Source organism: Globicephala melas, chromosome 19 (assembly GCF_963455315.2).
Source record: "Globicephala melas chromosome 19, mGloMel1.2, whole genome shotgun sequence".
NCBI lineage: Eukaryota > Metazoa > Chordata > Mammalia > Artiodactyla > Delphinidae > Globicephala > Globicephala melas.
Window position 1 is genome coordinate 738,811 of NC_083332.1, and position 121,896 is coordinate 860,706.

The following is a 121,896-nucleotide window of genomic DNA, read 5'->3' on the forward strand; positions in this document are numbered from 1 at the left end:
TAAAGGTAGAAATGGGGTGTGGACACTGGCAATGGCACCAAAATTCTCATTGAACAAGGACAGGTTCCTGGTATAGTCTTTGTTGTTTTTTTAAAAAAAGATTTTATATATATATATATATATATATATATATATATATATATATATATATGCTGATTGGCTGCGTTGGGTCTTCATTGCTGCACACAGCCTTTTTCTCTAGTTGCAGTGAGTGGGGGTTGCTCTTGGTTGCGGTGCGCAGGCTTCTCATTACAGTGGCTTCTCTTGTTGCGGAGCATGGGCTCTAGGCACATGTGATTCAGTAGTTGTGGTGCACAGGCTCAGTAATTGTGGCTCGTGGACTCTACACTGCAGACTCAGTAGTTGTGACGCACAGGCTTAGCTGCTTTGTAGCATGTGGGATCTTCCTGGACCAGGGCTGAAACCTGTGTCCCCTGCATTGACATGTGGAATTTTTTTTTTTTTTTTTTTTTTTTTTTTTTTTGCAGTACACGGGCCTCCCATCACCGCAGACCCTCACGTCATGGAGCACAGGCTCCGGACACGCAGGCCTAGCAGCCAGGGCCCATGGGCCCAGCCGCTCTGCAGCATGTGGGATCCCCCCGGACCGGGGCACGAACCCACATCCCCTGCATCAACAGGCGGACTCCCAACCACTGCACCACGAGGGAAGCCCAACAGGCGGATTTTTAACCACTGCACCACCAGGGAAGTCCCTGGGTTCCTGGTATATTCTTAACACGGCCCTTATGTCACACCCTCCCCAGCTGTAATTCACCAGAACCAGGCCAACTCTGAGCCCACCTTGCCATGGCTAGAGTCATGTCCATCCCATGATTCACAAAGGACTCTTCTAAGAGTCCTTTACCTTACTTTGCCCTAAGCCCTAACTGTGCAAGTACCTGGAACCAAGCACTGAAAGAAAAAGAACAAGTGAATGGCCAGCAATGTCCCAGAGCAACTCAGCACACAGCAGACCCAGGAAAGAGCACAAGGTGAGTGACGTCAACAAAACAGTAGAATAGGAGATACCGCCCTTCACCACCAGTTAAACAGTTATTCATGAAGGAAATTAATTAGCCCTGGAAGGCTCGAGAGTCCAATTAAGAACACACTACAACAGAGTGGAGCATAAAAAAAAGGAGTATGCACACAGAAAGGATTTCTGGAGAGACTGTCTTAGCAGAGACATCTGGAGATGACTAGGAAATGGAGGCCAGGCTATCACTGGGCTACCTCTATCAGCCACAGGTTGGGTGCTATTGCAGTCCCAAGTGGCCTGCGCTGCAGAAGACCCCAGTTGCCTGCTCTACAGTGGACACTGGAGCTTTCGCCACTGAGTTATACAACAACCATGACCATAGTGGATGCCCTGGTGAGTATGAAACTACTGGGCCACCCCTCAGTTGGACCTGCTGTACCAATCCAGGATCAGGGCTGCCACACCCCCCAACCCTGTACATGTCCTGGAACCAGAGGTGCTGCACCTGCTGTGTGTGTCGGCATTCCAGACCCTGACTCCACAGCTACACCATGTACTCCAGTGTGTCAGGCACTGGAGACAAATTCACTATAGACAAGCCAGCTCCACAGACCCACAGCCACCATCTACATGTGCAGCCAGACACAGACTCCATAGCTGCTCCCTGCATAGTCACACATCACAAACCAAAGCCAAGGGCTTCCCTGGTGGTACAGTGCTTAAGAATCTGCCTACCAATGCAGGAGACATGGGTTCGAACTCTGATCCAGGAAGATCCCACATGCCATGGAGCAACTAAGCCCATGCACCACAACTACTGAGCCTGCACTCTAGAGCCCACAAGCCACAACTATAGAGCCCACGTACCACAACTACTGAAGCCTGCGCACCTAGAGCCCGTGCTCCACCACAAGAGAAGCCACCACAATGAGAAGCCTGCTCACTGCAACGAAAAGTAGCCCCTGCTCACCACGACTAGAGAAAGCCCGCCCACAGCAACGAAGACCCAAGGCAGCCAAAAATATAAATAAAATAAAAATAATAATAAAAAAACCAAAGCCAAGGCTGCTGAAGGCTATCCAGTGACCCAGACTCCAGAACCACTGTCGCTCCACAAGTGCCTGTACACAACATCCCAGTTCTGTGGATGCTCAACAGGTACCCACATATTAGACACCAGTGCCACTACAACCAATAGGGTTCCCAAGAGCCGACTGGGCACCAGGAGGGATCCCCTTGCCCACAAAGTACTCCATAGGAGAAAAAGAGATCAGGAATTCCTCAGCAGCCTTCTCCACCAAATTTGGACACCCTCAGCCTGGTTGATTGAGGACTCCTGATATCTTTGCTGACACTGACTTCAGGTGAAGAAGCTGCACAGAGACCAACACAGCTGGACCTTCCCTGGAGCCAGAATGACCACAGCCCAATTTTGCACTCACCATCAGTGGAGGTCTTTCCCCACCAACACTGTAATGCGAAGGGAAAAAATGACTACACCATCAAATCAGCAGACATAAATGCAAGGCTACAGGAAACACAAAAAATCAATGAAACATGAAACCAATACAGAAATACCATAATTTATCAGAAACCACACCCAAGGAAATAGAGATCTACAAACGGTCAAAGAATTCAAAATTATTGTTTGAACAAAGTTCAGTGAAGCAACAAAACACAGATAGACAATTCGACAAAGTAAGGTAAACAATACACAAAGAAAACAAGTTGCTCAACAAAGAGACAGAAATGAAAAAGAACAAAACTGACTGGCCGAGGGTGCACTGAGAGACAGTCCCTGGCTGCCACACCTAAGAGCTGCAGGGGACAGGTTCACCTTTATCCAGTTGCCTATAAGTACTAGCACCCACTAGGCTCATGAACGTTGGCTGAGAGGAACAAAAGGATGGAGAAATCACCCCACACTTTCAACCAATGATACTGCATTTCCTAGCATGCCCACTCTCCGAAAAGACACTCAGATGTGAAGAATCAACAGATGAATTGATAAATGAATATGTGGGAATTGCCTATCAAACTATTGATGGGATTTTTTTTACTTTTTTTATTGGAGTATAATTGCTTTACAATGTTGTATTAGTTTCTGCTGTACAATAAAGTGAATCAGCTATATCTATACCTATATACCCTCCCTCTTGGACCTCCCTCCCAACCCCCCATCCCACCCATCTAGGTCGTCATAAAGCACTGAGCTGAGCTTCCTGTGTTTTATAGCATGTTCCCACTAGCTATCTATTTTATGCACATAGTATATATATGTCAATCTTAATCACCCAATTCATCCCACCCTCCCCTTCCCCCCAGTGTCCACATGTCCATTCTCTACGTCTACCTCTCTTTTCCTATCCTGCAAATAGGTTCATCTGTACCCATTGATGGAATTATTAATGTGATACCACAGGCAGCTAAGAAGACACATCAAAATAAAAAGAAATGGAGCAATACCAGATCATTATATATATGATCACACACATACATATACATACAGACACACAACAAATAAATCCTCTTAATGCCAGTAGGGTGTCAACTAATATGTGGTAAGGAAGACTGTCTCTACACTGACTGGCCTTATTGCACTGGTTTTTCAGCAGGACAATTCTATTCGGTTTCTGAAAGAAAACTTCCTACAGCAATGAAATAGCACAACCACCTTGTGTTTTAACAGTCTGATCTTACCCATTACCAGAACAGTTTATGTGTTCTTACACCTTTGGACTTGTATGGGTATTAAAATCTTCAAGAATAATGAAAGCAACCAGAACCAAAATGGTATATATATGAAGTATATGCCTTAGGCATCTATTTTGAGACTAGATGGAAACTAGACGGAAATATTGAAGACACTTTTAAAAAAATTTATACAGCAAGTTGTTATTAATCTATTTTATACATATTAGTGTATATATGTCAATCCCAATCTCCCAATTCATCCCACCACCACCCCCTGCACTTTCCTCCCTTTGTGACCATACATATATATTAACTCATATATGTGGAATCTAGAAAAATGGTACAGATGAACAGGTCTGCAAGGCAGAAATAAAGACACAGATGAAGAGAACAAAAGTATGAAGACCCATTTAAATTGCAGGAAGGATGCTTTGCTTTTGTCAAAGAATTATGAATATAGGCTTAAGCTTCAGAAGTTTCTTTTATTGTACTTTTGTTCTACCTTTGTGTTCTGAATGTTCAAACACAAAATTCTTGTATTAGAAGAGGCATTTCAACAAATATCTGTTGAGAAAGAGTAGTCCCAATAATCTGATGACTTTATTTCTTGTTTACCTAAAAGTTAGTCATTTGAAAGTTCGTTTAGATTCAAGATCCTTGGTACACTCACATGTTAGGACTGATGAAAATCATTCCAAAAGAGCTATACTGGAATACATGTAGGAAATGCTTTGACTAGTTTAATATAAAACCGTATAATAAAATGGAAATTTCATGTACTTCAAAAATTCTGAGTTAGTAAATTACTTTCATCTATAGGGCATGAAGCCTGTTGGTAAAATTATTTTCATTTGTTGAGCATTAATTGTAATAAAATGATGACACTCTTCCATTTAAAACAAACAAACAAATGAGCCCACAGAAATTTTGGTGCTGAAGAATACAATGAAACAAACAACAAAGCACAATGGAGAGAGTATCAACAGTGAATTTTATCAAGCAAAAGTAAAAATCTAGGAACATGAAAACAGGTGTTTCAATTATCCAGTGAGGGGGAGAAAAAAGGAAAAGAATGAAGTAAAGAAAGCCTATGCGGATTATGAAATATAAAGCAAAACATTATTTGTATTTTTAGAGCCCTTGAAAGATAAGACAGAAAGTGGTAGTAAGCACATTTAAAGAAACAATGGTTGAAAACTTTCTAAATCCAGGAAGAAGAGTAGATGTCCTGATGCTCACAGGTTTGATCAAAGGGAACTTCACTGAAGCACATAAAAAAACTGTCAAAAAGCAACTACAGGGACTTCTCTGGTGGCACAGTGGTTAACACTCCACGTTCCCAATGCAGGGGGCTCAGATTCAATTTCTGGTCAGGGAACTAGATCCCACATACATGCTCCAACCAAGAGTTCACATGCCACAATTAAGGAGCCTGCGTGCCGCAACTCAGAATGCAGTGAGCCACAACTAAGGAGCCTGCCTGTTGCAACTAAGACCCAGCACAACCAAATAAATAAATAAATGTTAAAAAAAAAAAGCAATTACAGAGAATTCCCTGGTGGTTCAGTGGTTAGGACTCAGCACTTTCACTGCTTGGGCCTGGGTTCAATCCCTGGTCAGGGAACAAAGATCCCACAAGACTTGCAGTGCAGGAAAAAAAAAAAAGGCAATTACATATTATTCAGTCATTAAAAATTAATGAAATAATGCCATTTGCAGCAACATGGATGAATCTAGAGATTATCATACTAAGTCAGGTAAATCAGAGAAAAAAACAAATATTATGTGATATCACTTACATGTGGAATCTAAAAAAAAATACAAATGAACTTTACATACAAAACAGACACAGACTTACAGACAAAACTTATGGTTACCAAAGGGGGAAGTGAGGGAGGGATAAATCAGGAGTATGGGATTAACAGATGGACACTGGCATATATAAAATAAACAACAAGGATTTACTGTATAGTACAGGGAACCATATTCAATACCTTGTAATCAACTATAATGGAAAAGAATTTTAAAAATAGATATATAGATATATACATATAGATCTATAACCGAATCACTTTGCTATACACCTTAAAAAAAAGCAATCACAAATAGAAAATTTTGAAAGCAAGCCATGCAGCACAGCCAAAAACATAAACAAATAAAATAGGTCTCAAGATATATATATTTTTTAAAGTGAAAAATTTAGAGCAATAAATGCTCATGTTTAGAAAAAGAAAGACCTCAAACAAATTTATGTCTCAAGGAACTAAAGAAAGAACAAATTACACCCAACATTACCTGAAGAAAGGAAATAAGAAATATCAGAGCAGCAATAAATAAAACCAGAAACTAGAAAAAAGAGAAGATAAAGAAACAAGTTCTTTTTTGAAAAGACAAATAATTGACAAGCCATTAGGTACACAAAGAAAAAAGAGAAGACTAAAAAATACCAACACCCATTTATGATCAAAAACTCTCCAGAAAGTGGGCATAGAGGGAACCTACCTCAACATAATAAAGGCCATATACGACAACCCCATAGCAAACATCATTCTTAATGGTGAAAAACTGAAAACATTTCCTCTAAGATGAGGAACAAGACAAGGATGTCCACTCTCGCCACTGTTATTCAACATAGTTTTGGAGGTCCTAGCCACAGCAGTCAGAGAAGAAAAAGAAATAAAAGGAATCCACACTGGAAAAGAAGAAGTAAAGCTGTCACTGTTTGCAGATGACATGATATTATACATAGAGAATCCTAAAGATGCTACCAGAAAACGATTAGAGCTAATCAATGAATGTGATAGAGTAGCAGGATACAAAATTAATGCACAGAAATCTCTTGCATTCCTATACACTAATGATGAAAAATCTGAAAGAGAAATTAAGGAAACACTCCCAGTTACCATTGCAACAAAAAGAATAAAATACCTAGGAATAAACCTACCTAAGGAGACAATAAAAGACCTGTATGCAGAAAACTATAAGACACTGATGAAAGAAATTAAAGATGATACAAACAGATGGAGAGATACACCATGTTCTTGGATTGGAAGAATCAACATTGTGAAAATGACTATACTACCCAAAGCAATCTACAGTCAAACTACCAATGGCAATTTTCACAGAACTAGAACAAAAAATTTCACAATTTGTATGGAAACACAAAAGACCACGAATAGCCAAAGCAATATTGAGAAAGAAAAATGGAGCTGGAAGAATCAGGCTCCGGGATTTCAGACTATACTACAAAGCTACAGTAATCAAGACAGTATGGTACTGGCACAAAAACAGAAATATTGATCAATGGAACAGGAAAGAAAGCCCAGAGATAAACGCACACCCATATGGTCACCATATATATATATATTTTTTTACGGTACGTGGGCCTCTCACTGTTGGGGCCTCTCCCGTTGCAGAACACAGGCTCACAGGCCCAGCCGCTCCCCAGCATGTGGGATCTTCCCGGACCGGGGCACGAACTGTGTCCCCTGCATCAGCAGGCAGACTCTCAACCACTGCGCCACCAGGGAAGCCCTGGTCACTTTATTTTTGATAAAGGAGGCAAGAACATACAATGTAGAAAAGACAGCCTCTTCAATAAGTGGTGCTGGGAAAACAGGACAGCTACATGTAAATGAAAGAAATTAGAACACTCCCTAACCCCATACACAAAAATAAACTCAAAATGGATTAAAGTCCTAAATGTAAGGCCAGATACTATAAAACTCTTAGAGGAAAACATAGACAGAACACTCTATGACATAAATCATAGCAAGATCCTTTTTGACCCACCTCCTAGAGAAATGGAAATAAAAACAAAAATAAACAAATGAGATCTAATGAAACTTAAAAGCTTTTGCACAGAAAAGGAAAACATAAACAAGACAAAAAGACAATCCTCAGAATGGGAGAAAATATTTACAAATGAAGCAACTGACAAAGGATTAATCTGAAAAATTTACAAGCAGCTCATGCAGCTCAATATCAAAAGACAAACAACCCAATCCAAAAGTGGACAGAAGATCTAAACAGACACTTCTCCAAAGAAGATATACAAATTGCCAACAAACTCAAGAAAGGATGCTCAACATCACTAATCATTAGAGAAATGCAAATCAAAACTACAATGAGGGGTCTTCCCTGGTGGTGCAGTGGTTAAGAATCTGCCTGACAATGCAGGGGACGCGGGTTCAAGCCCTGGTCTGGGAAGATCCCACGTGCTGCTGAGCAGCTAAGCCTGTGTGCCACAACTACTGAGCCTGCGCTCTAGAGCCCATGAGCCACAACTACTGAAGCCCGCGCACCTAGAGCCCATGCTCTGCAACAAGAGAAGCCAACGCAATGAGAAGCCCACGCACCACAATGAAGAGTAGCCCCCACTCGCCGCAACTACAGAAAGCCCCCGTGCAGCAACGAAGACCCAATGGAGTCATAAATAAATAAATAATTAAAAAAAAAGAAAAAGCTACAATGAGGTATCACCTCACAGCAGCCAGAATGGCCATCATCAAAAAATCTACACACAATAAATGCTGGAGATGGTGCGGAGAAAAGGGAACTCTCTTGCACTGTTTGCGGGAAAGTAAATTGATACAGTCATTATGGAGAACAGTATGGAGCCTCCTTAAAATATTAAAAATAGAACTACCATACAACCCAGCAATGCCCCTATTGGGCATATACCTTGAGAAAACCATAATTCAAAAAGAATCATGTATCACAATGTTCATTGCATCTCTATTTACAATAGCCAGGACATGGAAGCAAACTCAGTATCCATCAACAGATGAATGGATAAAGAAGATGTGGCACATATATACAATGGAATATTACTCAGCCATAAAAAGAAATGAAACTGAGTTATTTGTAGTGAGATGGACGTACCTAGAGTCTCTCATACAGAGTAAAGTAAGTCAGAAAGAGAAAAACAAATACCGTATGCTAACACATATATATGGAATAATAGTAAAAAAAAGATTCTGAAGAACCCAGGGGCAGGACAGAAAATAAAGACACAGATGTAGAGAATGGACTTAAGGACACGGGGAGTGGGAAGGGTAAGCTGGGACAAAGTGAGAGAATGGTATGGACATATATACACTACCAAATGTAAAATAGATAGCTAGTGGGAAGCAGCCGCATAGCACACAGAGATCAGTTCGGTACTTTGTGACCAGCTAGAGGGGTGGGATAGGGATGGTGGGAGGGAGATGCAAGAGGGAGGAGATATGGGGATACATGTATTTGTATAGCTGACTCACTTTGTTATAAAGCAGAAACACACCATTGTAAAGCAATTATACTCCAAAAAAGATGTAAAAAAAAAAATAATAAAATTAATTTTGCAAAAGAAAAATCAGAAATTAAAAACACATTACAACTGATAACACAGAAATGCAACCGATCATTAGAGACTATTATGATGAGTTAAATGCCAACAAACTGCATAACCTAGAAGAAATGAATACAGTCCTATGAACAACCAAGACTGAATCATGAGGGAATTCCCTGTTGGTCCAGTGATGGCATGAAAAAAAAAAAAAAAAAGAAAAAGAAAAAGAAATGAATGGGATGAAAATCCCAGGACCAGATACATTCACTGGTGAATTCTAGAAAACATTTAAAAAGAATTAGCATCAATCCTCCACAAACTTCCAAAATTGAATAGCATCAACAACTTCTGAACTCATTTTATGAGGCCAGCATTACCCTGCTACCCAAGGACACTACATGAAAAATGCAGACCAATATTCATGATGAACACCTAAACAGAAATCCTCAATAAAATACTACCAAACCAAATTCAACAGCACAAGAAAAAGATAATATACCCTAATTAAGTCTGATTTACCCTTGGGTTGCAAGGATGCCTCAAGGTACACAAATCAACGTATGCAATACCCCACCACCCTAGCAAGTAGAGTATAAAATCGTATGATCTTTTCATGATATAAACTCTCAACAAATTCGGTACAGAAGGAACAGACTTCACCATGATATACTCCATATAATATGACAACCCACAGCCTACTTCATATTCATGGTAGAAGCTAAAATCTTGTTCTCTGTAATCAGGAACAAGACAAGGACTGTCACTTTCTGATCACTTTTATTCCACAGGGTACTAAAGTCTACACAGAACAATTAGGCAACAAAAAGAAATAACAGATTTAAATCTGAAAAGCAAAGTCTTCTCTGCAGATGACATGACCTTATGTATAGAAGACCTTAAAGAGTCTCCCACCAAACTGTTAGAATGAATAAGCAGAATCAGAAAGCTGCAGGATACAAAATCAACATACAAAAATCACTCGCATTTCAGCACAGTAACAATGGACTATCTTGAAAGAAACGAAGAAAGCAATCGCAGTAATAGCATCAAGATCAATAAATACTTAGGAAGAAAATTAACCTAGGAGCAGAAAAATGTGTACAATAAAAATTATAAAACACTAATAAAGGAAATTAGAGATGGAAACAAATGAAAATACATCCAATATTCATGGATTGGAAGAATTAGTATTGTTAAAATGGCCATAAGGGAATTCCCTGGCAGTCCAGTGGTTAGGACTCCATGCACTCACTCACTTCCGAGGGCCCAGGTTCAATCTCAGGTCGGGGAACTAAGATTCCCAAAAGCCTGACTTCCCTGGTGGCGCAGTGGTTAAGAATCCGCCTGCCAATGTAGGGAACACGGGTTTGAGCCCTGGTCCGGGAAGATCCCACATCCTGTGGAGCAACTAAGCCCGTGTGCCACAGCTACTGAAGCCCACGTGCCTAGAGCCCATGCTCTGCAAAAAGAGAAGCCACCGCAATAAGAAACCCGAGCGCCACAACGAAGAGTAGCCCCCGCTTGCCGCAACTAGAGAAAGCCCGCATGAAGCAAAGAAAACCCAATGCAGCCAAAAATAAATAAATCAGTCAATAAATTTACAGAATAGCAAGGACTGGGGCTGCAGGAGAGAAGATGACAGTGCAAATACCCCAGCCTTCTACCTACCACAACAACTACACAGACTACTGGGGAAACAAGCTGTCTCTACACCACATGGGTGGACAGAACACGTCCTTCGGGAAGCGGGGGTGAGGGTGAGGCAGGATACAGAGCCTAGCCCAGGTCACTGGGGAGGGTGAGGGTCTTACCCAGCGAGGATATAAGTGCATAGATGTCCAGCGTCACACTGAGGTACAGGCGTCTCTGAGCCTCATCAAGAAGCTTCCACTCCCCCCAGGAGAAGCGCACAGCAACATCCGGAAAGGTCACACCACCCTGTCATGAAGGGGATAGATGAAAGCTTGAACATTCTCCCTCTGAGAACCCACAATCCATCTCCTCATATATCTATTCCAGTCATCCTCCACCAGAGCTCCCCACCTGAGAGAGGATGCCAGGTCCTGGTGCAATTGACTCCCTCTGTCTCCTCACAGCCCATTAATCACTTTGTTCAGTCCTCAGCAATAACAGGTAGGGGGCACATAGCCATCTAAGCTCTAGGCTTGACCTGCAATGTCCCGTCCCTCCAGCCAAGCAATTCCCCTGGGGTCTCCCAAATTGTGGGAATCCAGACACAGCCAAATGTCAGCTCATGCTTCACCGGTACAGCCTCAACAGCAGGGCCTGGGGACCATCAGCTCACACTTCCTCTCCATGTGCACATCATTCTGTAGATGACATTTCTCTCACAATTTCAGACCCTACAGTTGCGCTTCCACAGCACTGCCACATCCATGCACCACACCATGGAATTCTCCCTGAACATACCCACATATTTGGCGCTTGGCATCCAGAGAGGGCTTGAGAAATTCAAACAAGATTCGGTACAGGGCTTCCCTGGTGGCGCAGTGGTTGAGAGTCTGCCTGCCCATGCAGGGGACACGGGTTCGTGCCCCAGTCCGGCAGGGTCCTGCATGCCGCGGAGCGGCTGGGCCCGTGAGCCATGGCCGCTGGGCCTGCGCGTCCGGAGCCTGTGCTCCGCAGCGGGAGAGGCCGCAGCGGTGAGAGGCCCACGTACCGCAAAAAGAAAGAAAGAAAAAAAAAAGATTCGGTACAACCCGAGTCCTCTGATGGATCCAACACCAGAGTAAGCCACAAACGCTGCTTAGAAGATCTCCCCAACTGCCTCTAATCTTTGCTTCATTATTAGCCACCCAGAACCACATGTGAATTTCATATTCCCTCAACTCTCTTCAACTTTTTTTACTGCCAGTTTTGCCCTTTCAGCAGCCACAACACTCTTCTCTGTCTCAACTCAATCTTTGTAAAAACAAAACAAAACAAACAAAAAAACCCAGTCCTAAATATCTCCCTGCCAGTCACAGTGACCAACAAATGACGACATTTGCTGCAGACCATATCCACTAGCAAGCCTCAAACGTCCCACACCCCGTCAAAGCTCACCACAAAATTCTGGAGAAGCCACATAGTAGTAATACTAAATAAGCAACAGACCCAGTCTCACTGCCTTCTTGTCTCAATTACTCCTAAGTCTCCTCAGCTGTCACTCGTCCACTCATCCCATGGAAGCCTCGGCCTCCCGCCAGATCAACCTCTCTCCCATACCGTTCCCACTGCCACTTCTCTACCTCACTTGGGTTTTCAATGCCCAGCAAACCCAACCAGGCCCTGAGCCAGAGAACCACTCCTCAGCACACACCAGTATTTCTGACCTACTAATACCATGGCCACTATAACCTGCATGCCCCCTAATTGTGAGACAGCTCCACCCTGGTCCACACAGTAGACATCACTTTTGAAAATTTCCATTCCTGAACGCCTTCCCCAGTTTTCCAGACTTGCCTTTCCAGCTGCCCACTTGTTGCCTACACTCACTCTTCTCTGAAACATCTCAGACTCTTTAACAGAGCCAAAACAACCTTGTGATATTTCCAAGGAAAATTAACCTGCTGCTGACGTCCCCATCCAGTTGATGAAGTTTTCATCCCTTTGTCTAATAAGGGCCAAAAACCTTCCGGTCATCCATCACTACTTCCTTTCTGTCATCAGCAACACCCACAATTGGCTTGGCCTTTCTCCAAAACTGGATCCAGAACTTATCACACTCCAGGACAGTCACTCTGGTCCATCAACACTCACCTAGGTTATTGCAATTAATCTTCCTGTGTTTCCTGCCTCCCCCCTTACTCCCACATTTGATCTCTTGTCTGCAACTAGTTGTAGCCTCTTTTGATCTGGGGAAGACCACCTCCCACCTGCGATTTAAACCTCATATTACTTGTATAACAGATAGCCAACTTCTCAAGCAGCAACAGTGCAGGCTTGACTCTGGTCCCACTGCATCTTGCTTCTAACAGAAAGCACAGAGTTGCTGTACCCCGGTCCCGACCTCCAACCTTTCCGTGTATCCTCCTCTCCGCCTGTAACCCTCTTCTACACGCGACCACGCACTATCTGTCGGAAACAGAACTCCACCCACGACCGCCTCACCGTCCTGGACACCGCGGCCGGGGCTGAGGGCAAGTGAGCAGGCGCCCCGCACTGGGGGCTTCAGTGTCTGGTGGGGTGAGGGCGGTGAGGGCCCGGAGAACAAGCGTTTACCTGAGGCGGGTCCCTCAGCGCCGCCGCCATCGGATTCTGTGATCTCAGAGGGCTGGGAGCGGCGTCCCTTATTCCGGGTCTGGCGCGCGGCACCCCGGACTGCATTGCCGAACTTGACACGCCTCTGTGCAGCGGGGACACAGCCTCCTTTCGGACCTTCCCGTTCCCGACCAGCGAGCCAACGAGAGAGACGCCAAAATGAGCGCGACTTGGCTGGCTAGGTGGTGTCCCCTTCCTCCCACACTACGCCGTGAGGACAACAGCCCCCGACAGAGGACGACGGTATCCGAGCACAGTTCCCTGCTCCGCCGGACCCCCCACCAAGCAAAATGATCGCCAGGACAGGATGCCGGAGGTCCCGCCCCTGACGCATGCTCACTCGGGGAAAGCCCTCATCCTGATCCCTCATTGGTTCATGCCTGGTGTCTCTGTGCCTAGGCTCTTCCGGGTAATATCGTTCTCAGAGCTCTGGAGACCTCAGGGAAGGGTGTTCTCCATCCTTACCGCCAGAACGTTGGCTGGGAGGTACCCCGAGGAATGCGGGAGAAATGGTGCTCCTACCCAGAGGGAGGGGCTTTGCTCCTTGTGAAAGGCGTGAAGAGACGTTGTTTTAGACTCCTTGAAGTTCAGCCTGCTCTCAGAGGACAAGTCTATTATTTTAGACGTTTCCAAATTCTATTACTGTGTGGGCAGAGAATTTTGCCCCCCCCCACCCATTCCACTTCTAAAAGGATCAAGCCAGCCCCCACTGCAGCCGTTCCCCAAAGGTGTGCCCTGAGGGGAAATCAAGATGGAGAAAGGCAGGAAGCACTCTGTAATTTGGACAATGACCCTTAATAGTTAAGATGCATATCTAAGGACGAGTTTCAAGGAAGCCAGATTCTTGCATCTTCTCATACACAGAAAAGCACTGAAATCATTAACTTGAGTTGTCTGTTCTTTGTGATTACCAGCAGTCCCTTAATGTTCGACTACCTGTTTTTTCCAGAAAAAAAAAAAAAAGCAAGAAACAAAAAACTCCTCTATATCCTGGATTCTCCCTTACCTCTATGGAGCAGTTCCTCAGAGCGATCTGAAAGGTTGTCTCCAGAGCTATAGTCCTGAGTAAGATCCCTGAAAAAACTAGAAACTTTTAGGTTGTGTGTTCCTCTTCAGTCCACAACTGAGGTAAGCGGCACATCGTTCGACAGAGCCATTCAGACATAAGTGAGTACATACATAGCTGGAAAATTGATGTTACTGCTCTCCAATACTTGTAGCCTGAAGCATTAGAGTCACTTTTGTGAGTTTCAGTGTGATTGGTTAAGAACAATAGAAAAGATCCCATTCAGGTCCTGACTGGCAAGAAAGAAGAGGGATATGTTAAAAAACAAACAAACAAACAAAAACTTCAACACCGGGTTTCAGAATCAAAAAAAAAAATCAACTGAGTAAATTTTAAAAATATAATTGGCTTTAGAGATTGGTTCACGAATCAAGCATCATCCCATCTAACGAATGAGTAGAGGGGAGCTCCAAAGGGCTACAGAACAGGAAAGGTTTTTTTAAGGTACAACGAGGAAGTCATCAATAAAAAAGATGATTTAAGGTTTAGGTAACCTACTTTTGGGTAATGGAAAGGGTCTATGTGCCAGGTTACCTCATCTTCCCTTGGGGGGATGGAGAGGCCTCATGTGACAGATTACCTCATTGGTGCCAACCAGAAAATTCTTAACTGACTGGTTAAGGCTACATTCCCAGGGAAAGTTGAAGCTTCAATTAGGTTAGGTATCAAGGCCCAATTTTGTGTCATGGCCTATCATAAGTAACCCATTTTGAGCCTGTGGTTTTCTTTTGAACAAATGGTGGGCCATCCTGAAAAAGATGGACAACAAGGTCTGCTTCTGGTTCCACGCAAAACCTCTCTCTTGCCTGTATAGTTAGGGATTGTCTCACTCATTGAGGAACACTTTTATCCATGTAATACTTTTTATCCATATCCCCAGATACATGCAATTCCTCTTAGGAATCAAAAAAAAGCAACTTAATTGATGCTAGTTTGGGTAATGCACGGAAGGTGTGATTTTTCAGTTGAAGCACATATGCAAAAGGCAGCACGTGAACCCTGAAATAAAAGGGTATCTGAACCCCATGATCTCATCTTTCTGCTAGGAAGTGATGATTATTTCTACAGGCCCTGGTATGACGTTTTGTATGTGGAGTTGAGATTATCTCAGAAAAACAATTGCAAAATGTGCATTTCAGAAAGAAGTTAATAATGTTTATGTAGTTCTTTAAAGACAGTAGCAGAAATAGCTCTAAGGACACATCAGTAAAGGGTGAAAAAATTTCAGACATGTTTAGAAGGAAGCACTGTGAAGTCAAAAATGATAGAATCAAGCTGAGCATGTGATTGTCCTAAACATTAATAATTGTGTGAATTTCATCTCCAAAATGTGATTCTTTCATTCCTGAAAACATGGAGCAATACTACTTTGCAGTGATAGTTAAAGAGGACATTAAGAGTACCTGGAATAGGGACTTCTCTGGCAGTCCATGAGTTCAATCCCTCGTCAGGAACTCAGATCCTGCATGCTGCATGATGCATGGGGGAAAAAAAAGTGCCTGGAATAGTAAAAGTAAGAGAGAAATTGAGGTGTCATGTTTATTCGCTGCTCTAACAAATGATCATCGGGCACAAACTGGATTTTCAGGATCTTTTTCTAGGTGCATGTGAGAAATTAAGGCACAAGAGAAACAAAGATCCTGCCTTTGTGCAGTTTCTATTATGTTTAAGAAAACACAAGAAACATGAAATAAGAAATACTAAATTATATAGTATGTTAGAATATGTTGCAATGGAAACAAGGAGAGAAGGCGATTTTCCTGAGCAGAGGGGAGGGGATGTAATATTACACAGAGCAGTAAGGAAGACTCCTTAATAAGAGCACAACTGAGCAAGGATGAGCCCTGTGAGGTTTTATGTTGTTGTTCTATTAAAAGATAAGTGAGGTACATTAAAATTTTGAGGAGATCTTTTGAGCAAACATCAGTTCAAACTGGACAGCCCCAAACCAAACTAGGGGAAAGACTTTTGCAGAGCAGGAAGGGAAACAAAACAAGGAAATTATTTGATTGCCTCTAGCTTAAGGCATAGCCTTATTTGGGAAAGCCTAGTGGGCTGTTTTTGATCAGTTGTTCTTAAGTTTCTATTTCTTCCCTTGGAGGCATTTACAAGAATTTACTCTGGTTCAGGTTTCCCTTTGCTTACAAGGCTGTTAAAACATTGGAGCCACCTCAGTCTAATGGCTTCCTTGTTTAATTACAGTTCCAAGCAAAAGAAGCAGGTGCTACATGGTTTCAGTGTGTGGGGCTCCCACAGGTGTCCTCAGGAGGTCCAGTCCTTTTAGCCATTGGCCTGCTTGGCTCACTGCAGAGACTCTCACTGGGTGTCCATTAGAAAACTTAACTCTGCTGTTCTCTTAGAGTCTGCATATCTACAGCCCCACAGACTGGGGCTGAGAGGCAGGCAGCCTGGCCTTTCTGAGACAACTTCTCACAGTTTCATCTCTGCACTGACCCTATCCATTAGCATCACCTAGGGACCCATTGGAAATGCTAATTTTCAGTTCAGAACTCAGACCTATTGACAGACACCTTGGAAGAAAGGTCCAAGTACCAGTGTTTTAAGAAGCCTCCAGGGGCAACACACCATTGTAAAGCAATTATACTCGAATAAAGTTGTTAAAAAAAAAAAGGCGAAGCCTCCAGGGGCTTCCCTCATGGCGGAGCAGTGGTTAAGAATCCACCTGCCAATTCAGGGGACACGGGTTCGAGCCCTGGTCCGGGAAGATCCCACATGCCGCGGAGAAACTAAGCCCGTGAGCCACAACTACTGAACCTGCACTCTAGAGCCTGGGAGCCACAACTACTGAGCCCACGTGCCATAACTACTGAAGCCTGTACGCCTAGAGCCCATGCTCCACAACGAGAGAAGCCACCACAATGAGAAGCCTGTGCACCGCAACAAAGAGTGGCCCTGCTCGCAGTAACTAGAGAAAGCCTGCATGCAGCAACAAAGACCCGATGCAGCCAAAAATAAATAATTAATTTTTAAAAAATTTAAAAAAAAAGAAATCTGGACTTGGTTCATCACTGGTTCCTTCTGAGGCCTTTCTCCTTGGCTTGTAGATAGTGATCTTCCTTTCTTCACATGGTCTTAATTCTGTGCGCATCTGTATCCTCATCTCCTGTTTTTATAAGGGCACCAGTCATATTGCATAAGAGTCCACACTAATTACCTCATTTTAACTTAATTATCTCTTTTTAAAATAAATGTATTTATTTATTTATTTGGCTGCATTGGGTCTTCATTGCTGCGCGCATGGGCTCTCTCTAGTTGCGGTGAGTGGGGGCTACTCTTTGTTGCGATGAGCGGACTTCTCAGGAATTCTCACAGCGGTGGCTTCTCTTGTTGCAGAACATGGGCTCTAGGCACGGGGGCTTCAGTAGTTGTGGCATGCAGGCTCAGTAGTTGTGGCTCGCGGGCTCTAGAGCGTAGGCTCAATGGTTGTGGCACACAGGCTTAGTTGCTCTGCGGCATGTGGTAACTTCCTGGACCAGGGCTCAAACCTGTGTCTCCTGCATTGGCAGGTGGATTCTTAACCACTGCGCCACCAGGGAAGCCCAACATATGAGGTTTTTTTTTTTTTTTTTTTGGCTGCACCATGTCTTAGTTGCGGCACGTGGGATCTTCATTGCTGGTGCGGAATATTCGTTGCAGAATGCGGGATCTTTAGTTGTGGAGTGCGGGATTTTTAGTTGCAGCATGCGAACTCTTAGTTGCATGTTAGTTGCGGCATGTGAGATCTAGTTCCTTGACCAGGGATCGAACCCGTGCTCCCTGCATTGGGAGCACAGAGTCTTAGCCACTGGGCCACCAGGGAAGTCCCCAATATAAGTATCAATAAGTATCAATCTTTGTTGATACTTATGGAATTCTAGTGTTGTTTAATTGTCTGAGACTCACTTCCTGGATGGCTCCTCATTACGGTTACATTATTGTAAATTTTAACTGAATTATTAAAAGGATATTCTAAGTTTGTTTCTGAAGCTTATTACAGTCAAGCCATTCAAGATGGCTGCTGAACCCTGGCTTGTTCTTGTTCTCTGTACATCCCCTGATTGACCAGTCCCTGCTTCACTCACACGGCTATCCAATCCTCTTAATTATAGGACTTAATCAGTAACTGCTTATGTGCTTGCCCCCGGCCTCATCTGCTGGTTTCCCTGGTAACTGTTGAGGCAACCTGACGTCAATTCCTCCTATAAACGGTAGCCTCCTTCTCCCCCAAGTAGCGAAGTTTGCTGCCATGTCCTGCCTGCTATCACAGTGGGATGTTGGTCCAGGACCTTTTACTTCAGTCTTGTTAAGATCCCCTATCCAATAAACTATTGATATCTCTGTCACTGACTCTGGGCTGTCTCTTCAGTCTTGAGGCTGGGAAAGTACAGAGCTTGCAGGCCTGTGGGGTGCAGCCCAACACACAGTAATCTATCTTTGGATGAAGGTCGAATGCCCTATGACCTGCAACCAGGAGATTATGCGTATTGAAAAAGACATCAGATAAAGGACTCTTTACAGTCACATTGGAAGGGGCCATATCAGGCCACCTCTCCTGAATGCAAGTCTTTGTTTCTAACACTTGGCTTCAACTAACTGAGACCAGCACTACCAGACCAGGATGAGAAGACAACATTGGAAATAGAGAGCTGACCCAAAATGCCAGACCAGGCCTGTATACTAATTACTTTGTTAATTGCTCAGACTTCTCCTTGTGAACCAAACTTATTTTCCTTTGTCTCAATAATATGCAAGTTTCAAAAATTCAATTCAATTGCTGGGTTTGTGACCAATTACCTATGTCCAACACTTCTGGACTACCCCAGTGGATTTCACCTCTCCAGGGTTCAGACTGGCTAGCCCTTAGGGATTTATCTTAGAAGAAATTCTAGTGCTGTGTAAGCCACTCCCAATATCACTAAATGGGACCTTCTAACATGGCCTATTAATGATACCTGTTCTGGGACTTCTCTGGTGGCACAGTGCTTAAGAATCCACCTGCCAATGCAGGGGACACGGGTTCGAGTCCTGGTCCAGAAGATCCCACGTGCCACGGAGCAACTAAGCCCGTGCGCCACAACTACTGAAGTCCATGCGCCTAGAGCCTGTGCTCTGCAACAAGAGAAGCCACTGCAATGAGAAGCCTGTGCACCACAATGAAGAGTGGCCCCTGCTCACCGTAACCTGAGAAAGCCTGCAAGCAGCAACGAAGACCCAATGCAGCCAAAAATAAATAAATAAATTTATTTTAAAAAAGGGTATTATCTAATTTTTAAAAAATGATACCTGTTCTGAACCTGGACCCTAAATATTCCTTTTCGCAGGATGTTAAATATATTGGGTTGTTCCTAATGGGATTCAGTGGATTTATGGAACAAGTTTATGGCCTTGGCTCCTCCTGAGTTGGTTAGAAAGATGCACATTTGGTTTCCCTTGGGCTTAAAGTCATCTATGGGTAGCCTCAGAAACAGCCCCTGCCAACTTGCCTTTAATGTGGGCTCACTGGGTTCTATCAGTTTTCCAACATGATTATTTGGCCACAGTATTTATTCCTTCACTTAGAGTAGAAGATTTCATTATTCACATAGAGGCTTTAACAAAATTCGCCCAGCAAGACTTAAACGATAGTAATCAAGCCATTAGCTTGCTCAATTTGGAAGTCTCCATGATAAAAGTGATCCTACAGAATTGCATGGCCCTCTATATATCAACTGCTTCCCAAGGGGGAACTTGTGCTATGATCCATGATGAATGTTGTGTTTTTATAAAGTCTGATGAGTCTTTTTTTTTTTCTTTTTTGTGGGCCATTTTTTTAAAACTCTTGATTGAATTTGTCACAATATTGCTTCTGTTTTATATTTTGGTTTTTTGGCTGCAAGGCATGTGGGATCTTAGCTTCCTGGCGAGGGATCGAACCCACACCCCCTGCATTGGAAGGTGAAGTCTTAACCACTGGACCACCAGGGAAGTCCCTGATGAGTCTTCTAAGATAACCCATCTTATAATATATGAAGAATCAAATTTCCACTCTGATTGATACCAGTTTGTGGGAAATACTGGGAAAATGGCTTGGTTCAGGAGGATCTTGGCTTAAATCTTTACTAATCATATTATTACTCCTATTGGCAATTTTAATTCCAATAATGCATTACAGTCAGAGTGAGGCAACAACCATACATAATGTCTGCCCATAAATTCCTTCATAAACCATGCTTTCACCTGCAAGCCTTCTATAGTATTACCATATTTCTTTAATTATATTGCCCTCTAAGTTTTTTGTTAGCTATTTAAGTTATAACAATACACTGATCATCAGGGCCTAGCAACTATAAATTTTTTTACGTCCTCACGTCTTTGTATTACCAATATCAATAAAAGTGAACTTGGGGTCCCATCTGGAGTTCATGAGACCCTGGCCTGCCTATTGCTCAGTCATAATCCTCCACATTTCCCTGGCTGGTTATAATCAGAACAGGTTCTGAAAAGATTAGATTCCTCCTTTTTATAATCTTAATACTTAAAAAATTAGTTAAGACTAGGATGAATTGAATCTGTCCCAGTTATTTGAACAGATTACCTATTGTTTTTTACAGTGATCCATCACAATTTTTGTAGCCACTCCATCTATCTTCTTGTTAATGTCACTTTTAACGAACCACCTGAACATTTTTTTCTGATTCAATTCTGAGGTTTCTTTCATCTTATTTATATTGTTACCTTTCTTCTGAATAATCCTTACCTTTCTCCCCAGCATTAAGCCCTCCTCAACAGAGCTGACTAAGGAGATCCATAACATCATGCCTCACATCATACTGTCTCCCATTTTGTTTTTGTTTTTGGCCATGCCGCGCAGCTTGTAGGAATTGACCCCGAGTCATCGGCAGTGAAAGCGCAGTCTTAACCACTGGACCGCCAGGGAATTCCCTGGTCTCCGGTTTTATCGTGGTGTCAATCATCAGCTGGCTCAGAGGGAGGGAGATAAAAGGTACAGTATCATTCTGAATCATGGGGTGCCATTTACAGCTCTAATATCCTCTAGCTGCTTCCTTGATGGCTATATTTTTGCTAGAATAGGGGGTGGGAAGCAGCCAAGGAACCATATTCTTGGCTGACATCCCCTCAGTGTATTTTTTTAAATTTATTTATTTATGGCTGTGTTGGGTCTTCGTTTCTGTGCGAGGGCTTTCTCCTGTTGTGGCAAGCGGGGGCCACTCTTCATCGCGGTGCGCGGGCCTCTCACTATCGTGGCCTCTCTTGTTGCGGAGCACAGGCTCCAGACGCGCAGGCTCAGTAGTTGTGGCTCACGGGCCTAGTTGCTCCGCGGCATGTGGGATCTTCCCAGACCAGGGCTCAAACCCGTGTCCCCTGCATTGGCAGGCAGATTCTCAACCACTGCGCCACCAGGGAAGCCCGTCAGTGTATTTTTTTTAATTTATTTATTTGGCTGTGCGGGGTCTTCGTTGCAGCCTGCAGGATCTTTTTGTTTTTGTTTTTAGTTGCAGCATGCATACAGGATCTAGTTCCCTGACAAGGGATTGAACTTGCGCCCCCTGCACTGGGAGCCTGGAGTCTTTAACCACTGGACTGCCAGGGAAGTCCCCCTCAGTGTATTTCATTTGCAATCCATTTAGCAGGACCTACAGACTCCACATCTCACATATGTTTCTCCTCCTAGTCTTGAGTGCAGCTCTTGTGCAAACTCAACCCAGGGATGCCCTGGAAACCAGCCTGTTAACAAAAATCCTTCCTCACCACCCTCTGTCTTTCTTTCTGCACAACAACCACTTAGTCATTATTTGAATTAAAATAAGGGGTCGTATCAAATATTGTATTCTTATCACCAAGTGCAAACCTTTCACAAGTATTTTTTTAATTAATTAATTTATTTATTTATTTTTGGCTGCATTGGGTCTTCATTGCTGCGTGCAGGCTTTCTCTAGTTGCAGCGAGCGGTGCGCGGGCTTCTCATTGTGGTGACTTCTGTTGCGGGACACGGGTTCAGGCGCATAGGCTTCAGTAGTTGTGGCTCCCAGGCTCTAGAGCGCAGGCTCAGTAGTTGTGGCGCATAGGCTCAGTTGCTCCACGACATGTGAGATCTTCCTGGACCAGGGATCGAACCTGTGTACCCTGCATTGGCAGGCAGGTTCTTAACCATTGCGCCACCAGGGAAGTCCCCACAAGTATTATAATTGAAGATATTTTCAAGACTCCACAGAGCGGACTCCTATGAGGTTTTCTTAAAAGCAAAGCATGGGAGGGACTTCCTTGGTGACCCCCGGCTTCCACTGCAGGGGGCACAGTTCAATCCCTGGTTCGGTAACTAATATCCCACATGTTGCACAGCACGGACAAAAAAAATAAAGCAAAGCATGTGACATAGAAAGACAAAGAAAATGCAAGACTATATTGGGGGTCAGAGACCTCCAGGCAGTTTCCCAGACTCTTATTCACACAGTGCTGTGAGTCACTTCCAAATTAAGCCACAGACATCTGAGTGGTGAACTGTGGCTTGAGGAGAGCTCAAGTCAGAAGATACCAGCAGGGATTTTTATGCCCTTCTGGTAACAGTCGAGCCAGACTGCATAAACATTACCATTAGCAATCAAAGTGACCCTAGAGTTGTCACAGGATCTTTGGATATTAAACAACACAAAATAAATCCTGCTGTCCTTATCTTAGCAAAGGGTCAAAGCCAGATATTCAGAAGTCCCTAGAGATAAAGTTAGAACTTTTCCAGTCCAGTTTTAAACAAATTCTACCTTACATGAAACAAGTGCACAATATATCAAAATTTATGGGATGCTGCTGATATAGTACTACTTACAGGGAAACTTATGGAATAAATGACTACATTAGAAGGGGGTTCTCAAATAAATGACACAGTCCACCTTAAGAAAATAGAAAGGACAAGCTAAATCCTACAGGCAGCCCTATAATAAACCTCTTTCAATGGGAGTCACCAAAAACACTGGATAAGTCACAAAACCCACATCTCTGGAATCCTAGATCTCCATTCTCTCAACTATTTTCCTGCCTGCACAGCAATAGCCTTGACTTGATTCACTGAATCTAAGGGAATCCACAAAATGTTTATAGATTGTCCTGCAAGTGATATTGACCATAGGATAGATAATAGCTCTGAAGGTCCTGACAATTTCTGTACCTTCTCATCCTACACAGCCATAGCAGGAGAATATCTTAGCAGGTACCTTTAGCAGGTATATCTCTCTAGGGTGTTGTAATCTCTCCAACTACTTATTATTCACACCCAATGTTTCTGAACCATATGGTTTCCACCTGGCTCTTGTAGGTCTTCCAGCCAGTGACACCTGCCTACCGAATTCTGAACTCAGGCTCCTTGGCAGGTACCAGAGGCCAGCTGCCTCTTAATAATGCTTGGGAATAGGAAACATTCTATAGGAACAAGGGACCAACTGCTCTTCTTCATACTTACTTATGGACCCACAAATAAAACTAGCCTCCAGGCCACATGGTATGTCTCACAGAGCCCTGAAGTCATTCCTAGAAGGTCTTGGGTAGCAATGCAAATTGGGCCAATAGTGGACAGCTATTCTTTGCCATCATGCTGTCCTCTCTGAAGCACAGAAAACCAAGGATTCCCACAAAATCTGTTTATCATTTCATGCTGGTAGAACACAGTTGTGTCCTCAACACACTCCACACAATGAACAGAGCCCTCAAGATTAAAGGCAGCTCAGAGTAAGGACTTTATTATTGTACAAACACGAGCAAATGTGGGACACAGAGTTCCAGGGTTGTGGGACTTGGAGACTGTATACATCCACAATGAGACCAAGAAATACACGAAGGTATATCTCTGCAAGCTCCCTGGAGAGCCCATCTTATGAGCTGATTCTTTCCACACCTAAGCCAGTCAAAGGGTGAAAATGACGCCCCCTGTAGGCCACTGAGGCCAGTCATGACTCCTTCCAGGGACTGGAGAGATGGCAGAGGTCTGCCTGACTAAGCTTGTAACTGACACACCCTGTGGGACTTTGACAGATGGGAACAGCAGGATGCCTTCTACCAACTGGGAAAGGCACTAAGCAGTTTAGAATGTGCGCCACAGCTTCTAAAAGCACCTCACGTGTGTGGCACTCATCAGGAATCTTCCTGTTGTGGATGTTTGTATGTATGAGGTTTCACTTCTGACTGACGGCTCTCTCACAAAACCCACATTCAGGGCTTCACTCTGGGGACAGTTGTTAGGTTGAACAAGGAGACAGCACATTCCCTGTACTCTAAAGCCTTTGTCCAGCATGGACTTCCTGTGCCGAATAAGGTTTGGCCTTTGGGTGAAGGCTTTCCCACGTCTGCTGCACTCACAAGCACTGCTAGATACTCTCAAGTGTACAGCAAGTTGGGAGTGCTGGCTAAAAGGCTTCCTGCACTCACTGTACTCTCACGGCCTTTCTCCAGTGTGAGTCCTCTGGTGGAGAACAAGTGTGTGTCTGTGGTTGAAGTCCTTCCCACACTCCCTGCACTCAGAGGACCTTTCTCCAGTGTGAACCTTCCAGTGCCGAATAAGGTTTGGCCTTTGGGTGAAGGCTTTCCCACATCTGCTGCACTCGTAAGGCTTTTCTCCAGAGTGAACTTTTTGGTGCTGAACGAGTTTGGAGATGCAGCTAAAGGCTTTCCCACATCTGCTGCATTCATAATCACTGCTATGAATTCGCCAGTGTACGTTAAGGTGGGAGCTTTGACTGAAGGACTTCCCGCACTCCCTGCACTCATAAGGCCTTTCTCCAGTGTGAGTCCTCTGGTGCAGAACCAGTGTGTGTCTGCGGTTGAATTCTTTCCCACACTCACTGCACACATAAGGCTTTGCTCCTGTGTGAACCTCCTGGTGTCGAATGAGGTTAGACTTGCTGCTAAAGAATTTTCCACAGTTACTGCACTGATAGAGCCTTTCACCTGTGTGAACTCGCCTGTGTTCAACAAGACCAGAGACTTGTCTAAAGAACTTCCCACACTCACTGCACTCAAAAGGCCTTTCTCCAGTGTGGACTGTCTGATGTTTAAAAAGGTCACAGCTTTGGCTAAAGAATTTCCCACATTGGCTGCACTCATAAGGCCTTTCTCCAGTGTGGATTCTCTGGTGCCTTGCAAGTGTGTCTTTCCGAGTGAACACTTTCCCACATTCACTACATTTATGAAGCTTCTGTCCAGTGCTAAGGGCTCCCCCAAGCTCAGTGCTCTTATGGGGCTTCATTCTGTCATGAGAAACCTGGTGCTGAAGGCCAGAGGTGGCTGGTAAGTCCACTCTGCCCTCACCATGTATGTAGGTCTTCTCTGGCACACAGATTCTGCAGCTTTTCACAGTGTCCCTGCCCTCATCCCTCCTGAAGAATTTCTCTCCACTGTGTTGCTTGTGGTGCTGGTGAAGGTCTGCACTGAACCAGAACTGCTTCCCATGTGCCTCACATATGTGTGGTTCCTGCCTGGCTTTCCCCCATGGGTATTCAGTCAGATGTAAGAAGTCTTTCAATATTGGGCCAGACATGTCACATGGGTGGGTTTTCAGACCTGCCACAGGAGTCCTGAACTGTGACACTCCTTCTAAATAAACACTCTGCTCAGAGGAAACAGCCTCAGCCTCCACTCCACACCAACAACCTGAAAGCAGAGAAGTGCCCAATGAGATGCATGTTGACTTTGAAGGAGGGGACAACCCCATCATAAATGTATCTGACACACCGAGGATAAGTCCATGGGACCGTTTACAGGACAGAGAGGCAGGGATAGGTTGAGGAAGGGATTGCTATGCAGTGCAGGGCCTCTGAAGGTCACAGAATGGGGGAGGCCTCCTGAAGGCAAGGACATGAGGGCAGAATGAGGACAGAATAGAGCAAACAGTTTCCAGTAGGACGTTGGCTGTTGGGACAGGCGAGTGCTAGGCAGAAGGGCATGTCCAGGCCCAGGAAACTCCAATCACAAGTAAGCAGCTGGTGTTCAAAGATTACTGAAGGATATGTGCACATCTCGTGACACATTAAGTGCAGGCCAATGTTGCAGACGAATGCGGAGTGAGCAGTAAGGAGGTATGGATGCAAGGTGGATGCCAGGGGCTAGAAGTCAGACTAGAAATAAGTCACAGTGTCCAGAATGGGGAAGGACATGTAGAAACACTGTGTGTCCACAGGCCTTGAAATCAAACACAGGTGGAAACAGTCAATATCTCTGGATTTGAACCCAACCTTGACATCATGCCCTTCCTTGGTGTCCACTCACCAGGTCCAGGTCCCTTCTGAACCTCTTTCTCTGTGGCTGGAGTCATATCCACCTGGGCAGGCATCCAGGGCTCCTCCCCTTGCTCCAGCTGCGTGACTAAATATGATCTGGAGGATGTAATTCCTAAGCGAAACCCAGCACTGGTGAGTACTGGCTCAGAGAAACCCACCCTATGACAGACCATAAGTTAAAGAATAATAATTATTACTGGGACTTCCCTGGCAGTCCAGTGGTTAAGACCCTGTGCTTCCACTGCACGGGGTGTGGGTTCAATCCCTAGTCAGGGAACTAAGATCCTGCATGCCACACTACTCAGCCAAAATAATAATAATAATTATAATTATTACAAAAAGAACCATGAAGGAAGCATCCAAGAGTCTACATAAGTAGTGACTATGTGAGTGCCTGTAACTCCTGGTATAATGGAGCCCCAGAAAATGTCACCTGGAGGAAAGGGGCAGAACCTTGGGCACAGGGGTGTCATAATTCTAGACAGATTCACCAGCCCAGAAAGTGACCAAGACTATGGGTTCCATTGGGAAAACTATATCTTGTGACCCCCAAACCTTTTGCTGCGTGGCTTCGGGGCTGCTCAGTAAGAAGTGAGGACACACCATCGAGCATAGCCCTGGCAACCATGACACCTACTCCAGGAAACATGGCAAGAAAGCTGTGTGGGAAGGACAGAGTGGTCCCTGTGGGAAAGGAGAAAGGAGATGGAGTTGGTGTGAGGGTCTTACCCAGGGAGGCTAAAAGTGCAAAGTTCTCCAACATCACATCCCGGTACAGGAGTCTCTGATCCTCATCAAGGAGCACCCATTCTTCCCGGGAGAAGTACACAAACACGTCCTCAGAGATGGCACAGCCCTGCAAAGATGGGGACAGCAAGGTCCATGAAAAGTGTCTCAAGTGAGTATCCCCACTCTACCTACGCACAACAATGTCTTGCTCACCCATGTCCCGAGGTCCCCAAGTCAAACGAAGTACCAGGCATTGATACCATCGGTCCTTTCTCTCTCCTGACTACCCCCAGTGATCACTGTGTCAGCCCACAGCAACAACAAGCAGGTTGGGAGATAGATGCCATTTAAGCTCTGAGCCTGGCCCAGTTCCCCTGGGGAACCCCACAGCATACTCCCTGGACATACTTCCTAAACCTGCACTCACTCTTTTCACTTAAGCCCCTCAAAACAGGGTCCTAGGCCAATCAGTTTACACTCCCTCCTCTCCTGCACATCACTCTTTGGACCATGCCTGCCTCACATCTTCAGCTACCTAAAACCAACTTTCTGGCCCACACCACAGACATTACCCTGGACTCCCCAGATGTCACTCTGTACACAGCATGGAGAGAACACTTGGCAATACAATCAGGATGCTATCTTGTCCCAAACCTCCAGTGGCCCCCACTGCCAAAGCCCCCATTCCTGCTTTAAAACCCTCCCAATCTGGCCCTTTTCCTTTCTTCAAATCACGGGCACCCAGAACCACATGCACACCTCAGTTACTCTGAGCCCTCTTCCATTTCTCAGTTGTACACTGTATTAAGTTTCCTATTACTGCTGTAACAAATCACTAGTAGCTCGGTGGCTTAAATCAACTCAAATTTATCATCTTACATCTGGAGGTTGTAAGTCCAAAATGGGCTTCACTAGGCTAAAGATCAAAATGTCAGCAGGATTGGGACTTCCCTGGTGGCACAGTGGTTAAGAATCCACCTTCCAATGCAGCGAGCCTGGGTTCGACCCCTGGTCAGGGAACTAGATTTCACATGCATGCCACAACTAAGAGTTTGCATGCCACAACTAAGGAGCCTGCCTGCCGAAACTAAGACCAAAAAAAAAAAAAAAATGATGTCAGCAGCATTATATTCCTTCTGGCAGCTCCACAGAAGAATCTGTTTCCTTAGCTTTTCTAGCTTCTAAAAAACCACCTGCATCCTTGAGTCCTTGCCCCTTCCTCCATCGGCAAAGTCAGCAACTATCATTCTGACATCTGTTTCATTCCTCAAATCTCCTTCTTTGATTCTGATCCTCCTGTGATTACACTGGGTCCACGGGATAACCCAGGATAATATGTCCATCTCAAGATCATTAGCTTAATCACATATATAAAGTCCCTGTTGCGGGACTTCCCTGGTGGCACAGCGGTTAAGACTTCGCGCTCCCAATTCAGGGGGCCTGGGTTCGTTCCCTTGTCAGGGAACTAGATCCCACATGCGTTCGGCAACCAAGAGTTTGGACAACTAAGGAGCAGTGAGCCTCAACTAAGGAGCCTGCCTGCTGCAACTAAGACCCAGCACAACCAAATAAATAAATAAACATTAAAAAAAAAAGTCCCTGTTGCCATGTGAGATAACACGTCCGAAGCTTCTAGGGATTAGATAATGGACATCTTTGGGAGGTCATTAAGCTGCTTATCACATACATGTTGTCCCCACACCAGTCACAACTTTCCTACACCTAATTATCTGAAAATTAACTTTACAACAGACCTCCCCATTTCAGTGGCTGGCATTTTCATCCTTCCAGCAGCTAAACCCAAAGCTTTGGGTCATCTCTCCTTTACTTCCTTCTCTCACAATCCACTTCAGAAAATAAAATCAGCCTTAGTAAAGTATCAGCATGAGAACACAACCTCTGTGCCACCTTCACAGCAATCACTCTGGTGCAGCCCATCAATGCTCATTTAGACTGCTGCAGTAGTCTCCTCCCTGATTTCCCTGTGGTGTGACCATATATAAAAATAAAATTCTCACCTATAACCTCTGCAGCAACTGAACCGAAACGGTCAGAAATCTCATAAAAACTGCCTTCCTGGGACTTCCATGGTGGCACAGTGGTTAAGAATCCTCCTGCCAATGGAGGGGACACAGGTTCAAGCCCTGGTCCGGGAAGATCCCACATGCCGCGGAACAACTAAGCCCGTGCGCCACAACTACTGAGCTTGTGCTCTAGAGCCTGCATGCCACAACTACTGAAGCCCATGCCCCTAGAGCCCATGCCCCGCAACAAGAGAAGCCACCACCATGAGAAGCCCGCGCACTGCAACGAAGAGCGGCCCCCACTCGCCTCAACTAGAGAAAGCCCGTGCATAGCAACAAAGACCCAAAGGACCCAAAAAATAAATATATATATAAATTTATTTTAAAAAACCCCAAAACTGCCCTCTTCCCTTTACACCCATTTCCAACTTAGGGGCCAGTCAGCTTTCCCTCTCCCCTGCCCTCGAGCCTCAGCCAAAGGCAAGTGATGATGCCCAACCCCCTTGCTATTAGCAAGCTCTGAATAAATGTGAATAATTTCCACACCTACCATCACTCCGTCTCCACCATCACTCTAGCCCTTCACTGTCTGTTCTCTCTGCTGCCAGAGGAAGACTGCTGAGACTCTGCTCCACTTTCCCCATGGCTCCCATCATCCTCAGAATAGAGGGCAAGACGGTCAGCTGGCCATTTCAGGCCTGAAACCTGTCCCCATGTTGTCTCCCCCAGAAAGGAAAGAGACTAATTGTTTGTTGGACACTCACAGCTCAGCTTCAACTCCAAGCATCTGAACATGCCTGGGACGCCTTCCATCCCTCATCTCTCTGGGTTCTACAGAAACTTCTCCATGTAACGATGGCTTAGACGGAGACTGCCTCCTCAGAGCCTGCAGACACAACTGCTGGGACAGGGGAGAGCAAAGACACGTAATCCCACATATTGGGAAGGTGAGGGCTCAGCTATCAGCTTGGCCACTGTCATTGGAGCCTGTGGGCAAAAGGGATGGGAACAGCCCATATCACACCAGGGGATGGAGGTGCTATTCCCGTCTCCAGGATTCTACAACCCCAGAAACGAGATGGGGTACCGGAAGCCCTGCCCCAAAGTGAAGTGCTCACAGAAAAAGGCCCCTCTCCTGGGCCATGATTGGCAGAGAGCTGACACCCTGTGGCACTGAGAATTCTGGGTACTGCAGTCTCCACCTTGACACCAGGTGTTGAGGGGCAGCCTGTGGTCAGAAGGTGGAAGGCAAAGGAATTGAGTGCCTACTGTCTTAGCCTGCCAGTTGCTCCCAAGCCTCAGGCTGCATTTCATACCTCAGAGTCTCTGTAACTGGATGAGGTTGGTACCAAACCCAAGTTCAGCTGCTCGCCACTCGAAAAGCCAATACTCAACAAACAAGTGTTGGTGGAAAAGGAAAAGTTGCTTTATTCAGGAGGCCAGCAATCTGGGAAGCTGGTGGACTAATGTCCTAAGACCATCTCCAAGTTGCTGGTTAGGAGACAGAGGTTTTAAAGGCCATGTGAGGGAGGGGCTGCAGGGTGCATGATCCACTTGTGTTCAATTCTCAGATTGGTTGGCATCAAGGTGAAGTTTCGAGCATCAGCAATCTTCTGGTTTCAACCCGTCTGGGGACTACGTGCTTGCGGTCAGCAGTTTTCCTCCGGTGGGGGTCGGCTTCATATAAAATCTCCAGTGCGCGCTTCATATCCTGAGCGTGATACAACGCTAGCTGTTTTGGAGGTTCACAGCCTGCAAATCCCAGCCTCATCCTTCCGAATTTGGGACCCAAGGCCAGCAGTTTCACCTCCATGTTGTGAAATGTAAAATGAAGATAAAACCTCCCTAGCAGACCTCTGTGAAATTGTTTAAATATTCCTCAAACATAAACGTCCATTCACTAAAACAGCAGAAAAAAATAGTGCCCATACCTTGGTGAGGTTAAGTATCAAGTGATTAAACCAGTGCAAGGTGCATGATTAGTGCTGAATACATGGTCCTTATCATCACAAACCTGGGCTCTCAGGTATCCATGTCGTAGGAGGTGAGTCAAGGCTGCCTACTTGCAGCATCTGTCAAAATTCACATACACAGGGCTTCCCTGGTGGCGCAGTGGTTGAGAGTCCGCCTGCCGATGCAGGGGACACGGGTTCGTGCCCCGGTCCGGGAAGATCCCACATGCCGCGGAGCAGCTGGGCCTGTGAGCCACGGCCGCTGAGCCTGCGCGTCCGGAGCCTGTGCTCCGCAACAGGAGAGGCAACAACAGTGAGAGGCCCACGTACCGCGAAAAAAAAAAGAAAAGAAAAAGAAAAAATTCACATACACATACCCTGAACCTACGAGTAACCTTAACAGGAATGATTTAAAATTTTACAGGATAGCAGTGTACAATCTGTGCCATTTAAAATTATTTCAAGAAAAAAATAATCACACATACAGAATGACGTTATCAATTTCAGGTAGCCAGTTGCACTAGGGATATGTTCTAGACAAGATGATTCAAGATTTACAGTTTAAGAAATATTTTCCTGGGACTTTCCTGGCGGTACAGTGGTAAAGAATCCGCCTTACAGTGCAGGGGATGAGGCTTCGATTCCTGGTCAGGGAACTAAGATCCCACATGCTGTGGGGCAGCTAAGTCCATGCGCCACAACTACTGCGCTCGTGTGCCTCAACTAGAGAGTCTGCATGCCACAAACTACAGAGCCCACATGCTCTGTAACCTACGTGCCACAGCTACAGAGCCTGCGTGCCACAACTAGAGAGAAACCCACACGCTGCAATGAAAGATCCCACATACCACAACTAAGACCCGATGCAGCCAAAATAAATAAATAAATAAATAATCTAAAAAAATTTTTCCCTCAGGAGTAAGTACAGCATAGTGTTGTAGCATAATTCTTCTATATCTTACTTTCAAATTCACAATCTTTGAACTTGCATTAGAACCAATCATGTTGTGTTTGGCTTCAAATTCAATGCAATCTAGCACATGGTGTCCAGTGTCTGACTTCACAGGCTGAGCTCTAGGGGGAGGCTTACCTGGGTTTGCAGCTGGTAACCCCATTACTGATTATAGTACCTTATGCAGAAAGCCTCACTCCTCCAAGCTTCAGTCCCCTCATTTCTGAAACGGGGAAATAACAGTATTCACAGCACATGGTTTTTGGGATTATTACCTGGGGAATTACATGACATCCTCTGGTCATTCTTCCAACAGTGCTTCAAACCCTTCCCAATGGAGGACAGAAAATGACTCCTGACCATCCACATTCTCTTGACTTGATTCAGAGGGTTTCAGGTGCTCAATTCCTCCAGGAACCAGAACCTCACCCCCACCAGACCCCCCCTCCCCCAACTATCCTCAGGTAAACTGGCTCCAGTTGGATCTGTGTAGTAAGTGGAAGCTCAGCCTGAATTCCCATGACTCAAGCTTACCAGATCCAGTCTCCAACAGGATTCCACCACTTGATACTGGGGTCCAAAGTGAGCACTAAACCCTGGGAAAAGGGAAAAAGTGCAGTCACTGAATTCTATGGAAAAGATTGCTCCATTTGTCTAGATCATCTTTAACTTCCCTCAGCAGAAGTGTTTTTGTAGATTTCAACTAAACTTTGAAGTTTTCAGTAATACTGAGAAAATAACTTTGTAGTTTTCAATAAAATACTTAGGAATGAATATAATGAAAGAACATGTACATGTTTCATTATATTCATTCCTAAGTATTTTTTATACTATAGATTTGTAAATTTTAATCATTCAATTTTTGCTTTCTGTGTATTGTTAACATATAGAACACAGTTCATTTACATCTATATCCCTGTCTACCACACACACGTGTATTTATACATATATATAAAGAGAAAGAGAACTGTACACAGCACTTTGCTACATTGTTATGCTAGTGAGTCCTCTGCATCAATTGATATGATATGATTTTTCTTCTTTTTTTTTCTTTAGCCTGTTAATATGTTGGATAACATTCTTTGCTCTTCTAATATTAAACAAACCTGGCACCACTGAAAGAAATCTCTCTTGGTCATGATATATAATTCTTTTTACACACTGCTGAATTTTATTTGCTAATACTATCTTAATGATATTTATATCTATTTTCATGAGGATAGTTCTACTAAAATTTTCAGATGTCTTACAATTTTCTTTACATTCTATTTTTTTTAATTAATTAATTTTATTTATTTATTTTTGGCTGTGTTTGGTCTTCATTGCCACGCGCAGGCTTTCTCTAGTTGTGGCGAGGGGGGCTACTCTTTGTTGCGATGCACAGGCGTCTCACTGCAGTGGCTTCTCTTGTTGTGGAGCACGGGCTCTAGGCACGCGGGCTTCAGTAGTTGCAGTACGTGGGCTCAGTAATTGTGGCTCACGTGTTCTAGAGCACAGGCTCAGTAGTTGTGGCGCACAGGCTTACCTGCTCTGCGGCATGTGGCAGGTGGATTCTTAACCACTGCGCCACAAGGGAAGCCCATCTTTACATTCTATTATGTGTTCTGTAAAGACAGTTGTATTTGGTATGCAGTTCTAAAATATCAATGTGTTTGTAAATCTTGTCATCTGCCTGATAATCACCTTGATTCCTTCTTCCATTGATTGCTCCTATTTTGGTCATTTAGGTTGGAGTTGTATTTGTTGTTCTAACTAATGCGATTTCCTCCTATGCCCTGTGTGTTCATCCCTTGGCAGTTTTAGACATTCAAGATAGTCTTTCACTCTTTGTTTATTTATTTATTTTTTTTGCAGTACGCGGGCCTCTCACTGTTGTGGCGTCTCCCGTTGCGCAGCACAGGCTCCGGACGCCCAGGCTCAGCGGCCATGGCTCACGGGACCAGCCGCTCCGTGGTATGTGGGGTCTTCCCGGACCGGGGAACGAACCCGTGTCCCCTGCATCTGCAGGCGGACTCTCAACCACTGCGTCACCAGGGAAGCCCCAGTCTTTCACTCTTTAAATTTTGGCTGTCACGGGCTTTACAGAATAGAAGGCTGCAATTCTAAAAGAAATACATTCATTAATTTTCGACACAATATATTTTGCTTGTTACTGATACATTTAAATTGTTCTTGTGACTTCCCTGGCAGTCCAGTGGTTAAGACTCCGTGCTTCCAATACAGGGAACACAGGTTCAATCTCACATGCTGCATGGCACGGCCAAAAAAAAGTTAAAAAAAAAATTATTCTTGCCTGTTTCACAAAAATATGCTCCTAATTTATCTTCTATTGGTTTCCTTATTTCTTTTACTCTTTGATACTTAACAGTTCTTTAAAATTTAAATGTCTGTGGATTTTCTAGGATATTTTAAAATTTCTAATTTAGTTTTGCTTTATTTAGAGAATATATTCTATACTGCTTCAATTTTAAAGCTTACTGAAAATTATTTTATGTCCCTAGCATTTGGTTTATCTTGGAGGAATGTACCATGTGTACCTGAAAAGAATGTGTATTCTGCTATAGACTGGAGTAATGTTTTATACATATCTACTGAATCAAGTTAGCTGATGATATTGGTCATGTCTTGTATATCCTTACGGTTTTCCTGCCTATTCTATTAATTATTGAAAGAGTTTTGAAAGCCTGTTCTCAGGTACAAATACATTTAGCATATTCATTCATTCATTCATTCATTCATTTGTGGCAGCACCACATGGCTAGTGGGATCTTTCTTCCCTGACCAGGGATAGAACCTGTGCCGCCTGCAGTAGAAGCACAGAGTCCTAACCACTGGACCACCAGGTAATTCCCCATTTAGCATTTTAAAATCTTCTTGATTTAAATTACTTGTTTAATAAGATGTCCCTATGTTATCTTTGGTAATGTTATTTTTCCTAAAGTTGACATTTTCTTATATTACCATAACCTCTCCAACCCTCTTTTTAAAATAAATTTATTTATTTATTTATTTTTAGCTGCGTTGGGTCTTTGTTGCTGCATGCGGGCTTTCTCTAGTTGCAGTGAGCAGGGGCTACTCTTCGTTGCGGTGTGCAGGCTTCCCATTGCGGTGGCCTTTCATTGCGGAGCACAGGCTCTAGGTGCGCGGGCTTCAGTAGTTGTGGTTCACAGGCTCTACAGCTCAGGCTCAGTACTTGTGGCGCATGGTCGTAGCTGCTCCGTGGCATATGGGATCTTCCCGGACCAAGGCTCAAACTCGTGTCCCCTGCATTGACAGGCAGATTCTTAACCACTGCACCACCAGGGAAGTCCACTTCTCCAACCTTCTTATGGTTAATATTCATGTCTTATTTCATTCCATTCCTTTTAGCATATACTTATGTTTGTAATTAAGGATCATTTGTTATACGTTGCATGGAGTTTGCCCATGCATTTAATACAGTCTGACAATCTCTCCCTATAATTTAAATATATGAGATATTTAAAGCAATAAAACTGAAAAAGAATTGTGGGTACAAATGTATAACTTACTCGCTCTTATCTTCTTAGAAAGGGATAAATCAGACAAAGAATAAGCATATAAATGATATTAAAAATATAACATTCAGGGCTTCCCTGGTGGCACAGTGGTTGAGAATCTGCCTGCCAATGCAGGGGACACGGGTTCGAACCCTGGTCTGGGAAGATCCCACATGCCACGGAGCAACTGGGCCCGTGAGCCACAATTACTGAGCCTAAGCGTCTGGAGCCTGGGCTCCGCAACAAGAGAGGCCGCGATAGTGAGAGGCCTGCGCACCGCGATGAAGAGTGACCCCTGATTGCCACAACTAGAGAAAGCCCTCGCACAGAAGCGAAGACCCAACACAGCCATAAATAAATTTAAAAATTCACGACATGTCAATATTTTAAAAAAATAATAATAATACTATAACATTCAGAAGATACACATTCATCTTGATTTTACACTGTTGAACATTTGAAAAATTACATTCACAAAGGGAAAATGAAGCCACAACACAGATCTCAAGTTTTATGAATTCTCTATGAATATATGTATATTTGTTTACTAGAGCAGTGTAATAATATGATTTATAACAATAAATACGTATTTGGTCTTTTAATTTTTAAAATAAATTTATTTGGCTACGTTGGGACTTTGTTATTGCGCGTGGGCTTTCTCTAGTTGCAGCAAGTGGGGGTTACTCTTTGTTGTGGTGCACGGACTTCTCAATGTAGTGGCTTCTCTTGTTGTGGAGCACGGGCTTCAGTAGTTGTGGCTCACGGGCTCTAGAGCACAGGCTCAGTAGTTGTAGCGCACGGGCTTGGTTGTTCAGCAGCATGTGGGATCTTCCCGGACCAGGGCTCGAACCCGTGTCCCCTGCACTGGCAGACGGATTCTTAACCACTGTGCCACTAGGGAAGTTCCCGTATTTGGTCTTTGTCCAGGTTTTGGGCACAGAACTCCTAAAACCTTAGGTATTTCCTAAGTGAGAAGAGCAATAAAAATGCCCTTATGAGGTTACTTTGGGAAAGCACAAAAGGATGGTGGGGCTGGTTTCCAGGAGAACCAACCACATGATTAGAGGGTTGGAATTTTCAGTCCTACCCCCTGACCTCTGAGGGGGTACAGCGGTCGGAGACTGAGTTCGATCGCCAATGGTCAAGGATGTAATCAATCATGCCTGTGAAATGAAGCCTCCATAAAACCCCAAAAGAATAGGGTTCAGAGAGCTTCCAAGTTGACGAACACATGGAGATGCAGGAAGAGCAATGTGCATGGGAACTCTACACCCTTTCCCCATACCTTTCCCTGTATGCATCTCTTCCATGTGGCTGTTCTTGGGTTATATCTTTTTATAATAAACTGGTAATCTAGTTAGTAAAATGTTTCTCTGAGTTCTGTGAGCCACTATAAGAAAATTGATTGAACCTGAAAAGGAAGCTGTTGGAACCTCCAATCAGTTCAGAAACCCAGGTGAAAACATGGACTTAACGACTGGTGTCTGAAAGGGTGTGTGTGGGGTGGGGTGAGTCTTATGGGACTGAGACCTTAACCTGTGGGATCTGATGCTATCTCTGTGTAAACAGTGTCAGAATTGACTTGAATTATAGGACACTCAGCTGACGTGGGAAAATTGCTTATTGGTGTAAGAAAACCCACCCATACACAATAGAATTGGTGAGACCATAATCTTTAGCAGCCTTTCTCAAATGGGGTTCCATGAGAGAATTTGTGCCCACAGAAAATGGTTTCAGTGGATACTGTCTTAAATACCCGAAGGAAAGTACATGCCTAGGACCAGTCTAAATGCATATAAGAATAATCAGTTCACTACCTACAATGGATTCCTTGGGAAACTAATGCTTAATTCTCTCATAAAATCAATTGGATAGAGTATACAAAGGGAGAATAATATAGGAATTTCAATAACACAAACTATCTTTCCTGGCTGTTTTGTAGCTCATGAAGAAGATCAGAATAATATCACCCCAAAATATGCCTCTTTGACATAAAAATTATTTTGAGCTGAAGGCAGTGAGAAAGAGCAAACACAGAAAAAGCTCCCCCTTTTCTACCTAAAGGCAAGATATAAATTCTCCTTTTATTGGAGACAGATTATCAGCCCAGAGACTGGCACCAAAGGAATCTGCAATCAAACCATACAATATTAGGTTCCTCCTCCATATTTACCTTCTCGGTTTGCTGCCCTTGGAAGCCTAAAACTGCTTTTCTTCATTCTGTCATTTGTCTACAAATTTACTCTTCTTTGTCGAAGATACTAATATAAACTAGAATTCTAAGTCACCAATTCCAGTTACTTTTGGTTTAGGTTTCTCCCATGTGTTGTGTGCTGCACATATTAATATACTGTTTTTCTCATTAGTCTGTTTTTTTCTTAAGGAGACCCAGCTGAAAACCTAAGATTGGCAGAGATAGAGTTTTGCTTCTCCTACACTAATTAAAATTACAAATAGTATACAGAAGTGTGGGCAGAAACATTTCCTGTGTTGGGACAACTTGTTAGAGGAATTCTTTGGTAGGAACTTCCTGTGAGGCAAGAAGCATGTCCTCCTTGGAACATTTAGTCAAGAACAAGGAGACGGACTTCCCTGGTAGTGCAGTGGCTAAGACTCTGTGCTCCCAATGCAGGGGGCCCGGGTTCGATCCCTGGTCAGGGAACTATATCTCACAAGCTGCAATGAAGATCGAAGATCCCGCCACAACTAAGACCCGGAACAACCAAATAAATAAATAAATAACAAAGACTAAAACACAAGGAGGCACCCCAATGTTCACTGCAGCACTATTCACAATAGTCAGGACATGGAAGCAACCTAAATGTTCATAAACAGAGGAATGGATAAAGCTGTGGTACATATATACAATGCATTACTCAGCCATAAAACGGAACGAAATTGGGTTATTTGTAGAGATGTGGATGGACCTAGAGACTGTCATACAGAGTGAAGTAAGTCAGAAAGAGAAAAACAAATATTGTATATTAACATATATATGTGGAATCTAGAAAAATGGTATAGATGATCTTATTTGCAAAGCAGAAATAGAGACACAGACTTTGAGAACAAACGTATGGACACCAAGGAGGGAAAGGGGGTGGTGGTGGGATGAATTGGGAGGTTGGAATTGACATATATACACTATCGATACTATGTATAAAAGAGATAACTAATGAGAACCTGCTGTGTAGCTCAGGGAACTCTACTCAGTGCTCTGCAGTGACCTAAATGGGAAGGAAATCCCAAAAAGGGGAGACATATGTCTACATATAGCTGATTCACTTTGCTGTACAGTAGAAACTAACACAACATTGTAAAGCAACTACCCTCCAATAAAAATTAATTAAACACACACACACACACACACACACACACACACACACACACACCCAGAGGCTGGGACAATCTATCATACGGCATTTGAGAGATTTTGTGGCTTTGGCAAGACTGAGTAAAGTGGAATCACTCCTGACACTGGAGGAGATTTTCAGTGTGTGTTTCTCTTACAACAGGTTGTTCAAAAGCAAGGGTAACTGTCATCAGGCAGCTATTTTACGACACCCCATCTTCTTCTGCCAGGCCAGGTTCCTTGTGCCCTACAAAGCATTCTCCTCATGCAGACACTGGATAAACAGAATGCCCCTCCTTTGTGGAGGGAAGTCTCAGAAATGCCCACCCTCCCCCCCCACCTCCATCCACAGCCCTCCCGTCTCACCCCAAGGACCATTTGAAATAACATACTTAAGATTGCTACCCATGGGACCTCCCTGGTGGCACAGTGGTTAAGAATCATCCTGCCAATGCAGGGGACACATGTTCAATCCCTGGTCTGGGAAGAGCCCACATGCTGCGGAGCAACTAAGCCCGTGTGCCACAACTACTGAGCCCGCACGCTAGAGCCCACGAGCCACAAATACTGAGCCCACGAGCCACAACTACGGAAGCCCGTGCGCCTAAAGCCTGTGCTGCGCAACAAGGGAAGCCACCACAGTGAGAAGCCTGCACACCGCGACAAAGAATAGCCCCCACTCGCCACAACCAGAGAAAGACCATGCGCAGCAACGAAGACCCAACGCAGGCACAAATTTTAAAAATAAATAAATTTATATATAAAAAAAAGGATTGCTACCCCTAAATCTGATCTCCAGGCCTTGACCTAGTCCAGACCACTCTCTACACCCTGTGGACATCTCCAACCCAGCCCCTTCTGCAGAACGCCAGACCTTCCAGTCCAGCTGCTCATGTGACACCTCCACTCTGGGATATCTCAGAATCAACCATGTCCACTCTGAAACCTGCTCCCTAGTTTGACTTCCTGATTTCCGTTTTCAAAATGTCCATGAGGGCTTCCCTAGTGGCGCAGTGGTTGAGAGTCCGCCTGACGACGCAGGGGACACAGGTTCGTGCCCCGGTCCGGGAAGATCCCACATGCCGCGGAGCGGCTGGGCCCTTGAGCCATGGCCGCTGAGCCTGCGCGTCCGGAGCCTGTGCTCCGCAACGGGAGAGGCCGGAACAGTGAGAGGCCCACATACAACGCAAAAAAAAAAAAAAAAAGTCCATGAAAACAAAAACGAAAAAATTTAAAACTTGTTTTTTCACTTACTATCAATCACAGCCTCATCTGATGCAGGAGGAAATGTTGTTGTTGGTATCTTTAAAATAAATCCAGAACCTGATCACTTCTTCCCCCTCTCCTGGCTCTCGAGTCCATCCACCGTCAAAACATTTCTTGAAGCCGCTGCAGTGGCGTCTTTACCAATCTCCACGCATTCATCCTCACATTCCCTGCCCCAACCTAATCTGTTTCGCCCAGCGCAAAATGTGGGATAGTTTTAAAATCTCCACTCAGATCAAGTACTCCTTCTATTCGAAACTCTTATGGCTCCCAGAGCCCTCAGAATGAAAGTACAACTCCTCAACCCAGGTGTGACTCCTCACATCCTGCTCGATGCTGACACGACACGGATCCCCGATCTCCCCAATGCCTCTGGCTCAGTCCGACTTCCAAGCCTTTGCACCTGTCGATCCCTCTGCCTGACCCCCTCTCACACGCACAATCACACTGTCAGAAACAGGGACCCCACAATCCCGGACACCGGGCCTGGGCTGCAGGCACGGGAGCAGGCGCCCCGCACTCGGGGCTTTAGTGTCTGGTGGGGTGAGGGCGCTGAGGGCCCGGAGGAGGAGCGTGTACCTGAGGGGGTTCCCTCAGCGCGGCCGCCGCCATCGGGGTCTGTGGGCGGAGTGCGCAGGGAGAGGCAGGCATCCGGATTGAGAACCTGGATACCGCGGTCCCAAGCCCTGCCCCGGCGGCAGGGTCAAGGCAGGCGTCGCCACCGCCGAACTTTGTCTCGCCTCCGAGCGGGGGGGACAACGCCTACTCACGCGTCTTCCCGATTCCTCCACCCTCGGTCCAGACCAAGCATTCAAGAGCCCCCTAGCGCTTAGATCCTCACAAGAACCGACAAAATGTCTGGTTGCGCCTAAGATGCCGGAAGTCCCGCTCCGACGTCTTCCGCACGCACGGAAACGCCCCTCTCCCGGGTCTTCATTGGACGTGTGGCGCAGAGCCTTCTGGGTAATGTAGTTCTTGGTGAACCATCGGCCTAGGCACAGGTTCAGGTTCAGGGCCTGGGCCTGAGCTCCTGGGGAAAGGCTGGGTACCACAAAAGGAGTTTGTAAGTGGTACACCTAATTCCCGAGGGTGGGCGAGGCTTAGCTCCTCTTCAAGGGCCCGCACGCAGATTCAGTGGATTGCTGTCTGCACTAATTAAATAAGTGTTTGGAGTCATATTATTTCGGATTGTCTGGAAAGCTGCAAAACCAAAAGGACACACCACACCAAGTTTCTCTCGTCCATTCATACCTGGGAGCTAGTAACCATTACCTTGTTGCCTTTTAAATACATTCTGGGGACTTTCCTGGTGGTCCAGTGGGTAAGACTCCACGCTCCCAACGCAGGGGTCCTGTGTTCCATCCCTGGTCGGGGAACTAGATCCCACATGCATGCCACAACTAAAGATCCCGCATGCTGCAACTAAGACCTGGTGCAGCCAAAACAAATAAATAAATGTATTTTTAACGTTAAAAAAAATACATTTGGACTGAAGCTTTAGGTTCAGTGTTGTTACTTTCAGTTCTTGTTAGGGACAAAAGAGGAAATATTCCAGACAGGGCCATGGAGTGGAAGAAGAGAGAGGGATGTTGAGGTACTCTGGAGCCAGTAGATAGATTTCCTCAGAAAACTTTTCTCCTGCCAGTGATTGTATTCATCCCAGGAAGCAGCACTTTTTTCCAGGTAATATTTCTCACTTGGTATACTGAGACGGGCTGGGACCTGGGACCCTTTGCTGCAGTGCTGAAGTTCTTGCACCTGGACACACCTTTCCTCAAGCAACAAAATACGAAGAAACTGTGTGGGACTGAAAATAACTGCGTGCACGCTCGGTTGGGGCAAATTCTGGAACCAAAAGATACAAAGAGACCAAAAAAACCCAACTGCCATTTTTGAAGGGCCTGGAGCAAAAACAGGGTGTTGGGAGCAAGAGCAGGGTACTGTGCAAGCCCCCCTGCATACAGCACCACATAAGGTGTGGGCAAAACACCTAAGCCGCCCCTCCAGCCAGACCCCTGGACACACCCCTTCCCTCACCCCATATAAGGAACAAGCTTGCTCCCCCTTGGGGATCCGGCAAGCAAGGGAACTTGTTTGTTCTCACTGCCCCCTGCTGCAGCAGGGGCCTCAATAAAGCCTTGCCTGAATTTCTTGTCTGGACTCTAGTCAATTTCTATTTATTGGGGAAGGCCAAGAACTCTGGTCTGTAACAATACCACCATATATAGAATTGCTTTTAACATCTGAGACCTCTTAGAAAAGAAGTGCTACCATTTGAATGCTATTTCCTGCCTGAACAGTGACCATCATCGTCACATTGGGAGCATGAGCCCAAAATGGGTCATATGATACCTGAGATAAATGTTTGGGACACCATGAGGTCATCTCCTTGCTGTGACGTGATCACCAGGGGTGTGCACCAGGGATCTGCACAGGGAGTTGACATTATCAGTGAAAAAAATTCCCGAGAGTTATTGATAATGATTCTGCAGCTATTTGAAGAGAGTGGAGAAAATAGCTCTGAGGAAACATTTACAATAGCTGTAAAAAGGTAATTTTGAGCCTGAGTACTGAAGTATGAAAACTGAGAGAATGAAGCTGAGCAGATAAAGGGTTTATTCATGAGGCAGCCAAACAAGGAGACAGAACAAATCGCAAATCCATCTCCCTGAAGGTGAGAGGCTCTGAATACTTAAGGGATAAACCTGAAGTGTGGGGAGCATGGGGGAAGGTGATTAGAGATAAGAAAAAGGTGAAGTAATCATGGTTTTGCACAACAAAGCTACATGCTTCTCCATGGGACACATGTTCAGAAAATGACGACGTTAGCATGTTCTAAGGGTGGAGTCTTTGGCCCTCTGATGTCAAATGGTAACTGATTGGATAACTTGTGCGTGCCCAGTTGAAGAGTTTGTTGTCCCAATCAGTCTTGACTGGCTCAAGCTTGAACTGGACCCAGCTGACTCCAAGTTCGTGAAAAAAATCTCTGGCAAACATCTTAATTGTTTAGGCCGTGTGATGCTTGGATGACATTCAAGTTTTTATAGAAACAACTGAAGCAAATTTGATCAGTGAAGGCATTTTACAATTCAGTATTTATTAAGCAAGTTATAGTTTAATGGATCTAACTGACGACTCCTCTCAATTTCGATAGTAGCTATGTGTTTTGTGCAGGTTTCAGACTATTGATAACCAATGTCTCCCTTGCCTGTATTGACAGTGACTGTGTCCTACTCAACAAGGAACACTGTTTAATCCATATTACATATCTTACTCCACAATATTCCTCTGCCCTAATCATCCCAGGGCCAGGCTCCAGGCAACTAGAGATCACCCCTGTGCCCTAAGTCTCACATGAGTTATTCAAGTACCCAATCTTAAACTGTTTACTCTGCCCTTGCCTTCCTTTGCCTTGAAACCCCATAAAGGATCTGGCGTAGACCTTCCCCTCCCTCATTTCTTCTGCCTCCTGACAACTCTGGTGTTTTTCCCTGGGTGAAATATGGCACTGGGTGGCATATGGTAACAACTCCCCTCTGGACACTGTGAGCAAAATAAACTTCTTCCTTCCAAGCCTCATTCTCCCTTACTTTTGTGGCCACAGTGACATTACTGTACCATATCCAGCATTTCTATTTTTAGAACAAGTGTCCTCATGGAGAGAATGGTTTAGTTTGGGACAGGAGGAGAGCCCCATGATGCTCAGGGATTACTAGCAACACCATCTGAGGTCAAAAGTTCATGAATAACAGAAGTAAAACCAATGAATCACCAAAGCAGTAATTTGTGAAAGTTTATTGTACACACACCAAAAAGACAGTATGCAAACGAGGAACACTCATACCAAAATGTAGTATAAGACGCAGGGGTATATTGTTACAAAGCAACTTAGATAATGAGAAACCAGGGACTGTTTATTCATCTTATTGATTGCTTATGGTATTAGAATTTTCTTAAATGATAGGAAATTGGTCAGTAGTTACCTCACACCAACCTTGAGAAACAGTTCAAGTTTTGCTTATAATTTCTGAAGGCATAGCCAGAAATGACCCAGGACAAATTAGTCTTGCAAAATAAGCTAAATTAAGCGCTGTTTTTGTGAGATTAAACTGGTTTTGTCTGCTCGTGGAATTTTCAAGGCTCGTCTCTGTTTTTTATTTTAACACTGGGAAAGCTCTACCTTTTGCTGGCAGTCGTGGGCACTAATTTGGATTTTTTTTGTTTTGGTTTAATATTTATTTATTTAGTATTTTTTTTTGGCTGGGCCGGGTCTTAGTTGTGGCCTGCAGGCTTCTTAGTTGTGGCATGATGCGGGATCTAGTTCCTTGACCAGGGATCGAACCTGGGCCTCCTGCATTGGGAGCTTGGAGTCTTACCACTGGACCACCAGGGAAGTCCTGTGGGCAATACTTTGTGAGGCTCTGCATTGTCTGTTCCAAGAGTGACTTTATCTTCCTACCCTAAATTGCTGGGCCTGTGACAACTCTGCAGGACCTGGCCCCTGTCAAAGCTTGGCAGGGGTAAGGGGACGAATAGTCAATGCTATCTCTCCCCATCATGCAAGTCTGCCTGGACAAACTGACTAATTATTTATAAAGGCTCCCTAGAGTAGCAGAAGCTGACACCTCTGCACCTAAACCAGGCTCACTAGTTGTCAGGCTTGAGCTGAAAACCTGGTGTAGGTGGTGTGGTAACTGGGAGAATTCCCTTGAGATCAACAGCCTCTCAGCTGTAGTTTGCCTTCACCTCCGAAGTGACACAATACATCCTTTCCAGGATGCCCATCGGGTACATCAACAGCTTTGTCATCACACACAATTCTTTCAGACAGGATCATCATTGTACTCACCTTTCTCCAGGAGCACAGGTGTGACCTTACATTGAGGACATCTACCTCCAAGAAGACTTATTTGACACACTCATCATGGACATACAAGTCCAACATCTTTTAGTACTTTTGATGGCAACATATTCTTATTTATAAATTTTACCTCCAAACTGAAATTAGCAGCCACTCCCATTTGTGCACTCAGAGATTCCTGCACTAAAGAAACTTCAGTAACCCCATCTCATGCCCTGTTGAGTCTCTGGACAACTTATGATAGTCATTAGTTACCCCTGAACTTCTGATGAAAAAAATCTAGCCCTCCTCAACTCTATAAATAAATCATTAAAACAGCAAAACAACAAATGACTAGTTACCCATTGGGCTCTCCCAGAAACAGAAACTCTCTAGACCCTGAGCACGTGACTCTCCATACCAGCGGTTCATTATATTTTGGGTCATGAAAACAGCACAACACAAACTTGCACAGCTACCAAGGCCTCCTCAAGATAGCATGTTTATTGCAGGACCCAGCAGTAAGGCCAGGTAAGAATCACGGAATTGGAAATATACCAAAAGTAGCCAATACTCAACTCGAGAATCATTCGGGTTTATTGCACACAATTAGCACAAAGTAGGGAAAATAGGAAAGGGGTTAACATCCACTACGTCTGCGAACGAGGTATCTCAGCACCAGCAGCTGTCTCCAGGTTTGCAACTGGTCTCGCAACAAGAGTGAGTGGAAGGTCAGCTTCTGCTCCGACAGGGCTCTGGCAGTGTCCATCTGGAACAGTTCTGCAACTGGTCTCGCAACAAGAGTGAGTGGAAGGTCACCTTCTGCTCCGACAGGGCTCTGGCAGTGTCCGTCTGGAACAGTTCTCAGCAGTGTGGAGTGGGGTCCTCCAGTGAAGAGGCTTCAGGTCGTTCAGTTCAGTGGTTTCTTTTCTTTCTTTCCCTTTCTTTCCTTCCTTCCTTCTTTCTTTATTTCTTTCTTTCCTTCCTTCTCCCTTTTTTCTTTTTCTTTTTAAATTTTTCGGCTGCACCATGAGGCATGTGGAATCTTAGTTCCCTGACCAGGGATTGAACCTTCATCCCCTGCATTGGAAGCATGGAGTCTTAACCGCTGGACCGCCAGGGAAGTCCAGTAGTTTCTTTTTAAGGAGTCTGTCAGTGAGTGTAGTGGTTATGCCCCAGGAGGTCTCGTCTCTATCATTTGCTTTGTCTGTTTCAGTGAGGTACATTGTCAATCAAATTTTTTATCTGAAGTAACACTAGCAATCCCACAGCAAATGTTTCAAAACAACTAACATGGACGTTCACTTTGGCCACTGTGAATTCTTTTTCAACTACTTAACATACAATATAATAGCTTAAATCCTATAAGTTTCACCCAAGTTGAGTAGGAATCGTATTCTCAAGCACCAGCCACACAATCACAATGCAGCCTCCTGGGGCTCTGGAGGAAGTCCGTACCATCTGCAGGGCAGATTTATACATCATTTTGAAACAGCTCCTGATGGGTCACTGTAGCAGAATAAGAACAGAACACTTGAGTAGGGGACATCAGATATCCATGCATCCAGAACGACCCACTATGAGGGTCGTTGCTCTATTGGACCAACCAAGTCATGAAGTCTAAGGACCCTGATTGGACCAACCAAGTCATGAAGTCTACGGACACTGCTGTATTCCATTATAAGGTAGAAATGTACAGCCAGGATTGAGCCAGATCAGGTCTAGAGAACACAACTAGGCTGCATGAATAGGTAGTTGAGACTCCACCAACATGGTCACAACTCACTTCCGTGGCTGTCTTGGTGCCCTGCACAGCCATAGGGGAGAGGAGAAAGCTTGAGCTGGGGTTCTGCTTGGCTCATTTTGTTTTATGGGTGCACGTAAAATCGACAGTGGCCGCATCACAGCCACATTCAGGGTGTCCCTGAAAGATAATGGAGTAGAAACGTTTTTCCAATGGGTTATGCTATGATCTGGCCATCCATTTTGTGTGGAAGAATCGTTATTCAAAGGTGACCATATATATAGATTCCAGGATAGCAGCCAATGATCTGCCCTGGTAAGGAAGGAAAAGTTGAGAAGGTTGTTGAAAGGAGGTCTGCAGTAGAGACATATGGATGTATTTATGGAACTGTGCACACAGTAGGCACATTTTGTATGAATTATTAAAATTCACCAAAGTATATCACTAACAATGTCAAACAGGGACTTCCCTGGCAGTCCAATGGTTGAGACTTCGCCTTCCAATGCAGGGGGTGAGGGTTCGATCCCTGTTTGGGGAACTAAAATCCAACATGCCTCGTGGCCAAAAAACCAAAAACATAAAACAGAAGCAATATTGTAACAAATTCAATAAGGACTTTAAAAAAGTGATCCACATCAAAAAATATTAAAAAAAAACTAATGTCAAACAACAATCACATCCAATTTCTGGACCTTGGGACTAGGACATTGTACTGACTGTTTCTTCTCCGTGAATCCTGTTTTTTTTTGGCTGAGCTGCATGGCTTGTGGGATCTTAGTTCCCAAACCAAGGATTACTGAACCCGTGCTCTCGGCAGTGAGAGTGCAGAGTCCTAACCACTGGACCGTCAGGGAATTCCCTTCCTCCCCTCCTTTAACTGTGTGCTCAAATATCATCTCCTTATGAGAACAGCCCTCTGTTTCCTACTGAAATCCTCCTGACTCCACATTCTTGTTATTCCTTGGTGCTGATCTTTTTTTTTTTTTTTTTTTTTTTTGCATTTCTACCTGTCACCTTATAATTTACTATAATATGTAGCATTTTCTTTGTGACTTATTCGTTACTCTCCTCAATAAAGGCTTTTGAAGGACACTACAGGAGGACATATTTCTTTCTTCACTGATATATAACACACGTCTAGACCTGTCTCTGAAGCTGGTGAGATGTTCAGTACATGGTTTTGAAGCAATGAAACAGCACAAGGTGGTAGCTTCCTTCCACACTTTCACCTCTTTCTATTTTCATCTGATTATTTCTTTCCCTCCAAGTTTAATTCTCCTTAAGCTTCTCATGAGTGAAAAAAAAATACACTTTGTAAAAACAAAAATTTCTCAGTCGCCAAATTTCCAGCATAGTCATGGGCTCAACTTAATTCTTTTACAATTTAGAACTCAAGGTTCTCTGCTTACCACCAGAAGGTTCTGCCCCAATTTCCAATGTATATGGGGGAGGGGTGGATTTCCACACAATACCAACCAATTCTCCGACACTAGCTTGGTGTCCCACAATTTAACAATTCTGACGCTGTCTACCCTGAGATAGCATCAGATTCCAAGGTTAAGGGCTCAGTCCTACAAGACTGACCCTCCTAGGACCCCCCCCCACCCGACTTCAGGCACCAATTGGAAGTCCAGGTTGTGACTGTGGTGCTCCAAAGACAATGGTCAGGGACAAAGGACAACCCTACCTGAAAAAGTTTCAGGGTCACATACCCTACCGGGCTCTTGTCACTCTCCCTGCCATGTTGCGATGGTTACGAAATTCCTGAGCCCACCTGGGCGATGGGACCTGATCCTCTCTCGTCCCAAATAAGGAAAGGCATCTGCCCTGTCCCACTCCCACCCTACAGAAGGAAGGTATATGTGCCTCGACCAATCAGAAAATGAAATTTTCACCTTGGAACATTCCTTTTTCCCCTGGCTATAAAAACTGACTAATAGCACATGTTTGGGGTCGGCTCTCCCAGACTACTCTGAAGTCGGCCCACTGTTCTGGCAGCAACCATTCCCTCTAATAAATTCTATCCTCTTTACATTCTGCCTTGTGTCTGGAAATTCTTTTCCAACTCACGTTCGGACCACGACACTAACCTGTGTTTCTCATGATCTGTGCTCCTTCTCTTCTGTGAGCCTCTTTCAAGGTGTTAATGTAATCTTGAATTACCCACATTACATAACTCATTTATTCATCCCTTTTAAAATTACATACGTGCAGGACTTCCCTGGTGGCACAGTGGTTAAGAATCCACCTGCCAGGGCTTCCTTGGTGGTGCAGTGGTTGAGAGTCCACCTGCCGATGCAGGGGACATGGGTTCGTGCCCCGGTCCAGGAAGATCCCACATGCCGCAGAGCGGCTGGGCCCGTGAGCCATGGCCGCTGAGCCTGCGCGTCTGGAGCCTGTGCTCCGCAACGGGAGAGGCCACAACAGTGAGAGGCTCGCATACCGCAAAAAAAAAAAAAAAAAAAAGAATCCACCTGCCAATGCAGAGGACACGAGTTCGAGCCCTGGTCGGGGAAGATCCCACATGCTGCGGAGCAACTAAACCTGTACACCACAACTACTGAGCCTGCGCCCTAGAGCCCACGAGCCACAACTACTGAGCCCGTATGCCACAACTGCTGAAGACCGCATGCCTTCAGCCCATGCTCCACAACAAGAGAAGCCACCACAAATGAGAAGCTCATGCACTGCAACGACACTCACTGCAACTAGAGAAAAGCCCACGCGCAGCAACGAAGACCCAATGCAGCCAAATAAATAAATTTATTTTTAAAAATCCCGTTTTCCTTGGTAGTGGAGTGGTTAACAATCTGCCTGCCAATGCAGGGGACACGGGTTCGACCCCTGGTCCAGGAAGATCCCACATGCCGCAGAGCAACTAAGCTGGTGTGCCACAACTACTGAGCTTGTGCTCTAGAGCCCGTGAGCCACAACTACTGAGGCCTGTGAGCCTACAACCCATGCTCTGCAACAAGAGAAGCTACCACAATGAGAAGCCCACACACCACAAAAAGAGTAGCCCCCCAACTCACCACAACTGGAGAAAGCCCACGCACAGCAACGGAGACCCAACACAGCCAAAAATAAATAAATAAATAAATAAATAAATTTATTTTTTAAAAAATCCCATGATATTTCCCCAGAGCTATTTCTGACATTATATTTGAATAAATGTCTCAATACTATTTCTAATTTCCTGATATTTGCATTTCAAATTGTTTTTCTGAGATAATCTCAATTCCCCTTGCAGAGCTGTACCAGCAATCACTGGAGAATGATAATCACTTACCAGCAACAACATGAGATCATGGGGTTCAGATGTTCCCTTAGCAGATGAAACCAAGGGCAGTTATCAATTAGTTCCCTGAAACTCTAACTTGCTTTATAAATAATATCCTGTAACCTACCTTCACTGACTCTTGCTTTAATTGTTTTTGCAAATTACATACCCTCCAAGCTTCACCTAGCTTAGACAATATATCACAAATCCTTACAGATAACATCTCTGAGGTATGGGTGGCTATGGTAACAGTTCCTTAAATTGTTGTTCAGGAACATGCAGTTAGTCTTGTCCAGTTCAAACTGGTCAAGACCACCAACCATTCAACTGGGCCTGTGTGAGTGTCCACCCTTAGATCATGCTAATGCTACCATTTTCTGAATATGTTTCCCATGAAGAAGCATGTAGCTCAGATATGCCTGTGCAGAACACAGATTTCTTCACTTCTTTCTTGCCTACATTCCCTAGGCCTGAGACCACCCTCCTCCTCTAGGCCATAAATATCTCAACACCCTCCTGTTGGGGGGTGGATCTGAGACTAGTTCTCCTGACTCCTCCCTTTGATGCCACACGAATAAACACTTTTTCTGCTGCAAACCTCAACGTCTTGGCCTTTTACTTTCTGAATGTGGGGCAAACAAACCTGGTTCGGTAACACAGACACGCTGTGACTCTGAAAGCTGCAGTCACTGACCCCAGCCAAAACAGCATTAGTTACATTGGTCTCCATCTGAGATAGATGTCAGTTTACTAAATGGAGTTGAGTATATTTAAGGATATACAGTAAGAAATATTATATGGATAAAAGTGTTCCTCAATGGGACTTCCCTGATGGTGCAGTGGTTAAGACTCCACGCTCCCAATGCAGGGGACCTGGGTTCAATCCCTGGTCAGGGAACTAGATTTCACATGCATGCTGCAACTAAGAGTTCTCATGTCACAATTAAGGAACCCACACACTGAAACTAAAGAGCTGGTGAGCCGCAACTAAGAAGACTGTTTGCTGCAACTAAGACCCGGTGAAATCAAATAAATAAATAAATAAAAAAGTGTTCCTCAATGGGTAGGACACAATTGCTAACTATATAGGCAAGGCAGAGTTTTCTGTGGGAACCAGAGGCAGAGATCATGTTTGTTTCAGGGTGGCCAAACACCCATCTTCTTTCTTCTCAGTCATGTCTCTGTACAGTCTTTTCCTTTGTTCCCAGCCAATCATAGTAGAATTTACAAAACTTACTAATGCCTCGGGCTACACGTATTTCAAGAGGAATAGCACAATGTCTCCAACTATAGGTGGACTATTTTATGTCTGAATTACTCTGTGGAATGATACAGCCATTTAGATAAGTAGATTTGGGAGCATCTCAATTTTATTCCCTGGTAGCAGGCTGACCTTCACGGAGTATGAAACTACGTCTTTCTCCTGCGTTCACAGCGAGTAAATCCATCTATGTAGGATGACTACTCTCAAGTACTCCCCAGAGTACCGCTTGGACCACTCTCTGGTGGTCAAGATGGAGAACACATTTCCTGGGGCGGGGGTGGGGGGTTGGGGGAGGGGCTCTAGATCGCTAGGAACTACACTACCCAGAAGGTAGTGCGCCGATTTGAGCCAATAAAAGGTCAAGATAAAGGCATTTCCGTGCGTGCGCATCTCATCAGGGTGGGACTTCCGGCGTCCTCTTCGTGGCGGCCATTTTTATTGCTTTCGTATCTGTTGTCGCTCCGGAACGCTGGGCCGGGACTTGGGTGACAGGGTTGAGAAGGTCCAAGAGGAGCCGCTGTCTCCGCTGCATAGAGGCCGGTCTGAAGTTCAGCGACGCCGCCGGGGGTGTCCCGGGCCTGCCGTGCCCGCGTCCACCCGCCTCTCCCGCCGCTACCGGCCCCGCTCTGCCCCCAGACTCTGATGGCGTTGGCAGCGACGGCGCTGAGGACCCCGCCTCAGGTAAACGCTCATCCTCCGGGCCCTCACCGCCCTCACCCCACCAGACACTAAAGCCCCGAGTGCGGGGCGCCTGCTCACGTGCCCGCAGCCCAGGACGCGGTGTCCGGGATGGTGGGGCGTTCGTGGGTGGGTCTGTTTTTGATAGTGTGATGGCCGCGTGAGAGAGGGTGACAGGCGGAGGTACTGACAGGTGCAAAGGCTTGGAGGTTGGATTGAGCCGGGAGTATTGGGAAACCTGGGGTCCGTCTGATATCTGCAGGGAAGTGTGTGGTAGCGTGACCCCTGTACTGGCTGGCGGAGAGGTTTTTTCTTCATTCTGAGGGACCTGGATGCCATGGAGGGTAGTGGACAGAAGAGGAATACAGTCTGTATTAGGGTTTCAAAAGTTTTCCAAAAACTGATTAAAGAGAGAACAAACTAGAATGGAGCTGAAAACGACAGTGAGGCCCAAGGCGCTAGTAAGAAGCAGCATTGAGGACTGAGACGCAGAAGCTAGTCACTTAGCCCGAGGTCACCGGAATCCAGGGCTGGACGGGGATACAGGGGAGGCCTGACCTCATCTGGAGCCCAGTCCTTGTTGCCTACCCCTCTTCGCAGGTTCTGAAGGATGAAAAGCACTTAGGAAACCTATACACGGAAGAGGAGGTTGTCCCAGTCACTCACTGTCCCTGACACCACCCAAATGGTGTCTGGGATTGTAATGTCTTTAACGTCTTCCTTGCTTTTTTCCAAGCTCGTGGGTGTGGGGACCCTGGGGATACCTCAAGCCCAGTCCTGAGTGCAGGCCAAGGGTTATACGGAGGTATTGCTATTGCTGTCAGTCAATATAAACACGTGTGAAATATTGTGACAGGACCAGATACTGACATGCGCAAATGTTTGGACGTATGACTATGCTGGAGATAGGGTACAGTCAGTTTCCATTTTATTAGGACCAAAGAGCTGAGTGTCAAGAATCAGGTCTGTAATTGTCAAGAATTTGGACGTCTGTTATGGAGATAATGAGAGGTTTGGATAAGCGGAAGGGGTTGATTCTTATGCAGGTCTTAGTGAGTTCCATTGCCTGCAAAGAAGAGAACAGACTGTATGAGTAATATAAGAGGCAGGGAGCTGCCAAGGAGGCATTTACTATAATCCAGATGAGTGTTGGACCAGGGTGGTGGCCACAGAGGTGGGAAAGAAGTTGGACTTTCCATCCATGTTTTAAGGAGAGTCAAGTAGATTTTTAGATGTTGCGGGTGAGGGAGAGAAAGGGAAGAGTCAGGGATGACCCCAGTGTTTCCGGTTTTAGGAGCTAATGGGATGAAAGCTCCATCAACTGAGATGGGAAAGTTATGGTAGGTTAATTTTACTTGAGAATATCAGATGTTTTGTTTTGGCCTTGTCAAGAGTCTGAGATGTTTCAGAGAAAGCGAGTGGAGGCAGCAGTTGGGTGTCTGGAAATCTGGGGAGGAAGGTGGCTCTTGTGTGGAACAGGGAGGAACTGTGGATCCCATTTATGTGGGGGAATGCAGGTCATCCTGGCAATGCTGTTCGCTGGTCTGAAAGAGGAGGGTGCATGATGAGTGGTTTCCCTGCTCCACACCTGATCAGGGTTGCTGAGCACACAAATGCAGGTGAAGGATAGAAGTGAACATGGTAACCATATGGAAGAGAATGGGTAACTGAATTGAAGAGGATGGTTTGACAGGTGACTAAAGCTTTTGTGAGATTAGTGGACATGAGATGGCTGTGGAGGCGTTGGAGTAATTGAAACAAGATGATGAGGCTAGGGATCCTGCTAATTCACTAATGTACAGGTTCACCAGAATTTTGTGGTGAGGTTTGGTGTGGTGTGGTGTGGTGTGTTTGATCTTGATGGTGGGTAGGTCTGGGGCAGATATGGTCATTTGTGAGAGTCACTGTGCCTGGAATGGACACTGTCAGGGCCAGGATTCCAAGGAAGGTTGAGGGAGAGAGGACAGTGATGGCCGCTGAGGGGACAGGGAGTGCAGCACAAAAGTGGAAGTGGGTCATGGGCATCTGTAATCACATGTGCTTCTGGGTGGTTAAAATTGAAGCAAGGATCAATAAAAGTATGAAGGAGGCCTTCAAAGCAGTTTTCCCCACGTGCATAGTTGTGGGAGTGCAACTGTGGGGACTGAAGATGTGAGAGAGGTACAGTCTACAGAATGATGGGCACACTAAGAGGAAGTGCTAGCTCATGGCACCAGGGCCCTGTTCTTGGGGACTGAAGGTTGAAGCTTGAACCCAAGTTTGGTTGTGTCTGTGAGTCACAGCCTAGAGACCCCAGGGGAATTGATTGACAGGATGGATGGGACCCTACAGGCCAGGACCAGAGCTTGGATGACATCTCTGTGCTGTCCTGTCCAGTGGTGTTGAGGGCTGAACACAGTGAATGAAGAGACCCTGAGGGATAGGTGGGCATCAGTGGCACTTAGGCCTGAAATTCCTGTTCGGTGGAGAGCTCTGGAAGAGGATGAAGGTGGGATAGGTGTGTGATGAGATGGATTGTGGGAGCTTAGGGAGAGAATGTTCATAGCTCATTCTTTCTCTCTCATAGACGTGCAGTGTGACCTTTGAGGACATTGCTGTGTACTTCTCCTGGGAGGAATGGAGGCTCCTTGATGAGACTCAGAGACGCCTGTACCTCGATGTGATGCTGGAGAACTTTGCACTTATATCCTCACTGGGTAAGACTCAAAGCCTTCCCAGCGTCCTGGACTAGGCTCTATCCCACCTCACCCTCCTTTTCCCAGGGGGTGCTCTGTTCTTATACATGTGAACTGTGGGCACTACTTGCTTCCCAAGCTTTCCGTGTAGTTGCTGTGGTAGCTAGGACTGGGCTGTTTGCACTGCCCTCTACCTTCTCCTGCAATATCAACCCCGATACCTGCTGTATTGAACACTCTTAGGAAAAGGATTCCAAGCCAGTAGTATTGCAGTGAGCTTAATGGATTCTACCTTACTTCCTTCTCTCTGTCTGGGTCAGTATGTCTAGATCCTTTTCACCTCTGTGTCCAAGATTTGATCCCTTCTTTTATTTATTTGTTTTTATTTTAATTTAATTTAATTATATATATATTTTTTCTTCTCTTGGCTGAGCTGCATGGCTTGGGGGATCTTAGTTCCCCGACCAGAGATTGAACCAGGGCCACAGCAGTGAAAGCACCAAGTCCTGACCACTGGACCGCCAGGGAACTCCCTTGATCCCTTCATTTACCTAACATTTCTTTGTGCCTGCCTGTGCCAGGCATGCAGGCATTATCATGGTCATTACTTACTTGAACGATGAGCTACTTTTCAGTGTCCTACTGCAAGGTTTGTAGTGTTTATTTATTTATTTTTTTAATATACGTTTATCCAAAGTTTTTTTAAAATTATTTATTTATTTTGGCTGCACTGGGTCTTCAATGTGGCATGCGGGATATTTAGTTACAGCATGCGGACTCTTAGTTGTGACATGCAGACTTATTTGTTGCAGCATGTGTACTCTTAGTTGTTGCCTGCATGTGGAATCTAGTTCCCCGAGGGATTGAACCTGGGTCCCTTGCGTTGGGAGTGTGGAGTCTTACCCACTGGACCACCAGGGAAGTCCTTGCAGTGTTGGTTTTTTGTTTTGTTTAATAAATTTATTTATTTATTTTTAGTTGCATTGGGTCATTGTTGCTGTGCACATTCTTTCTCTAGTTGCGGTGAGTGGGGGCTAATCTTTGTTGTGGTGTGTGGGCTTCTCATTGAGGTGGCTTTGTTGCAGAGCACAGGCTCTAGGCATGCAGGCTTCAGTAGTTGTGGCACGCAGGCTCAGTAGTTGTGGCTCGTGGGCTCCAGAGCGCAGGCTCAGTAGTTGTGGCTCACGGGCTTAGTTGCTCTGCGGCATGTGGGATCTTCCTGGACTGGGGCATGAACCTGTGTTCCCTGCATCGGCAGGCGGACTCTCAACCACTGCACCACCAGGGAAGCCCCTCATTTTGGTTTTGATTTGCATTTTCCTGATGATCAGTGAGATGATTAGTGAAGAGGAACATTTTTTTTTTTTTTTTGCGGTACACGGGCCTCTCACTGTTGTGGCCTCTCCCGTTGCAGAGCACAGGCTCTGGACGCGTAGGCTCAGTGGCCATGGCTCATGGGCCCAGCCGCTCCACGGCATGTGGGATGCCCCCAGACTGGGGCACGAACCCACGTCCCCCACATCAGCAGGCAGACCCTCAACCGCTGCACCACCAGGGAAACCCAGGAGGAACATTTTTTCATATACCTGTTAGCCATTTGTAGATCTTTGATAAAATGTTTGTTCAGCCATTTTATCTTTGATAAAATGTCCACTTTTTAATCAGATTGTTCTTTTCCTGTTGAGTTGTAGAGTACCTTATATATCAGTGTTTTACATATTAAAATATAAATTTCACCAATGAAATCTATCTGGTCATGGCCTATTTTTTTTGTTGGAAGATTTGCTTACTGGTTCAATTTCCTTACTTGTTATTGGTCTATTCAAATTTTCTGTTTCTTTATGATTCAGGATTGGTAGGTTGTATGTTTCTAGTCTGTTTCTTTTAGGTTATCTAATTTGTTGGTGTATAACAGTTCATAGTAGTCTTTTATGATCCTTTGTTTCTCTTTTATTTCTCTGTTAACTTATTTGAGTCTTCCATCTCAGAAGTCTAGAGAAAGGTTTGTCAGTTTTATTTATCTTTAAGCAAAACCAGTTCTTAGTATTGTTAATCTTTTTTTATTGTTTTTATAGTTTCTATTTCATTTATTTCTGCTCTGATCTTTCTTTTTTTTCTTTTTTGGCTGTGCCATGTGGCAGGCAGGGATCTTAGTTCCCCAACTAGTGAACGAACCTGGACCCCCTGCCGTGGAAGCATGGAATCCTAACCACTGGACTGCCAGGGAATTCCCCTCTGCTCTGATCTTTATTTTTTCCTTTGTTCTGCTAACTTTGGTCTTAATTTGTTCTTTTTCTAGTTCCTGGAGATGTAAAGTTTGGTTGTTTATTTAATGCTGGCATTTTTTGCTCTTAATCCTGGCATTTATTGTTCTAAACTTGATTTTTCTCTTAATGCTGGCATTTATTGCTCTAAACTTTTCTCTTAAAACTGCTTTTGCACATTGTATATGTTTTGTTTCTATTTTTGTTTTTCTCAAGGTACGTTTGATTTTCCTGTTGATTTTTTCCTTTGACTGATTGATTGGCCAGGAGCATATTGTTTAATGTTCACATATCTGAATTTTTAAGCTTTCCTCCTGTTGCTGGTTTCTAGTGTTATCCATTGTGTTAGGAAAAGTTACTTGATATGGTTTGAGTCTTCTGAAACTTGTTAAGACTTGCTTGACATAGCATATAATCTATCCTAGAGAATATTCTATATGCACTTGAGAAGAGTGTATATTCTGCTGTAATAGGATGGAATGTTCTGTATACATCTGTTATATTCATTTGGACTAAAGTGTTGTCCAATTCAAAGATACCCTTACTTTCTATCTGGATATCCACCTGTGTTGAAAGGGGGATATTTAAGTTCCCTATTAACACATTATTGACTGGGAGATTTTTTCAGAAACTAATGCCTGTGGCCGGCAATTTGTTAGTTTGAGTAAATATCAACAACTTTTTTTGCACTTAATGTATTTATTTGAAACTTTGTACATGTCTTACTAAAGCATTCTAATACTTTGTTAGAGTGTGATAGGCAGTATAGCAGGAATCTCTGTGCAGGGGAACAGAACACCTATTACAAATACACCGTTTCACTGTGCTTTCCCCTGGAAGAGCAGACTCTATGCTTTCTGGAGGCATTTTTTTTTTAAAGCCCTGTGGGTATTATTTCCTCTAGAATATGTTCTTTTATTTTACCTGGTAGTCAACAAGGTGGATCTTTGTGGGGAGGCTCTTTTTTTTATTTTTAAAATATTTATTTATTATTTTATTTATTTTGTCTGCGCCTGGTCTTAGTTGCTGCATGCGGGATCTTTTAGTTGTGGCACACGGGCTTCTTATTGCAGTACGGTGGACTTCTTAGTTGTGACATGCAGACTGTTAGTTGTGGCATGAATGTGGGATCTAGTTCCCCAACCAGGGATCGAACCTGGGCCCCCTGCATTGGGAGTGTGGAGTCTAACCCACTGGACCACCAGGGAAATCTCTTGGGGGGCTCTTTTAGAAACGCCACGGGAAGGATCAGGTGTGGGACTACCACTGCATTCACCGGAATGATCAGTTACCCATTCTCTAGCTACTGCTGACAAAAACTGCTTATGGGACTTCCCTGGTGGCGCGATGGTTAGGAATCTGCTTGCAAGGGCTTCCCTGGTGGTGCAGTGGTTGAGAGTCTGCCTGCCGATGCAGGGGACACGGGTTCATGCCCCGGTCTGGGAAGATCCCACATGCCGTGGAGCAGCTGGACCCGTGAGCCATGGCTGCTGAGCCTGTGCATCCGGAGCCTGTGCTCTGCAACCAGAGAGGCCACAGCAGTGAGAGGCCCGCGTACCGCAAAAAAAAAAAAAAAAAAAAAAAGAATCTGCCTGCAAATGCAGGGGACATGTGTTCAATCCCTGGTCCAGGAAGATCCCACGTGCAGTGGAGCAACTAAGCCCATGAGCCGCAACTACCGAGCCCGCATGCCTAGAGCCCGTGCTCCACAAGAGAAGCCACCTCAGTGAGAAGGCCACACACCACAACAAAGTGTAGCCACTGCTTGCCACAACTAGAGAAAGCATGAGCATAGCAACGAAGACCCAATGCAGCCAAAAATAAATAAATAGATGAATAAATTTATTTTAAAAATTGCTTGTAAGCCATTTTATTCTGTGCATTAAGGCTACAATAAATTTTAAATACATTGAATAAACTGCAGTTACTCAACTAGAAACCCACTTTCTTATATCATTTTCGAGTTTTCCAGAGGATATTGAAGTTTGCCAGATATTGATCAGAACGATCAACTCCTTTCATATATTTATTATACTCTAACATATTATTGGGCTTAGTTATCTGATGGCCAGTCTTTCTGTCTTCCTTTACTGTAGATGCTATGGAGGTGTAATGAATAGTTGTCACTATGCAGACTAGCCTCTTGTCTTTCCATATAAGAAGGATCACTTCTCCCTTCTGTAAGAATGTCATTTCTACCCTCTGTAGATGTTTAGATTTCTCCTTTAATTGGTTTGGTAGACCATGATTCTCTCTTATAGTCCTACAAACTCTGGTTTTATTTTTCAACAACATTACAGATGTGGACAGACTGTTGTAATAATTGTCTTGGTAAATATGGTGCCATGAACCAAGGTTGTAGGACCAACAATATTGTTTCTTGCAGTTTCTTTCCTTCACCCATGTAAACATCACGGTTGCATGTATATCCAGTTTCACTTTCGTTAAGCATCCTGACCAAAATTCCATATTTTGTAAATTTTCCAGGATTATAGGTTTTGAATCTGAGTTGTCCTCTCCACTTTATCATTGCCTCATCAAGTGATAGCTCTTGTTTGGGTGTATAGATCGATTGAGATTTTGGTAGAAAATAAGCCAAAAGAGGTTTAATTTTTGAAATTCTGTCTGTAGGAAGTGGAGTTTCCGAGTTATCATTAAAGTGAAGAAATGTCATTGTTTGAACCTTCTTCTCATCTTAATCTTTGATAAGTGTTTCAAGTAAGGGATCAGTCAACCAATATTCTTTCCACTGTGACTTTCTTATTTGTCTCATCAAAATTATTAACCCAAGAGGCTTCTTCATATCACTGTTGGTTACATTAGTCCATTTTAAAGCCTTATCATACTTTTTATATGATTTTTCATTCTGTTGGTGATATAAGTTTGTTTGAGAAGTGACCAACTCGAAAAAGTCGTTACCAAAAATTAATTCTGTTATTTCACTAACACTTGGTGGGTTATTACATTCAATAGTTACACCTGACACACTATAAAGTCTTCTAATTTTTGTGAAATGTTGTCTTCAATCTACTCTTACATAGAAGCAAAGGAGCATTCTTGAGTTTCATTTTCACTTTCCACAGTAGAGTCATTCACTACGGTTTTTTGTCTTTTTGTTGGTCTAATATTCACATCGTCTGAATCAGAACTATATTCTGAAGAACTGTCGTCTTCTGAGACACTAGTATATATGTCGCTCAGACAGAGAAAGTATCTGCATAAAATTCACCAAAAAATTCTTCATCACTCAATTTTGCAATGCATCATTTTTGAAAATTTTATGGTAATAAACTTGCGTTTAATGTACACGAGGTTGGAACAAAAACCTAATGGAGGAAAATGTGAGAGATAATGATAATCATAAGTTGTATAATGAACCCTTGATCAATTTTAAGTTCTAACAACTTCACACGGTGATGTTAATTGTGTCACTCTCTAAAAACGTATTGATACGTCTCCGGTCAATAACATTTGAGTAACAAAAGATGTATTAATGCATTTCTAGTCAGAAATGTGTTAATATTCTTTTGCTGGGACTTTCCTGGCAGTCCAGTGGTTAAGACTCTGTGCTTCTACTGCAGGAGGCACAGGTTTGATGCCTGGTTGGGGAACTAGGATCCTGCATGCCATGCGGCGTGGCCAAAAAAATAAAAAAATTCCTGCCTTCAGATCTGGTCATATTTGCTTAATTTTTAATATATGGTACGTATATATATAGTTAAATTGTTACATTCTCCTGGTGAATCAATTTCTTTATCATTACGTAATGAACATTGTCTCTTGTGATAGTTTTTTTTTAAGAGTGATCTTTATTTGTTTTTTAAAAATTTATTTTTGGCTGCATTGGGTCTTTGTTGCTGCACGTGGGCTTTCTCTAGTTGCGGTGAGCAGGGTCTACTCTTCATTGTGTTGTGTGGGCTTCTCATTTCAGTGGCTTCTCTTGTTGCAGAGCACGGGCTCTAGGCATGTGGGCTTCAGTAATTGTGGCACGCAGGCTCAGTAGTTATGGCTCACCATAGAGTGCAGGCTCAGTAGTTGTAGTGCACAGGCTTAGTTGCTCCACAGCATGTGGGATTTTCCCAGACCAGGGCTTGAACCCATGTGCCCTGCATTGGCAGGCAGATTCTTAACCACTGCACCACCGGGGAAGTCCCTCTTGTGATAGTTTTTGATTTAAAGTCTATTTGTCTCACTTAAGTATATCTTACTCTGTTCTCTTCTGAGTTCTATTTGCGTGGAATATCTCTTTCAATTCCTTCACCTTCAGCCTGTGTGTGTCCTTAAGGCTGAAGTTACTCTATTGTAGGCAGCATATAGTTGAGGTCTTTTTTTTTTTCTGTTCAGTCACTGTATGTCATTTAATTGGAGAATATTTTTAGGACCTACTGTTGCCATCTTATTATTGTATGGCTGTTTTGTAGTTTCTTTCTTCTTCTCTTGCTGTCTTCCTTTGTGACTTCATGATTTTCTGTGGTAATACACTTTTTTTTTTTTAAGTACCAACTCCTTTTTTTTTTTAAATTTATTTTTGGCTACATTGGGTCTTTGTTGCTGGGCGTGGGCTTTTCTCTAGTTGTGGCGAATGGGGGCTACTCTTCGTTGGTGGTGTACGGGCTTCTCACTGCGGTGGCTTCTCTTGTTGCAGAGCTCAGGCTCTAGGCACGCGGGCTTCAGTAGTTGTGGCACGTGGGCTCAGTAGTTGTGGCTTGTGGGTTCTAGAGCGCAGGGTCAGCAGTTGTGGCACACGGGCTTAGTTGCTCTGTGGCATGTGGGATCTTCCCAGACCGGGGCTCAAACCCGTGTTCCCTGCATTGGCAGGCAGATTCTTAACCACTGCACCACCAGGGAAGTCCCTGTGGTAATATACTTTTATTCCTTTCTCATTGTCTTTTGTGTCTAGTATAGGGTTTTGCTTTGGGGTTACCATAAGGCTTATATAAAACATAGCATTCTATTTTATGCTGATAACAATGTAACTTCAATCTCATACAAAAAATCTACTCTTATACTTCCCCCACACATGCATTTTATGTTTTTGATGTCACAATTTACATGTTTTTATACTGTGTATTGGGTAACCATCAACAAGTTATTGTGGGTATAGTTGTTTTTAATACTCTTGTTTTTTATCCTTTGTAGTTGAGTTGAGTGATTAACACAGTTTTACAGTATTAGAGTATTCTGAATTTGACCATATACTTATCTTTACCTGTGTGTTTTATATTTTCATATGATTTCATGTTAGTAGTTAGCATACTCTTTTTTCTTTTTTTTTTTTTTGGCTGTACTGGGTCTTAGTTGCAACATGCAGGATCTTCTATCTTTGTTGCACTATGCGGGATCTAGTTTCCTGCCCAGGGATGGAGCCCAGGCCCCCTGCATTTGGAGCACGGAGTCTTAGCCACTGGACCACCAGGGAAGTCCCTAGTTAGCATACTTTTATTTCAGCTAAAAGAATTCTTTAGTCTTTCGCATTTCTGGTGAGGTACTCAAGTGGTGATGAACTTCCCCAGTTTGTTTGTCTGAGAAAGTCTTTCTTCCTTATTACTGAAGAATAGTATTGCTGGTTAAGTATTCTTGGTTTGCAATTTTTTCCCCCACCGCAGTATCTAGAACATATCATCTCACTCTCATGGTATGCAGTGTTTCAGCTAAGAAAACCACTTTATGGGGTTTCCTTTGTATGAGGGGTTTCTTTTTTCTTACAGCTTTTAAATTTATCTTTATCATTACTTTTTGAGTTTTATTTTAATGTGTCTTGGTGAAGTCGTCTGTGGATTGAATCTGTTTGGGGACTTCTGAGCATCATGTACCTGAATGTCCACTTTTCCCAGATTTGGAAAGTTTTCGTCCATTATTTCTTTAAATAAATTTTCTGCCCCTTCCTCTCTCTCTACTCCTTCTAGGGCTCACATTATGCAAATACTGTTTTGTTTCACAATGTCCCATAATTCATGTAGACTTTTTAAAATTCTTTTTAGTTGTTTTGTCTTTTTTCTCTTTTGATTGGATAATTTCAAAGACCTACCTTCAGTTTCATATTCATTGTTTTGATTGATCAAGTTAGCTATTGATACGCTACTGTGTTTTTCGTTTTGTTCATCATACTCTTCACCATAATTTCTGTTTGGTTCTTTTTCATATTTTCTGTCTCTGTTTGAAACTTTATTTAGTTTGCATATTGTTTTCCTTATTTTGTTGGATTGTCTGTCTGTGTTTTCTAGTAGCTCATTGAGCTTCATTAAAACAATTATTGTGAGAGACTTCCCTGGTGGTCCAGTGGTTAAGATTCTGTGCTTCCACTGCTGGGGGCATGGGTTTGATCCCTGGTCAGGGAACTAAGATCCTGCATGTTTCATGACGTGGCCAAAAAAAAAAAAACAATTATTGTGAATTTCTTGTCTGACAGTTTATAGATCTCCCTTTCTTTGGGGCAACTGATAAATTATTATGTTCCTTTGGGGGGTGTCATGTTTCCTTGATTATTTTGTGTGTGTTTCATGTAGCCTTGCTTTGATGTTAATACATTTAATGGAGCAGTCATTTCTTTCAGACTTTATGTAAGGTTTTGGCGGGGAAGATCTTCACCTTTTTGTGGGTGTTAGTATGCCAGCTTGATGGGTAGTTGCTGTTCCGACTACAACAAGGCCCAGGGGCTTAGAGTCTGTCCAGCTCTGTCAACTGAGATCAGTCTCAGCAAAGACTGCAGGGGTCCTCAATAGCTAAAGTTGTCGGTATCCACAGTAGTAGAGAAGACTGCTGGGGATCTCCTGATCTCTTTCTCCCAAGGGAAATGTTTTGACTGAGGGGCTCCCTCTTGATGGTAAGTCCGGCTCTTGGTTGGGGGGTGGTGCTTCATGGTGGTGATGGCATTGGTGTCTGATGTGTGGGCACTGTGGAGCAGATATAGATCTGGATTCTAGGGTGTGATAAATGCAGAGCAGTAGCAGTTCTAAGGTCCCAGACACTGAACAGCCTGCAGCAGTGTTGACTTTGCTTTGTGAGATGCAGTCGCACACTGAGCAGTGATGGAGCCTTGACTGGAGTCTAGGTGCACACAGAAGTGTCTGGGGTCTGAGGAACTAACTCACCTATAGTGGCCATGAATCTCGTGCCTGAGACGGGCATTCAGGTGACAGCTGTGGAGTCAGGTTATGGAATATGGGCATCAGTTTCACAGTTGGGGCTCTGGGGTTTAGGGTGTGTGCAGGATTTATGGGGGTGGCAGCCATGGTTTTGAAATAGAGCAATAGCTACTTTTGGAGGAACAGGTGTGATTCAGCATATTATTCTCTTGCAGGTCCCCCATGGTCATGGCTATTAGTTACCTTATTGAAAGAGCTGCCAGTACCCTCTGCAGAGCAGGGAGCTGGTGTCCACACCTATAAACACTTGCTCTTCTCTGCCGTGCAGACAGTGGGATCTGCGGCTATATCGGGGCCTGTTGAGGTTCTCCAAAGCAAAGGCTGCTGGGGTCCTTTGCAGAGCAGGGCATTGGGGAATGTGATGGCAGCCACCATTTGGCTGATACACATAGTTCTCACCATTCATCTTATTTCCTATCCATCTCCACATGTCTGTTAAGCTGATGTCCCCAGCAATCCTTTTTTTTAAAAAAATATGTATTTATTTTTGGTTGCGTTGGGTCTTTGTTGCTGCACGTGGGTCTTCTTTACTTGTGTCGAGCAGCGCTACTCTTCCTTGCAGTGTGTGGGCGTCTCATTGGTGACTTCTCTTGTGGAGCATGGGCTCTAGGTGCGTGGGCTTCAGTAGTTGTGGCACTTGGGCTCAGTATTTGTGGCTCACAGGCTCTAGAGCTCAGGCTTAGTAGTTATGGTGCACAGGCTTAGTTGCTCCATGGCATGTGGGACCTTCCTGGACCAGGGCTTGAACCCATGTCCGTGTATTGGCAAGCAGATTCTTAACCACTACACAACCAGGAAAGCCCCCCAGCGATCACTTTTGTGTGGTTATTCTACTTTTCAATTTCCATTGTGTTGCTGCAGTGTCTTAATTGGATTTCTGAGTCCTCCAAGGGTCAATTTTGTTTGCAGTTAGCTGTCTGTTTTTTGTTGGTGGTAAAGGCTGGTGTCCTCTGCTGTTACGCTGATATCACTTCTAGATTGGTTTTCTGTGTCTGTTATGTGCTGAGTTGCTCTGTGACAGTAGAAGTCATCCATCTGTCCTGTTTTTACCTTAGGATTTGTATCCTGCATGTACCATGTAGTTGCTTAACTAGGGCTTACAGATGTGCCAGGATGGATATGACTCCAGTCATGGCATGGTGGGCTCAGAGGGGGCCTGGTCCTGGTGAATGGCAGCTGAGTAGAGTATGACATCAGGCTGTTTTCAGATCATACCAGGAATCTATCTTTGTTCAACCAGGGTTTAGGTGCCATTTGCAGTGGCTATACCTTACTTCTATATTTCCTTTTCCACTGTTAACACTTGCCTGACTTGTCAGTTCTACTACTTGTAATTCCTATGGTGACTTCCAGCCCAGGGATAATTTCTACCTCTCTGGACTCCACATCTCCCATTTTTCTCACCACTCTTTCTGTAGTACTCACCAACATTGGTTGTGCTGTGATATGTTCACATTTCCCTAAATTGACTTTGAATAGCAGCTAATATGTTGCTGTGGGATTTTAATGGGCTTAGATGCATGTTTCTACCATCTCACATCAGCAGCAGAAAAATCCTGCAAGAAGCCGTTGGGAAAGAAATGAGTTGTAGACCCTGCCTCTCTTCCTTGTGTCACACTCTGTGTTTTGTTTCCTTCCCCTGGTGAGGTCTCCACTATTCTGTGATCTTGAGGCTCAGTAATGCAAAACAGTCGGCTGCTCTTTCAACTGAATTCCAACTTCTGTATCTTGAAAAGCATCTCATAGACTAATACCTAGATGAGACAGATGGACATCTGTGATGAACTTGACCCTTCCCTATAGTCGACATGTACTTGACCAGCATTTCTTTCTGTTCAGGTTGCTGCTGTGGAGCAGAGGATGCAGAGGCACCTTTTGAACAGATCACTTCTCTAGGAGTGTCACAGGCTAGGACTCCCAAGGCAGATTTGTCTTTCCAGAAGACACACCCCTGTGAGATGTGTGGTCCAGTCTTGAGAAATGTTTTCCACTTGGCTGAGTGCCGGGAAACACAACACAGCCAGAAACTTTTGAGGTGTGGAGCATGTGCAAAACGATTTTATTTTAGTGCAAACTTTCAGCAGCACCAGGAGCAGTACATGGAAAAGAAAACCCTCAGAAGCAGTGTGGATGAGGCCTGGTTTGTGAAGAGCTGCAGATTCCATGTGTCACAGAAGCCATTGTGTTGTGGGGAGTTTGAAAAGGACTTCCCAACCATCGTGGGACATCTACAGCAACAGGACACTCATACTGTGGAGAAGCCAAACACAATCAGCCAGTGTGGGTCAACTTCACACGGCAGGAAAAGCCGTCACACCTGGGTAGAATGCAAGAAATCCCTCAGCCCCAAACACACACTTGTTCAGGACCATGGTGTCCACAGTGGAAGACAGTGTTTTGTGTGCAGTGAATGTGGGAAAGCATACAAGTACAAATCCTCATTTGTTCTGCACCAGAGAATCCACACTGGAAAAAAGCTTCATGTATGTGGTGAATATGGAAAATCTTTTAGGCAAAGCTCAACCCTCTGTCAACATCTAAGACTTCATACTGGGGCAAGGCAGTACAAGTGCAGCAAATGTGGGAAATCCTTAAGCCACAAATCTGTCCTCATTTATCCCCATTCATGGCACAGTGGAGAAAGCAGTTATGTGTGCAGTGAATGCTCAAAATCTTTTAGCCATAGCTCAGTGTTCTTTCCACATAGGAGATTTCAAATTGGAGAAAGGCTTTATAAGTGTACTGACTGTGTGAAATCTTTTACTTCTATGTCTGCACTCAGTTATCATCAGAGATCTCACACAGGAGAACGACCTTATGTGTGCAGTGATTGTGGGAAATCTTTTATCTCTAGTTCTGACCTCCGTTACCATCAGAGAGTTCATTCTGGAGAAAGGCCTCATGAGTGCAGTGAATGTGGGAAATCTTTTATCACTCGTACTGCTCTCCGTTATCATCACAGAGTTCACACTGGAGAAAGACCTTATGAGTGTAGTGAATGTGGGAAGTCCTTTACCCGAAAAAACAACCTAATTATACACCTGAGAGTGCACTCAGGAGAAAGGCCTTATGAGTGTAGTGAATGTGGGAAATCTTTTACCTTTAGCTCCAGCCTTCGTTATCATCACAGAGTACACACTGGAGAAAGACCTTATGAGTGCAGTGAATGTGGGAAATCTTTTAACAATAGGTGGACACTCATTCGACACCGGAGAATTCACACAGGAGAAAAGCCTTATGTGTGCAATAAATGTGGGAAATCTTTTTCTTGTAGCTCCACCCTCCAGTATCATGAACGAGGTCACCTTGGGGAAAGGCCTTATGGGTGTGATGAATGTGGAAAGTCTTTTACCACTAGCTCTGCCCTCCGTTATCATCAGAGAATTCACACAGGAGAAAGGCCTTATGAGTGCAGTGAATGTGGGAAATCTTTTATCTCTAGGTCTGACCTCCAATATCATCAGAGAGTTCATTCTGGAGAAAGGCCTTATGAGTGTAGTGAATGTGGGAAATCCTTTATCCGAAGGAATAACCTCCTTTTACACCAGAGAGTTCACACAGGAGAACGGCCTTACAACTGTAGTGAATGTGGGAAATCTTTTAACAATAGGTGGACACTCATTCAACACCAGAGAGTTCACACAGGAGAAAAGCCTTATGTGTGCAGTGAATGTGGGAAATCCTTTACCTCCAGCTCCACCCTCTGTTATCATCAGAGAGTTCATGCAGGAAAAAGGCCTTATGAATGCAGCGAATGTGGGAAATCTTTTACCTCTAGTTCTACCCTCCGTTATCATCAGAGAGTTCACACAGGAGAAAGGCCTTATGAATGCAGTGAATGTGGGAAATCTTTTACTTTTAGTGCCAGTCTCCGTTATCATCACAGAGTGCACAGTGGAGAAAGGCCTTATGAGTGCAGTGAATGTGGGAAATCCTTTAAGGATAGATCACAATTCAATAAACACCGGAGAGCTCACACTGGAGAAAGACCTTATGAGTGTGGTGAATGTGGGAAATCTTTTAGCCAAAAATCTTCCCTCTCAACACACCGGAAAATTCATAATAGAGAACGGTCTTATGAGTGTAGTGCATGTGGGAAGTCTTTTACCTCTATTTCTGGCCTTGGTTATCATCAGAGAGTTCACAGGGGAGAAAAGCCTTATCAGTGTAGTGAGTGTGGGAAATCTTTTACCAATAGCTCCATACTGATTCGACACCAGAGAGTTCACACAGGAGAAAGACCTTATGTGTGCAGTGAGTGTGGGAAATCTTTTACTAGTAGTGCCACCCTCTCTTATCATCAGAGAGTTCATGCAGGCAAAAGGCCTTATGAGTGCAGCAAATGTGGGAAATCTTTTACTTCTAGTTCCACCCTTCGTTATCATCAGAGAGTTCACGCAGGAGATAGGCCTTATGAGTGCAGTGAGTGTGGGAAATCCTTTATCTCTAGCTCTAAACTCCGCTACCATCAGAGAGTTCACACGGGAGAAAGGCCTTATGTGTGCAGTGAGTGTGGGAAATCCTTTAGGGATAGTTCCCAATTTAGTCAACACCAGAGAGGTCACACTGGAGAAAGGCCATATGAGTGTAGAGAATGTGGGAAATTTTTTATGCGAAAATCTACCCTTTCTCAACATCAGAGAGTTCACACTAGAGAAAGGCCTTAGATGTACTGGGGATGTGCAGTTTTCTTGTTCATTGTAAGGATTCCAGAGGAAACTGAGGAGCCATATGTCTGAATTAACTCTCAGACATTTGAGCATGCACAGTGGGAAGATTTCCCCATAAGTTTCAGTTATGTGGGAAGTGTGGGACTATGTTGCACTCTCTAACCTGTCCAGGGCTCTTCCCAGATTTATGTCACTTCCATCTCTGGGGTCAAGGCCATTTCACCTCCACCACCTGGTAGGTTCACACAGTGTGCATCAGTCACCAACCCAGTGTGTTCAGGGAAGCTGACCTCTGTCCTGCAATGTATTGGCCAAGTTAGGAGTCACCTGAACATTTATGGCATCAGCTTTCACTCCTCCCTGACTTATCTTGGACATGGACCTGGTCAGTATTGGCCCAGAAGATACCAAAAGTTCAGCTGGCAGCGAGCAGAGAATGACAACACAGGGATGTGTTGGTCTCACATGATAATAGTAAATTTTTCCAGCTTCCAAATCATGAACTGGGTAACTGCCTGCTGCAGATTGCTTTGGCTTGTACAATAATCAAGGCCTTACAAGCTCTTTACACTCTCTTTAATCTTGGAAGTTCTGTTTACTCTGCAGGTAGTTTATACACAGGTTTTTACTGTGTAAGCATAAAGGGGAGAACAACTTTTAGGGGTCTCAAAATTTCTGTGTCTGAGGAGGGATGGTATGATGGCAGACAGTAGCTTGCCAGTTTTGCCCAAATTTGCATTGCTGCCCACTGCCTCCTAGGAAAGACCGCAGGGATTTCTGGTTTTCATATGAAGCTTGGAGGCTTTGTGTTTTAGGAGTCTCCAAGATGTCCCTGAGAAGTGGCAGCTGTGAGAATCTCAAGAGCTTTGAAAGCAGAATGAATTTTTTTTTTTCGGTACGCAGGCCTCTCACTGTTGTGGCCTCTCCCATTGTGGAGCACAGGCTCCAGACGTGCAGGCTCAGCGGCCATGGCTCACGGACCTAGCCACTCTGCGGCATGTGGGATCTTCCCAGACCGGGGCACGAACCCGCATCCCCTGCATCGGCAGGTGGACTCTCAACCACTGCGCCACCAGGGAAGCCCCAGAATGAATTTTTTCCCTTCCTCAAAGGAGAGGTCACAGGGCACTTCAGCACTGTTGAGAGATTATCTTCCCCCAGGTCTACAGAGAGCCATATTCCCTGATGGCCACAATTTATTGGCCTAGTGTCACTGGTTCTAAGACCATTGGGTCCAGGGGAAACCATAATTGGTACAGAAACTGGTTTACTAGGGAGGGGAAGAGGCCGCAGCCTACTAGTGTGTCAATGTAAAAATGACTGTGGAGAATCAGTTTGTACACAAATCTCAGTACTTCCAGGTATGTTTATCTTGTATAGCTGAAGTCATCAGAGAAAATAAAAATAATTGAAAGGTTTTGTGGATTCCTTTAGCCTCTGTAATATTCACCTCAAGGCCATTACTGCATGGGCAGGAAGAAAGAGAAAAAAGGGGATCTAGTCCACAGATGTGGCTCTTGTGACCCAGACAGCATTCCTGTTTGACTTCAGGTGGAAATGTTCTTTATTGCTCACCATATTTGCTGCCACTGAGGCAAGACTGCCGCCCCAACCCCCTGGGGCATAAGGATAGAAATGATGGAGTCAGTATAAGGTTGCCAAACCTATTTTCTGAAAGGACTGGGACATAGAGATCTTTAAATCTTGAGCTATGTTTTAAAGCTTTACTAAGGTATAATTTACATGTGCTAATACGAATATATTTAAAGTGTACAATTTGATAAGTTTTGACATAGGTGTGAACTTCTGAGACCATCATCATAGTCCTAATAGTGACCATATCTGTCATGGTATATTTACCTCATTCCTATTATAATCTCCTTGCCTTTCTCACCTCTCCAAGTAACCATTGATTTACTTTCCTTACAGTAGATACCTTGCATTTTCTTGAATTTATATTATTGGAATCATTTGTTGTTTACTGTATTTTTTTGTTTTCCTTTATGTATCATAATTACTTTGAGATTCATCAGTGGTATATAGTGCTTTTGGTTTTTGTTTTGTTTTTGGCTGAGTAATATTTTTCAATATGCGATGGTTAGTTTATCCATTCTCTTTATGGGCATTTGGTTTGTTTCTAAATTTTGACTTCTGAAAATAAAGCTAGTATAAAAATTGTGTTCTTTATATGAATATATGAAGAATATATATGTTTCTTTTATCTTTTGTCAGTAACTTAGAATATAATGTGTGAGTCACAACTGTTTTTTACTTTTTTTTTTTTTTTGGCTGTGCTGGGTTTTCGTTGTGGCAAGTGGGCTCTTCATTGCGGCCTGTGAGGTTAGTAGCCCTGTGGCATGTGGGATTTCAATTCCCTAACCAGGGATCGATTCCCTGTCCCCTACATTGGAAGGCAGATTCTTAACCACTGGAACACCAAGGAAGTCCCACAACTGTTTTACTTTTGAAGAAACTAACATATTGTGATCTAAAATGATTGTACCTTTTGCATCTTACCAGCAATGTATGAGAATTCCATTTCTTCCATATTCTACTGAATACTTGGTTTATCATTTGTGTTAGTTTTAGCCTTTTAACTGAGTTTTTAGAGTTACCTCACTTTTGAGTTTCCATAAGGATTCATGATGAGCGTTTTTTCAGATATTCATTTGCTGTGTATCTTTGTTAAAATATTTGCTGAAATCTTTTTCTTTATTGACCCTTGGCTATCTTCCTTTAACAAATAGGACAATGAACCAACAAAGATGTATGTTGGAATTTCACTCATTTTAAAATACTTTTAATATTTTTAAAAAGTGATTTTGCTTTATGGAGTAACTTTACTGGCAGAATTTTCTGACTTGAAAAAAATCTGCAGTATTCATAATGCAGTGGATACTTAGATATACCATTTTAAATTTAATCTACATTTTTAACATATTCTCTATATTCTTAAGTTCAGTCACTGAAGAATACAATAAAGCCTTGCTTTATAGTGCTTACACATTTTCCTGGTTTATATCATCGTGGAAGTTGGTGGGTTGGAGCAGATGGGGACAAGATATCTATCTATCTATCTATCTATCTATCTATCTATCTATCTATCTATCTACCTATTGCTGTGTTGGGTCTTTGTTGCTGCTCACGGGCTTTCTCTAGTTGCAAGAGCGGGGACTACTCTTCATTGTGGTGCACGGGTTTCTCACTGTGGTGGTTTCTCTTTGTTGTGGAGCACAGGCTCTAGGCTCATGGACTTCAGTAGTTGTGGCTCACAGGCTCAGTAGTTGTGGCTTGTGGGCTCTAGAGTGCAGGCTCAGTGGTTGCGGCACACAGGCTTTGTTGCTCCGTGGCATGTAGGATCTTCCCAGACCAGGGCTTGAAACTGTGTCCCCTGCATTGGCAGGTGGATTCTTAATCACTGCACCACCAGGGAAGTTCCAGGGACAAGATTTCATCAGGATGGACTGGTCTTTCCTTTGAGTCCCAAAGCCTGGCTGGGGGGCGGGTGATGAAGAGATCAGTGGTCAGACTCCACAAGTCCTCATCCAGGCTGCTGGGTTTAATTCTGTATCCCTGACCAGTGAAAGGACCCACAGGCAAACACTCCTCTCCAGGCCTGTTTCCTCCTATGTAAGGTGGGGATTAGGATCTGACCTGCCTCTGGTCCACTGAAAGATGTGAGGAGGGGAGCTGTCCATTCCTATGCAGCTCCCTTTGCAGGTGACATTCTGGTGCCAGCCACCTTTAGCTCCCCCTGATGTCCTCAGATTCCTCTAACCCCAGACCCCTCTATCCCCAGGGACATGTCAGAAATAAATGAGGCATCTCACAATCCACGATCTGGGTCAGCCCCCATGGACTTACAGGCATCGAGGTGGGGTCTGCTGGGTACTGAGGTCTCCGTGTGGATACCCCAGTGGGAAATAATCTGGGCAACTTGCTGAAGCTCCTTGAGCCTCAGTTTGCTGACTTGGACATAAAGGTGTTAACTTTGGCCCCTGAGAGGATCAATGAATGTAACAAAACACTGAGCACTTAACACCTGAATTCCAGGGTTTGTATTTTGAGCTTGTATGTGGCGTATTTATTTAAAATTTTAATAGAAAATATTTTCATAAGTTTCCTTTTCACAATTCTCTTATTGTACTTAACTCTAATTTATTGGTATTTTTATTGTATTAGTAACATTCTCATTTTGTTCCATTTTATAGAGTGCCATGTAAGTTAATATAAATGCCATGTAAATATACTGTGAAATTTTACTCAATCCATATGTGTATCATTGTTATAGCGTATTTCTCCTGAATCCGTTTACTCTGCGAGATTGAGAGCACACTCATCAATTGATGGATTATCACAGAAATAGTTTGATTCTTTTGCAAGTGTACTGAGAGATCTCTTACTTCTGTTTGCCGTAACTGATAAATTAATTCTCTTCAGATCCTCTTTAAACATATTTCATTTATTATGCTGAAATGCAAAATGACCAATTCTATTAGAGTATGCTATTTCACATACCAGATAGTCTTTTCACGTAAGTTTTTTTGTTCATTAGTTTTTTGTCCTTCCCCTGAAACTCAATGCAAGTTTTGTTTATTTAAAAATAGCTTATTTAATATGATATAAACAACAGATAACTACTTAGAAAACATTCTTATTTCAATGAATATTCATTTGAATGTTCTGGAAAGGTTACAAGTTACTTTTTTAAAAATCCAGTTCAGTGAAATGTGGCTGATAAAAGTATGTGATAAAGTAATAAATCTATAATTCTATAAGTATTCTACAGTCAGAATGTTTTGGAAACATTTAAAATTATCAGTCCACTTTAATTCTGGCTGGTTATGGGTAGATTTTGAAATCAAAACGAAATTTTCACAAATTAGATTATTGTATAGTAATTGGATAGTTTTCACAAAAATTGCCTGTTGCAAAATGTTGCCCAATGTTTTTATGGTTTTATAGATACTGAAAATATTATAGACAATTTTTTTTACATTATACACGTTATTTTTGTCATTTAAATTTTTAGTTGTTACTGTATTTTGCCGCAGCAGTGAGAGCCCAGAATCCTAACCACTAGGCCACCAGGGAACTCCCCACTTGAATTTTTTTTTTTTTTTGTGGTCCACGGGCCTCTCACTGTTGTGGTCCCTCCTGCCGTGGAGCACAGGTTCCAGACACGCAGGCTCAGCGGCCATGGCTCACGGGCCCAGCCACTCTGCAGCACGTGGGATCTTCCTGGACTGGGGCACGAACCCGTGTCCCCCGCATTGGCAGGTGGATTCGCAACCACTGCGCCACAAGGGAAGCCCCCCACTTGAATTTTTATTTACAAAAATCAAAAGTATATTTTGTGGCCTTAAATTGGGGCTTAGCTTGTAATGACTTGCATACCTCAGTTTATTAAAAAAGAAAAATCTTTTTTTTACATTTTTAATTTTAATTGAAGTATAGTTGCTGTACAGTATTATATAAGTTACAGGTGTACAATATAGTGATTCATAATTTTTTTGTGTGTGTGTGGTACGTGGCCTCTCACTGCTGTGGCCTCTCCCGTTGCAGAGAACAGGCTCTGGACGCACAGGCCCAGTGGCCATGGCTCACAGGCCCAGCCACTCCGTGGCATGTGGGATCTTCCCGGACCAGGGCACGAACCCATGTCCCCTGCATTGGCAGGCAGACTCTCAACCACTGCGCCAACAGGGAAGCCCCTGATTCATAATTTTTAAAGGTTATACTCCATTTATAGTTATAAAATATTGGCTATATTCCCCGTGTTGTTCAATATATCCTCATAGTTTATTTTATACTTAATAGTTTGTACCTCTTACTCCTCTACCCCTCTATAGCCCATTCCCCCTTCTGTCTCCCCTCTGGTAACCATTAGTTCTCTGTATTTGTGAGCCTGTTTCTTTTTTGTTATATTCACTAGTTTGTTGTATTTTTTATATTCCACATATAAGTGATATCATACAGTATTTGTCTTTCTCTGTCTAACTTACTTCACTTTGTATGATAATCTCTAGGTCCATCCATGTTGCTGCAAATATCAAATTTCCTTCTTTATGGCTAAGTAGTATCCCATCATACATTGCGTTGGCCAAAAAGTTCGTTCGGGGTTTTCTGTAAGATGCTATGGAAAAACCCGAATGAACTTTTTGGCCAACACAATATATACCACATCTTTTTAAACCATTCATCTATTGATGGGCATTTAGGTTGCTTCCATATCTTGGCCATTGTAAATTATGCTGCTGTGAACATTGGGGTGCATGTATCTTTTTGAATTAGTGTTTTTGGTATTTTTGGATATATACCCCAGAGTGCAATTGCTGTGTCATGTGGTAATTCTGTTTTTAGTTTTTTAAACCTCCATACTGTTTTCCACAATGGCTGCATGGATTTACATTGCCACCAGCAGTATGAGGGTTCCCCTTTTTTCCACACCTTCTCCAGCATTTATTATTTAAAGACTTTTTGGGTTTTTCTTTTGCCTTGCTGTGCGGCTTGTGGGATCTCAGTTTCCCGACCAGGGATTGAACCCGGGCCACAGCAGTGAAGCCCAGAATCCTAACCACTAGACCACCAGGGAACTCCCTATTTGTAGACTTTTTGATGATAGCCATTCTGACCTGTCAGCCTTTCTCTGTACACTTAACCCTCATTTGAAACCCAGCCAGCCCCAGTGGCCCTTCACTTCAGGTCCAGTTGCTCTATCAGAGAGCCACTGTGCCCATGAACTAATCTGCCAGCCTGGCTGAAGCACCCCAGGCACCACCAAGGCTCACAACAAAATCCTAGTGATTCTGTAGAGCAGTGAATAAACAGGTGGCTTCAATGTCATCTTGCCTCAGTTACAAGTGTCTCCACACCCATCTCATGTCCGCACATTCCTCAGCAGCCTTGGCCACCTGACAAATTATCCTCTCTCCCACACCAGTGCTTATGATGCCCCCCCACCTTCACCCAGGTACCCAAGCTCTCTATGCACTTGTGGCACCCACCCTCCTCTTTCTGATTTGCTATTGGCATTACCATCATGTTCAGGATTCCTCCTACTACTATTAACAAAAGCTCCTCCTGGTCCACAAACCGTCCACCACGTTTTGTAGATGTGTCCATCCAGAAGCCCTTCCCATAGTTCCAGGCCTGTGTGTCCAGCTGCCTGCTAAATAACTCCACTCTTTTGTTCTATGAAATATCTCATACCGTCAACTTGGCCAAAAAGAAAACTGCTGATATCCCTAATGAGAATTATTTCCATTATGGAACACCCAACACAGCTGATGGAGCTTCCATCCTTCCACCTCCCAACACGAAAAATCTTGGTGTCATACCTGACTCCTACCTTACTTTCTCTCAACATCACAATCCGAAAAACCATGCTGTCCCGTTTTAGAAATTTATTTATTTATTTTTGGCTGCATTTGGATTTTTGTTTCTGCACGCAGTCTTTCTCTAGTTGCAGAGGGCAGCTACTCTTTGTTGCGGTGCTCAGGCTTCTCATTGCGGTGGCTTCTCTTGTTGTGGAGCATGGGCTCTAGGTGTGTGACCTTCAGTAGTTGTGGCACTTGGGTTCAATAGTTGTAGCTCGCGGGCTCTAGGTCACAGGCTCAGTAGTTGTGGTGCATGGGCTTAGTTGTTCCACGGCATGTGGGATCTTCCCGGACCAGGGCTCGAACCCGTGTCCCCTGCATTGGTAGGTGGATTCTTAACCACCACACCACGAGGGGAGTCTGGCTGTCCTGTTTTAAAAAACTGATTCAAAAATTCATTAACTTCTCCCACCTCCACAACCATGACAATGGCCCACACCGACAGCACTCACCCCAATGTCTTGGAGGTGAAACCAACTGGAACCTTGGATGTGGGATTTCCACCAGGCAGACTTCTGGGGGCAGTACCCATCCAGCACAGTTGCAGGGATAGGACCACTACTCCAGTGGGTCTGGAAGGCGCAGCATTGAGCCAAAGATTATTTATGAGCCATAAGATCTCATGATGTTTGCTTTGCTAGGTTTGGGGCTTGTTTAGGACCCCTCACAACTTTATTTCCCATTCCCCCCATTTGTAATGGAAATTTCTATCCTATGCCTGTCCCACTATTACATTTTGGAAGCATGGAACTTTTGGTTTCACAGCTGGAGAGCAGTTTTGCCTCAGGGTTGATTGTACTTTGAGTCTCATTCATATCTGACTTAGATGATATGTAGATGAGTCTTTGAACTTTCTAATATCACACTAAAACTTACTATAAAGTTACACACTTTTTCTTTCATGTTTCCTTTCTGTGTTCATTGAAGAGTTTAAGCTGCATGAAAATAGAGGTTTTCGTCTGTCATGGTTCTCATGCACCTGAAACAGTGCCTGACACTGAGTATTTTGTTCAATGAAAATTTATGAGAACCGTGAATAAACATGACACCTGATATTCTTGTTAACTTTTACTAGTCTGACTACTCTTAACATCCACTCCAATTCTTTCTCCAAGCCGGTATTAATATTTTCAAGAATAAAAGCCCTACCAAAAGTTCTCTGAAGTATTAACTGTCTTCAACATCATCTGCTATTTCCCCAGAGCGATATCTGCCCCTGTCTTTGAATAACTACATAACTATTAATAACTTTCTGACACCTGCATTTCAAAACTGTTTTTCTGATATTATCTCATTTCCCCATGAAGAACTCTACCTGCAATCACTGGAAAATGATAATCACTTACCAGCAAGGACACGAGATCATAAGCTTAAGATACCCTCCTTTATATGAGTGTTCAGATACTCCCTTCCACACGTGCTGCGCCTCTGAAAGTTGCAGCTATTGGCACATACCAAAATGACATTAGTTAAGTTGCTCTCCGTTTGAGATAGATGTCTGTACACTAAAAGGAATTGAGTTTATATTAGGAAATGGAATAAGATATTATATGGATGAAAGTGTTTCTTAATGGGTAGGACACAATCACCGACTCTATAGGCAAGAGAGAAGCTTTGTGTGGAACCAGAGGTAAAACTTCTGCTTGTCCACCTAATTTAGAATATCCATCTTCTTTCTTCACAGTCATGGCCCTGTACGGACTGATTTCTCTTGCTCATAGCCTATCATAATACAACTCATAAAACTGACTATGGCTTCAGATACATTTGAAGAACAGTTATATAATGTGTCCAGCTACGCACTGAGTCATGTCTGAATGACTCTGTAATAATATGGCCATTTAGATCTGTACATTTGAGAGCATCTCAAATAATATTTTTACTTTCTAAGGGCTGAGTGAGCATCACGAAGTCTGAAATTTTGTCACTTTGCTGCACTTAACAAGGAACAGAGCCCCTCCCTTCCTCGAGGTAGGATGACTGCTTTCCAGCATCCCTCCCTGTGCCGCTTGGCAAAAGTTCTGGTTGGTCAGAAAGGAGAACCCCCTTTGCGGCGACTTGTAAAGCCCCGCGAACTACATTACCCGGAAGATGCTGCGCCGAGGTAAGCCAAGGACCACCAGGATAAATGCCTTTCCGGGAGAATTCTTCACGTCAGGGCAGGACTTCCGGCCTCCTCTTTGTGGCGTCCATTTTAACTGCCCTGGGTCTGTTCTGGCTACGGGGCACCGGGGTGACGGGACTGAAAAAGCGCGAGAGGAGGCGCTGTCTGCGCGCCATAGAGGCGGGTCTGAGGTTCGGCGACACAGCCCGGACTGCCCCGCGTCAGGCCCGGGAGACGGACCGCTATCCCCGCGTCCCACCTCCTCTCTCGCCGCTCCCGGCCCCGCTCCGCCCACGGACTGCTATGGCGTCTGCGGCGGCGGCACTGAGGGACCCGCCTCAGGTAGTTGCTCGGCCTCCGGGCCCTCACCGCCCTCACTCCACCAGACACTAAAGCCCCGAGTGCGGGGCGCCTACTCATGTCCCCGCAGCCCAGGCTGTGTCCAGGACTGTGAGGCGGTCCTGGGTGGGGCCCTGTTTCTGAGAGTGTGATGGCGCGTGGGAGAGGGTGGCAGGCGGAGGGACCGCCAGGTGCAAAGTCTTGGAGGTCGGGCTGAGGCGGGAGGATTCGGGAAACCTGGGGTCCATCTGATGTCTGCAGGAAACAGAGTGAGCCGGAGTGGCACGTGGACCGGCAGAGAGGTTGTTCCTTATTCTGAGGGACCTGGAGGCCGTGGAGGTTAGTGGACAGAAGAGGGACCCATTATGTGTTAGGGGTTTTTATTATTATTATTTTTCTTTATTTTTTTGGCTACGGACATGCAGGCTCAGTGACCATGGCCCACGGGCCCAGCCGCTCCGCAACATGTGGGATCCTCCTGGACCGGGGCACGAACCCGTGTCCCATGATCGGCAGGCAGACTCAACCACTGCGCCACCAGGGAAGCCCCATGTGTTAGGGTTTTAAAAGTTATCAAAATGCTGCTCAGAGAGGGAACAGACTGGAATGTGGGTGACGAAGACATTGAGACAGAGAGAAGTAGAGCCTTTGTCCAAGGTCAGAGATCTGGTAAGAGGCAGCACTAAGATTGAAACACAGACGTTAGTAAGTTACCCGAGGTCCAGGTTCCAGGGTCGGGTGGGAATACAGGGGAGTCCTGCGCACATGGAGCCCAGCCGTGGTTGCCTTTCACTTCCCACGTGTTCTGAACGTTGAAAAAGCACTTAGGGATCCTACACAAGGCAAGAGAGGGTGTCCCAGTCCCTCACTGGTAATGACACCACCCATAGAGTGGCTGGGTATTGTGTCTTGAGAGTCTTCTCTTGATATATTCTCAGCTCTTAGCTGTGTGGGCCCTGAGGATATTCTCAAGCTGTGGGTCCTGTGTGCAGGACAAGGGTAAATACAGGTGTTCACTTTCCTGACAACCTGTATAAACAGTTGGAACCTGTATGGAACGTTATCCCAGGAACAGATACTAGCATGTGCAAGTGCTTGGAGGTGTGACTGAGTTGGGAACAGGGTACAGCAGGTCTTCATTCTTTCAGTTAGGAACAAAGAGCAGGGGACCTGGTAATCAGGCCTATGATGTGGCTGTCTGAGAAGTTGGGCATCATTTATGGAAGTAATGAAAGATTTGAATAAGAGGAAGTGTTGGTACTAACCAGGGTTCAGTAGGCTGCATTTGGCTGGAGAGACGAGAAAAGACTATGGAGTTAAGGAAGGAGGCAGTGAGCCCAGGAAGAGGTTACTCTTGTAATCCAGTTGAGTGTTGAAGGAACAGAACTGTGGCCATGAAGGTAGGAGACAAGTTTGGATTCTAAGTACATTTTTAAAAAAGAGCCAAGTAGGTTTTTGGATGTTGTAGGTAAGGGAGAGGTTAGGGATGACTCCAGGGTTTTTGGCCCTAGGAGCTGAAGGAATGGATCCTTCATCAACTTGGATGTGACAGATGCAGTATGCTTATTTCCTTGTGCGTATCAGAAATTTTGTTTTGGTCTCTTTATGGGTCTGGGGTGTTTCAGAGTACAGTGAGTGGAGCCATCAATTGGGCAGCTGAACATGTATGTCTCAAATTTAGGGAAGGGCTCAGGATGAAGACTCTCAAGAGTGGTGGCTATTATAAGGACCAGAGCAGAGATGTGGATGACATTTCAAAAGTAGAATGCAGGTTAGAGTCGTAATGCTATTAGCGGGTCAGAAAGACTCGGGTGCATGCCCAGGAGTGGCACCTGGTTGAGGTTCCTGAGTATAACAAACAGGTGAGAGAGAGAATGGCTCTGGATGGTCTGGGAGAGAAGATGATCTGGCAGGTGGCCAACGCTTCCATGGGATGAATGGGTGCAAAATACGTGGTTTGGGAGGCAGAGAAATAATTGAGACAATTTGACACTGAGGACAGGGCTCCTGCTAGTTCACTACTGTCCAGATTCTCCAGAATCGTGTAGTGAGCCTTGTTGGGGTCTAGAATGTTTTAGTCTTGCTGGTGGATAAGATTCAGGGTAAATGGTCATTTGTGAAAGTCTTTATGCCTGGCAGGGAGATTGTAAGGGCTGGGGTTGTGAGGAAGTTTGAGTAGAGAGAGGAGAGTTGTGACTGTTGAGGGGACAGGCAATCAGACAGTGCATCACAGAAGTAGAAGAATGTCATGGGTGTCTGTAATTCACATGTGGTTCTGAGTGGCTAATATTGAAGCAAGGATCAGAAGCAGGTGGAGAGGCCTGCAAAGTTGCATGTGGGACTTTCCCTGGTATTGGGATTCATCAGAGATCTCGGATGATACTGAGTTGTGTTTGAGTGTCAAGGACTCTCTGGAAGCTATGGGCCACGTTAATGAGTGAGTAGAGGGAAATGCCTGTGTTGTAGAGCAGGGAGGTGACAGAACTGGGAGTGCAACCCTGGGGAGTGATGATGTTAGAGAGTGAGAGTCTACAGAATGATGTGCTGATAGCCCCATGGCCCTGGTATTGGGGACTTAGTGGTGAAGCATGAGCCCAGGTTTGACTGTCTTGTATGTACAGTCTGAGAGACTTCAGGGGAATTGCTTGGCAGGAGCGATGGGGCTCTGCTAGCCAGGCCCAGAGCTTACATACCATCTATATGTCTCCCTGACTGTTATTGCTGAGGGCTGAATGCAGTGGTTCATGGGAACTGAGGAAAGAGTGAGCATCAGTAGCACCAGGTCCTGGTATCTCCTTTGAGGTGGGAAGCTTGGGAGGAGGATGATAGTGGGGTAGATGTATGAGGTGATGGACTGTGGGTTCTCAGAGTGTTCATTGTTTCATCTGTCCCCATGTTGACAGGATAGTATGACCTTTGAAGATATCGCCGTGTACTTCTCGTGGGAGGAATGGAGGCTCCTTGATGAGGTTCAGAGGCACTTGTACCACGATGTGATGCTGGAAAACTTTACATCATATCCTCACTGGGTAAAACTCTCACAGCCTTCCCAGTGACCTGGAGGGAGCTCTGTATTCTGGCTCACCCCCCTTTTCTCTGGGGGTGCTCTGTCCTTGTGACATGTGGACCTCGGGCACTGCTTGTTTCTCCAGCTTTCTGGGTAGTTGCTGTGGTCAGTATGGCTGGGTTGTTCGCTGTTCCTTCTTCTCTCCCCTGCAACCCCAATATTTGATGTACTGGATCCTCATGGGGAAGAATTTGAGGTCTGTAGTCCTGCAGTATATTTAATGATCTGTATCATCTTGTAACTGAAGATTTGTGCTTTTTGAGCAACACATTGCCATTTGTCCCATCCCACAGCCCCGGCCTTCTACTCTCTGTTTCTCTGAGTTCAACGTTTTTGTTTGTTTTAAATTCTACATGTAAGTGATATCATACATTATTTGGCATAATGTCCATCTGGTTCATCCATGTTGTCCCATATGGCAGGACTTCCTTTGTTTTTAAGGCTAAATAATATTCAAGGCATGCATGTGTGTGTGTGAGTATATCACACCTTGTTTATCCATCCCTACGTAGATGGACACTCAGGTTGTTTCCATATCTTGTGTATTATCCATAATGCTGCTGTGAATGTGACAGTGCAGGTTATCTTTTCCCCTTTGGATTTCATTTCTTTGGGCTATATTCCAAGCAATGGAACTGCTGGATCTTATGACACTTCTGTTTTGAATTTTTGAGGAACTTCCATACTGTTTATCCATAATGCCTGTACCAGTTTATCTTGCTACCAAGTGTACAAGGGTTCCCTTATCTGTATACCTTTGCCAACCCTTCACTCTTGTCTTTCTGTCTTCCTCCCTCCCTCCCTTTCCTTCCATTTTCTTTCTTTCTTTCTTCCTTCCTTCCTTCCTTCCTTCCTTTCTTTCTTTCTCTCTCTTTCTTTCTCTCTTTCTTTCTTTCTTCTCTTCCTTCCTCTCTCTCTCTCTTTATCTCTATTTTTCTTTCTTTCTTTCCTGGAGTATCGTTGCTTTACAGTATTTTGTTAGTTTGTACTGTACAGCAAAGTGCATCAGCTATACATATACATGTATCCCCTCTTTTTTGGATTTCCTTCTCATTTAGGTCACCATAGAGCATTGAGTAGCGTTACCTGTGCTATACAGTATGTTCTTATTCGTTACCTACTTTATACACAGTACCAATAGTGTATATATGTCAATCCCAATCTCCCATTTCATCCCACCCTCTTGACTTTTTGATGATAGCCATCCTAACAGTTATACAGTAATATCTCATTGTGGTTTGGATTTACATTTCCCTGATTATTAGTGAGGAAGATCAATTTTTCATATACTTGTTAGCCATTTGTATATCATCTTTGGAATAATGCCTAATCAGATCCTCTGCCCATATATATATATATATATTTTTTTGTAAAAACAGGTACAAAGTTTATTGCTAGAGACATAGCACAACAGCAAGTGGGAGAGCACACCAAGAAACAGTTTGCTTAGTTAAGACCCTCTGCCCATATTTTAATCAGATTATTCTGTTTCTGCTGATTTGTATGAGTACATTACATGTTTAAAATATTATCCCTTTATTAGGTACATGGCTTGCAAATATTTTCTCCCATTCTGTAGGTGGCATTATTATTTTTATTTATTTATTTATTTATTTGTGGTACGCAGGCTTCTCACTGTTGTGGCCTCTCCCATTGCAGAGCACAGGCTCCGGACGCACAGGCTTAGTGACCATGGCTCACGGGCCCAGCCGCTCCGCAGCATGTAGGATCTTCCCGGACCGGGGCACGAACCCGTGTCCCCTGCATCGGCAGGCGGACTCTCAACCACTGCGCCACCAGGGAAGCCCTATTATTTTTTTGATTCTTTTGCTATGGAGAAAAGCTTTTTCGGTTGATGCAGTTTCACTTGTTATTTTTTTTCCCTGTACTTTTCATGTTGTATTAAAAAAAAAAAGAGTCATTACCAAGACAACTGCCACGTAGCGTATTCTGTTTTTTCCCCCAAGGAGTTTGACATTTTCATGTCTTCTGTTTAACTCTTCAATCTACTCTGAGTTAATTATTAGTAGTAATAGGGGTCCAGTTTCATTGTTTTGCATGTGAATATCCAGTTTTCCCAACACGTTTTATTGAAGAGACTCTCCTTTCCCCATCCTGTGTTCTTTGCACCCTTGTCAAAGATTAGTTTACCATATATGTTTGGGACTTTTTCCTGGGTACTTTATCCTGTTCCATTCCTCTATGTGTCTGTTTTTATGACAGTACCATACTGTTTTGATTACTACAGCTTCACAATGTATTTCAAAATCGGGACGTTTGATATCTTCAGCTCTGATCTTCTTGCTCAAGATTTCTTTGGCTCTTTGAGGTCATTTGTGGCTCCATATGAACTTTAGGATTCATGTTCTATTTCTGTGAAAAATTGCATTGTGATTTTGAAAGGAATTGCATTGAATCTGTATATCGCGTTGGGTAGTGTGGACATTGTAACATTATTAATTTTTCCTGTACAAGGACATTGGATATCTTTTCATTTATTTGTGTCACTTGCTTTTATCAGTGTCTTATAATTTTCAGGGTCCAGATCTTTTACTTCCTTGGTTATATTTATTCATATGTATTTTATTGGTTTTGATATTGTAAATGTGATTGCTTTCCTAGTTTCTTATTCCAATATTTCATTCTTAGTTTATAAAAATGCAACTGATTTTTGCATATTGATTTTGTATCCTGCAGTTTTACTGAATTTGTTTAATATTTGTAACAGTTTTAGAGGGGAGTCTTTAGGGTACTCTATATATAAGATCATGCCTTCTGCAGACACAATTTTACTTCTTTTATGATTTTATTATTACTACTATTTTCTCTTGACCAAGTGTTCTGGGTAGGCCTTCCAGAACAGTACTGAATAGAAATGAGGACAATGGGCATCTTTTTTTTTTTTTAAATAAATTTATTTATTTATTTTTGGCTGCATGGGGTCTTCGTTGCTGTGTGCGGGCTTTCTCTAGTTGTGGCTAGCAGGGTCTACTCTTCATTGTGGTCAGCGGGTTTCTCATTGCAGTGGCTTCTCTTGTTGTGGAGCATGGGCTCTAGGCGTATGGGCTTCTTCGTTGCAGTGTGTGGGTGCAGTTGTTAAGAATCCACCTGCCAGTGCAGGGGATATGGGTTTGAGCCCAGGTCTGGGAAGATCCCACATGCTGCAGAGCAACTAAGCCCGTGTGCCACAACTACTGAGCCCACATACCACAGCTACTGAAGCCTGTGTACCTAGAGACCGTGCTCCACAACAAGAGAAGCCACTGCAATGAGAAGCCTGCACGCTGCAATAAAGAGTAGCCTCTGCTCACCGGAACTAGAGAAAGCCCGCATGCAGCAATGAAGACCCAAGGAAGGGAGGGAGGGAGGAAGGAAGGAAGGATGGCAAACAATGGTTGTATTTCTCTGTGCTGTAAAATATATCCTTGTTGCTTAGCTTATTGGGAGATTTTTGATTAATGATTCAGTTTCCTTACTTGTTACTGACCTATTTAGATTTTTTTTCTTCATGATTTAGTGCTGCTAGGTTGTTTGTTTCAAAGAATTTCTTCTACTTTATCCAGTTTGTTGGCATTTAATTGTTCATTATAGTTTTTTATGATCTTTGTGTATCTATAATATCAGTTGTAATGTCTCCTCCATTTCTGATTTCATTTATTTGAGTCTCCTCTTTTCTAATTTAATGTAGCTGAAGGTTTGTCAATTTTGGTTCTTTTCAAAAACCAGCTCTCAGCTTTGTTAACATTCCTATTGTTTCTTCAGTCTGTATTTTATTTCTGCTCTGACCTTTGTTATTTCCTTCCTTCTACATTTGAGCTTAGTTGTTTGTTTTCCTAGTTCCTTGTAGTGTAAAGTGAGTTTGTGTATTTTAGATTTTTCTTTTTCCTTATTATAGGCATTTATTGCTATCAGGTTTGCTTTTAGAAATTCTTTTGCTGCATCACATAAGTTTTGGCATGTTTTGATCCATTTTACTTTGTCTCAAGATAATTTTACTTTTCCTTCTGATTTTTTTCTTCAACACATTAATGGTTCAGGAATGTGGTGGGTTTTTTTTTAATATTCATTTATTTATTTATTTGGTTGCATGGGGTCTTAGTTGCAGCATGTGTGCTCCTTAGTTGAGGCTTGCCAGCTCCTTAGTTGTGGCACATGGGCTCCTTAGTTGTGGCATATGAACTCTTAGTTGTGGCATGCATGTTGGATCTAGTTCCCTGACCAGGGATTGAACCCGGGCCCCATGCATTGGGGGCATGAAGTCTTATCCACTGCGCCACCAGGGAAGTCCCAGGAATGTGTTGTTTAATGTTCATATATGTTTGAACTTTCCCGCATTCATAAATATATTATGTTACTGATTTGTAGTTTCCAACCCTCATGGCTGGATAAGATTCTTGATATGATTTCAGTCTTCTTAAATGTGTTAAGACTTGTTTTGTGACTTAACATATGATCTTTCATAGAGAGTTCTGTGTCCACTTGAAAAGAATGTATTCTGCTGTAGTTGAATTGCATGTTCTGTGTATGTTTGTTAGGTTGAGGTGGTCTAAAGTTCCATTCAGTATTTGGTCAATGTTTGAGCTAAAATGTCATTAAATATTTCCTTATTGATTTTCTATTTGGTTAATCTACCCTTTCTCAATAGATGTGTATTGGAGTCTGCTAATACTATTTCATTGCTTTCTTTTCTACTTTCCACTTTCTTAGTGTTTGCCTTATACATTTAAGTTCTCTGGTGTTAGATGCATATTACTTATAATATGTTCTGTTCTCTTGATGCGTCAACACCTTTATCATTATTTAATGACTTTTTTTGTCTCTTGTGGTAGGTTTTGAGTTGAAGTTTATTTTTCTTGTCTAAATGTAGACTATTTATAAGTATAAGCTACTGTTTTTTGGTTTCCATTTGTATGGAGTTTTTTTTCAATTCCTTCTCTTTTAGCCTATTTGTGTCCTTAAAGCTGATGTGAGTCTCTTGAAGGCTTTATCCTCAGTCACTGTGTGTCTTCTGAATGGAGAGAATTTTGTAAGGACTTTCTAATTGCCATATTATTAATTTTTGTAGTTCCTTAGTTCCTTTTTTTCTTTTTCACTTTCTTCCTTTGTGATTTGATAGTTTTCGGTAGCAGTGTTCTTTGATTCCTTTCTCTTTCTCTTTTGTGTATCTACTGTAGGTTTTTGCTTTTGTGTTTACCATCAGGTTTGCATGAAACATAACAGTATTTTAAGCTGATAACAACTTAATGTCAGTTCTATACAGAAAGTCCCGTTCTAGAACCCTCCTACACTGTTGTTGGGAATGTAAGTTGGTGTAGCCACTGTGGAAAACAGTATGCAGGTTCCTCAGAAAACTAAAAGGATTACCATATGATCCAGCAATCCCTCTCCTGGGCATATATCCAGATAAAACTATAATTCAAAAAGATATATGCACCCAAATGTTCATAGCAGCACTATTCACAATAGCCAAGACATGGAAACAACCTAAATGCCCATCAATAGATGAATGGTTTAAAAAGATGTGGTATATATTGGGTTGGACAGAAAGTTCATTCAGGTTTTTCTGTAACATCTTATAGAAAAACCCAAACGAACTTTTTGGCCAACCCAGCATATACGATGGGATACTACTCAGCCATAAAGAAGGAAGTTTGACATTTGCAGCAACATAGATGGACCTAGAGGTTATCATATTAAGTGAAGTAAATCAGAAAGAGAAATACAAATACCATATGATGTCACTTATATGTGGAGTCTAATATATGACACAACTGAACCTATCTATGAAACAGCAACAGAATCACAGAGATAGAGAACAGACTGGTGGTTGCTAAGAGGGAGGGGGTTGGGAAAGGGATGGAGTGGGAGGTTGGGGTTAGCAGGTGTAAGCTGTTTTTTCCTTAAAATTTATTTATTTATTTGTTTATTTTGGCTCCGTTGGGTCTTAATGGCGACACACGGGATCTTTGTTGTGGCACGCAGGCTTCTCTCTATTTGTGATTACGGGCTCCAGAGCATGCGGGCTGTACAATTGTGGCATGCGGACTACAGAGTTCATGGGCTCTATAGTTTGTGGCATGCAAGGTCTCTAGTTGAGCCACGCAATCTTAGTTGCCCTGTGGCATGTGGGATCTTAGTTCCCCAACCAGGGATAAAACCCACGTCCCCTGCATTGGAGGGTGGATTCTTAACCGCTGGACCACCAGGGAATTCCCAGGTGTAAGCTTTTAAATATAGAATGAATAAACAACAAAGTCTTACCATATAGTACAGAGAAGTATATTCAGTATCCTCTGATAAGCCATAAAGGAAAATAATATTTTAAAAAAGAATGTATATATATGTATAACTGAATCGCTTTGCTGTATAGCAATAATTAATACAACATTGTAAATCAACTATGCTTCAATAAAAATAAATAAATAAAAGGGGAAAAATCCCCTTTTAGTATCTCACCCCTTTTGCATTTACATTTTTTTGTGTGTGTGTGTGGTACATGGGTCTCTCACTGTTGTAGCCTCTCCCGTTGCAGAGCACAGGCTCCGGACATGCAGGCCCAGCAGCCATGGCTCATAGGCCCAGCCGCTCCATGGCATGTGGGATCCTCCTGGACCAGGGCGCGAACCCATGTCCCCTGCATCGGCAGGTGGACTCTCAACCACTGTGCCATGAGGGAAGCCCTACATTTAAAAAAAATTTTTTTTATTTTTGGCTGTGTTGGGTCTTCGTTGCTGCCCGTGAGCTTTTTTCTCCAGTTGCGGTGAGCGGGGGCTACTCTTTGTTGCAGTGTGCAGACTTCTCATTGCAGTGGCTTCTCTTGTTGCAGAACATGGGCTCTAGGCATGTGGGCTTCAGTAGTGGCACGCGGGCTCTAGAGCACAGGCTCAGTAGTTGTGGCACACGGGCTTAGTTGCTCCACAGCATGTGGGTTCTTCCCAGTCCAGGGCTCGAACCCATGTCCCCTGCATTGGCAGGTGGATTCTTAACCACTGCGCCACCAGGGAAGTCCCTGCATTTATGTTTTTGGTGTGACAGTATATATCTTTTTATACTTGTGGTTATTAAGAAATAATTGTGGCTGTAGTAATTTTTAATATTTTTGTCTTTTGTCATTTATACTGGTATTAAATGATTACCACACCACCATGTTACAGTGTTAGCATATTCTGAATTTGAGTATATACTTAACCTTTACCACTGTGCTTTATATTTTTGTGTATCTTCCTGTTACTGATTAGTGTTCTCTGTTCAGCTTGAAAAGCTCCGTTTAGCATTTCTGGTAAGGCAGGTTGAATGGTAATGAACTGTCTCAGCTTTTGTTTGTGCAGGAGAGTTTTTATCACTCCTTCATTTCTGAAGGACAGCTTTGCCAGATAAAGTATTTCTTAGTTGCCAGGATTTTTTTCTTCTGCATTCTGAATTTAATGTCCCACTCTCTCCTAGGTTGCATGGGTTCTGCTGAGAAATGTGCTTATAGCCTTACAGGGCTTCTCTTATATGTTATGGGATTTTTTTTTTTTACTGCTTTCAAAATTCTCTTTGACTTTTCAAGCTTTCATTTCACTGTTATCTCAGTGAAGATCTTGTTGGATTGAATCTGGATGGGGACCTATGCACATAATGTACCTGCATGTCCACACCTCTCTCTTGATTTGGTTGATTGTTTCCACCATTTTTTATTTAAATAAGCTTTCTGCTCCTTTCTCTGTCACTTCTTGTGGCACTTCCACAATACGAATATTATTTCTCTTAATGGTATCCCATAATTTACATAGGCTTTCTTCAGTCTTTTTTCCCTCTGGCTGGATAATTTTAAATCACCTGATTCAAGGTCACAGACTTTTCTCCTGCTTGATCAAGTTTGCTGTTCTCTGTTGTATTTTTCATTTCATTCATTGTATTCTTCAGCTCCAAAATTTAATTCCTTTTCCTTTTTTTTTCCTATCTCGGAACTTCTTGGGTTTTTTTGTTGTTGTTGTTATTTTTGGCTGCACTGTGTGGCATGTGGGATCTTAGTTCCTTGACCAGGGATGGAACCTGTACCCTGTGCAGTGGGAGTGTGAAGCCCTAACCACTGGACTGCCAAGGAACTCCCATTCTTGGAACCTGTTGATTTGTTTGTGTATTTTTTTCCTGCTTTCATTGAGTTTCTGTTTGTGTTCTCCTGGAGCTTCTTTAAAACATTTATTTTGAAATCTTTGTCCAGTTGTTTATAGATATGCATTTCTTTGGGTTCACTTGCTGGAAACTTATGCTCCTTTGGTGATGTCTTGTTTCCTTGATATTCCATGTTTCTTGGAGGCTTTTTTTCATGTTTCTGCATTTGATGGATCAGTCACATCATCCGGATTTTCAGACTTGTTTTGATAGGGAAAGACCTTAACTTAGGTTGGTTACAAGATCACTGGCTAGGTGGGGTGTGGCAGTTTGGGCTGTCAGAAGGGACCAGCCATGTAGTGGCTCTGCAGCTGTCAGCTGAGGTCAGGGACACCAAAAATTATAGAGATTCTCAATAGCCAGGTCTGCAAGGTGAACTCACATGTACCTTGCCCTGGTGAACCTGGAGGGTGTGACATCAGTACTGTGTTCAGATCATACCAGGAATGTTTCTCATTTAGCCAGTATGTTTTTGCCCACACCACAGCCCATGTGTACTTCCCTTCCCCACTGTTAAGCCTGTGCTGACTAGTCAGTTTTACTTCACTGTGATATCTACTCTGACTTCCAGCCCAGAGACAAGACCCATGTCTCTGGACTTCAAATCTCAGCCATTACTCTCATATCTCCTCCTCTCCTGCTCTGCAGCTTTGGTCCGCATGTGCTATGAGGTGTCCACACATCCTTAAATTGGCCTTGAACAACAGCTATTCTACTGCAGTTGGTTTCTGCTGGGTTTGGACATATGCTTCTACACAGTGTCACGTCACTAGCAGAATAGGTCCTGCAGGAATCCTCTGGCATATGAACAAATTCTAGAATATGCCTCTCTACTTGGTGCTGCACCCTATCCTAATGTCCTTCCCCTGGTGTAGTGTATCATTCTTTTGCCTTAGAGGCACATTCATGCCTAGTAGCCACTTCCCCAGTGGAATTACAAATCTCCTTTCTGGAAAAGCATCCTGTAGACCCCTTCCTAGACGTGACACATTACCTTTATGATGATGTTGCCCCCTCCCTATGAAGTCAACATGTTTATTTGCGTGTGTTTCACCATCATTTATTTGCATTCATGTTGCTGCTGTGGAGCAAAGGATGCAGAAGCACCCTTTCAACAAAGCATTTCTATAAGCATGTCACAGGCCAGGACTCCTAAGGCACCTTTGTTTTCCCAGAAGAACTACTCCAGTGAGACGTGTAGTCTGGTCTTGAGAAGTATTTTTCACTTGGCTGAGCGTGAAGAAACACAACACAGACAGAAAGTGTTCAGGTGTAGAATATGTATGAAACGGTTTCATTTTAGTGCAAACCTCCAAAAACACCAGAAGCAGCACATGGCAGAGAAATCCTTCAGTAATGCTGTAGTCAGGGCCTTGTTTGTGAAAAGCTGCAAATGCCATGTGGCAAGGAAGCTCTTTACCTGTGAGGAAGTAGGGAAAGACTTTCTGGCCACCTTGGGACATCTCCAGCAACAGATCACTCACACCAGGGAGAAGCCAAACAAGATTGCCCAGCCGTGAGACAACTTTACAAAGCAGAGAAAGTCATTACAGCTGGGGAGAATTCAAGAAAGCCTTCAGCCCGAAACATGCACTTGTTCAGAACCAGGGTGTCCACCCTGGAAGACATTGTTTTGTGTGCAGTGAATGTGGGAAGACATTCAGGTACAAATCCTCATTTGTTCTGCACCAGAGAGTGCATACTGGAGAAAGGCTTCATGTGTGTCGTGAATGTGGAAAATCTTTCAGGCAAACCTCAACCCTCAATCTGCATCGAAGAATTCGTACTGTGGCAAGGCAGTACAAGTGCAGCAAATGTGGGAAATCCTTTAACCAAAACTTTGTCCTTAGTTATCCCTGGAGAAGTCACATTGGAGAAAATTGTTACTTGTGCAGTGAATGTGCACAGTCTTTGAGCCGCAGATCCATCATAGTTCGAGAACGGACATTTCACACTGGAGAAAGGTGTTATGAGTATACTCAATGTGGGATATCTTTTAGATGAAAATTTTACCTCATTGTACACTGGAGAGTTCACACAGGAGAAAGACCTTATGATTGCAGTGAGTGTGGGAACTCTTTTACTAATAGCTTGGTGCTCGTCCTTCACCAGCGGGTACATAAAGGGGAAGGGCCTTTTGCTTGCAGTGAATGTGGGAAATCTTTTACCAGTAGCTTGATACTCATTCTCCACCACAGAGTTCACACAGGAAAAAGGCCTTATGAGTGCAGTGAGTGTTGGAAATCCTTTAGTCATCAATCTTACCTCACTCAACACTGGAAGGTTCATAGTGGAAAAAGGCCTTATGAATGCATTGAATGTGGGAAATCTTTTATGTCTCGCCGTGGCCTCCATTATCATCAGAGAGTTCACACTGGATCAAGGCCTTATGAATGTAGTGAATGTGGGAAGTCTTTTACCTCTCACTCTGGCCTTCGTTATCATCAGAGAGTTCACACAGGAGAAAGGCCTTATGAGTGCAGTGAGTGTGGAAAATGTTTTACCTCTGGCTCTGCCCTGTGTTATTATCAGAAGACTCATGCTGGAGATAGGCCTTATGAGTGCACTGTATGTGGGAAATGTTTTTACTCTTGTTCCACCCTCCATTATCATCACAGAGTTCACACAGGAGAAAGGCCTTATGTGTGCAGTGAATGTGGGAAATCTTTTTTCTCTAGCTGCAACCTCATTAAACATGAGAGAATTCACACAGGAGAAAGGCCTTATCTGTGCAGTTTATGTGGGAAATCCTTTATCCAAAGATGTTACCTTCTTATACACCAGAGAGTTCACACAGGAGAAAGGCCTTATGAGTGTAATGAATGTGGGAAATCTTTTACTACTTGGAGGAACCTTCATTATCATCAGGGAGTTCACACTGGAGAAAGCCCTTATGAGTGCAGTGAATGTGGGAAAACCTTTAGGAGAGAGAGTCTTCTCTCATTGAACACTGTAGAGTTCACACTGGAGAAAAGCCTTATAAATGCAGTGAATGTGGGAAAGCTTTTTCATCTAGGTATGTTTTCCGTTATCATCAGAGAGTTCACACAGGATTGAGGCCATATGAGTGTAGTGAATGTGGGAAATCTTTTATTTGTAGTTCCATTCTCCGTGAACATCAGAGAATTCACAGTAACCAAAGTCCTTATGAATGCACTGAATGTGGGAAGTCCTTTAGAGCAAATTCTTATCTCACTGAACACTGTATAATTCATACTGGAGAAAAGCCTTATAAATGCAGTGAATGTGGGAGATCTTTTTCGTCTAGGTCCGGCCTCCGTTATCATCAGAGAGTTCACACAGGATTGAGGCCATATGAGGGTAGTGAATGTGAGAAATCTTTTCCCCAGAGCTTTGCACTCCTTCCACGTCCATGTTGACAGAGGTGGAAGGTCTTAATGTGTGTTGTGAATGTGGGAAATTGTTTACTTCTAGTTCCACCTTTTGTTCTTATTAGAGTTCACAGGAAGAGCCTTATTCGTGCCAGGAATTTGGGGAATTGTTTCCTAAAGAATTCATCTCATGGGACTTCCCTGTTTGTCCTTTGGTTCAGAATCCACCTTCCAGTGCAGGCAATGTGGGTTCTATCCTTGGTCGGGGAACTAAGATCCCCCATGCCATGGGGCAACTAGCCTGTGAGCCTCAACTACTGAGCCCACACATTCTAGAGCCTGTGCACTGCAACAAAGATCCCATGTGCCGCAACTAAGACCCGACACTGCCAAATAAATATTTAAAAAACAAAAGAATTCACCCCAGTATACATGGTAGAGTTTATACTGGAGAAAGGCCTTGAATGTGCAAGGAAAAGTGCAATTTTCTTGTTCAGGGTAACGACGTTGGAAGAAACTGAGGAGTGGCCCATCTGAATTCAATCTCATACATTCAGTTGTCCACAGGGGGAGATACCCCTGAAATTTCAGTTATGTGGGTAGCACGTGTGGCTGTATTGCACTTTGTAACCTGTCCAGGTCTCTTCCCAGATTTATGTCACTGCCCGTTTCTGTGGCTGTTTTACCTCTATCGCCTGGCAGGTCCACATAGTGTGCATCAGTCACCAGCTCAGTGTGCTCAGGGAAACTGACCTCTGTTCTTCCAAGTGTTGGAGCAAACCAGGAGTGGTAGCCCAGTCCGTTAGGGGTTGGTGTTCCCCCCTCTCTGACTATGTGTACAAAAGCCTGAAGGAATGTTGGCCCCGAGAACGTCATATGAATTCAGCTGACAATGTGCAGAGAAGGACAACATTTTCCAAGGACATATTCTCTCATGCTCAGTTGTTCCATCTAGCAAGTCACCAACCCAAACTGTGTGCCACACATTGTTTTGGTTTGTATAATATGGATGCCTTACTGTTTAAGGCCTATTTTGTTTTTGGAGTTCTTTGTACTGCTAGAGGTTTTTTATAAGGAGATTTGGGCTCCACAGGCATGGGCCTCAGGGAGGATAGTACGATTGCAAAACGTGGCTTGTCATTTTTGGTCAAATTTGCATTGGTGCCAGTGAAGTTGTAGGAGAGAGGGCAGGGCTTTATGGTCCTCATTTGAAGCCTGGATGCTATGAACTTTAGGAGACTCAGACATCACCCTCAAGAGGAGTAAGGTGTGACAATCTCAAGTTCTTGCAACAGCATGAATTTTTCCCCCTGTTCATGGGGAGTATCACAAGAGATGTCAGCACTGTTGAGAGGCATCTCCCATGGTCTTGCAAAGAGCATGTGCTCTGATGTCCACAATTCCATGGGTGACAGTCACTGGTTGTAAGACTATAGGGGTCAGGGGAAACTGAAACTGATACAGAAACTGTGTTAGTAGGGAACAAAGGAGACAGCAGCCAGCTCATTGGAACGTGTCTCTTCTAAAAGTGCATCCACAGATGTCTTTGTGACGATGACTGATGTGCAGGATCAGTGTGTACACAAATCTCAGGACCTCCAGGCATGTTTAACTTGTGTAGTTGAGGTCATTGTCAGAGAAGATAATTGGAAAGTTTTGTGGATTTTTGTAACCTCCCTGTAATATTCGCCTCAAGGCTGTTGCACAGGCAGAAAAAAGAAAGGTAGAGAAAAGTAGTCTAAGGATGTGGCTCTTGTGAGCCAGCCAACATTCCTGTTGACTGCAGTGGAAATGTCCTTTATTACTTGCCAATGTTTGCTGCCACTGAGGCAGGATTGATCCCCAGAGGGCATGACAGAAAGATGGTGGACTCACTATAGGGCTGTCAGATCTATTTTCCAAAACAGTGGGGCATACAGATTTTGTTTATCTTGAAGTGTTTTTTTTAAAGTTTTATTTAGGTGTAATTTACATGTAGTAAAGTACACACATTTAAAGTGAAGTATTTGATAAGTTTTGACATACACATGATACTTGTGAAAACATCATCACAGTCATGGTAGTGACCATGTCTATCACTGTGTATTTGCTCCATGTTCTTTTATAATCTCTGTGTCCCTGCCCTTCACAGCCATCCAAGCAACCATTGATTTATTTCTCCTTGTAATAGATACCCTTGCAATTTCTATAATTTACCTGATGGAATCGTAAAATGTTTACTTTTGTTTTCTCCTGGTTTTGTGTTTTATAATTATTTTGAGATTCATCAATGATGTTAAATGAGGAGCTCTTTTTTATTTTTTTGAGTAATATTCTTACCATTCGATATAACAGTATTTATCCATTCACCTGTTTATGGCTATTTGGGTTAATTCCATGTTTTGATGGTTGATAATAAACTTGTGCAAGCATTTGTGTACAGTTCTTAATCTGGATATTTGTTTCTTTTATCTTTTGGCCAAAAAATTAGATTGCAGTGTTTGAACCACAAAGTTAGGTGAATGTTTAGCTTTTGAAGAAACTAACAAATTGCTATTTAAACATGGTATTTTTTCTTTTTCTTTTTTTAAAAAATTTTTTATTGAAATCTAGTTGATTTACAGTGTTGTGTATTTTTTTGTATTCGTACCAGCAGTTGTATGAAGGTTCCGTTTCCTCCACATCTTAGTGAATAATTAGTTGGTCAGTCTTTTTTTTTTTAACTCTTTTTATGAGTTTGCTGTGCTCTCTCAGTGTTTTAATTGAATTTCCCTAAGGATTCATGGTTAGCATCTTTTCAGATTTATATTTGCTATCTTTGGTTAAATGTCTCATTTTGTTTTCTGCTTTTTTTTTTTTTTTTGGCTACACTGCACAGCTTTTAGGATCTTAGTTCCTCAAACAGGGATTGAATCTGGGCCCTTGCAGTGAAAGTCCTAACCATTGGACAGCCAGGGAATTTCCTCTTCTGCTTATTCTTTGATTCATTGACGATTTTCCTTTTCTTTAACGAGTAGGACAGTGAAACAACAAAGATACCCATTTTACTGCTTTATGGAATAATTGCTTTCAGTACTCGAAGAACATATCTTGAGCTTTTTCAATGCTTTTGTTTCACACAATGTAATGGAGACATGTACTTTACAGTTTCAGATTAATCTGCCAGGAGAATTTACTTAGATCTAAGTAAACTTGATGAATGGCACCCCTCCACCAGCCTCTTTTTTTCAGCATTTACTAAGAAGAGTTTATAATTATATGTATGTTTCTCAAAGAGCTGAGAGCTAATCCATTGAAATGTAGTCATCAGGATTAATTAGGCCTCTTTCTCTCAGTCTTTTTGGTGTCTCTCAGTCTCTTTGGATAGGATAGAATCCTAGTTTTCATAATTACTGCCTATCAAATACAGCTGCACTAATCTTGTTTACATTTCCCAACACTTTATAATGTTTCAGTTCTGTGACTACTGAGCTCCCATCTTCCGTTTTCTCATTCTCCCTTTATTTAAAAATTCTCCCTTTATTTAAAAATTTATATTCATATATATATATATATATCACAGGGTTTTTTGGTTGGTTTTTGTTGTTTTTTCATTTTTTTTTTTGGCTGTGCCACACTGCATGCTGGATCTTAGTTCCCCAACCAGGGATTGAACCTATGCCCCCTGCAGTGGAAGTGTGGATTCCTGACTACAGGGCCACCAGGGAAGTCCCTCTCAATCTCCGTTTAAAACACCTGATCACCTCTGCAGAAATTACCATGGAGTTCAACTCTTTCCTGCTGTCAGTAGTTACTGAATAAAACGTGTTTTTCCATTGTTGTTTTTATCATGTCAACTAACATCTGGTTGTGTTTATCTTTGACACCATCAGTCTCAGAAGGGAACAAAGAAACATGCTATTTTAGTATAGTACAGTGGCTGCGTTGTTCAAAGTTGAAGCATGTATGTGAATCGTCTCCAGAGTCTTGAACTATTGGGAGTAGCATAAATGCAGAATTTTATCTCATTGTATTACCAAACCCAGGTTTGGCTGCTCACGGCTGAAAAGCCAATAATGGAGAAGGAAGTGTCAGGAGGGAAAGATGTTTTAATCAGAAAATCTGGTAGTCCGGAGAGAAGGTGGACTCATGACCCGAGACCAACTCTGAACATTCTGGTCAGCCATGACAGTTTTGTTTTTTTTTTGGCCACACGTTGTAGCATGTGGGATTTTAGTTCATGAGCTGGGGTCGAATCCATGCCCACTGCAGTGAAAGCGTGAAGTCTTGATCACTGGACTGCCAGGGAATTCCCAGCCATGATAGTTTTTAAAAGGAAAAAAGGGAAAGAATCTCAGTGAATCGTCAAAGCAGGAGGTTATGTTCTGCAACTTTTCCATTGCATTCAGTCTGGCTGACTTCGGATGTTACCCCTGTGGGATCTGCCTGCAGAATTGCTTAGGGATCTGTCAAGGGTAGAGAGCTAGTCATTCTTTACCTAATTCTTTTTAATCTAGGAAAACAATGAACAGGTCAGGCAAGGTATGGTGTGCATTCAGGAGAGCATAAGTCAGGAGTTAGTTTAAATTGTTTACTGATCTCATTCCTTTAATTAGGTTCTTTCAAGGTGAGGGGGGACAGAAATGGGCAAATAGGAACAGGGCCAAAGAGCAGCTCTCAATTGACGTGATTATTATTTCCTTTGTGATTGCAGGGACTTTTCTACAGTTGGGAATTTGTATTGTCTGTGTTAGCATTCTCCGTAAAAACAGAAGCAGTAGGATATAGAGATACAGTTCCATATCTGCGAGTTCTGCATCCCAGGATTCAGCCAACCCCAGATGCAGAACCCCGACATCCAGAGGGCCAACTGTGCTGGGCCATCTTATGTAACGTAATTGAGCATCTGAGGATTCTGATATCCAAGTGGTGGAGGCTGGAACCAGGTCCCTGTGGATACATCCCCTGAGAGATAACTATGTTAAGAGGACATTTATTATAGGAATTTGTTATGGAGGCTGAGAAGTCCCACAACCTGCTGTATGCAAACTGGAGAACCAGGAAAACTGCTGGTATCGTTTAGTGCAAGACCGAAGGCCTGAGAACCAAGGGCCTGCTGGTGTAAATCCCAGTGTGCAAAGGGTCAAGATCCATGAGATCTCATGTCTGAGGGCAGGGGAAGATGGGCTAGTTCTGCACAGACACTAATGGCGAGTCCAACACATTCACCACGACAGCCTTACCGTAGATTTTCCCATGAGACCAGAGTGCTGCTCTCATCCAGGTGAGACAAGCACCATAAGCACTGGCTCATTCTGATGACTATGTGTGTCTCCTTTTCCTTGCTGTCTTCTATTTTGTTCTTTTGGATAACTTTGATGATAAACCCACACCATGGTCTGATGAACACCTGTGCACTGGTGTCTTCAGGCTTCTGGCAATTCATCTGCTTCCTGCTCTTTGACAGTGACACACAAGATTCTCAGTTCTGTTTTGTCTGTTGGGCAAGGAGAACAGAGGTTCCAAGTGTAGTCTCTGGGTTATAAGTTCATTCTAGAAGATCTCAATATTTACATAATCAACTTTTTATATTTGTAGGCTCACATTTTATGCTGTTTACCCAACTGGGACATTTTGATTCAAAATTGAATAACGATGATGATAACTGCTTCATACTGCATATAGTGTATAGAAACATGAATGGTATTAATAACTATTTTAACATAATTATATAAATTGTATAGTGTTATTCACTAGAGGTTCAAAGAATTTTATAATATATATAGGAATGTTCAGGGTAGAAAACCACTGCTGATTTGAAATTTATGTTGACGCCTAGAAGATTTAATTTACAAAGCATTGTAGGAAAAAATATGTTTCAATGGAGAGAAAAAGACTTGAGAATACTCTGAGTTGGAAAGGTACATGTGGAGTTCAAAGAACAGAAGGAAGATCTTCTGTTTAGGGTACTGTGTGATGGGGACAGTGGGTAGCAAAGAAACAGAGAAAGTAGGTATCTGAGGTTATCTCGAGGATTAGAATGAACACAGTTTTTTGTCGGGGAGACGATGGCTTTGTGAGGGATTAGTCAAGTAGGACAAATAATCATAATTGTTTAAGATAAAAGGTGCTAAGTATTGAAATGAATTTATTTTATTAAACTATATTTTAACACCTTTTAATGTTTGTTTCAGTTGGGAGCTTTCTATTTGTTTTAAAAAGTTAGTAGTGATTATGCATTTATGGAATTTAGAGTATTCAATGGGCAGCTTCTGGAAGTTATGTTTTCTTTTCTTTTTTTTTTTTTTTTGCGTTACGCTGACCTCTCACTGTTGTGGCCTCTCCTGTTGCGGAGCACAGGCTCCGTACGCGCAGGCTTAGTGGCCATGGCTCACAGGCCCAGCCACTCCACGGCACGTGGGATCTTCCTGGACCGGGGCACGAACCCGCATCCCCTGCATCGGCAGGCGAACTCTCAACCACTGCACCACCAGGGAAGCCCTGGAAGTTATGTTTTTACAAAAGTCACTTCTAGAAATTACTGTGAGCCATTAGCACGTGCAGGATACTTTCAAATAGTTGAATTCTCTTTGCCTGTTTATCTCACAGCTTTAGTAACTCTATTGCCTTTTATTACCACTAACAGTTATATTAACTTAGTAATATACATATGTTAAAGTCCTAACGCCTAAGTGACTATTTGTAGATAGGGCCTTTAGGGAGGTAATTAAGGTTAAACGAGGTCATAAGGATGGGGCCCTAATTCATTAGTACTGGTTTCCTCATAGGAGGAGTAGACACTAGGTGTATGCCCACAGGGACAAATAAGGCCATTTGAGGACCCAGTGAGAAGATGGCCTTCCCAAGCCAAGGAGAGAGGCCTCAGGAGATACCAAACATGTTGACACTTTCCTCTCGGACTCCCAGCCTCCAGAAGTGTGAGAAAATAAATTTCTATTGTTTAAGCCAATCCTTGTATGGTACTTTGTTATGGCAGTTCTAACAGATTAACACAAACATCATTAATGTGTTCTCTTTCCCAAATAAATAGTGAGGCACAACATGCAAAGAGACAGCAGAGACAATTGGTATAATTCTAAAAATGGTACAAAACTATAAATTAGCTTTGGGAGGGAAGGGCATTTAATATGGAGTTTCCTATTTTGCTTCCACTTGTGCTGCAAACCAAAACTTAGCTCCAATTTACAAAGTCCCCAAAGAAGCCCAGTAGTGAGAGTCAGACTTTAAAACTCAGAATCACTCTTATTTCCTGCAGTGTGTTGTGGGTTACAGCTGTAATGGAGTAACAGGGTCTGACTTACCCTCTTGTTGTCATCAACTGTAAAACTACAAAATACAAGAGAATCCAACACATTCACAGCAACAGCGTTTTCCCTAGACTTTCCCATGAGACCAAAGCACCATTCTCTGGGAAAAAAGCCGTGTTCACCATTCTCATCCTGGTGAATATGCTGTCTCCTTTTACCCTGTTCTCTTCTTTTTTATCTTTTTGGATAAGTCTGATTATGAACCCACAACATGGTCTAATGAACACCTCTGCAAAGGTATTTTCAGGCTTACCAAGATTCATCCTTTTGTTATCTTTGGTAGTGACACTCAGCTTTCTGTTTTGCTTTGCCTTCTGGGCAAGGAGAACAAATATTCTAAGTGTAGCTCCTGGGCTACAAATTCTCTCTAGAACACCCTACCATTTATTTAATCAACTTTATATATTTGTAGGCTCACAATTTATATCATTTCATCTTTCAGAATATTTAGATTTGAAATCGAATAACAGTGATAATAACTGCTTCATATTACATGTAGAGTATAAAAACAGCAAAGATACTCATAATTATTCAAAACAAATTTTCTAAAATGATATCCTGTTATTCACCACAGGTCCAGGGAATTTTATGGTAATATAGAGAATATTCAATATTTAAGAGTGTAGGTTATAACAGCACTTTAAACGTTAAACTGTGTTGACACTTAAAAGATTTATTTGAATTTACAAAGCATAGTGGGGAAAATAGATGTTTCATTTGGAGAGGAAAAAAACCTGGGAATACTCTGAGTTGTAAAGTCTCATATGGAATTTATGACTGAAGGAAGATCAATGTGTTTTTCGTATAGTGTGTGATGGGAAGAGTGATGAGAAAAGAAGCAGAGGAAGCAGGTGAAGGCTTCTTTTGCCAGGTATCAGAGGATATCTCAGTGATCAGAATGATCTGAACTTTTTGTAGGGAAGATGATGAGTTTGTGAGGGATTAGTCAGGTGGGATAATAATCAGTGTTATATATGATAACAAGTGTAAGTATTCAAGTGAATTTATTAAACTATATTTTTGTATCATTTAATATTTGTTTTAATTGAAAGTTTGTGTTTGTTTGAAATAGTTCTTAGAAGTGATGAATTTATGAGTGTCCCTTGTGGTGCAGTGGTTAAGAATCCACCTGCCAATGCAGGGGACACAGGTTCAAGCCTTGGCCCAGGAAGATCCCACATACCTCAGAGCAACTAAGCCCATTTGCCACAACTAATTAGCCTGTGCTCTAGAGCTTGCAAACCACAACTACTGAAGCCCACGTGCCACAACTACTGAAGCCTGTGCACGTAGAGCCCATGCTGCACAACAAGAGAAGCTAGTGCAATGAGAAGACTGAGCACTGCAACGAAGAGTAGCTGCTGCTCGCCACAACCAGAGAAAAGCCTGCACACAGCAACGAAGACCCGATGCAGCCAAAAATAAAATAAAATAAAATAAGTAAATTTTAAAAAATAAGTGATGCATTTATGGTATTTAATAGGCATATTTTGGAAATTATGCTTTTATAAAGGCAATTTCAGAAATTACTGTGATCTATTGGCAATTGGAGGATACTTTTAAAAGTTAAATATTCTTTTCCTCTTTATTACCCAGCTTTAGTAAACCACTTGCCTTTTATTACCACTAACATATATTAACAGAATGCTTTTCATAGGTTGAAACCCTAACCTACAATGGGATTGTAGTTGGACATAGGTCATTTATAGAGGTAATTAAGGATAAGTGAGATCATAAGAGTGTGGCTGTATCCCATTAAGACTGGTTTCCTTCTGTTGACAAAAACTCAATTAACAATCAAGTTAAGAAGAAAAAAGTGAATTTTATTCAAGCCAAACTGAGGATTATCACCCAGGAGACAGACTCTCAGAATCTCTGAGATCTGTTCTGCCTTTTAGAAGTTGAAGGCACAATTATTTACATTTTTCAGACAAAGGATTGTACAAAAAAATGACATACTGACATTTTACATAAAGTTCATAGGCCAAGTAAGCATGTACAAAGCGAGCAGTGAGTCACCATGACCCCCAACAGAGTTTGGAAAGAATGCTAATCTTTTAAGAAGTTCCATTGCTAACATCAGAAGAAAGGGAAAAAAATTGATCTTTACATTCAAGAAAGCATTCCCATCTTTGAGGAGGACTAGTTAGTGTGTGCAGTGGAATAACTGAGGACGTGGAAAGGAGACGTGACCCATGAGCCCCCGCCCCCCAGCAAACTGGGGGCTGGCGAATAAGCCAGAACTGTAAACAGTCCTGAATGCTTTGAGTTCCCCCCCCCCCGGCAAATCGGGGGCCTTCGAATAAGCATTGAGTGCTTCGGGCACTGATCCATGCGATGTCCTCAGTATAATCAGAATGGTGGGAACACAAGGAAATGTCCTTGTGCTACTTCAGTATAATCAGAATGGTGGGAACACAAGGCAATGTCCTTGTGCTGCTTTTACGCTCAAGGACGAAGCACGGCATGTTTTCAAGAAAGCCCATTATTGCTTGTATAATCAATAAAAACATATGTTGCTGCTTTGGTATTTCTGGAATGTTAAGAAAACAAGCCTTAAAATGTAAACATAGGTAATGCTTAAATAAAAGCTACCACAGCAGGACAGATGGCGCTGTTTTGCCTGAGCGAGCGGCAGCCCTCTACTGCTGTGCTTCGGCACAATTCATCTCGTGTGATGAGCTTACTTTCGGCCCTGTCATAAAAACTACAACATTTGGCGCCCGAACAGGGACCTGAATGTAAGTAATCGCGTGATCGCAGGACCGAAGGGGAAATTGTCCGCTCAAGAGTAAGCGAAACCTTCGGGAGCAGTAGAGTAACTGTAATGGGGAATTCCCACTCAGTAGACTTTCAATACATTAGACTCCTGAAACAGTTATTACGGAGTTCAGGAGTGAAAGTGAAACCAGAATCTTTTGATGAATTGTTTGCGCTGGTTCGTAAACATTGTTACTGGTTTCAACCTACTGGTCATAACCAGTTAAATTTAAAAGTTTGGAAACAGGTTATGCGAGCCTTAAGAAGAGCTCATCAGCATGGAGACCCTATATGTGTCCGTGTTTGATCTCTTTGTAAATTAATTTCCCTTGTCCTGGAACCATTACAATCTGAAACTGAAAGTGAAAAGGGGGCGCGCCCTCAGCGTCCGAATTCTGCTCCCGATCATTCTGCTTTTCGTACTCTGTTTCGTAAGTCTCCTATAGAGGACCTTCCTCCGCCTCCTCCTCCCCTTGTGTCTGAGACAGGAGAGGATTTTTCAGGTTCCAGTGATGAAGGGGCTTTTTCTGATGGTGATAAAGATCGGGAGCAAGCTAGCAAACAAAATGAGATGCCACTTTCTCAACAGAATGAGATTTCTGATATACTTTCAAAGTTGAAAAATTTGATGACTGAATTGGAAGAAAATAAAAACAATGCTGCCACCCCTTCATATCAGGAGCCGTGTCCTACTATTCCTTCAGCTCCTCCTTTAGAATTAGTAGCTTATCCTGTTGGAGCCTCTCGTCAGTTTCGCTTTCCTCTAAAACCTGAATCTAATAGACTATTGTTGGAAGAAGAGATGAATAAGGAAGAAAAGCAATATTCTGAATCATTTTTTGCTTTCCCTATTGTTAGACAAGCTATGCCTGCTAATGATCAATTTCCGAATGGATATGTAAGTGTTGAGTATAACCATCATGATATAAAATTTTTTTAAATGCTAAAAGAAGCCATTAATGCGTATGGGATGCATTCTAATTATGTTCAAGGACTTTTGTCTGGGTATGCTACCGAAAACATGTTAATTCCTCATGATTGGGAAGCGATTGCCAAAACTGTTCTTGAACGTGGACAATATATGCAGTTTAAAACTTGGTGGAGAGAGGACGCTGAAAACATGACAAGGTCTAATACAGCCCATAATCCTCCAGAGCCACTTTTAGATGAATTAATAGCAGCAGGCGCATTTAGTAATCTACAAGCTCAAGCTCAATTTGATGATTTACGAATCATTCAAATACGTATGTGTTGTTTACGAGCATGGTTACGAGTGGAACCTCCTGGAAAAACAGCACAATCTTTTACTAAGTTAATGCAAAGGCCTGGTGAGCCTTACACTGATTTGTTGTCTAGACTGCGTGCAGCCATTCAAAGAGCTGTAGCACAAATAGAGGTGAAAGATTTATTATTACAATCTTTGGCCTTTGAGTATGCAAATCCTGAATGCCAGAAGGCATTGCGACCTTTACGGGCTGTAAACGTTCCACTTGAGGAGTATATAAAAGCTTGCCATGATATTGGATCTCCTACTTATCATGCCAATTTACTTGCAGCTGCCATAAATGAATAATTACAGACTCTCAGTATGTGGAATTTACAGTTAAAAATATTGAGACCGCTTTTATCCCAAATGATGGATCAGAACTGCACTCTTTATTTCTGCAAATACAACATATAATTAGACTACGTACTGCACCACTTTATATTACTCATATTCGTGCTCATACTCATTTACCCGGCCCATTGGTAGATGGAAATGATTTTATTGATACTTTAGTGGGTACCGTAGAGTTAGCTACAGCAGAACATCACAGATATCATACTAATGCCAGAGGATTGAAAAATAAATTTAATCTTACATGGAAACAAGCAAAAACTATTCTCCGTACATGCCCGCAATGTGCTGCCATTAATCAACCTTGTTTGAATATTGAAGTTAACCCTAAAGGCTTATCTGCTAATGCTATCTGGCAAATGGATGTAACTCAATATCCTGGTTTTGGAAAGTTAAAATATATTCATCATTCTGTATATACCTACTCTCATTTTTCATGGGCAACTCCATTATCTTCTGAAAAAGCTGATGCTGTAATAACTCATTTATTAGAAGCTTTTACTGTTATGGGAGTTCCCGACAGCATAAAAACTGATAATGCTTCTGCATATCACTCTCAAAAATGTCAGACTTTTTTTGCCACACATAATATACGGCATGTTACAGGTATCCCAGGAAACAGTATGGGACAAGCCGTTATTGAACGACAAAACAGCACTTTGAAAGAAATGTTTATAAAACAAAAAGGGGGAGATGAGGTACAAAGTCCTAGGAAAAGAATACATATTGCTTTATTCTTAATTTTTTCAATCATGGAGAAGATGGTTTTAGTGCAGCTGACAGACATTGGACAAAAATAAGTACACAAGAACTTAGACAGCCTGTTTCTATATTAAATGAAAATACTAACACTTGGAAACCTGCCGAGGTTCTTCGTTGGGGCCGGGGATATGCTTTTGTTTCTGCAGGAACTGAATCTTTTTGGGTGCGGGCTAAAAAGATAAAGCTTCGGGATGGCAACTAAGCGTAGCTTTGATATGACGGGAATGACGAAGGGATTTGCGGACATGGATTTGAGCAAGAGAGCATTCCGTGTGCCATTGGATCGAACAAAGAGGGCGTCTCCATTGACCTGGGGGCAAGTGAAAAAGTTTGCAGGCACTGCTGAAAATCTTGTCATTTCACAGGGTAAACCCCTCACTAGCACCAATCTTTTTGTGGCTATGTTGGCAATGTTGTCTGCACAGGTAATAAGCATATCAACCAATGAGATAAATTGTACTAACCATACTTATTGGACTTATATTCCCAACCCTCCTCTTAATATGGGGGTTACCTGGTGAGATGCCCCAATTCTTGTATATGTAAATGAGTCTGGATGGTTGTCTGGTCCTTTTGATGACAGAGGCCCTTTGAAGCCGGAAGAAGGAAGAGAATTACACGGTGGGTGTTAATGGACCTCCTATTTGTATGGGAAAGGCAGATCATTGCCTTAAAATGAATTATCAGGCATGGTTAAGTGTTGTCAAAAATGAAAACAGATATCATGGGTTATATCTTTTGAGTGCTTATAGTTTTAAAAGTTCTAATTCCACTCTTAATGAGAATGTTTCCACACCTTACTTGCCTCATGCCAGGTGCCTCTTGTGGATCGATTATCGGATTGGGTCCATTGGACACGATGCCGAGGAGAAATGGCTCGGGTTCTTGTTAATACTTCTTGGGGAAGCGTCATTGATTGGAGACATTTTGGCTCCGCCAGAGGAAAAAGGGGTCTGAAGAATTTACACTGGCATAGAGAGGATAACACTATTTATAGCAATACTATTAATTATACCATAGTATGGCATGCTGGAGGGTTTTCTCCAGGTCCTCATTTAAATGGATATCCTATCCAAAAGGACTTGTGGAAGCTTATGACAGCTTTGAAAAAGATTAATGCCTGGGTAGGACATATGGTTAACAAATCTGAAAATCATAGTTTGACTTTTCATAAAAATGTTACTTGGTATACTCGTAGTTGTGTGAAATTACCTTATATATTGTTACAGGGACCAGCTGTATGGAATGAGACTCAAGGTATTATAATGTGTAAAAATTGCTCTCTGTATACCTGCATTAACTCTAGTATATCTTTTAACATATCTACTGAAAGTTTGTATATCTTACGAGCTCGGACAGGTCTTTGGCTTCCTGTCAATCTTGGAAGGGAATGGCAAGAATCTCTTCCTATGGCTGTTTTGCAATATTTAGCTGATGCATTAAAAAGAAGTAAAAGATTTGTAGGAATGTTGATTGCAGCTGTCATGGGTATTATAGCCATAACAGCTACTGCTGCAGTAGCTGGAGTTGCTTTAGAACAATCTATTCAGACCGTTGATTATATAACTGATTGGCATAAAAATTCTGAAATGCTTTGGTCCTCTCAACGACAAATTGATTCGGAAATCCATTCGGAAATAGCAGACTTACAAGCTGTGGTTATGTTGGGAGACCAACTTGTAAATTTACAAAGACAAATGAAGCTACGTTGTGACTGGAATCAAAGTGCCTTTTGTGTCACTTCAGTTCCATATAATCAGTCTGCATTCCCCTGGGCAAAAATAAAAAAGCATTTATTACATCACAAAAATTGACAGAAGAAATTGTGAATTTACAAGGGAAAATTCAACAAACTTTTCAGAAGAGATTACAACGACTTAATTCACAAGAAGTATGGACTGGAATTATTCAAGGACTTAATAATCTAAATCCCAAGTCTAAATTACATGCTTTATTTGGTTCTACTGCAGGATTGCTAATGCTCATTATAATAATAATCATATGTTTAATTGTAGTCCGAGGACGAGTGAAAGCTACCCGCCATGCAACATCGCAACAAGCTGCCGTGTTCTCCTTGATGTTGCACAAGCTGCAAAACAAAAAGGGGGAAATGTAGTGGAATAACTGAGGACAGGGAAAGGAGACGTGACCCATGAACCCCCACCCCCCACCCCCAGCAAACTGGGGGCTGGCGAATAAGCCAGAACTTCAAGCAGTCCTGATTGCTTTGAGCCCCACCCCCGGCAAACCGGGGGCATGCGAATAAGCCAGAACTGTAAACAGTCCTGAATGCTTTGAGCTCCCCCTCCCCGGTAAACCGGGGGCCTGCGAATAAGCATTGAGTGCTTTGGGCACTGATCCATGCGATGTCCTCAGTATAATCATAATGATGGGAACACAAGGCAATGTCCTTGTGCTGCTTTTGCGCACAAGGACGAAGCACGGCATGTTTTCAAGAAAGCCCATTATTACTTGTATAATCAATAAAAACATATGTTGCTGCTTTGGTATTTCTGGAATGTTAAGAAAACAAGCCTTAAAATGTAAACATAGATAATGCTTAAATAAAAGCTACCACAGCAGGACAGACGGCGCTGTTTTGCCTGAGCGAGCGGCAGCCCTCTACTGCTGTGCTTCGGCACAATTCATCTCGTGTGATGAGTTTACTTTCGGTCCTGTCACAAGAAAAACTACAACAGTGTGTAATGCAGATGCACATTAAGGAGGCAGGGAGGCCAAAACAGAAAATTTTATGTTTAAATTTTCTTGTTCTTCCTTAAAATGTAAATTTTATTTCATCACTTATAAGAAGAAGGATAGACACCAGGAGTATGATCACAGGGAGAAAAGGCCATGTGAGGACACAGCACAAAGTGGACTACCCAAAGGCCAAAACAGAGGCCTCAGGAAAAATTAAAACTGTTGACACTTTCCTCTTAGACTTCCAGCATCCAGAGCTGCGAGAAAATAAATTTCTGTTATTTAAGCCACCCAGTCCAAACTGTTACTGAACCAGTTTCATGTGACCTACTCACAACAAGCCAAACGCTGAGACACTGTGGTTTGCAGCAGAGAAACTGTTTATTCACAAGGGAGCCAAGCAAGGAGAAGGAAGGGCAAATCTCAAATTCATCTCCCCAAAGGCAAGGGGCTAGGAATATTTATGGGATAAAGCTTGGCAGGGGTGAGGGTGGGGATTGAAGATACGGAAAAGGTGCAGTAATTGTCATTCTGCACAGGTAAAAGTAAGCTACAGACTTCTTAATGAGATACATGTTCAGAAAATGGCAGGCTTAGCATGTTCTGAGGGTGGGCTTTTGGCCCTCTGACATCAAAAACCATCTAGCTGGGGACTTCCCTTGTGACACAGTGGTTAAGAATCCGCCTGCTAAAGCAGGGGCACTGGTTTGAGCCCTAGTGTGGGGAGATCCCACATGCAGCAGAGCAACTAAGCCTGTGTGCCACAACTACTGCCTGCACTCTAGAGTCTGTGAGCCGCAACTACTGAGCCCATATGCCACAACTACTGAAGCCCATGCACCTAGAGCCCAAGCTCTGCAACAAGAGAAGCCATGGCAATGAGAAGCCCGCGCACCGCATCGAAGAGTAGCCCCCGCTCCACTCGCAGCAACTAGAGAAAGCACGTATGCAGCAACGAAGACCCAACACAGCCAAAAATAAATAAATTAATTAACTAAAAAAGAAAGTCACCTAGCCAACACTTGCATATACCCAGTTGGAGAGTCAGTGGTCTTAGCAGTTTTAACCAACTTGAGCTCAAACTGGACACAGGTGACCCCAATTTCCTAAAAAGCAACTTGGCAAAGATCTTATTGTTCAGGCTATTTGATGCTTGGGAGTACGTGCACGTTTTTGTAAAAGCAAAGTGAGGTTGATCAGTGAAGGCAGGTTACAATTTATTTTTTATTAATAGCTTATGACTACCCTTGGTTTCAATAGTATTCAAATGTTATGGCAACCCTAGCAGACTAACACAATTCTCATTCAATATTTTCTTGTCACCAAATAAATAAATGAGCTCAACACCCAAAAAAATATAGTTAGGCCTAACTATATTTACAACACCACTCCTGCCATCACAGTAAAATCGGCCATGAGAAGATTGAAGGCATTGAAGGACCAGTAGAAACAGCACCATTTGAAACGCTGCTACCCTTTAATAAATGGGTTAATTTTTGTAACAAAATTTAAATGTGTGTGTGTGTGTGTGTGTGTGTGTGTGTGTATGTAGTTAGGGGACACAATAGTTAACAATTCTAAAAAGGCCACAAAACTAAAAATTAGCTTTTATACAATTTAGGACATTTAGTTTGGCAGTTCCTATTTTACTTCCACTTCTGTTAATCCTGTTGATTTTTGTTTCCACTTCTGAAAATGACTGATAATACAAGCAAGGGAGCCGTTTTTTATGGGAACCAGCAGAGGCTGAGCTCCTGCTGGTCCGCCTGCTTCAGGGGGCTGCAAAACTAACGCTCGGGTTGAACAGTATCAACTCGCTTCGCTTCGGTCCCCAGAAGGCCCCTGGCCGAGAGGCCGCAGTTACAAACCCACGACCAATCAGGGTGAGGAGTTCCCGCGCGTGCGCATCGTGTCGGGGCGGGACTTCCGGCGTCCTCCTTTCGGCGGTCATTTTCGCTTCCTTCTGGTCGGTTCGGCCTCGGAGTGTTGTGTCAGGTTCTAGGTGACGGGACCGAGAAAGTCCGAGGGGAGGGTCTGTCCCCGCTACTCAGGGGTGCGTCTGAGGCTCGGCGACGCAGCACGGGCTGCCCTGCGCCAGGCCCGGGAGAGTGACCACCGTGCCCGCGTCTCGCCTCCTCTGTCGCAGCTCCCGGCCCCGCTCCGCCCAGGGAGTCCGATGGCGGTGGCGGCCCTGAGGGACCCGCCTGAGGTAAACACTCGTCCTCCGGCCCCTCACCGCCCTCACTGCACTAAACACTAAAGCGCCGAGTGCGGGACGCCTGCTCATGTGCCCGCAGCCCAGGTCGCGATGTCCAGGACGGTGAGGCGGCCTTGGGTGGGGCGTGGGCGAGGGTGACAGGCGGAGGGACTGGCAGGTGCAAAGGCTTGGAAGTCGGACTGAGTCAGGAGGATTCGGGAAACCTGGGGTGCATCTTATGACTGCAGTAAAGAGAGTGTGAGGTGGAATCACGCCTGGACCAGCAGAGAGAGAGGTTGTTCCTTTATTCTGAGGGACCTGGGCGTCACAGAGGGCTGTGAACGGACGAGGAACAGTGTATGTGAGGGCTTTAAAAGTTTTCAAAGAGCTGCTCAGAGAAGAGAACGAACGGATTGGAATGGGGGTGACAAAGAGAGTCCTCGTCCAAGGTCACAGGATCTGATGAGAGGCAGCATTGGTTAGTCAGTCAGCCCGAGGTCACTAGGTTCCAGGGCTGGGTGGGGATACAAGGGAGTCCTGCACACATGGAGCCCAGCCATGGTTGCCTTCCTTTTTCGCCCAGGTTCTGAAGGTTGAAGAGGCACTTATGGAACCTATGTAAGGCAGGAGAGGGTGTCCCAGTCCCTCACTGGTTCTGGGTGGCTAATACTGAAACAGAGATCAGAAGCAAGGCAGGCAGGGCTTTCCCTGGCTATGGGCTCCCTCAGAGAACTGGGATTGTACCAGATCATATTTGATTTTGTTAAGCACTCTGTGGATGCCATGCTCCAAGTACTTGGGTGAGTCCAGAGAGGTGCCTGTGATGTGGGGCAGGGAGGTGGTAGAGCTGTGGGAGTGCAACTGTGAGGTCTGAAGGTGTGAAAGAGGTTTGGTCAACTGAATGACATGCACATCAAGGGCAAGTGTGAGCTGAGGGCCCACAGGACATGGTGTTGGGGATTAAGGGTAAAGATGAGCCCATGTTTTGCTGTGTCTTGGAGGCACAATGTGGGAGACCTCAGGGGAATTACTTCGAGGGAGGGATGGGGCCCTGTAGGCCAGGCCCAGAGTTTAGATGGCGTTTATCCCCCCGGCCACCGCCTTTTGTGGCTGAGGGTTGAACACAGTGAGGAGAGATCAGGCATCACTGGCACGAGGCCTGACGTGGGGAACTCTGATGGAGGATGACCATGGAATACATGTGTGAGGAGATGAATTGTGGGTCCTCAGAGAATGTTTATGTTTCATCTATCTCATTCATGACAGGTTGGTGTGACCTTTGAGGATATTGCCCTGTACTTCTCCTGGGAGGAATGGAAGCTCCTTGATGAGGCTCAGAGACGCCTGTACCATGATGTGATGCTGGAGAACTTTGCACTTATATCTTCACTGGGTAAGAGCCTCACCCTCCCCAGTGACCTGGGCTAGGCTCTGTATCCTTCCTCACACTCTCTTCTCCAAGGTGTGCTCTGTCCTTCTCACATATGGACCTTGGGCACTGTTTGTTTCCCCAGCTTTCTGGGTAGTTGCTGTGACAGGTAGGGCTGGGTTGTTTGCACTGCCCTCTTCTCTCCCCATAGCCCCAATACAGTCTGTACTCAACCCTCGTAGGGATGGATTTGAGGTCAGCAGTCTTGCAGTTAGGCTAATACTTGCCCTTTCCCTGGTCAGGTGGTGTATCCACGTCCATGGCACTTCTGTGTCCCAGGTTTTGTTCCTTTTTATCATCTGACATTTCGTTCTGCCTCCATATGCCAGGAATTGAAGGTATTGTCATGACCATTACTTACTTGGACCATGGGCTATTTTCCAAGGCTGTCCTTCATGGTTTTACTTGTAGTGTTTAGATCTCTTTTCTTTTTTCTTTTCTCCAGCTTATTGGGGTATAATTGACAAATAATACTGTATATGTTTAAAGTGTACAGGGAGTTCCCTGGTGGTCTAGTGGTTAGGATTCAGCACTTTCACTGCCGTGGCCTGGGTTCAGTTCCTGGTAGGAGAACTGAGATCCCACAAGCCGCGCGTTGTGGCCAAAGAATAAAAAAAAAGGTAAAACGTAAAAGTAAGTACACAGTGTCATGATTATATATATACACACACACATTGTGAAATGATTACTACAATCAAGTTAATTAACACATCCAGTACCTCACATACTATATTTACATTTCCTGTGTGTGTGAGAACCCTTAAGATCTACTTTCTTAGCACATTTGAAGTATACCATACAGCATTATTAAGTATAGGCTCCATGCTGTATTAGATCCTCAGAGCTTTTTCATCTTATAACTGACCAACATCTCCCCATTTCCCCTAGACCTGAGCCCCTGGCCTTCTACTCTTTGTTGCTATGGGTTCAACTATTTTTTTTTTTCAAGATTCCATATATAAGTTTTAGCATACAGTATTTATCTTTCTCTGGCTTATTTCACTTTGCATTATGCCCTCCAGGTTCATCAGTATTGTCACAAATGCATGATTTCCTTTTTTATGGCTGAATAATACCCCACTGCATATAAATACCAGGCTTTATTTACCCACTTATCTGTAGACAGATACGGGCATATTGCAGGTTTTGTTCCAGACCACCACAGTAAAGTGAGTATCACAATAAAGCAAGTCACACAGACTTTTGGTTTCCCAGTGCATATGAATGTTATGTTTACATTGTACAGTAGCCTGTTAGTGTGCAGTAGCCTTATGTCTAAATAAACAACGTGTATAACTTAGTTAAAAAATACTTTATTGCTAAAATAATGTTAACCATCATCTGAGTTGTATCTTTTTGTTGATGGAGGTTCCTGCCTTGATTTTGACTAATCAAGGTGCTGACTGATCAAGTTACTGAAGGTTTTGGTGGCTTTGGTAATTTCTTTAAATAATATAACAATGAAGGTTGCCAAATTGATGGACTCTTCTTTCATGAATGACTTCTCTTTAGCTTGCGATGCTGTTTGATAGCATTTTAAAACACAGTAGAACTTCTTTCAAAATTGGAGTCAATCTTCTCAAACCCTACTGTTGTTGCTTTATGAACTAAGTTTATGTAATATTTTAAAGCATTTGTCATCATTTCAACAACCTGCACAACATCTTCACCAGGAGTACATTCCATCTCAAGAAACCACTTTCTTTTCTCATCCATAAGAAACAACTCTTCATCTGTTAAATTTTTCTCCTGAGATTACAGCAATTCAGCGATCTTCCAGCTCTACTTCTAATTCTCTTGCTTTTTCCACAACATCTGCAGTTACTTCCTCCACTGAAGTCCTGAACCCCTCAAAGTCATCCAGAGAGTTGGAATCAAGTTTTTCCCAACTCCTGTTAATGTTGATATTTTGACCGCTTCCCATGATTCACAGCTGTTCTTAATGGCATCTAGATTGGTGAATCCTTTCCAGAAGGTTTTCAATTTACTTTGCCCCGATCCATTAGAGGAATTACTATCTATGGCAGCTGTAGCCTTATGAAATGTATTTCTTAAGACTTGACAGTGTAAACTACTTGATCCATGGGCTACAGAATGGATGTTGTAGTAGTAGACATGAAAACAACATTAATTTTATATATCTCCATCAGAGCTCTTGGGTGACCAGCTGCATTGTCAGTGAGCAGTAATATTTTGAAAACAATCTTTTTTCAGAGCAGTAGGTCTCAACAGTAGTCTTAAAATATTCAGTAAACCATGTTATGAGGAGACGTGCTGACATCCAGGCTTTGTTGTTCCATTTATAAAATATATGCAGAGTAGATTTAGCAGAATTGTTAAGGGCCTAAGATTTTCAGAATGATAAATGAGCACTGGCTTCAACTTCTAGTCACCAGCCTCATTACCCCTAATAAGAGAGTCAGCCTGTCCTTTGAAGCTTTGAAGCCAGGCATTGACTTCTCCTCTCTAACTGTGAAAGTCCTAGATGTCATCTTCTTCCAACATAAGACTGTTTCATCTACATTAAAAATGTTTAGTGTAGCCACGTTCATTAATTATCTTAGCTAGATCATCTGGATAACTTTGGTATAGCTTCTACATCGGCACTTGCTGCTTCACCATGTGCTTTTTTTTCATCTTGTACTTTTATTTTCTGGAGACGGCGTCTTTCCTTAAATCTCATGAACCAACCTACGGTAGCTTCAGACTTTTTTTTTTTTTTTGCAGCTTCTCACCTCTCTCAGCCATCACAGAATTGGAGAGAGTTAGGGCCTGACTCCGGATTAGGCTTTGGCTTAAGGGAATGTGTGGCTGGCTTGATGTTGAATACAGATCACTAAAACTTTCTCCATATCAACAATAAGGCTATTTTGCTTTCTTATTTGTGTGTTCACTAGAGTACCACTTTTAATTTACTTCAAGAACTTTTCCTTTGTATTTATTGATACAACTTGGTTAATACTGTTTGGTCCAAGAAGCCTGGCTTTCAGCCTATCTTGGCTTTTGACTTGCCTTCCTCACTAAGCTTAATCATTTCCAGCTTTTGATTTAAAGTGAAAGATATGTGATCCTTCCTTTTACTTGAGCACTTAGAGGCTATTGTAGGGTTATTAATTAGCTTAACTTCAATATTGTTACATCTCAGGTAAGAGGGAGGCTTGGGGACAGGGAGAGAGATGGATTGGCCAGTTGGTAGAGCAGCCAGAACATGTATAATGTTTATCTATTAAGTTTCCTGTCTTATATGGATACAGTTTGTGGCACCCCAAAACAAAGATCACTGATCACAAATCACCATAACAAATGTAATAATAATGAAAAAGTTTCAAATATCGCAAAAAATACCAAAATGTGATGCACAGACACAAAGTGAGCAAATGCTGTTAGAAAACTGGTGCAAATAGGCTTGCTTGACACAGGGTTACTGGAAACCTTCAATTTGTAAAAAACTGTGTTATCTTTGAAGCAGAATAAAACAATGTATGGCTGTACTTAGGTTGTTTCTAAACCTGGGCTATTGTGAATAATGCTGACATGAACATGGGGGTGCAAATACCTCTTTGAGATATGGATTTTGTTTCCTCTGGATATACACATAGAATTGGGATTTTTGGACCATATAGTAGTCCTTTTTTCAATTTTTAAGAAATTCCATACAGTTTTCCCTAATGGCTGTACCGATTTACAGTCCTACCAACAATGTAGAAGGCTTTCCTTTTCTTCACATCCTCGCGAACACCTATCTCTTGTCTTTTTTTTTTTTTTTTTTTTTGTGGTACGCGGGCCTCTCACTGTTGTGGCCTCTCCCGTTGTGGAGCACAGACTCTGGACGAACAGGCTCAGTGGCCATGGCTCACGGGCCCAGCCACTCCGTGGCACGTGGGATCCTCCCGGACCAGGGCACGAACCCGTGTCCCCTGCATCGGCAGGTGGACTCTGAACCACTGCGCCACCAGGGAAGCCCATCTCTTGTCTTTTTGATAGTAGTATTCCAAACAGGTGTGAGGTGATACCTCATTGTGGTTTGGATTTGCATTTCCCTGATGTTAGTGATGTTGAGCACCTTTTCATGTACCTGATGACCATTTGTATGTCTTTGGATAAATATCTATTCAGGTCCTTTGCCCATTTTTAATTGGATTCTTTCATTTTTTATTGTTGAATTGTATGAGTTCTTATATTTTCTAGATATTAACCCCTTATCAGATAAACACTTTACAAGTATTTTCTCCTTTACCTTAGGTTGTGTTTTCATTTTGTTTCCCTTGTTGTTCAGGTTTTTGGCTTGATATACTCCCACTTGTTTATTTTTACTTTCATTGCTTGTGCTATTTGTGTCATCCAAAAAAATCATTGCCAACACCAGTGTAAAGGAGATTTTTCTCTGCGTTTTCTCCTAAATGTTTTACAAGTTTAGTCTTACATTTAAATTTTTTAATCCAATTCAAGTTAATTTTTGTGAATGGTGTAAGATAAGGGTCTAGTTTTCTTTTTTTTTGCATGTGGATATCCAGTGTTCCCATCACCAATTATGGAGGAGACTTTATCACTTTACTCCACAATTATGGAGTAATTGTGGAGTAATTAAGGAGACTTTATCACTTTACTCCACAATTATGGATATCCAGTGTTCCCATCACCAATTATGGAGGAGACTTTATCACTTTACTCCACAATTATGGAGGAGACTTTATCCATTGTGTGTTCTTGAGGTGCCTATCAAAGATGAGTTATATAAGTGTGCCTTTATTTCTGGGCTCTCTATTCTGTTCCATTGGTCTATGTGTCTGTTTTTATACCAGTGTCATCATGTGCTAATTACCATAGCTTTGTAATATTTTGAAATCAGGAAGTGTGATGCCTCTAGCTTTGTCCTTCTTTCTCAAGATTGCTTTGACTATTTGGGAGTTTTTGTGCTGCCATACAAATTTTAGGATTGTTTACTCTATTTCTTTGGAAAATGTCATTGGACTTTCGATATGGATTGTTTTCAGTCTGTAAGTTGCTCTTGGTAAAATTAACAGTATTCTTCCAATTTAAGAACACTGGATGTCTTTCCATTTATTTGTGTTTTCTTCAGTTTTTTCCATCGTTGTCTTATAGTTTTCAGAACACAGATATTTCATTGTTAGTTTATAGAAATGCAACTGCTTTTTGCATATTGATTTTGTATCCTGCAGCTTTACTGATATTGTTTAATAGTTCTAACAGATTTGGGTGGGAGGAGTCCCTGGGGTTTTCTATATAAGAGCATATCTTCTGCAAACACAGACAGTTTTACTTATTTTGTGATTTTGATGCCTTTTTTTTTTCTTTCTGATAACTATGTGTTCTGGCTAGGCCTTCCAGAACTGTGTTGAATAGAAATGTGGACAGTGGGCATTTTTGGCTTGTTCTGGATTTCAGAGGAAAGGCTTTTAGTTTTTAAACTTTGAGTATAATATTAGTGTGGGCTTATTGTGTATGGGTTTATCGTATTGAGATACATTCCTTCTATACCTAATTTGTTGAGAGTTTTTAACATGAAACTATCCTCAATTTGTTTAGTGCTTTTTTTGCATTTTTTGAGACATTCATATGATTTTTATCCTTCATTCTGTTAATATGGTAAGTCATGTTTTTTGACTTGTATATGAGGAACTATCATTGCATCCCAGGGATAAATCATACTTGATAATGATAATAATGTAAGATTCTTCTTCTGCAGTAAAAACATCAAGTCTTAACCACTGGATGACTGCCAGGGAGTTACCTAAATTTTTTTTTTATTATTCAATAGTGTAAGATTCTTGAACGTGCTGTTGAGTATTTATCAGGAATTTCTCATTCTATGGTCACCAAGGAGTTTGGCCCGTAATTTTCCTTTCTTGTAGTTTGCATATCTTGCTTTTGTATCAGGGTAATGCTAGCCTCAGAAATTGAGTTTTGAAATGTTTCTTCTTAAGTGTTTTGGAAGAGTTGAGGAAGGATTGACATTAATTCTTCTTAAAATCTTTGGTAGAATTCACCAGTGAATCTATCTCATCCTGGACTTTTCTTTGTTGGGAGATTTTTTTTTATTAATGATTCAGGTTCCTTACTTGTTGTTGGTCTATTCATATTTTTTATTTCTTCATGACTCATTGTTGGTAGGTTGTCTGTTTCAAAGAATTTATCCGTTTCTTCTAGTTTATCCAGTTTGTTGGTATTTAGTTGTTCATAGTAGTTTCTTATGACCTTTTTATAAGTAGCCACTTCCCCAATGGAATTTCAAATCTCTTGTGTGGAACAGCATCCCACTGACTCATTCTTAGATGTGACACATCCATTTATGATGATGTTGCCTCCTTCCTATAAAGTTAACATGTACTTCACCAGCATTTATTTGCATTCAGGTTGCTGCTGTGGAGCAGAGGATGCAGAAGCACCCTTTCAACAAAGCATTTCTATAAGCATGTCACAGGCCAGGACTCACAGGGAAGGCTCATTTTCCCAGAAGAGCCACCCCTGTAAGAAGTGTAGTCTGATCTTGAGAGGTGTTTTTCACTTGGCTGAGCATGAAGAAACACAACACAGCCAGAAAGTGTTCGGGTGTAGAATATGTATGAAACGATTTCATTTTAGTGCAAACCTCCAGAAACACCAGAAACAGCATATGGCAGAGAAATCCTTCAGAAACGCTGTAGTCAGGGCCTTGTTTGTGAAAAGCTGCAAATGCCATGTGTCAAGGAAGCCCTTTACCTGTGAGGAAGTAGGGAAAGATTTTCTGGCCACCTTGGGACATCTCCAGCAACAGATCACTCACACCAGGGAGAAGCCAAACAAGATTGCCCAGCGTGAGGCAACTTTACAAAGCAGAGAAAGTCATTACAGCTGGGGAGAATTCAAGAAAGCCTTCAGCCCGAAACATGCACTTGTTCAGAACCAGGGTGTCCACCCTGGAAGACATTGTTTTGTGTGCAGTGAATGTGGGAAGACATTCAGGTACAAATCCTCATTTGTTGTGCACCAGAGAGTGCATACTGGAGAAAGACTTCGTGTGTGTCGTGAATGTGGAAAATCTTTCAGGCGAACCTCAACCCTCAATCTGCATCGAAGAATTCATACTGCAGCAAGGCAGTACAAGTGCAGCAAATGTGGGAAATCCTTTAACCAAAACTTTGTCCTTATTTATCCCTGGAGGAGACACATTGGAGAAAATTGTTACTTGTGCAGTGAATGTGCGCAGTTTCCTAGCTGTAGATCCATCCTAATTCGACAACGGACATTTCACACTGGAGAAAGGCGTTATGAGTGTACTCAATGTGGGATATCTTTTAGACGAAAATTTTACCTCATCGTACACTGGAGGGTTCACACAGGAGAAAGGCCTTACGATTGCAGTGAGTGTGGGAACTCTTTTACCAATAGCTCGGTGCTCGTCCTACACCAGCGGGTACATAAAGGGGAAAGGCCTTTTGCTTGCAGTGAATGTGGGAAATCTTTTACCAATAGCTCGATACTCATTCTCCACCGGAGAGTTCACACAGGAAAAAGGCCTTATGAGTGCAGTGAGTGTTGGAAATCCTTTAGTCATCAATCTTACCTCACTCAACACTGGAAGGTTCATAGTGGAAAAAGGCCTTATGAATGCATTGAATGTGGGAAATCTTTTATGTCTCGCCGTGGCCTCCATTATCATCAGAGAGTTCACACTGGATCAAGGCCTTATGAATGTAGTGAATGTGGGAAGTCTTTTACCTCTCACTCTGGCCTTCGTTATCATCAGAGAGTTCACACAGGAGAAAGGCCTTATGAGTGCAGTGAGTGTGGAAAATGTTTTACCTCCAGCTCTGCCCTGTGTTATCATCAGAAGACTCATGCTGGAGATAGGCCTTATGAGTGCACTGTATGTGGGAAATGTTTTTCCTCTGGTTCCACCCTCAGTAATCATCAGAGGGTTCACACTGGAGAAAGGCCTTATGTATGCAGTCAATGTGGGAAATCTTTTTTCTCTAGTTCCAACCTCAGTAATCATCAGAGAATTCACACAGGAGAAAGGCCTTATGTGTGCAGTGAATGTGGGAAATCCTTTATCCAAAGGTGCTCCCTTCTTAAACACCAGAGAGTTCACACAGGAGAAAGGCCTTATGTGTGCAGTGAATGTGGGAAATCCTTCACCCAAAGATGTCACTTTCTTATACACCAGAGAGTTCACACTGGAGAAAGGCCTTACAAGTGCAGTGAATGTGGGAAATCCTTTTCCACTAGTTACAACCTCAGTAATCATCAGAGAATTCACACAGGAGAAAGGCCTTATTTGTGCAGTGAATGTGGGAAATCGTTTATCCAAAGATCTTACCTTCTTATACACCAGAGAGTTCACACAGGAGAAAGGCCTTATAAGTGTAATGAATGTGGAAAATCTTTTACCACTAGGAGGAACCTTCGTTATCATCAGGGAGTTCACACTGGATAAAGGCCTTATAAGTGCAGTGAATGTGGGAAGTCTTATATCTATAGTTCCATCCTCCAGGATCATCAGAGAATTCATGTAATCAAAAGGTCTTATGGGGGCTTCCCTGGTGGCTCAGTGGTTAAGAATCCGCCTGCCAATGCAGGGGACATGGGTTCAAACCCTGGTCTGGGAAGATCCCACATGCCGTGAAGCAACTAAGCCTGTGCATCACAACTCTTGAGCCTGTGTCTAGAGCCCAGGAGCCACAACTACTGAAGCCCAGATGCCTAGAGCCCGTGCTCCACAACGAAGAGTAGCCCCCACTCGCTCCAACTAGAGAAAGCCCACACCCAGCAACAAAGACCCAACTCAGCCGTAAATTTAAATAAAAGAATAATAAATAAATATTTTTTAAAAGGTCTTATGAATGCACTGTATATGGAAAATCGTTTAGAGCAAATTCTTATCTCACTGAAAACTGTAGAGTTCACAATGCAGCAAAGCCTTTATGCATGCAGTGAATGTGATAAATCTTTTTCATCTAGGTCCAGACTGTGTTATCATCAGAGTGTTACGATCAGAACAGGGTCAAGGCTTTATGAGTGCAGTGAATGTGAGAAATCTTTTATCCAAAGATGTCACCTAATACACCAGAGAGTTCACACAGGAGAAAGACTTTATCAGTGTAGTGACTGTGAGAAATCTTTTACTACTAGGTGTGGTCTATGTGATTATCTGAGAGTTCACACTGGAGAAAAGCCTTATGAGTGCAGTGAATGTGGGAAATCTTTTTCATCTAGGTCTGGTTTCCATTAACATCAGAGTTCACACAGGATCAAGGCCAAATGAGTGTAGTGAATGTGGGAAATCTTTTATTTGTAGTTCCATTCTCCATGAACATCAGAGAATTCACACTAACAAAAGGCCTTATGAATGCACTGAAAGTGGGGAGTCCTTTAGAGTAAATTCTTATCTCATTGAACACTGTAGAGGTCATACTGGAGAAAAGACTTATAAATGCAGTGAATATGGGAAGTCCTTTTCATCTAGGTCGGCCTCCATTATCATCAGAGAGTTCACACAAGATTGAGGCCATATGAGGGTAGTGAACGTGGGAAATCTTTTCCCCAGAGCTCTGCAGTCCTTCACCATCAGTGTTCACAGAGGTGAAAGGCCTCAAGTGTCTGGTGAATGTGGGTAAATCCTTTACCTCTAGTTCCACCCTTTATTCATATCAGAAAGTTCACAGGAAAAGCCCTATTTGTGCCAAGAATTTGGGAAATCCTTTCCTAAAGAACTTTCTTGGGACTTCCCTGGTGGTGCAGTGGTTGAGAGTCCACCTGCCATGCAGGGGACACGGGTTCATACCCTGGTCAGGGAAGATCCCACATGCCATGGAGATG

At 43.2% G+C, this 121,896-nt stretch overlaps 4 protein-coding genes and 2 pseudogenes across 5 annotated transcripts in view; 4 read left to right on the top strand and 2 right to left on the bottom strand.

Annotated features, from left to right (window-relative positions):
* The window catches only part of LOC115847988 (zinc finger protein 850-like), a 16,212-nt gene extending 4,541 nt beyond the window's left edge, over positions 1-11,671 (bottom strand). Inside the window, exons 1-2 of one of the 2 annotated variants that reach the window (XM_060288942.2) lie at positions 11,439-11,671; positions 10,820-10,946 (exon numbers count right to left, since the gene is read on the bottom strand). In XM_060288942.2, the coding sequence (XP_060144925.1) occupies positions 10,820-10,946; positions 11,439-11,444 (133 nt within the window). In that variant the 5' untranslated portion in view covers positions 11,445-11,671. Of the gene's footprint in view, positions 1-10,260; positions 10,353-10,819; positions 10,947-11,438 lie in introns of those variants that run through there. The other variant, XM_060288943.2, reaches the window with a different exon arrangement.
* Positions 11,672-24,049: 12,378 nt separating this feature from the next.
* ZNF671 (zinc finger protein 671) lies at positions 24,050-41,269 on the bottom strand. The gene is made up of 4 exons (XM_030848259.2): positions 40,967-41,269; positions 27,327-27,453; positions 26,587-26,709; positions 24,050-25,971 (listed from the first exon to the last, which is right to left on the bottom strand). The coding sequence occupies exons 1-4, from the start codon at positions 41,036-41,038 to the stop codon at positions 24,758-24,760; spliced, it is 1,536 nt and encodes a 511-aa protein (XP_030704119.1). The 5' UTR covers positions 41,039-41,269; the 3' UTR covers positions 24,050-24,757.
* A 10,678-nt stretch (positions 41,270-51,947) lies between these two features.
* Positions 51,948-77,391, top strand: LOC115847989 (zinc finger protein 814-like). The gene is made up of 3 exons (XM_030848262.3): positions 51,948-52,196; positions 54,760-54,889; positions 66,117-77,391. The coding sequence occupies exons 1-3, from the start codon at positions 52,158-52,160 to the stop codon at positions 68,942-68,944; spliced, it is 2,997 nt and encodes a 998-aa protein (XP_030704122.2). The 5' UTR covers positions 51,948-52,157; the 3' UTR covers positions 68,945-77,391.
* Positions 77,392-78,004: 613 nt separating this feature from the next.
* On the top strand, positions 78,005-120,521 carry LOC115848010 (zinc finger protein 256-like). The gene is made up of 3 exons (XM_060288944.2): positions 78,005-78,772; positions 111,915-112,041; positions 118,452-120,521. Exons 1-3 carry the CDS (start codon positions 78,455-78,457, stop codon positions 120,512-120,514), a joined length of 2,508 nt encoding a protein of 835 aa, XP_060144927.1. The 5' UTR covers positions 78,005-78,454; the 3' UTR covers positions 120,515-120,521.
* LOC115848014 (zinc finger protein 256-like) lies at positions 89,123-95,990 on the top strand (annotated as a pseudogene).
* A 395-nt stretch (positions 120,522-120,916) lies between the features above and the next one.
* On the top strand, positions 120,917-121,663 carry LOC138842450 (zinc finger protein 551-like; annotated as a pseudogene).
* The last annotated feature ends 233 nt before the right edge of the window (positions 121,664-121,896 follow it).

Coding starts and splice junctions, on each gene's coding strand:
- LOC115847989 (XM_030848262.3), top strand. CDS start 52,158: ATGGCGTTGGCAGCGACGGCGCTGAGGACCCCGCCTCAG. Junction 52,197..54,759: donor CGCTGAGGACCCCGCCTCAG/GTAAACGCTCAT, acceptor TCTCTCTCATAG/ACGTGCAGTGTGACCTTTGA. Junction 54,890..66,116: donor TGCACTTATATCCTCACTGG/GTAAGACTCAAA, acceptor CTTTCTGTTCAG/GTTGCTGCTGTGGAGCAGAG.
- ZNF671 (XM_030848259.2), bottom strand. CDS start 41,038: ATGCCTGCCTCTCCCTGCGCACTCCGCCCACAGACCCCGATGGCGGCG. Junction 27,454..40,966: donor CGCTGAGGGAACCCCCTCAG/GTACACGCTCCT, acceptor CCATCTTTGCAG/GGCTGTGCCATCTCTGAGGA. Junction 25,972..26,586: donor TCAGAAGGGACCTGGACCTG/GTGAGTGGACAC, acceptor CTCTGCTTTCAG/GTTGTTGGTGTGGAGTGGAG.
- LOC115848010 (XM_060288944.2), top strand. CDS start 78,455: ATGCCTTTCCGGGAGAATTCTTCACGTCAGGGCAGGACTTCCGGCCTC. Junction 78,773..111,914: donor CACTGAGGGACCCGCCTCAG/GTAGTTGCTCGG, acceptor CATTCATGACAG/GTTGGTGTGACCTTTGAGGA. Junction 112,042..118,451: donor TGCACTTATATCTTCACTGG/GTAAGAGCCTCA, acceptor ATTTGCATTCAG/GTTGCTGCTGTGGAGCAGAG.